Source organism: Mercenaria mercenaria, chromosome 4, assembly GCF_021730395.1.
Source record: "Mercenaria mercenaria strain notata chromosome 4, MADL_Memer_1, whole genome shotgun sequence".
Lineage (NCBI taxonomy): Eukaryota > Metazoa > Mollusca > Bivalvia > Venerida > Veneridae > Mercenaria > Mercenaria mercenaria.
Window position 1 is genome coordinate 80322969 of NC_069364.1, and position 134359 is coordinate 80457327.

Genomic DNA, 134359 nt, shown 5'->3' on the forward strand with positions numbered 1-134359 from the left:
CGGGAGAAGTTTTGACCTGATTTGGGTTTTTTTTGGATCATTGAGTGTGCTTCTAGTACATACTCTAGGTAGTTTGTGTGGGCCTGCTTTATCTCCATTTTGACCTGGTCAATGCTTTAAGGTTCCTTGGATCCTTTTCACGTACCTGTAATGTTTTCTTACTGAAACAATTTAGCAAAATGTTAAATACATAGTCAAAGGATATGTTTACACAAAGAAGTATAAAATTTAAATACATTTATTTTTATAGCTCTTTGGTTTACAGTTTACGACAAAAATACGCAAATGGACAGGGTCTTAAGTTTACAATAAATGTTTCGAAAAAATGACGGCCCAGGCTGGAGGCTGAGACGATGATGATAAGTCTATATTGCATTCGTTCAGACATTTACAAAATGGGTGACAAAATGACAGGTGAGCGCGTGGGATACACATTTTCCTATTATTCTTTGTTACTTGACAGTTTCCATTTCGTTTTATTGCAATATATACTTATGTTATTGATAATCATTCAAGTAATTACTTTATCAAGTGTAAATTTCTTTTAAGTTTATGTAGATTTTAAAATGTTATTCAATTTCGCGATCATAATAAAAAAACATTCACGTTTTATATTGGAATAAGGTAAGTAATCCGGTGAAAAATGTACTTTTGTGATGTAGCTGAAGGAAGTCCATAATAAATAGGTCCTTTTTCCATTTTTTTTTCGCATTTTCATGTAGAACGCGAGCTCTGATAATACTTTTTAAAGTCGCAAATCACTGCCAAATTAGGCGTAGAAAAAAATGTTTGTTTCCGGTATCCCGGCCTACCCTAAATTTTTGGCCCAGCCCTAAATGTTTTTATGGTCTTGGAGAATATTTTTTTTCAACTTTTTAACAAAAAGTTGCAAAACCTTACTTTTTATGCTTTAAACATGTTTAGTGATGCTAGGGCTCTGTCCTCGGCCCTCTTCTCTTTCTGCTATACATAAACGACCTGCCTGAAAATATTGTTTCACAGGTCCGGTTATTTGCTGATGATACTGCTGTTTATATCACAGTCAACAATGTTACACAACAACATACTCTGCAAGAGGACTTAACCAGGTTACAAAAATGGGAACACACATGGGACATGGAATTCAATCCATCCAAATGTACAGTGATTAATATTTCCAAGTCTAAACACCCTTACAAATCCACTTACACACTACATGGGCAGACACTAGAAACCGTGAGTGATGCAAAATACCTTGGTGTTAGCATCACTTCAGATCTAAACTGGAACAAACACATAAACCAGGTCACTTCAACAGCTGGTCAAACACTTAACTTCATTAAGCGCAATATTCCCTCCAAACAGCAAAATATTAGGGAATTTGCCTACAAAACCCTTGTTAGACCACAATTAGAGTACTGAAGCTCAGTGTGGAGTCCACATACACAGCTCAACATACATAAAATCGAGATGGTCCAACGCAGGGCCGCTCGATGGGTCACCAGTGACTGTTCAAATTACAGCAGTGTCACACACATGTTAAAGCAATTGGGGTGGCATTCCCTTGCAAACAGAAGAAATGATGCCAGGCTACTGATGTTTTACAAGATTGTCCACGGACTGGTTGCAGTGCCAATGCCATCTTATATTTTACCTCCCACCCGGCTCACTAGACACATGCATTCCCAATCTTTCCGGCAAATTCAAACACCCTGTAATTATTACAAGTTCTCTTTCTACCCGGCTACCATCATTCTCTGGAATTCTTTGCCGGCTGACATTGCTCAAGCACCTACCCTGGACCAGTTTAGGCAAGGGGTAACCAAACTGGGCCAGGACTTCTGAGTGACCAGGCTGTTTTTAATCCTTTTACTGTACATTTCGCCTTTTTATTAGCACTATCAGCTTTTTCTCAAATTCTCAGAAATACTTTATGTATTACTTTAATTCTCCTGTACATTCCTGCTTTTAAACCCTTCTGCACTGACGCGCACCTGCATAAAATACTCGCAAGGGTGTCATGCAGTATTTATAGATAGATAGATAGAAATCTACTTACTGATGCTCTAAGGCATAACCCACTTATTTGTATGCATTTTTTTACATAAAAATAATTTCCGAAAAGTCTCGCTTAATAAAAAATATATTCCAATAGTGTTATTTCTAGAGCTCAAAAAGGGCAGGGTGCTGCCAAAAAGGGGCAGGGTGCTGTCCGAAAGGGGTAGGGTCTCTTTTAGACGTGAATGTTACCATATATATATATAGCAGTAGTTGCATTTCTAGATGTCTATATTGTTTATATGTATTCCATTTATCTTTATTGCACACTAAAAGAAATGTCACAGAATAAAGTGGTAAATCTTCCCAAAACCAGTAACAAAGTTTACAAAGGCTTTTTACTTACTTTATAGTTTAGGTTAAACCATTCAAGCCTTTCTCTTAAAAAATGTCACCAAGAATGTCAACTTATTCATATGAATATGAAATAGTGGAGGGCCTTAATATAAGCTTAATCTTGAAACCAAGATCATGTTGTAAACAACATAGTTAAAGGCCTGTTTCAGGTCACATTGTAAACTAATAATTATCAAAAGTCATGTTGTATTGATCAGGTCTTTCATCAATATTTCATTAACAGAAAAGTGCTATTACAGTCAGGTTAAAGTTTACTAAAACGCATATCCAAAATATACAATCCGGATACTGGTACACTTTCGGAATGTTGTCTGAAAGTAGTTTTTACTCAGTTTACATGACCCACTAGGGTAAACCAGAGATAGTTCCTCGATTTTGATGTTTCTCATCATAAAAAATACCCCCGAATGTCAGCTTTTTTGAAGGAAATATGGAAAAATTGCATACGACATCGGGAGTAATAAGACTCGTGAACGGACATTCTAAACTTACTTTTACTTTCGATATTCATTAATATTTGTGCATTTTCTAGTTTAAATTACAGTAGAATCAAACTGCATTGATATTATACTTGTTATTATACTAAACAACGGTCTAATTTAAATTTTGCACAAAGAAATCTAGGGCACTTTTCACGTGCTCGGTAATCAGCTGGCCGCTTACGCACGCCTTTTTGACATTTCACAGGATCCATAATCTTTATCAATTAGTTTTAACACTTCATTGATTCTCATTACCTGTGTGCACTCGCCGTGACGTAATTTGCTGTTCAAAAAATCGTCGAGGCATGTCAACAGGGAAATTGGCGGGATTTAGCAGAAGATCAAAGGCAAGAGGGCACATTTTAAGGGCAGCGTGGCGGCAGTAAAAAAGGGCAGGGCGGGGCGCCCCGCTGCGTCGCTCTAGAAATAACACTATCCAAAAAACCCCAAATTTTTCCGACCGACCTACCCACTACCCTTTTTAGCTCACCTGTCACAAAGTGACAAGGTGAGCTTTTGTGATCGCGCGGTGTCCGTCGTCCGTCCGTGCGTGCGTCCGTGCGTGCGTGCGTCCGTCCGTAAACTTTTGCTTGTGACCACTCTAGAGGTCACATTTTTCATGGGATCTTTATGAAAGTTGGTCAGAATGTTCATCTTGATGATATCTAGGTCAAGTTCGAAACTGGGTCACGTGCCTTCAAAAACTAGGTCAGTAGGTCTAAAAATAGAAAAACCTTGTGACCTCTCTAGAGGCCATATATTTCACAAGATCTTCATGAAAATTGGTCAGAATGTTCACCTTGATGATATCTAGTTCAAGTTCGAAACTGGGTCACGTGCCTTCAAAAACTAGGTCAGTAGGTCTAAAAATAGAAAAACCTTGTGACCTCTCTAGAGGCCATATATTTCATAATATCTTCATGAAAATTAGTCAGAACCTTCATCTTGATGATATCTAGGTCAAGTTCGAAACTGGGTCACGTGCCTTCAAAAACTAGGTCAGTAGGTCAAATAATAGAAAAACCTTGTGACCTCTCTAAAGGCCACATTTTTCATGGGATCTGTATGAAAGTTGGTCTGAATGTTCATCTTGATGATATCTAGGTCAAGTTCGAAACTGGGTCATGTGCAGTCAAAAACTAGGTCAGTAGGTCTAAAAATAGAAAAACCTTGTGACCTCTTTAGAGGCCATATATTTCATGAGATCTTCATGAAAATTAGTCAGAATGTTCACCTTGATGATATCTAGGTCAAGTTCGAAAGTGGGTCACGTGCCGTCAAAAACTAGGTCAGTAGGTCAAATAATAGAAAAACCTTGTGACCTCTCTAGAGGCCATATTTTTCATGGGATCTGTATGAAAGTTGGTCTGAATGTTCATCTTGATGATATCTAGATCAATTTCGAAAGTGGGTCACGTGCCATCAAAAACTAGGTCAGTAGGTCAAATAATAGAAAAACCTTGTGACCTCTCTAAAGGCCATATTTTTCATGGGATCTGTATGAAAGTTGTTCCGAATGTTCATCTTGATGATATCTAGGTCAAGTTTGAAACTGGGTCAGTTGCAGTCAAAAAGTAGGTCAGTAGGTCTAAAATTATTAAAATCTTTTGACCTCTCTAGAGGCCATATTTTTCAATGGATCTTCATGAAAATTGATCTGAGTGTTCACCTTGATGATATCTAGGTCAGTTTTGAAACTGGGTCACGTGCGGTCAAAAACTAGGCCAGTAGGTATAAAAATAGAAAAACCTTGTGACCTCTCTAGAGGCCATATATTTCATGAGATCTTCATGAAAATTAGTCAGAATGTTCACCTTGATGATATCTAGGTCAAGTTCGAAAGTGGGTCACGTGCCGTCAAAAACTAGGTCAGTAGGTCAAATAATAGAAAAACCTTGTGACCTCTCTAGAGGCCATATTTTTCATGGGATCTGTATGAAAGTTGGTCTGAATGTTCATCTTGATGATATCTAGATCAATTTCGAAAGTGGGTCACGTGCCATCAAAAACTAGGTCAGTAGGTCAAATAATAGAAAAACCTTGTGACCTCTCTAAAGGCCATATTTTTCATGGGATCTGTATGAAAGTTGTTCTGAATGTTCATCTTGATGATATCTAGGTCAAGTTTGAAACTGGGTCAGTTGCGGTCAAAAAGTAGGTCAGTAGGTCTAAAATTATTAAAATCTTTTGACCTCTCTAGAGGCCATATTTTTCAATGGATCTTCATGAAAATTGACCTGAGTGTTCACCTTGATGATATCTAGGTCAGTTTTGAAACTGGGTCACGTGCGGTCAAAAACTAGGCCAGTAGGTATAAAAATAGAAAAACCTTGTGACCTCTCTAGAGGCCATATTTTTCATGAGATCTTCATGAAAATTAGTGAGAATGTTCACCTTGATGATATCTAGGTAAAATTCAAAACAGGGTCATGTACCTTCGAAAACTAGGTCAATAGGTCAAATAATAGAAAAACCTTGTGACCTCTCTAGAGACCATATTTTTCAATGGATCTTCTTGAAAATTGGTCAGAATTTTTATCTTGATAATATCTAGGTCAGGTTCAAAACTGGGTCACATGAGCTCAAAAACTAGGTCACTGTGTCAAATAATAGAAAAAACGATGTCATACTCAAAACTGGGTCATGTGGGAAGAGGTGAGCGATTCAGGACCATCATGGTCCTCTTGTTTGAGCATGTTACCGGAAACAAAGAATTTTTTTTTAGGCCTTATAGCAGGTCACTTGAAAATAAAATGTGAATCTCTCTTAAACGTAGGAGATTATACAATATTTAGGTATCCAGTTATATAGACTTATCACTTAGCAATTCTTCGACAAAAAAGATGGATCTAATCAAATGAGTTTGAGTTCCATGAGTACTGTATTTTGGTGTGTATAGGTCGCAATTTTTCTACCCATTTTGCTGCCTGAAAAAGTTCCTGCGACCTATACGACAGAACATTGCCAGCAGAGTTTTTTTTCGAGCCAATTTTCTGACCGTAGCTCTCGCAAAATTACGTGCATCTGTTACGAATGAACAAAATGGATAAAAATTATCAATATCGGTGGCCTTTCAACCAATAGCGGTTACTTTCAATAAAATATATCGTAAATAACCCATACAGACTATTAAAATTACGAATTACTTTAATTCAAAGATGTTTTTGCAATTTCAATTTCGTTTGTTTCTACTTTCGTTTTACTGAACGCCATTGACATGTACTCCGGGTTGGATAAAATCCGGACAGATCCGTCATCCATTCCAAACATTGTTTATACTAATTCTTAGCGTATTGAAAAACTTAAAAGATAATTTTTTCACTTTTGATTTTTAAATAAAAGAAAAAAAAATCCAAAAAGAGATATTTTGTTAATCTCAGAATCAAAAGAACGCGGTTAATTACATGACGCGGAAAGGTGTTATAATTGCTGTGCAAACAATTCACATTTAAACTTGCATAATTACAGAATGCAAGCGCAAACCGTCTGCTGCCAATTAGTGTCAAAAAGCCGCTTTTCTTTGATGTAGTCTGTTACCGATACTACTGTTGGTACGAAACGGTTGGGATCGAAAATAACACTGTCCGATTTCCACCAATCAGGTTCTGATAATAATTCAGTCCGCGGCATCAATATGGCTGCCGCCATAACTTTTTTGCTGGTAAATATTTAATATTGCTGGGGAAAAAGTCCGAAACTTAACTGCGACTAATATGCTAGAACTTAAATTTTCCGACCATTTCCAGAGCAAAAATTAGATGCGGACTATACATTACCGCGACCTATACACACCAAAATACGGTAGATAACTCTTGCAACCATATTTCATAGGAATAATGTGATTTTGAATTTTTGATTGACTTGGGTGAAAAAAAGTTCCATAAAGTAGAGATAGATCGAACATATGAATGCTAGCAATAGTTCTAAGTGTAAGTAAGTTTAGATATCTTGAAAGTCTAAACATTCTTCACTACATGCTAAAAGTGTAGATAGTGATCCGCTATTGACGAGTTATCTGTATGCTTTCTGCGTAAGATCATAGTTGTTCATCACATTTGATTGGTCAATAATGATGCTACATTATGACAGAAGAGAGTCTGATGACAGTCCAGGACACAAAAATATATCCAGCAACCACTTACTATATTTATCAATTAAAATTTAAATAAAGCTACAGTCTAACCTGTCTTAAGCAGCCAGCCAAGGGAAGCAGACAATTTGGCCGCTTAAGCCAGGTGACCGCTGATCGGAGGTGCAGCCAGTATATGTATTTTTCAGACTTCTGACCAGTCTATAGCCTTTAGGCCCATTTCTTTTTGGGTTTTCTTTTATTATTTTACCAGGATACAATGACGTGCATTTGCCTTCGCAATACGAATGGTATTCTTAGCAATCTAGAACTCCGGCGTGGTTTTTTTATTACAAAAATTGTTACAGACAATTTTCCAACTTCAAAACAAGTTTGTTTACAATTTTCACCATTTTGGTAAGGGACCCTACTCTCGGCGCTTATTGTCTACGCTAAATCTAAGATTGCCGTTACGTTCCGTAAAAGATAGAGTGGTTAATTTTTTTTTTCAAACACAATTTCGTATAAATTTAAAAGTATTTTGATGACAAAAGTATAAAAAATCACCAATATTATGCTACTAATTAATTATCGAGTATTATCTTTAACCGAGGTCAAACTGTGAACAACAAATTTGACACGAGGTGACACGTTAATTGCCGAGAATTACTGGCCATTTGATCATAACAAAAGGGGATTACACCTTTGGTTATCAGTTTTAATTGAGAAGCTCATGTCATTTTGTCGTTCTTATGGTGAAGTCACGCGAAACTTAGCAACCACGTGCTTCTCAAAATCGGGTATCTTTGGCGATTATTGCCTAAAAATAATTCGTTTTGGAAGAAAAATGGCCGCTGAAAGGGGTCAAATACGGCGGTCGGGAGGCAATTTCGGTGGCCGCTGGCCGCGGACGGCAGGTGGCCGCTGAATAAAGTGATAAAATAGAGGAAAATCCGTCGGGGGCGTCATAAAATGGCCGCTGAACGGAGGTGACCGCTGATCGGAGGTGGCCGTTAGTACAGGTTAGACTGTATTCATGTCCACAGTGCTACATTTCACGATGCCATTAGTAGTTTCACACTCTGATATTTTTATGCCCCCGAAGGGAGGCATATAGTTTTTGAACCATCTGTCTGTCTGTCCGCATTTTTCGTGTCCGGTCCATATCTTTGTCATCGATGGATGGATTTTCAAATAACTTGGCATGAATGTGTACCACAGTAAGACGACGTGTCGCGCGCAAGACCCAGGTCCGTACCTCAAAGGTCAAGGTCACACTTAGACATTAAAGGATAGTGCATTGATGGGCGTGTCCAGTCCATATCTTTGTCATTGATGGATGGATTTTCAAATAACTTGGCATGAATGTGTACCACAGTAAGACGACGTGTCGTGCGCAAGACCCAGGTCCGTAGCTCAGTGGTCAAGGTCACACTTAGACATTAAAGGATAGTGCATTGATGGGCGTGTCCGGTCCATATCTTTGTCATCGATGGATGAATTTTCAAATAACTTGGCATGAATGTGTACCACAGTAAGACGACGTGTCGCGCGCAAGACCCAGGTCCGTAGCTCAAAGGTCAAGGTCACACTTAGACGTTAAATGTCATTTTTCATGATAGTGCATTGATGTGCGTGTCCGGTCCATATTTTTGTCATTCATGCATGGATTTTTAAATAACCACGCATGAATGTGTGACACAGTACGACGATGTGTCGCGGGAAGACCCAGCTCCGTAGGTCAAAGGTCCTAAACTCTAACATCGGCCATAACTATTCATTTAAAGTGCCATCGGGGGCCTGTGTCATCCTATGGAGACAGCTCTTGTTCTACCAAAAATTCCACATGCAAACAACAACCACTAAATATATCTTTCAGTTCCATGGTAGATCATCTACATGTTCTATCTGCCATTTAATCAAACCCCTGCTGGGGTTATTGGTCACCTTTTAGAAATAAGTTTGTAAACATTGATAAAATTTGACAATTGTGTTCGTGGGAAACGGTTTTGGCAATGCAGATATCAAGACTAAACAGCCATTCAAAAGCTTCTGCAAATAAAATACAACCACATGTGTGTAAGTTATGATAAATACTGTAACTCTGTTTTGCATTTTTTTTTTACAAAATTACTGTTTTTTTACTTGTATATTCATTCAGCTGACAAGGCTGTTGAATAGCCAAGCGTTGCTGTCAGGGATCGAATTTAACTTTTTTTCCCCACATTTTTTTCCACTAGCAAAATGGTGGGTTCCACTAGCAATTATTTAAAGGCTGTTTATGTGCTAAATTTATAAAGTGTTTCATAAAAAAGTTGAATGTTCAGCTCTGTTTCCCACTTCACGGTTCGAACAGGCCGGGACTTTCTGGTTTCGGTACTAGGTGATTCTTTACACTTTTGGCTGGACTCAGAAGTTTTAAGTTCTTTCAGGTCACTGCCCATGGTGTCGCTAGCATTTTCGGTCTCCGCAGGCCTTTTCGTCCGAAGAAACTTGTTATTTTCCTCTCCATTTTCGCAGTTGCGAATCACCGACCAAAACGAAAACAAATATCGTTTAGACGCTTGCTTAGATATCTGATAATTACATTTGTATAAAGCGACAAGCGTCTACAAGCGGTCACATGATTATCGGTAAAATAACTACCCCAAAGGACAGTTTGAGTGAATTTGTAGATTTTCGAACGTGATCGCAAAAATATTTGAGTGCCATGATTTCCTACTCATATTTTTAGCTCGACTATACGAAGTATAAGGAGAGCTGTCCTACTCGACCTGGAGTCGGCCGCTTTCTGTGTCCCCACCTTGGTTAAAGTTTTTTTTACACTTTCTCTTTTTTCAACTTACCTCTGTAATTACTTGATGGATTTGATTCAAACTTGTAATACTTATTCCTCATCATCATCCACATCATCTGACATAAGGGCCATAACTCTGGCACCAATATTTCATGAATTATCCCCCCTTTTCACTTAGATTTTCAGGTTAAAGTTTTGATGCACTTTCACTCTTTCTCTTTTATTACTGAATGGATTTGATTCAAACTTAAAATGGTTGTTCAACATCATCACCTACATCATATGACACAAGGTGCATAACTCTGGCACCATTTTTTCATGAATTATTCCCCCTTTTTACTTAGAATTTCAGGTTAAAGTTTTGGTGCACTTTCACTCTACCTCTGTTATTACTGAATGGATTTGATTCAAACTTGAAATAGTTGTTCAGCATCATCACCCACATCATATGACACAAGATGCATAACTCTGGCACAATTTTTCATGAATTATTCCCCTTTTTACTTAGAATTTCAGGCTAAAGTTTTGATGCACTTTCAGTCTATCTCTGTTATTACTGAATGGATCTGATTCAAACTTAAAATAATTGTTCAGCATCATTACCCTTATCATATGACACAAGGTGCATAACTCTGGCGACAATTTTTCATTAATTATTCCCCCTTTTTACTTAGAATTTAGGTTAAAGTTTTGATGCACTTTCACTCTGTCTCTGTTATTACTGAATGGATTTGATTCAAACTTAAAATAGTTGTTCAGCATCATCACCCACATCATATGACACAAGATGCATAACTCTGGCACAATTTTTCATGAATTATTCCCCTTTTTACTTAGAATTTCAGGTTAAAGTTTTGGTGCACTTTCACTCTACCTCTGTTATTACTGAATGGATTTGATTCAAACTTAAAATAGTTGTTCAGCATCATCACCCACACCATATGACATAAGGTGCATAACTCTGGCACCAGTATTTAGTGAATTATGCCCCTTTTTGCTTAGGATATACTTATATAGTGTTTTGATACATTTTATCTTTACCTCTCTTATTACTTAAAGTTGATATTTTTGACATAGACTCAGGCTATTGTGCAATATCTTCATCCACAATTGGAGTCATTAAACACTCCAGTGACAGCTCTAGTTTCCTCAGATGTGCCCAGTTTCACTATCCAGCATCGAAGTAGTCGAGCGCGCTGTCTCCTGTGACAGCTCTTGTTTTATTCTTACTCGAATTTCATGAGTAGCGACCGCTAAAGATCCCTGGCTGTCCTCCAACAGATCTTGTTTAAATGTGGGGTGAGAATTACATTCTCCGTAATTTTGGACGTTTAGAATAAATCCAGGCCTCTGGTATTTCCGAAAAAAAGAAGTGGGTAGGTAGGGGCTGGCGACATCATAAGCATTTAGGATTATTCTTTCTGTCTCACATTGAAATTTCTATTTTACGACCTGGGCAACAAAATCTTTGTACAAATAAACTATTTACCTTGAAAATGCGAATATTTTACACAACCGCTATCGTGCTATGGAAGTGGCAGTTTAGAATAAAAATATAATTTCAAAAATAAAGTAACATTGGGGAAATTCTTGCTGCATCTTAATTGCAACAATGATTTATGATAATCTGCAATAATTTTTTTACCATTACCTTTGTTTAAACTTTTGGAAAAAAAGGATAATATTAAACACTACCGCTATATCGCGTTATGGCTGATAGCCCCCTCACCGTAAAACCAGAAAAGGGTATTTATTGGTGGCTTATACTGGAAAACAGGATTTATCCTATTATGTCGAAAAAGTCAGTATCTGCTGTATGCCACTGTTTTCTTTCTTATCCTGGACCTCTGATATTTTCTAGCCATGAATTGTATCACCCATAGTTAGTATCTACATGGCTTATATCCTGTATATGATAGCATCATCAGAAATCTCCGTTGCTTGAAAAAGAAAGTCAGAACAGTTTGGCGTCAAATTATACCATGCTTGAAAATACAGAATGCAGCTGAAGTGACCTAGATGTAAACACATTGTACTCTTGAATTGGTAGTTCTCTGTATTATTCATTCTACTGATTTCTTTTCAGAGAAGCGTCTTAAGAAGAAGATGAAGATGAAATTGAAAAAAGAAAAGTTGTTGAAAAGAAATCAAGAAAAACAAACAGAAAACAGTAAGAATATTACTTTTGACTGGAGGCACTGTCTCTAGCAGACAAAAGCTGAATGAAAGAATATGCATACCAAAGCTATGAAAACTTAACCCAGTTTTTGTATGCCATACATTGTAGAAGCCTGTATGGTTTAATGATATTGTCAATGACTTTGAATCATTTGTTCCTCATCACTATGCATTTAGAATTCATCTGAGGTTTTCATTCACCATTGGAACTTGAAAAGGGCCATGAAAATTATCACCTTTGTGCTGGTATGACATTTACCCTGATCATGCTGGACTCAGTTGATATTACCTTTGCGACCAGTGCAGATCATGATCAGCCTGCACATCCGTGCAGTCTGATCAAGATCTGCACTGTTCGCCATTCAGTCAGTATCTTTTTGGAAAGCACCCCTTTTAACAGTTAATGATACTATCCAAATTGAAAGATGGACAAGTTCATTATAGAAATGTAGTAGGGAAAGGGTTAAATATTGGGAGTCTGTCCAAATGCATATCACCAAAACCTCCAATCAATTTTTAAGTTATCACACGTAGTTGTTTACCATTGTAATATATCCAGACACATGCACAACCCATGTCACAAACTTCAAGGTCAAAGTCAGGCTTTGTGGTCAAAGCTGAAATAGCTTTATTTCTTGTCCACTCCATATTTTCTAATTGTTTTACCCTTGAGGGGTTTTCATAAATCTAACATCAATTGTTTTTGTCATTCAGTTGTCATATACAGTGCTTACCTTCTCTATCAGTTACTATCAGTGATAGTTTTAGCTAGTGCTACATTTTTAGCTCGACTATTTGAAGAGTTTGCATGCAAGTGGGTACAGCCATCATTTAAAGGCATATAGCTTTGAAACTTATATTTGTCTTTGTCTTGGTCAGTTACCAACCTCAGTGGGTCAAGTCCCATAACTCTGACATTTATTTTGGCCAAATCATGCTCCTGTTTGACTTAGAAAATCCTGGTTAAAGTTTAGTATGCAAGTGCATATAGCTATTATTTAAACTTTTTAAAGGCATATATAGCTTTGAAACTTATTTTTGTGCCCCCCCCCCCCCCCCCCCCCCCCCCCCACCACCATGGTGGGGGCATATAGATTTGCTCTTGCCCGTCCGTCCTTCCGAGAATGTTGTGTCACGCCTAGCTCCAAAAGTATTTGATGTAGAGTCACAAAACTTTACAGGAATGTTGGTCGGCATGTGTAGTTGTGCACCTGGGCTTTCGCGTCCAGATTCATTCAGTCGTGTAGAAGTTATGGTCCCTGACTTTGTAAAAATTGGTCATTTTAGTGTTGTGTCGCGCCTAGCTCCAAAAGTATTTGACGTAGAGTCACAAAACTTTACAGGAATGTTGGTCAGCATGTGTAGTTGTGCACGTGGGGTTTCGCATCTGGATTCATTCAGTTTTGTAGGAGTTATGGCCCCTGACTTAGTAAAAAATTGGTCATTTTAATGTTGTGTCGAACGTAGCTCCGAAAGTATTTGACCTAAAGTCACCAAAGTTTACAGGAATGTTGGTCAGCATGTGCAGTTGTGCACCTGGGGTTTCTTGTCTGGATTCATTCAGTCTTGTAGGAGTTATAGCCCCTGACTTATTTTGTTGTTTTTTAGCTCCAGGTGAGTTTTTCTGATCACTCAATGTCCGGCGTCTGTCGTCTGTCTGTCTGTCCATCAACATTTAGCTTGTGTATGCGATAGAGGCTGTATTTTTCAACTGATGTTCATGAAATTTGGTTAGAATGATCACCTTGATGAAATATAGGCCGAGTTCGAAAATGGGTCATCTGGGGACAAAAACTAGGTCACTAGGTCAAATCAAAGAAAAGAAAACTTTGTGTATGCGATAGAGGCTGTATTTTTCAATTAATCTTCTAATTTGGGTCAGAATGATAACCTTGATGAAATCTAGGCCACGTACGAAAATGGGTCATCTGGGGTCAAAAACTAGGTCACTAGGTCAAATCAAAGAAAAACCTTGTGTATGTGATAGAGGCTGTATTTTTCAATTAATCTTCATGAATTTTGGTCAGAATGATTGCCTTGATGAAATCTAGGTCAGGTTCGGATATGGGTCATCTGGGATCAAAAAGTAGGTAATTAGGTCAAATCAAAGAAAAACTTTGTGTATGCGATAGAGGATGTATTTTTCAATTGATCTTTATGAAATTTGGTGAGAATGATTGCCTTGATAAAATCTAGTTTGAGTTTGATTATTGGTCATCTTGGATCAAAAAGTAGGTCACTAGGTCAAATCAAAGAAAAACCTTCTGTATGCGACAGAGGCTGTATTTTTCAATTGATCTTCATGAAATTTGGTCAGAATGATTGCCTTGATGAAGTCTAGGTTAAATTTAAATATGGGTCATCTGGGATCAAAAAGTAGGTCACTAGGTCAAATCAAAGGAAAACGTTGTGTATGCAATAGAGGCTGTTTTTTTCAGTTGATCTTTCTGAAAGTAAGTCAGAATGATTGCCTTGATAAAATCTAGGTAGAAATTGAATATGGGTCATCTGTAGTCAAAAAGTAGGTCACTAGGTCAAATCAAAGAAAAACCTCGTGTATGTGGTAGAGGCAGTATTTTTCAACTGATCTTCATGAAATTTTGTCAGAATGATAGCCTTGATAAAATCTAGGTCAAGTTCGAATATGGGTCATCTGGGTTCAAAAACTAGGTCACTAGGTCAAATCAAAGAAAAACTTTGTGTATGCGATAGAGACTGTATTTTTCAACTGATCTTCATGAAATTTGATCAGAATGATAGCTTTGATGAAATCTAAGTCAAGTTCGAATATGGGTCTTCTGTGATCAAAAACTAGGTCACTAGGTCAAATCAAAGAAAATACTTGCTTATACTCAAGGTTTTTGCTCCAATTTTTATAATTGGTCAGAATATTTTTTTCCATGAAATCACTAGGTCAAACATGTTTAAACTGTTACGGTGTATTATGGTGTGTTTCTCAGGTGAGCGACCTAGGGCCATCTTATCCTTCTTGTTTTAGTTTTTTCATTACACAAGACCAGACTTCTTGTCCAGACTTACTCAAAAAAAAAAAGTTTGTGAAACATGTATGTTAAAATGTACTTGACCTAGAATCATAAAACATTAGAGGATTGTTTTATAGCCTGTGATGGCTAACTAAGTGAAAAATACACATAAAGTTCTTAAAAGTTTGTGTTGCAAGCATCTTAAAAATGATTTAACCTGAGTCATAAAACCATATTACAGTGGCATGTGTGGGGGCACCTGTGTCCTGTGGACACACATCTAGTTTTCTTTTTTTTTTACATTAATAATCAACCTCACAGGATTAAGTTTCATAACTCTTACATGTGTTTTGGGCCCAAATTATGCCCCCTTTTGGACTAAAAATTCTGGTTGAAGTTTTGCATGCAAGTTACTATCTGCAAAACTAATGCAGATATTGATTTGTCTTCGGGGTTATAAAACTAGATGATAGTGTCAAGTCCTATAACTCTGACATTTATTTTGGCCAAATTATGCCTCCTTTTGGACTTAGAAAATCCTGGTCAAAGCATGCAAAATACTATCTGAGAAACGAATGCAAATATTGAATTGAAACTTCACATGTTTCTTTGGGTTCATAAAACTAGGGTCATAGCAACAAGTCCTATATCTCTGACATATATTTTGTAAAATTATGTCCCTTTTGAACTTAAAAACTTCTGGTTACAGTTTTTCATGCAAGTTACAATCTCCAAAACTAATGCAGATACTGGATTGAAACTCTATAGATATTTTAACATTTAGGGTAATATTTCTGCTTCTAGGACAACAATTTGAATAGACAAGCATTGGTTGTCTTACGGACAGCTCTTGTTAAGGCTTTTTAGCTTGACTTTTCAAAGAAAAGATGAGCTATTGCACTTGCCCCAGTGTCGGTGTTGCCGTTGGTTAAAGTTTTTGATAAAGTCAAATATTTCTGTTACTATCAAAGCTATTGATTTGAAACTTAAAACAGTTATTGACTATATTAATCTATACCAGGAGAAACAATCCCTATAACTCTATTTGAATTTTGATGGAGTTATGCCCCTTTTTAACTTAGAATTTTTTTGGTTTAAGTTTTTGATAAAGTCAAATATCTCTGTTACTATGAAAGCTTTTGACTTGAAACTTAAAACAGTTATTTCTTATCAAAGTCTACTCCATGAGAAACAGTCCCCATAACTGATTTGAATTTTGACAGAGTTATGCCCCTTTTTAACTTAGAATTTTTTGGTTGAAGTTTTATAAAGTTTTTACTGGCAAAGCTCTAATTCAGAGTCAAGCACTGAGAAAAGTCGAGTGTGCTGTCAGGGTTCTCGGAAACGCCGAAATCGGCGTCCCTGGTCGCATAATTGGTCCCGGTATACGCGTGTTTATTGCAGCTTGGAAGTCCCCGGACGCCCGTTTCTGCAGTGAGAGGCAGTGAAAATTAATTGATTACATAAATTGCGAATACACAAGGTTTGACTCGAGAGCAAAATATGTGGGCGGAGTTTCTGGTTTGTCACCGATAGCCGCATACAGCCAATCAGTATTGCCCGTTTCCACTTCACCGCGAGACAGATCAACTCGAATACATGTGATTGTCGGTGTGATTGCATAGGTGACAATTTCTAATTGCTAACGACGGATTACATAGTGTTTGAAGTAACTCCGATTGTTTTCTCACGTACTAATTACCAATTTTAAAGAACTTTTTAGAATCTTTTTTAAGAAAGTGATAATTAGGCTTAATTATGAACGTCCGAGTAATTTTATGATGCCGGTCTTAGTAACGTGATTATTTTTCTGCAAAATCGCTGATGTTATTTCAGGAAGCATTTATTAATATGTTGATCATAGACATACTGTGCATTCTTGTATTTTAGACACGTTGTGTTCTTAATGAGTATTAAAATAAAAGTAGTAATAGTTTATATATTTTCTTTTCACTGTATGTTTATATACGTTTCCATTCTGAAATAAGAAAGACCAGTAAAGAAAAAATTATCAGGAGCGATTTTTGGGCAACTTGATATTTTCACAAGGGGGATTTTGTCCAACTTGATAACTTCACTGGGGGATTTTGTCCAGGAAGATCAGAAGCAGCAGGGTGTGGGGGGTGGGGGAGGGGGGTGTTGTGCAGGGGTGATTTTTTCCTACATTAATTTTTGACTACATGTGACCTATTTTATCTTTACTTTTTACCACACCTTAACAATATTTGTGTGAAGAATTGTGTTTACAAAATGTCTGTCAGCCTACACTTAATTTGACAGTACAATAGAGGCCTGTGTTTTGACGAAACGTTTGAGTCTGTACGTCAGTCTAGTTAGTAGTTGGGACTGCAACTTTTTCAGCTTTGGGAGTCCCAGGACTGCAACTTGAAATTGCTAGTGAGAACCCTGGCTGTCTTACAGACAGCTCTTGTTTGACTTAGAATTTTTGAGTAAAGGTTTTGATAAAGTCAAATATATCTGTTACTGAAGAGTTTTACTTCTCAGCTGCGGTGATCATGCTTTCGACTTGAAACTTAAAATAGTTATTACAATAAAAGTCTACACCAGGAGAAACAATCCCTATAACATTGATTTGAATTTTGACGAGTTATGCCCCGTTTTAACGTAGAATTGTTTGGTTAAACTTTTATCAAGTTTTTACTGGCAAAGCTCTAATTCAGAGTCAAGTACTGAGAAAAGTCGAGCGCGCTGTCTTATGGACAGCTCTTGTTTTGAAAGTCGGAACTTAACATCAATGGTGTTTAGTGCTAATGTTACAGAATGATGTGTAAGTTCATAAGCACAAGACACCAACAATGTAAAGACTTAAAAATTTAGCACTAGCTAGAACTATCACTGTTATGAGGACACCAGGGTGGCTTGCACTTTGATTTTTGCACTCAAAATGATCGGACCAAATGCAGAAAAAATCACTTCATCTTAGTCAAAAATATATTTGAGCTGTGCCATGAGAAAACCAACATAGTGGCTTTGCGACCAGCATGGATCCAGACCAGCCTGCGCATCCGCGCTGTCTGGTCAGGATCCATGCTGTTAGCTTTCAAAGCCTATTGCTATTAGAGAAAATGTTAGCGAACAGCATGGATCCTGACCAGACTGTGCGGATGCGCAGGCTGGTCTGGATCCATGCTGGTCGCAAAGCCACTATGTTGGTTTTCCCATGGCACGGCTCATTTATAAAGAAAGAACGCATGTTGTATATTATTTTATAGGCTTAGGACCATCACATTCTGAGGTGCCATTCAGGTCACAGTTAGAGGCTAAGCAGATACAGAAACAGAAGAAAAAGATGATCCAGGGAGATACAGGTGTGCACATTAACCTTGGCTTCCTCTTATAAGGCATAAAGTAATGAATATTATCACGTTGGACGTTGCGGGAGTGAAATAAAGCCATTATATAAATTTGATAATACACTACTGTAATAAAGCTTTGAAGTCAACGTCGTTAAAATAAAGTATCAGAGACGTCAAATTGACTTGTTAGCCCACCATCATCAGATGGTGGGCTATTCAAATCTCTCTGCGTCTGTGGTCCGTCGTCTGTCTGTCCGTTAACAATTTCTCGTTATCGCATCTCCTCAGAAACTACTGGGGGGATTTTGACCAAACTTTGTCAGAAAGATGTATTGGTACCCTAGTTGTGGCCCCCTGAAAATCAGACTGGTTCAACAATTTTTGAGTGAGTTATGGCACTTTGTTTATTTTCATAATTTACATAGATTTGTATAGGGAAAAACTTCTTGTCCAAAACCACAGAGCCTAGGGCTTTGATATTTGGTATGTAGCATCATCTAGTGGTCTTCTACCAAGATTGTTCAAATTATTTCCCTTGGGTCAAATATGGCCCCGTCCCCGAGGTCACATGGTTTATATAGACTTATATAGGGAAAAACTTTGAAAAACTTCTTGTCCAAAACCACAGGGCCTAGGGCTTTGATATTTTGTATATGGTTCTCTACTAAAAGTTTTCAAATTATTACCCTAGGGTCAAATATGGCCCCGCCCTGGGGGTCACATGGTTTACATAGACTTGTATAGGGAAAATCTTCTTGTCCACACCACAAAGCCTAAGCCTTTGATATTTGTACCCCCCCCCCCCCCCCCCCCCCCCCCCCGACAACAAAGTTGTAAGGGGGGGTATACTGGTTTCAGGTTGTCTGTCCGTAGACACAATCTTGTGCGCTTCATCTGTCCTCATCCCCTTGACACAATTTAATGAAACTTTACACAAGTGATCAGGAACAACAGTAGTTGTGCATGGGGCATGTTAGGTTCTTTCAACAACAAAAATTGCAGACTTTGTTTCTTGTTAACATACTATGTACATACAGTCTGCATATGCAGTCTTGAGCGCGCCTAATCTTCTGAACCCTTGCACACAATTTAATGAAACTTCATACAAGTGATCAATACCAACCCTAGTTGTGCATGGTGCATGTTACGTTCTTTTAGATAAATATTCTGCATAGTTATGGGACTTTTTTTGTTGCTATACTGTATACATACAGTCTATATACAGTCAAACTCGCTTTATATGAACTCTTCGGGACCTGGGAAATGTGTTCGTATCAAACGAAATTCGTATAAACGAATGTATGACACCCGGATAATTTGCCCGAGCAAGTTGGACAGTATCACCAATGAATAGCTTCCGATGAATTAAAAAACATTAGTGAATAGATGTTCATTGGGAGTTTTAAACTGATAAGTGAGTGTATTCAGGTTAGTATGTACAATAAAGTAACTCAACAAAATTCATACTTAGACACGTAAAAATTTATGAAAATAAAATTTAATGTACAAATGTATTGAATCATCAAGTGTTTATAACACATATAGATACATAGGAATACAGTAACGTGTATACGTCAATGCATTTTTGCAACAGGTACTTTACACATGGTATTTCAATCTTTTACTTGAAAAAAAACTGGTAAATTTTGGTTGAATTTTACTATTATTTAGTTCCTGAATCCCACATTCCTCTAATTCTGAACAATATTTGAAAGAAATTGATTTTCTTCTTATGCCAGACTTAGGCATAGCCATTATGATATCAGAACTACACTACATGGCCCTAAAACATACAATGAAATTATATTTTTATGGACAGGTGTATTAATGAAAGTGAAATTATATTTTTATGGATAGGTGTATTAATGAAAGTGATTATCGCTCAATTGCTGAAAACATTCTTACTTGGACTCGATTGTAATGAATAAAATAACTGCATACATAATGCTAATCTCTTTACATAATGCTAATCTCTTTATTATGTATTTATCGATTACAGGTGATAATTACTTCAATTAATTATAAGCACTTTACAGATTCAAAAAGTCACGCGAAGCAAAAACTGGCCGCCGACTTCTAAAATTAGTTTGTATCAAAAAATGGAAACTTATGACATTTTAGCTCATTGGGACTTCCAGAATGTGTTCATATCTCCCGAAAATTCGTATGAAGCGAGTTCGCTATTACCGAAATAATTTTACAAAGCAATGGAAGGACTCAGCCGGGGAATCTAGATTTTGTTCGTTATAGCCGAAAATTCGTATCAAGCGAGTTCGTATTAAGTGGACTCGACTGTACATACAGTCCACATAATTATGCAATCTTGTGTGCGTCAAATTGCAATGTACTGTGTCAGTGCATGCGGGGGGTACATTCATCACCTTTAGTGATAGCTCTAGTTGTAAAGAAGCATCATCTAGTGGTTCTCTACCAAGTTTGTTCAAATTATCCCTCTAGGGTCAAATATGGCCCCTCCCCGGGGGTCACATGGTTCATATAGACTTATATAGGGAAAAACTTTTAAAATCTTCTTGTCCATAACCTACAACATTCAAATTTGGACCACATGATTGTATAGTTTTGAGTGGCAAGATGAACCTTGACCCGAGTTGACCTTGATCTTGACCTAGTGACCTACTTTCACATTTCTGTACCTACAGCCTTCAAATTTGGACCACATGCATAGTTTTGTGCACCGAAAAAAAAACTTTGACCTTGACATTGACCTAGTGACCTACTTTCACATTTTTGAAGGTACAGGCTTAAAATTTGGACCACATGCATAGTTTTGTGTTCTGAAATGAAATTTGACCTTGATTTTTGACCTAGTGACCTACTTTCACATTTCTCAAGCAACAGCCTTAAAATTTGGACCACATGCATAGTTTTGTGCACTGAAAAAAAACTTTGACCTTGACATTGACCTAGTGACCTACTTTCACATTTTTGAAGGTACAGGCTTCAAATTTGGACCACATGCATAGTTTTGTGTTCCGAAATGAAATTTGACCTTGATTTTGACCTAGTGACCTACTTTTACATTTCTGTAGCTACAGCCTTCAAATTTGGACCACATGCATAGTTTTGTGTACTGAAATGAACTTTGATCTCGAGATTGACCTAGTGGCCTACTTTCACATTTCTGAAGCTACAGGTTTCAAATTTGGACCTCATGCATAGTTTTGTGTTCTTGATTGAAATTTGACATTGATTTTTACCTAGTACCTACTTTCACATTTCTCAAGCTACAGCCTTCAGATTTGAAGCTCATGCATAGTTTTGTGTCCTGAAATGAACTTTGACCTTGAAATTGATCTATTGACCTACTTTCACATTTCTCAAGCTACAGCTTTCAAAGTTGGACCACATGCATGTACCACATGCACAGTGTTGTGTACTTAAATGAAATTTGACCTTGATTTTGACCTTGAGCTAGTCTTGAAATTTGGAACATTCAGAAATGGCTCAATGGTGGGGGCCAAGATCACTCTATGATCTCTTGTTTATAATAGTTACAGAAAGTATTTTTTTATGTTTCTGTTGGAAAAGCTTACATGTGATAAAAAGAATATTACATTCGTGATTTTCCACATTGAATTTATTAGATTTGTTGAATAAAATTGAAAAAATGCTCGGCACAGCCTCGCATTTTATTATTTTATTCAATTTGTTTTTAAGTTCAGTATGAACAGACACCCATGTAATATCCTCTATTTAACTTTTAATACTGAAAATACTAATTTGATAGAAAGATAGAGCCTGAATGGGATGTACAGGTATTTCTTTATGCCCCCGAAGGGAGGCATATAGTTTTTGAACCGTCTGTCCGTCTGTTGGTCCGTCGGTCTGTCAGTCTGTCAGTCTGTCGGTCTGTCAGTCTGTCCGCAATTTTCGTGTCCGGTCCATATCTTTGTCATCGATGGATGGATTTTCAAATAACTTTGCTTGAATGTGTACCACAGTAAGACGACGTGTCGCGCACAAGACCCAGGTCCGTAGCTCAAAGGTCAAGGTCACACTTAGACATTAAAGGATAGTGCATTGATGGGCGTGTCCGGTCCATATCTTTGTCATCGATGGATGGATTTTCAAATAACTTGGCATGAATGTGTACCACAGTAAGACGACTTGTCGTGTGCAAGACCCAGGTCCGTAGCTCAAAGGTCAAGGTCACACTTAGACTTTAAAGGATAGTGCATTGATGGGCGTTGTCCGGTCCATATCTTTGTTATCCATGATGGATTTTCAAAATAACTTGGCAGAATGTGTACCACAGTAAACGACGTGTCGCGCGCAAGACCCAGGTCCGTAGCTCAAAGGTCAAGTCACACTTAGACGTTAAAGGTCATTTTTCATGATAGTGCATTGATGGGCGTGTCCAGTCCATATCTTTTCATTCATGTATGGATTTTAAAATAACTAACTGCATGAATGTGTGACACAGTAAACGACGTGTCGCACGCAAGACCCAGCTCCGTAGGTCAAAGGTCCTAAACTCTAACATCGGCCATAACTATTCATTCAAAGTGCCATCGGGGGCATGTGTCATCCTATGGAGACAGCTCTTGTTTTATATGTGTGAAATAGATCCTTGGTGCATTTGTTTTTAACCTTTAGCCTGCTGGCGGCAAGTGATTCTGCCTTTGCAGCTAGTGTAGACCAAGATCAGCCTGCACATCTGTGCAGCCTGATCATGGTCTGCACTATTCGCTGTTCAGTCAGTAAATTTTCACTGAACACCCCTCAAATGATAAAATTAATGGTACTGCCCAAATTGAATGGACCAGTCCGTTTTCAGAAATTTAGCAGGCTAAAGGTTAATGAAAGGAAATGAAAAGACCGTAATTTGTTGCTGTATAAGCTGTCCGTGTGAAATTAAGAAAATATTTGACATCTTGTGAAAAAAAAAGATGTAACCAGTACGATTTAAATAGCTGATATACTTATTTTAAGAGAATCTATGCTTACACTTGAATTTTTTTTTGTTTACTGTTGTTTCAATCCCAGCTGTGACAAATGAAAACAAACTTGCACAAGATCAAAAGAAAAAGAAGAAGAAAAGAAAATTGGAGGAGGTTAAAGGTACATGTGTTTACATTTTTTACAGTGTAATGTAAAAGCCACACCTATGTTTAAAGACCACACTTGAAAGAGCACAAAATTGATCTTTATTTGCTTGTGGCTATTATACATAGGTAAAAATACACTGCAGGTATTTTCATTTGAAATGAAACCAGTTATCTTTAGAGCCTGATGGTCTCATTTCACAGGTGGTCTCTAGCGCATGTGGAAACACACTGCAAATGTTTATCATAGTCATACATTACTGGTCTGATTACCCAAAGTAATGCTTAGATGCTGTGTTTATATTGGCCTTAACAGCTAGATGGTTTCTGTTCATATGTTGCTTGGAGAGAAGGCTTGCTTATGTGTTCTATGTGCATACTAAGTACAGTATCACTACCAAGGGGAATAGGCTGATGTAAGAGGAACTGTAGAAAAAAAGTTTGTAATTTGCCAGTAAAATATGTGGTTACGTAGATCACTCCTTGAGAGACTATATGAAACAATATAATTTTATTGCTGCACATGATGATCTGTTAATAAAAGCACTATGTTCAGATGCTTCTTTTTTGCATGTTTCATTTGTAATGGTGTTGAAACAGTAAAGCAGATAGTGAAAGTTGATGATGTTGGTTCTTGAAGTTAATCATATTTCATTCATTTATTAAAGTCTGAAATGACAATTACAACATATAAAATGATTGATCTTGTAATTACTGTTATTATAGCAGTTGCTGAGGATGTCAGTAAAAAGAAAATGAAATTAGAAAAGACAAAACCTGACAGTTCCGAGGACAGTGACGATGATAGTGATACAGAACCAGCAGGTCATTCTAAAAAACTGAAGCAAGGAAATAGGAAGGCAGTGACTAATGATTCAAAGAAAATGACTGATGATATTGATGATGAATCTAGTGATGAAAACAGTGAAAATGAAAGTGATGAAGTTGATGACTCAGGTGTTAAGGATGAGATGGAGAGTGATGATTCAGAGAAAGACAGTGATGGTGAGATAGAAGAAGAAGAGGCAGATGAAGAGGAGAGCACTGATATAAAACCTCCAGAGGAGCAGACATGTAAGTTTTTGCGTAAATAGATCTGTGGGGGAACTTGGTCCTTTTTAGGGGCTGCTAAAGCTTAAAATATTATACCTTCTCATGAACTGCTTCATGAATGGATCTTCTGTAAACTTGGTATGTAAATTCATTGTACGGTCCTCTCTCAGTTTTGTTTAAATGGGGGCACCTTGCCCCTTTTAGGGGCTGCTAAAGCTAAAAAGTAGAAAAATATTTAAACAGGGTTTCAGAAATCTTATGTCTAGAGCCCAGGGGCTACCAGTAAATTCTGTCAGGCTACAAAATGTTTTCAGAGCGTGCCAGCCGGGCTGCCTAAAAAAATCTATACCGAGTAGCCTTGAAATCAATCACATAATTTTGACAGTAACTGTTGTCAGTGATTCCCTTATTTTATGGAGTGATACACCCCAGAGGCATTAATTATATATATATATAATTATAATAACTATAAACATGTCCAAGTCTTCCCAGTTATGTTTGCTTGTATTTGCAACTGTATGTAATATAGTGCAGCTGCATATATTTGCAGTATAAAATCTGGACAAATTTGTAGATTTGAATCTAGAATTGAGGACAGGATTACAAGTTTATATTAAGCCAGAATTTAGACAGCTATATAGAACTAAGCAAGAGTCTCTAGAAAAATATTCTGATTAAATATTTAATGTGTTTCAGTGCCAGGGAGTTCACTAGGTGTTGGTATAGTTACAGACAAGTCCTTCAAGAGCCTTGAGGGTCGGGTATGCGCTAACACATTAGATGGTATCAAGGATATGGGATTCACACATATGACAGAAATACAGGCCAATGCTATACCACATCTTCTTGAAGGAAGGTATTGAACTGATTGAATATAAGCAAATATTATATCATTTTGAAACATTCATGTCGTAGTGGGGGCCACATGACCAAGTGGTTAATGTCGTCTGCTTCAAATCACCTGCCCTTCAGTGCAAGGATGCCATCCAACCTGTTTATAGAAGGTCTATGGTACTTAACTATGAAATAGCCACGACCATTTAAAGCTTGAAAGAAGTCAAATAACTTCAGTTATAAGCTGCATTATGTAAAACTGAGTTTGCTGTTATGTTGCTTGGTTGCATTCTATGCTTTTGAAGGATTTCACAGATTTTATTAAAACCAAGTAGAATGAACATACTGTGATAAATAACAGATATGTATTCCTACGTATTACTGTGAGCTTTTGTCAAATATAAAACAGCCGTTTGCTGTTTGGTGAGCAATAGACAAAAACTTCAAATAACTTATTATAAGGTCATCTTAAAATAAGAATAAATTTATTGTACCCCCCGACAACAAAGTTGTAAGGGGGGGTATACTGGTTTCAGGTTGTCTGTCTGTCTGTCTGTCCGTCTGGCCGTCTGTCCGTAGACGCAATCTTGTGCGCACCATCTGTCCTTATCCCCTTGACAGAATTTAATGAAACTTCACACAAGTGATCAGTACCAACAGTAGTTGTGCATGGGGCATGTTAGGTTCTTTTAGAAAAAAAATTTGCAGAGTTATGGGACTTTGTTTTTTTGTTACTATACTATATACATAGACACAATCTTGTGCGCACCATCTCTTCTCATTCCCTGGACACAATTTAATGCCACTTCACACAAGTGATCAGTACCAACAGTAGTTGTGCATGGGGCATGTAAGGTTCTTTTAGAAAAAATTTTTGCAGAGTTATGGGACTTTGTTTTTTGTTACTATACTATATACATAGACACAATCTTGTGGGCACCATCTCTCCTCATCCCCTTGACACAATTTAATGAAACTTCATACAACTGATCAGTAACAACAGTAGTTGTGCATGGGATATGTTAGGTTCTTTCAGCGACAAAAATTGCAGAGTTATGGGACTTTGTTTCTTGTTAACATACTATGTACATACAGTCTGCATATGCAATCTTGTGCGTGCCTAATCTACCAAACCCTTGCACACAATTTAATGGAACTTCACACAAGTGATCAATACCAACCCTAGTTGTGCATGGGGCATGTTACATTCTTTTAGATAAATATTCTGCATAGTTATGGGACTTTGTTTTTTGTAACTATACTGTATACATACAGTCTATATACATACAGTCCACATATTATGCAGTTTTGTGTGTGTCAAACAGCAATGTACTGTGTCAGTGCATGTGGGGGGTACATTCATCACCTTTAGTGATAGCTCTAGTTTATATATAAATTTGATAAAATTTGCAATAGAAACAAGGAGACTGTTGTCATACAGCTGAAAGAACCTTTTTTAGCTCACCTGAGCAATGGTCATGGTGAGCTATTGTAATCACGCTGTGTTCGTCATCTGTCTTGTGTGCGTGCATCCGTCGGTTGTCAACATTTGTATTGAAAAGACATCTCCTCCAAAACCACTGAATGGAATTTAATGAAACTTTGCATGAATGTTCCTTGGAAGGTCCTCTACCAAAGTTGTTTAAATGGTTCCGCTTGGTTGCACATAGGGGCTGCCAGAGCTAAAAATAGAAAAATCTTCAAACGGCATCTCCTCCTAAACAAATGGTCCAATTTTGAAATAATTTCACACAAATGGTCCTTATGTCACCCTCTACCAAGATTATTCAAATTATACCGATTCGTCAAAAAACATGGCCGCCAGGGGACGTGGTCACTTTTCCCTATATGTATATAGTGGAAATTAAAAAGACCTTCTTGTGTGAAACTGCTCTCTGGATTTTAAAATAATTTTACACAAATTGTCCTTGTGTGACCCTCTGGCAATATTATTCAAATTATTTTGATTCATCAAAAAACATGGCTGCCAGGGGGCTTGGTCACTTTTCCTATTATGTATATAGTAGAAACTTAGAAAATCTTGTTGTATAAAACTGTTAGCCCGATTTTAAAATGATTTCACACAAATTGTCCTTGTGTGACCTTATACAAAAATTGTTCAATTTTTTCGGATTCGTCAAAAAACATGGCCGCCAGAGGCCGTGGTCACTTTTCAACAATTTCTTTAAACAGCATCTCCTCCACAACCACTGAATGGATTTTGATGAATCTTTAAACAAATGATCTCTGGGTAGCCCTCTTTCAAAGTTGTTCAAATGGTTCCATTTCATTGAACATATGGGTCTTTTTGGTTAAAAATAGGTCTTCAGCTGTCAGACTTTAAAAATCCTTTTCTTTAGAGCTTTGGTATTAAGCATGTGATATAAGTGTTCGACTCTCTACCATACTTGTCCAAATTATTGCCCTAAGGTCAAAAAAATGGCCACGCCCCTGTGTCTGACATGTACTTACTATAGGCTTTTATATAAGAAACTTTGAAAATCTTCTTCTCTGAATCAGTAATAGCTACAGCCTTGATATTTGGCATGTGATATCAGATTTGTAATGTCTGCCGTAATTGTTCAAACTATTGCCCGAGGTTCAAAAATGTGTGTGACATGTATATAATATAGGTTAACATAGAAGAAACCTAACTCTGTACTTATACAAACACACTTGAAGCCTTGTACACAGGTGAGTGCTTTAGGGTCATTGAGCCTCTTGTTTATATTATATTTTAGCATTTGATGTAGTGAAATGGCCCGCTGATATAACTCATACTCCCGGCTAGATACAGAATGTGCTGATCATAAATTTAATGTCTTACAGACTGGATGACAATGAATTATGTAATTAATGTTGAATATTTACTTAACTATTTCAGGGATTTGATGGGAGCAGCAAAGACTGGTAGTGGTAAAACCCTCGCCTTCCTCTTGCCAGCTGTTGAACTTCTATATAATCTCAAGTTTATGCCCAGAAATGGTAATGATTTTGAAAATATAGATTGATTCTCTAGAACTCAGTAAGGATATTTCTTTGACTTCACCATATTGTTAATACATGGTGTCATGATTAACAATGACAGCCCTATTTTTAATTTTTCCTTAAAGACTTCCATTGTCTATCTTTAGATAATTACTTAAACTATAAAAAATCCTGATGAGATATGTTCCACTTTACTAAATATATAAAGTAATTGTGTGCAGTAGTAAGTAACAGGCGACTGTTAACAACAATGCAGATTTTTTAGCAATAGTACACATTATTCTGTGTTAGAATATATTATATGCTGCATGAGTATAATACTTATAAAATTTTTACTAATTTTTAGCTCATCTGATTTTTTGAAAAGAAATGAGTTATTGTCATCACTTGATATCGGTGTCTGCGTTGCCTGGTTAAGTTTTATGTTTAGGTCAGCTTTTCTCCTAAACTATCAAAGCTATTGCTTTGAAACTTGCAACACTTGTTCATCATCAACAGCTGACTCAGTGCAGCAAGAAACATAACTCCATACTGCTTTTTGCAAGAATTATGGCCCCTTTTGGACTTAGAAAATATCAGATTTCTTGGTTAAGTTTTGCGTTTAGGTCAGCTTTTCTCCTAAACTATTAAAGCTATTGCTTTGAAACTTGCAACACTTGTTCACCATCATTAGCTGACTCAGTACAGCAAGAAACATAACTCCATCCTGCTTTTTGCAAGAATTATGGCCCCTTTTGGACTTAGAAAATATCAGATTTCTTGGTTAAGTTTTGCGTTTAGGTCAACTTTTCTCCTTTACGATCAATGCTATTGCTTTAAAACTTGGAGCAGTTATTTGCCATTAAAAGCTGAAACTGCACAGCAAGTACTGTAACTCTGCATTGCTTTTTTGCAAGAATTATGGCCCGTTTTGGACTTAGAAAATCAAGGGTAGCTCAATATTTCTATTATACGGAGACAAAAAAATCAGAGGAGCGTCTGCACCCACAAGGCAGTGTTCTTGGTGTTTTTTCTAATCAGTCATCTACTGTAGTTTTAATGATGTTTATGGCCATTTTATTTTGCGATTTTGTAGACATTAGACATGTATTCATGGGGACAAGACTATATATTTTGAAGTTGGATGTTTTTCTGATGCAGCTGACTGTTCACAAGTGTGTTGTATTTATGTATTGCTTGTGAACATTACTGAATGTACAGTAATTATTCTGTCTTCACCAGGTACTGGTGTAATAGTTATATCACCAACTCGAGAGCTGTCCATGCAGACATTTGGAGTATTAAAGGAGTTACTGAAATATCACTGTCACACATATGGCCTCATTATGGGCGGGACCAACAGACAGGAGGAGGCAAAAAAGCTTGGGAAAGGCGTGAATATATTAGTAGCTACACCTGGTAGGCTTCTAGATCATTTACAGGTAATACATATGGGTTTGTCTTTACGTTTTTACAGTTATGTCGGAAATATTAAGGGATTTTTCAGTTAGGTTAGAATTTGAAATAGGTATATTTTTTCTTGTTGAGACTTTTACACAAAACACAAGGCATGATGAGAAGGTGGGTCACATGCAAGAATCTGTACAGCATCTCTTAAAGTGAAGGTCACATGCAAGGTGTTCTGGTCAGTGCCTCTGACATGAAGGTGGATCTGATCAGTGCCTCTAAGGTGAAGGTCACATTCAAGGTTCTGGTCAGTGCCTCTAAGATGAAGGTCACATGCAAGAATCTGGTCAGTGCCTCTAAGGTGAAGGTCACATGCAAGAATCTGGTCAGCACCTCTAAGGTGAAGGTCACATACAAGAATCTGGTCGTGCCTCTAAGGTGAAGGTCACATGCAAGAATCTGGTCAGTGCCTCTAAGGTGAAGGTGACATACAAGAATCTGGTCATTGCCTCCAAGGTGTCATGCAAGGTTCTGGTCAATGCCTCTAAGGTGAAGGTCACATGCAAGAATCTGGCCAGTGCCTCTAAAGGTGAAGGTTACATACAAAAATGTGGTCAGTGCCTCTAGGTGAAGGTCACATACAAAAATCTGGTCAGTGCCTCTAAGGTGAAGGTCACATACAAAATTCTGGTCAATGCCTCTAAGGTGAAGTTCACATACAAAAATCGGGTCAGTGCTTCTAAGGTGAATGTCACATTAAAAAATCTGATCACATGCAAGAATCTGGGGCAAGAATCTGGCCAGTGCCTTTAGGATGAAGGTCACATGCAAAAATCTGGTTAGTGCCTCTAAGGTGAAGGTCACATGCAAAAATCTGGTTAGTGCCTTTAAGGTGAAGGTCACATGCAAAAATGTGGTCAGTGCCTCTAAGGTGAAGTTCACATACAAAACTCTTGTTAGTGCCTCTAAGGTGAATTCACAGATACTATATTTGGTTTATGCTTTGAGTTGAGGCTACTTTTTAATACCTGTATTTTTTGAATTAGTAAAAAAAGATTAAAAGTGTACAAGTATGTTCAAGGTCAAAGCTGTGATTATGTATTTTCAGGGAATCTTCACAATTTTGACCTCTAAGATGCATCCTTGGACTTCAAGGAAGTGGCCTTATTTTTGCACCCAATGCACTGTTGTGATTTAGTGATATAGATTTTAAGTCAGAGCAATTCAACTGCCAGTGTCAAGTGTGCCATTTATGGAGCGTGTGTGTTACTCAGAGAATCTTGATTGTTATCATGGGTGCTTGTTTTATAGAAAGAACATAAATTTGATACGTACTCTTCACATGTTTTAAGGAACTGCTGACATTTTGGAAATGTTTTTTTATCTCTTTACTGCCTGTTATAGTAATTAGTTTTATTATACCTCACATAAATGTCCAGTGTAAATTTCCCAAATTTGCCATTAGTTTAACTTGAATAATATATTATATTCCCTAGTGATTTTATATCACATGCGAAAATCGTTATTTTCAATTTCTGCGCAGGTGATATGATCCATAATTTCATATTACATGCGCAACAGTGTTATTTTGTTTTTCTGCGCATGTGATATTATTTTTTCATATCACCTGTTGAGAGATTGATACTTTCACATTGATTAAAAGACTGAGTCGATAAATTTTCAGACGAGGCACTTGTATAATTATAAGTTAGGATTAAGTTACCCTTTTCTGGTGCTCTTGCATGTGCGAACAGCCGTTTCTTTTTTATGCTACGTGCAAAATATTTCGAAAAAAATTTCATCAAATATTGAATCGAAACTACTACAGTAAGTTTGGAAATGATCTAACTAAGAAAATGAGTGCTCACACTTATATGTTTCGTTTAGAAAAAAAGAAAGTTATCGCCGTTTTTCGAATGTTACTGGTTGATGCAATGTTGAAATATTAGAATAAATATAGGGGCCGGCGATATGTAAACGTCTCGACTAAATTTATCCAAAAAAGTCTTATTACAAAGCAAAGTCGCCACAAATTATGAGTGCTAACAAGTAAAGACTCTTTAATTCTGTCTTCATTATTTGTTTAGTAATTACCTTTTAATGTTAAATAAATTATTATGTTGATTTTCAAGTAAATGCTTTGACCATTATAAGCTTTCGGTATAATAAAATAAATATTGCATTCCTGAGAGGGGGATATGAAAAATGTTCACCACTCGAAATATGAATATAGACCTCGGCTGGCGCCTTGGTCAATATTCATATATCTCGTGGTGAACATTTTTCATATCACCCTCTCAGGAATGCAATATTTATATAATATACATTGTGTTCCCAGAATACTCAGGATTTCATGTACAAGAATCTACAGTGTCTGATAATAGATGAGGCTGACCGTATACTGGACGTCGGGTTTGAGGAGGAAATGAAACAAATTATCAAACTTTTGCCAAGTGAGTTAACAGCTTATATTAATCTATTTTGTGAAGGAAACTTATTCTGAATCACAAGTTTCACATATATTATTTAAGTAAGACAGTGATATTATTCCAGTGACTTACTAGAACATTGTAAGAAATGATTTTTAACTATAATCCCCCTAATCTTTTTATTATTAAAGTTAGATACACACTAGTTATAAATGCAGATGCATATCATCTGCATTTATAACTAGTGTGTATCTAACTTTTTAACATGATGACCCATATGAAGCTGATGTGACAAATATTGTTACTCACCTGTTATGAAATTTGAATGTCAGTATGAAAAAGTGTTGATATTTGAGATAACTTAAAGGAGTTTAAAAGTTAAAATGAGTTATATCATATTAATACAATCATATTAATATGAAAAAAAGTTAAATAATAATTATTATGTCTCCCCCCCTCTTGGGGAGACATATTGTTTTTGCCCTATCCGTCCGTCCGTACGTCACACTTCATTTCCGAGCAATAACTGGAGAACCATTTGACCTAGAACCTTCAAACTTCATAGGTTGGTAGGGCTTATGGAGGAGACGACCCCTATTGTTTTTGGGGTCACTCCGTCAAAGGTCAAGGTCACGGGCCTGAACATGGAAAACCCTTTCCGATCAATAACTCGAGAACGACTTGACCCAGAATGTTGAAACTTCATAGGATGATTGGTTATGCACAGTAGATGGCCCCTATTGATTTTGGGGTCACTCCGTCGAAGATCAAGGTCACAGGGGCCTGAACATGGAAAACCATTTCCGATCAATATCTTGAGAATGACTTGACCAAGAATGTTGAAACTTCATAGAATGATTGGTCATGCAGAGAAGATGACCCCTATTGATTTTGGGGTCACTCTGTTGAAGGTCAAGGTCACAGGGGCCTGAACATTGAAAACCATTTCCGGTCAGTAACTTGAGAACCACTTGACCCAGAATGTTGAAACTTAATAGGATGTTTGGTCATGCAGAGTAGATGACCCCTATCCATTTTGGGGTCATTCTGTTAAAGGTCAAGGTCACAGGGGCCTGAACATCGAAAACCGTTTTCGATCAATAATTTGAGAACATCTCGACCCAGAATGTTGAAACTTCATAGGATGATTATTCCTGCAGAGTACCTGACCCCAGTTTGTTTTTGGGGTCACTCCTTTAAAGGTCAAGGCCACAGGGGCCTGAACAATGATAACCGTTTCCGATCAATAACTTGAGAACCACTTGACCCAGAATGTTGAAAATTCATAGAATGATTGAACATGCAGAGTAGATGACCCCTATCGATTTTGGGGTCACTCTGTTAAAGGTCAAGGTCACAGGAGCCTGAACATGGAAAACAATTTCCAATCAATAACTTGAGAACCACTTGACCCAGAATGTTGAAACTTCATAGGATGATTGAACATGCAGAGTAGATGACCCCTATTGATTTTTGGGTCAGTCTATTAAAGGTCAAGGTCACAGGGGCCTGGTCATGTAAAATCATTTCGGGAAAATAACTTGAGAACCACTTTACCTAGAATGTTGAAACTTAATAGGATGATTGGACATGCAGAGTAGATGACCCCTATTAATTTTGGGGTCACTTGATCAAAGGTCAAGGTCACAGGAGCCAGAACAGTGACTTGAGAACCACTAGGCCAAGAGTGTTGAAACTTAGCGGGATGACTGGACATGCCAAGTAGATGATCCCTATTGCAGCCAACCATCAGTGTCTCTTTGACTTTCGCTTCTGACCCCTATTGACTTCTTGCCTATAGGACTTTGCATTGGGGGAGACATGCGCTTTTTAGCTCACCTGTCACATAGTGACAAGGTGAGCTTTTGTGATCACCCTTCGTCCGTCGTCAGTCCGTCCATCCGTCCGTGCGTCAACAATTTTTTGTCTGCACGATAGTGGTTTCATTTATGATTTTATTTTAACCAAACTTGCACACAACTTGTATCACCATAAGATCTCGGTTCCTTTTTTGAACTGGCCAGATCCCATTATGGGTTCCAGAGTTATGGCCCCTGAAAGGGCCAAAATTAGCTATTTTGACCTTGTCTGCACAATAGCAGCTTTATTTATGACTTGATTTTTACCAAACTGGCACACAACTTGTATCACCATAAGATCTTGGTTCCTTTCTTGAACTGGCCAGATTCCATTATGGGTTCCAGAGTTATGGCCCCTGAAAGGGCCAAAATTAGCTATTTTTACCTTGTCTGCACAATAGCAGCTTCATTTATGAGTTTATTTTAACCAAACTTGCACACAACTTGTATCACCATAAGATCTTGGTTCCTTTCTTGAACTGGCCAGATTCCATTATGGGTTGCAGAGTGATGGCCCCTGAAAGGGCCAGAATTAGCTATTTTGACCTTGTCTGCACAATAGCAGCTTCATTTATGATTTGAATTTAATCAAACTTGCACAAAACTTGTATCACCATAAGATCTTGGTTCTTTTGTTGAACCAGCCAGATCCCCTAATGGGTTCCAGAGTTATGGCCCCTGAAAGGGCCAAAATTGGCTATTTTGACCTTGTCTGCACAATAGCAGCTTCATTTATGATTTGAATTTAACCAAACTTGCACACAACTTGTACTACCACAAGATCTTGGTTCCTTTCTTGAACTGGTCAGATTCCATCATGGGTTCCAGAGTTATGGCCCCTTAAAGGTCCAAAATTGGCTATTTTGGTTTTTGCAGCCAATTAGAGACTTCATTTATGGTTTTATTTGATACAAACTTCCAAAATATCTTCAACAACAATAAATCTTGGATTCCATGACAAATCAGATCCAATCATAGGTTCCAGAGTTATGTTATATCTAATTACCTCCCCTGATTGTAATCAAAATGGATTTATATCAGTTAGTTCTTATAGGACTTATTTGAAATTTTATTATTATCATTAGTTGAGCCAATCAGGGTAGATAACTATGGACTGATTTTATGTCAAATTACCTCCCTTTATTTCAAATTAAAATGGGTATATCTCCATAACTAATGAAGATACTGATCTGAAATTTCATTGGTGTCAACAGATTTATTTGGCAGATCCTTCTTTTGTTCACTTACAATAATTTTTTTTTTTAGCTCACCTGCATTGCTCAGGTGAGTTTTTCTGATCACTCGATGTCCGGCGTCTGTCTGTCTGTCCATCAACATTTAGCTTGTGTATGCGATAGAGGCTGTATTTTTCAACTGATCTTCATGAAGTTTTGTCAGAAGGATTACCTTGATGAAATCTAGGCCGAGTTCGAAAATGGGTCATCTGGGGTCAAAAACTAGGTCACTAGGTCAAATTAAAGAAAAACCTTGTGTATGCGATAGGGGCTGTATTTTTCAATTAATCTTCATGAATTTTGGTCAGAATGATTGCCTTGATGAAATCTAGGTCAGCTTCGAATAGGGGTCATCTGGGGTCAAAAAGTAGGTCATTAGGTCAAATCAAAGAAAAACCTTGTGTATGAGATAGAGGCTATATTTGTGTCTCCCCCAGGAGACATATTGTTTTTGCCCTTTCCGTCCGTCCTTCCGTCCGTCCGTACGTCACACTTTCTGAGCAATAACTGGAGAACCATTTGACCTAGAACCTTCAAACTTCATAGGGTTATAGGGCTGCTGGAGTATATGACCCCTATTGTTTTTGGGGTCACTCTGTCAAAGGTCAAGGTCACAGGGGCCCAAACATTGAAAACCATTTCCAATCAATAACTAGAGAACCACTTGAAGCAGAATGTTGAAACTTCATAGGATGATTGTACATGCAAAGTAGATGACCCCTATCGATTTTGGGGTCACTCTGTCAAAGGTCAAGGTCACAGGGGCCCGAACATGGAAAACCATTTCCGATCAATAACTAGAGAACCACTTGACCCAGAATGTTGAAACTTCATAGAATGATTGAACATGCAGAGTAGATGACCCCTATCGATTTTGGGGTCACTCTGTCAAAGGTCAAGGTCACAGGAGCCTGAACATGGAAAACAATTTCCAATCAATAACTAGAGAACCACTTGACCCAGAATGTTGAAACTTCATAGAATGATTGAACATGCAGAGTAGATGACCCCTATCGATTTTGGGGTCACTCTGTTAAAGGTCAAGGTCACAGGAGCCTGAACATGGAAAACAATTTCCAATCAATAACTTGAGAACCACTTGACCCAGAATGTTGAAACTTAATAGGATGATTGTACATGCAAAGTAGATGACCCCTATCGATTTTGGGGTCACTCTGTCAAAGGTCAAGGTCACAGGGGCCCGAACATGGAAAACCATTTCCGATCAATAACTAGAGAACCACTTGACCCAGAATGTTGAAACTTCATAGGATGATTGGTCATGAAGAGTAGATGACCCCTATTGATTTTGGGGTCACTCCATCAAAGGTCAAGGTCACAGGGGCTTGAACATGGAAAACCATTTCCGATCAATAACTAGAGAACCACTTGACCCAGAATATTGAAACTTTATAGGATGATTGTACATGCAAAGTAGATGACCCCTATCGATTTTGGGGTCACTCCATTAAAGGTCAAGGTCACAGGGGCCTGAACATTGAAAACCATTTCCAGTCAGTAACTTGAGAACCACTTGACCCAGAATGTTGAAACTTAATAGTATGATTAGTCATGCAGAGTAGATGACCCCTAACGATTTTGGGGTCACTCTGTAAAAGGTCAAGGTCACAGGGGCTTGAACATTGAAAGCCATTTCCGGTCAGTAACTTGAGAACCACTTGACACAGAATGATGAAACTTCATAGGATGATTGTCAGCAGAGTAGATGACCCCTAACGATTTTAGGGTCAGTCTGTAAAAGGTCAAGGCCACAGGGGCCTGAACATGGAAAACCATTTCCAATCAATAACTTGAGAACCTCTCGACCCAGAATGTTGAAACTTCATAGGATGATTGAACATGCAGAGTAGAATGACCCCTATTGATTTTGGGGTCAGTGTATTAAAGGTCAAGGTGACAGTGGCCTGTTCGTGTAAAATCATTTTTTGGAAATAACTTGAGAACCACTTGACCTACAATGTTGAAACTTAATAGGATGATTGGACATGCAGAGTAGATGACCCCTATTTATTTTGAGGCCACTTGATCGAAGGTCAAGGTCACAGAAGCCTGAACAGTGACTTGAGAACCACTAGGCCAAGAATGTTGAAATTTAGTGGGATGATTGGACATGCCAAGTAGATGATCCTATTGCAGCCAACCATCAGTGTCTCTTTGACTTTCGCTCCTGACCCCTATTGACTTCTTGCCTATAGGACTTTGCATTGGGGGAGACATGCGCTTTTTTACAAAAGCATTTTCTAGTTTTCAATTGATCTTCATGAAATTCAGTCAGAATGATTGCATTGATAAAATCTTGGTCAGTTTTGAGTATGGGTCATCTTGGTTCAAAAATTAGGTCACTAGGTCAAATCAAAGAAAAACCTTGTGTATGCGATAGAGGCTGTATTTTTCAATTGATCTTCATGAAATTTAGTCAGAATGATTGCTTTGATAAAAATAGGTCAGGTTTGAATATGGGTCATCTGGGGTCAAAACCTAGGTCACTAGGTCAAATCAAAGGAAAACCTTGTGTATATGATAGAGGCTGTATTTTTCAATTGATCTTCATGAAACAGGGATCGAATTTAACTTTTTTTTCCACTAGCAATTTTTTGCTAGTGCCATTTTTTTCCACTGGCAAAATGGTTAGTTCCACTAGCAATTATTTAGAGGTTGTTTGCTCACTAAATTGTATAACCTAAAGTGATATTTTTTGTTGTTTTATGTACAGCTCTGCTGTTGTGTTTACTGACTGACTTGAAAGTAAACTATAAAAACCTCTAATGTTTTTGTTATTTATTCATACAAACTTATCCACTGTCTATTACATGAAAATTTCTAACAATAAAGCCACAAGGTACCAGTGTAACGTTTCTACTTATATTGTCATCATTTTCTTTTGTTTCATACAAAAGTTTTATATTTAGCTCGGATTCCCACTTTTTTACAGTTTTGACAGATGCCGTGGGGTTAGACCGGGACTTTGTGGTTTGAGCGGTACGAACCAAAGTACTCGTCGTCGAAACGGCCGATGTTGCTTTATGTTCTTTGGGGTCACTCCCCTTGCTTTCACTGTCATTGTCAGCCTCCGCGGGCCTTTTTCTCCCGAAGAAACTAGTTATTTTATTCATTTTCCATTTATGTTGCGAACGACGGGAGCAAATCGTAAACAAATATCGTATAGACGCTTACTTAAATATCCGATAATTACATTTGTATAAAACGACAAGCGTCTACAATCGGTCACGTGGTTATCGGTAAAATTACCCTAAAGTAGTTTTAAAAAGCACAAAGGACAGTTTGAGCAAATGCGTTGATTTTCGGACGCGGTCGCAAAAATATTCGAGTGCCATTATTTCCTACTGGCATTTTTTGATTCTTACTCGAATTTCGCGAGTTAGCGACCGTTAAATTCGATCCCTGTGAAATTTGGTCAGAATGATTGCCTTGATAAAATCTAGGTCAGGTTCGAATATGGGTCATCTGGGGTCAAAAACTAGGTCACTAGGTCAAATAAAAAAAAAATACTTGTGTTTGCTCTAATTTTAATGATACTTGGTCAGAATATTTTTTTCCATGCAATCACTAGGTCTACGTTTACACTGTTATGGTGTATTATGGTGTGTTTCTCAGGTGAGCGACCTAGGGCCATCTTGGCCCTCTTGTTTACAAAAGCAATTTCTAGTTCTTTTTACAAGATGGAGGAATATCTTTGTGGGGATTTTTTGAAGTATTTATATATCATGTTTCTTTACAGATATACATTTTGGAAAGAATTTCAAATTATTTATAATCCTGTACATTTAGATATATCTCTGTAACAGTGAAAATTATAAAGTGAGAATCTCGATGTTTGAAACAACAGAAGTTAAAATATAAAATATGAGCCGCACCATGAGAAAACCAACATAGTGCATTTGCGACCAGCATGGATCCATACTGTTTGCTTATAAAGCCTGTTGTAGTTAGAGAAACTGTTAGTGAACAGCTTGGATCCTGACCAGACTGCTCGGATGAATTAAATAAATATAACCATACCAAATGCCAGATGAAATAAGATACCTTTACTGGACCCAGACTGGACTTTTTATGGGAGGGGAGAGGGTGCACACCTTGCTTGGTCACACACCCAGTATTGTTTATATATACTGTGAAATCGTTTTTATTCGCGTAGGACGAATTTTCGCGTATTTCGCGCTAGGACCCATGCGTGAATTTAAGACAGCGCTATTATTATTTTTTATTATATTTTTCATTGCTAAAATTGAAAATGCGCGAATTAAAGCCCGCGCGAAACGTTTGTGCGAAATTTCATGCCAGCGAATTCAAGTGATTTCACAGTAACATTTTAAAACAGTGATTAAAGTTACATTTTAAAACAGCTTATTGATTTCTTTTAGAGAGACGCCAGACAATGTTGTTTTCTGCTACCCAGACTAGAAAAGTTGAAGATTTAGCAAGAATATCGCTGAAGAAAGAGCCTCTGTATGTTGGGGTAGATGACAAGAAAGATCAGGCAACAGTAGAAGGTTTAGAACAGGTAGGATTAATGTCTGCAAACTTGGGAATACAAAATAAGTCATGAAATGTCATTTTGGGAAATACTGCATAGCCACCATTAATACTGCCCACCTGCTTAGCTCAATAGGGAGAGCGCTGATCTACGAATTGTGAGGTCGCGAGTTCGAGCCCTGGGCAAGGCTTATGTTCTCCGTGATGATTTGATAAAAGACATTGTGTCTCAAATCAATCGTCCTCCACTGCTGATTCATGTAGAGAAGTTTGGAGAACAGGTTTGTACTAGTACTGAATCTAGGAACACTGATTAGATTAGCTGCCCGCCGTTACATAACTGAAATACTGTTGAAAAACAGTGTTTAACCCAAAACAAACAAACAAGTGAACAGTTACCTCCATACATAGAAAGCAGGCTCTCTTAGATCAGTAGGGATAGCGCAGGTCTATGAAGCATGGGTTTGTGAATTGGATCCTTTATGAGGATTCTCCATGACAATTTAATAAAGACACTTGTGTTTGAAGTCATTCGTCCTCCACCTCTTGCTCATATGGAGAAGTTGGCAGTTGTGGAGAACAGGTTAATACAAGTATAGAATTCAGGAACTTTGGTTAGGTTAAATGCCCTATGTTACATTACTGAAATACTGTTGAAAAACAGTGTTTAACCCAATACAAACAAACAAGTTCAGAATAAAGACTCCACAGCAACATGTTCTGTACAGGAAACTCATTTCAGTTTTCTCATTGGTGTATGCTCTAAAGAGGTTACACAGTATTTTACAATAAATTATTAAAAAATTGAGAAAAATATTAGAAAATCTAGGAAATTGGAAAAAAATGACAAAATTTCATTTCTTGACAGCATATTCTGTAATTTACTGATGTATATTTCAGGGCTATGTAGTGTGTCCATCTGAGAAGCGTTTCCTACTGTTGTTTACGTTCCTCAAGAAGAATCGTAAGAAGAAGATGATGGTGTTTTTGAGCTCCTGTATGGCCGTCAAATATTACCACGAGTTGTTGAACTATATAGATCTACCTGTGATGTGTATACATGTAAGTTATCATATTACATTTAACGTGAGTTGTAGATGAGATGGGTGGATTGCTGAATTTTTTTAATTTCTCCTTGAAAGATTTGAAAACATTTTGCACGAGGATTCATTTTAATGTGACATTTTTCACACACGAGACGTAGACCATTAGACTTGAAGGTCATAGCCACACATAGTCTGTGACTTTGGAGTCTTGTAGTTAAAATTTTATGTCGGACTTTGAATAAGGTAATTTGAAAATTTATTGTATAAGTATTAGTAGAAACTATATAATGTTACACACCATAGATCGAGGGCAGCTATCAAGCAGTGTCTCAGTAACAATAATATATACTGGATTTAAGTTATCTTGGATGTTCAGTGCTATCACATATAGCATTCAACTACCATATAGGTCTAACCCCAATGCCTTGGCCATACTTCACCAATAACGCTGGACCTTGACTGTAAGCTTGAATTCTCCTACTGTCTCAGTAGATTACCAAACTATGTGTCTCTGCCTATTTATACCCTAGCAGTAGTGCGCTTTGATTGGTGCTATTTATAGAGCTTGTTTCTGATTGGTCCAAATTCATATGTAGTATTTTACAAGTACTTGCTCTAACGGATAGCTGGTTCCCTTTTACAATAGTATATAACATAGTGTGATTCTGGCATCCAGCTATCACCATAATCAACCCAAATCAGCCATAAATGACCCAAAGTCTATTATTTACAACAAATCAACTATAATTACTATTACTATTCAATACATCAAAAATACAAATTTTGCATATATTCAAATTTACCCCTTATATGTCTAACAATATATCAGGGACGGACCGATTTCTAATGTTAGCAAAACTTGTGGTCCAACCCTTTTGTATTATCTCACATTTGCAAAGTTACTGAATATTTCTTAATGTACATTAGTAATATATAGGTTTTGACGTAATGATAGTTTGCTGTTGTATATATATTTACTTATGTATCTGTATATTATTGTCTTGATGTACATTTACCATAATGTCTTGTGTGATGATTACAATAAAATATGATTAAACTAAAAAAAAATCCAAGATACAGGGCAAACATATTGAATTGCAGCTTCAATTCAGAAGACATAGGCTGAACATCTGTGCGTTAGCACTCTTATATTGTTGATTCAAAGACATCGTCTGACGGGAACTTCAACAAAAGGACCAGTCAAGTATAGTATCTCCAGCCTATAGGAGTTTGAGCTGATTATCATTAGTTGAAGGTTGTTAGTGTAAAACAGTGATTTGCCTGATCCCTGAAATTATCTAGCTCATAATTCAAACCAATTACGAGTCATTGGTACAGGAATCATTTAGGCAAGGTAGCCAGAGAAAAATGAGATATATAGGTCTCACCAGCTCTACGTTTTAACACAGGATCTTCTACATAGTTTGTCAGCTAGTCTAAAACATAGTCATCTTTAATAGTGATTGGACCCATTTCATTGCTCACGATACTAAAGGCGTAGGCACTTCTCTGTGTCATATAACTTGTATCTTGACATATTACCAAAACTATGTTGCTGTTGCTCTAAAGCCTACAAAACAGAGAGAAAAACACAATTTCAAGCTATTTTGTATCCAAATTTCTGACACAGGTTGTTAAAACACTTTCGGAAGTGAAAATAAATTTCACGCTTAAATTTTTCTGAGTATCTCGGAAACCAGAAACTGTGTGTGAGACTGTGAGGTTGATTTACATTTTGTGTACAGGAGAACTGCTTTAATGAATATGAATGAAGAGTTTGATGAGCAGTCAGATATTTTACGGAATCGAAAATCAGCTGTTTAGAAATTGAAAATATGCATGAATTTTTTAGCTCACCTGTCACATAGTGACAAGGTGAGATTTTGTGATCACCCTTCGTCCGTCGTCAGTTCGTGCGTGCGTCAACAATTTCTTGTCTGCACGATAGTGGTTTCATTTATGATTTTATTTTAACCAAACTTGCACACAACTTGTATCACCATAAGATCACTGTTCCTTTCTTGAACTGGCCAGATCCCATTATGGGTTCCAGAGTTATGGCCCCTGAAAGGGCCAAAATTAGCTATTTTGACCTTGTCTGCACAATAGCAGCTTTATTTATGATTTGATTTTTACCAAACTGGCACACAACTTGTATCACCATAAGATCTTGGTTCCTTTCTTGAACTGGCCAGATTCCATTATGGGTTCCAGAGTTATGGCCCCTGAAAGGGCCAAAATTAGCTATTTTGACCTTGTCTGCACAATAGCAGCTTCATTTATGATTTGATTTTAACCAAACTTGCAAACAACTGGTATCAACATAAGATCTCGGTTCCTTTCTTGAACTGGCCAGATCACATTATGGGTTCCAGAGTTCAGAGGCCAAAATTAGCTGTTTTGACCTTGTCTGCACAACAGCAGCTTCATTTATGATTTGAATTTAATCAAACTTGCACAAAACTTGTGTCACTATAAGATCTCGGTTCCTTTCTTGAACCGGCCAGATCCCATAATGGGTTCCAGAGTTATGGGCCCTGAAAGGGCCAAAATTAGCTATTTTGACCTTGTCTGCACAATAGCAGCTTCATTTATGATTTGATATTAACCAGTCTTGCACACAACATGTATCACCACAAGATCTTGCTTCCTTTCTTCAACTGGCCAGATTCCATCATGGGTTCCAGAGTTATGGCCCCTTAAAGGTCCAAAATTGGCTATTTTGGCTTTTGCAGCCATATAGAGACTTCATTTATGGTTTTATTTGATACAAACTTCCAAAATATCTTCAACAACAATAAATCTTGGATTCCATGTCAAATCAGATCCAATCATAGGTTCCAGAGTTATTTTATATCTGATTACCTCCCCTGATTGTAATCAAAATGGATTTATATCAGTAAGTACTTACAGGACTTATTTGAAATTTCATTATTGTTATTAGTTGGACTGAGACAATCAGGGTAGATAACTATGGACTGATTTTATGTCAAATTACCTCCCTTTATTTCAAATTAAAATTGTTATATCTCATAACTAATGAAGATACTGATCTGAAATTTCATTTATGTCAACAGATTTATTTGGTAGATCCTTCTTTTGTCCACTTACAATATTTAATCCCCCACCGTGGCGGAGGGATTATAGGAATGGTCTGCGTCCGTCCTTCCGTCCGTAACAAAATCGTGTCCGGTCCATATCTCCTAAACCCCTTGAAGGATTTTCATGAAACTTGGGTCAAATGATCACCTCATCAAGAAGATGTGCAGAACCCATGAGTCAGCCTTGTCGGTTCAAGGTCAAGGTCACAACTCGAGGTCAAAGGTTTGAGCCTGCCATTTTGTGTCCACTCTATATCTCTTAAACCCCTTGAAGGAATTTTATAAAACTTGGGTCAAATGATCACCTCATCAAGACGATGTGCAGAACCCATGAGTCAGTCATGCCGGCTCAAGGTCAAGGTCACAACTTAGGGTCAAAGGTTTGAACCTTCCATTTTGTGTCCGCTCTGTATCTCCTAAACCCCTTGAAAGATTTTCATCAAACTTGTGTCAAACGATCACCTCATCAAGGCGATGTGCAGAACTTATAAGTCAGCCATGTCGGCTCAAGGTCAAGGTCACAACTGAAGGTCAAAGGTTTGAGCCTTCCATTTTGTGTCTGCTCTAATTATCTCCTAAACCCCTTGAAGGAATTTTATAAAACTTGGGTCAAATGATTACCTCATCAGAACGATGTGCAGAAATTATGAGTCAACCATGCCAGCTCAAGGTCAAGGTCACAACTAAGGGTCGAAGGTTTGAGCCTTCCATTTGGTGTCCACTCTGTATCTCCTTAACCCCTTGAAGGATTTTCATCAAACTTGGGTCAAATGATCACCTCATCAAGAACTCATGAGTCAGCCATGTCAACTCAAGGTCAAGGTCAGAACTGAACAGCTCTGTATCTCCTAAACCCCTTGAAGGATTTTCATGAAACTTTGGTCAAATGATCACCTCATCAAAACGTTGTGCAGAATTCATGAGTCAGCCATGTCAGTTCAAGGTCAAAGTCACAGCTAAAATCAAAGGTTTTACCCTTTCACTATCCATAGCAGTGGCGGGGGATTTAGCTGTCTTTCAGACTGCCTTGTTTTTTTTAATTACTTCCCTTTTACGTTACTATAAATAGCTTATTTTTAGTAACTTTTTTTATTATTGGCCGTAGGGAAAACACGAGACCAGTTTTCTGTGGTACAACATGGATGGTAGGATGGTACCTCCAATTTTTAGGTGTATTTTAACATATCTATACCTTGTAAGATTTTTTTTTCTTTTTGGTTAAATTTCTTCCCTTTGTTGTTCCTGTCCTTTGGACTTAGATATTTTTTTCTGAGGACCTTCTTGTCCTCAAGTGCAATGATAAGAGGTGAGCGATATAGGGCCATCATGGCCCTCTTGTTTGTGTTTTGCATTCAATATTTAGCTCTGGCATAATTTGTACAAATGGATAAATCATGTGCATATTGTAGTATTTCAGTGTAAATATGCAGTTACATTGCTTACCTTGAACACTGATAAGTCTGCCTGTCATTATGATTATTGTACCCCCCGACAACAAAGTTGTAAGGGGGGGTATACTGGTTTCAGGTTGTCTGTCTGTCTGTCTGTCCGTCTGTCCGTAGACGCAATCTTGTGCGCACCATCTCTCCTTATCCCCTTGACAGAATTTAATGAAACTTCACACAAGTGATCAGTACCAGCAGTAGTTGTGCATGGGGCATGTTAGGTTCTTTTAGAAAAAAAATTTGCAGAGTTATGGGACTTTGTTTTTTTTTTGTTACTATACTATATACATAGACACAATCTTGTGTGCACCATCTCTCCTCATCCCCTTGACACAATTTAATGAAACTTCACACAAGTGATCAGTACCAACAGTAGTTGTGCATGGGGCATGTTAGGTTTTTTTAGAAAAAAAATTTGCAGAGTTATGGGACTTTGTTTCTTTTTTGTTACTATACTGTATATATAGACACAATCTTGTGCACACCATCTCTCCTCATCCCCTTGACACAATTTAATGAAACTTCACACAAGTGATCAGTAACAACAGTAGTTGTGCATGGGGCATGTTATGTTCTTTCAGCAACAAAAATTGCAGAGTTATGGGACTTTGTTTCTTGTTAACATACTATGTACATACAGTCTGCATATGCAATCTTGTGTGTGCCTAATCTACCAAACCCTTGCACACAATTTAATGAAACTTCACACAAGTGATCAGTACCAACAGTAGTTGTGCATGGTGTATGTTACATTCTTTTAGATAAATATTCTGCATTGTTATGGGACTTTGTTTTTTGTTACTATACTGTATACATACAGTCTATATACATACAGTCCACATAATTATGCAATCTTGTGTGCGTCAAATTGCAGTGTATTGTGTCAGTGCATGCGGGGGGTACATTCATCACCTTTAGTGATAGCTCTAGTTTAAATTATTTGACAGAAACTTTAACAAGACAATATGAAGCTCACATCTGATAATCATTACGGGTAACCATGAATGTATTCAAGGATGTTTTACTTTAAAGTATAGTCCTTGTCTTTGGTAATGTTTGCAAAATTCTATGTCTAGGAAGGGTTGGTAATTGATTAATATTTCAGAAATAAGCTTATATGAGTTATTTCCCTTTATGTGGATAGGTTTTTAATCAGGTTGCAGGTTGCAAGGTAAAGTCTTGTAGTATTCACTTTGTATACATGTCTGTCTTCCAGTTTTAGGTTTCAGAGAAAATTTTAAAAGGGGAAAAGGCTTTTTAAAAAAGGTTATCACATAACTCCTCATTATTGGAAAAATTTTTATAATAGGGTAAAAAAGGAAAATCAGAGCACAAAAGAAAAGGGAAGTTTTAAAAGGGCTGAAAAATTCCTGGTTTTATGGGCCTTTTTTTTTCGTAGTCCCAAAATTTAGTTACTATTGTATGTATGAAAAGTATATTTGTTTTTTTTCTGGGTGTCAAATTAATTGAATTTTTACCATATTTAAAATAAATAAGTTTTTTCAATCCGTAAAACTCACTTCATGAACTCATTTTAAAAGGAAAATTTTGGTTAAAAGGGCACCAACATGATTTTAAAATTTGTTTAAAAAAAACTTAAGTTCGTAATTTTATAAATTTGTAGCTACAAGTGTGACGGGCATTAATTTTAATGACCAGAAAAAAAATTACAAAAATTTTTATAAAAAAACCCTTATCTCTTGACATAAAATGGCCCTCGGTCAACTTGACACATTCCCCCCTAATGTACTTTGTAAAATTCCCTTATTTAAATTGAACAAATTTTAAAAAAAGCATACCCCCCAAAAGATATCAACTTTTTTGATAGTGAAGGAAAATCTTCCAGTTAAAAACCCCCCTTGAATTAATCAAAATCCCAAAATTTTTATTGACTTGTTTAGTAGCCTTAATAAATTCATCCCCTTAAGTAAAATTTTTTTGCAGAGCAAATAAACCGGGTAAAAGGGGGTTCAAGGGGTCAAGGTCAAAAATAAAGCTAAAAGATAAATTTTCCCCCAATATTTCGTGTCCTGAGTCAAGGTATTGACTGTAAATGTGGCATATAGGTAGGTGGCGATAAAAAAATTTAATGATGTGCAAAGAACATGAACCGGGTTTGGGTTGGGTTTCAAAAAAAAAAGTTTCAAGGTGAAATTTTACCTCAAAATTTTGGGGGCTTGAGGGAAAAATAAGTTTTTTAGGTAAATGGCTTTTTTAAAAATTTTTTATAGGTAGGGATTGATGAGAAAATGGGGGCAAAGCAAAAAGAGCCCGGGGTGGTAGGGGGCAAAAGGGCCCAAAGGGCCAACAAAGGAAAACTCAAAGGTCAGAATTTTTTCCTTCAATTTTTGGGGTCCGGGGGCAAAAACTTTAAAAAACCATACAAAGGGCCCCAAACTTTGCATATGGGAGTTGGGGATGGGACAATGTGCAAGCGCATGAAATTGGGCCGGGGGTTTTTAGGATGAGGCAAATGCAGTTTTGTCCCTTTGGGATTTTATTTGTTAGAACTACGGAGCAAAACTTCAAAAATAATCAAGGTATTGACTTAAACTTAGAATTTTAAAGGGGGGTGGTAAAGAGAAAATTTAAAAATGCAACAATCCAAATTTCCCCCCCCCTACCACCACACCTTTTTTGTAAAAAATTTCTTATAAACCCTTTGTGTTTTTTACCACAGCCACTCACAAACCCCCTTCAAAAGCAAAATGCCAAAAAAATTTAACTGAGTTTTACCCCCCTCTGATCTAGAACTTTTGGGGGATATTGCCAAATTTTTTTGGGTTTTGCTTCCCCTTTTTAGCTCTTTTGAAAAATTTTAAAGTCTTTTTCTACTCAATTTCCCGGAAAAGTTTTTTACAGTAATTTTGGGAGAAAAGTTTTTCCCGTTATACCTGTCTGAGCTTTGAAAATCTTCGGAGCAATAAAAGTAGGGCCATCAAGACCTTCTTGTTTTTGCCAGTTGCATTAATTTTTATGTTTCCTGAATTATTTCTGATAATGGCATGGCACATTAATATGGCATGGCACATTAATAAATGGTATGTCACATCAAATAACGGTGCTGCAAATGGAAAATGAAGGTTTTCTTTTGAAATTTCACAAAACCTCTTGTTTATATTTACACTGTGAAAAGTTGTGGCAAGTAAGAGAGATAACATATTTGTAGCATACCATATATTGACAGATAGCTTTGCCAGAGAATCCAGATCAGATTAGCTTACACGAAGAAACATCTTCAGTCTTCCACAATCAGCAGAAATTTTGGAAAAAGTATGTTCCAAAGATGATCATTTTGTGTTGCTGTGTGGAAAAAAGCATTCAGCAAGTACCCAGATCAACCCTTACATCTGAGCCATCTGATCTGAATCCATACTGTTTGCTTATCACTTGCATACACATGCTGAAATTCATAAACAAACAATTTGGATGTTGGGATAAATGAATACGATGGATGTGTAATTGTCTAGATCCTTACTGGTCACAAAGCCCATATGTTGGTTTTTGCACAGCAGGGCTCATATATACACTAGACTGTTTTTGCAGCAGACGTCATTAAATTGTAATGTAATAACTTTGCTTTGTTTTGAGGTACATTACTTACAGCATTGTCAGTAGCTCTGATTGTTTTAACTGCTCTGGTATTCTTCAGTTAAGAAAAAAACAGATGTTTTTATCTTTACCCACATTTCTGGGTACAAGTTCTGTTGTTGTTTTTTGTAAGAAAATTGCTATATTTTTTGTGTGAAGAAAGTTGCAGTCATATGTTATGCCAATATAAAGTTAAGATCAGTGCAAAATTATTGAGAATATTTTTTTATTCTGCAGTTGTTATTTCATATCCCCAGTGGAAAGAAGAGAGGTGATTAAATGGTACATTGTATAGTGTCATTGTAGCCACCAGTGTGTCCATGATATACTTATATACTCCTACATTTCTGTCAGGAAGTCGATGCTTGTTATTCTTTTTCAGTAGATCCAGTACTGTGAAACCATTAATATTCATGGGGGAGATATTTTCTTTGTTGAGTCCAGCCACTAGATTAAATCCAACGGAGCAAGTAGAATCTTAAGATCCACAAATTCATATCACCTTGAAAGAGCCAATCCATGAAATTTCATGACTTTACTGTATAAAATTTGACATTTGATGTTCTTTAAGCTGATAAAGGGATATAGCTGTAGATGGGAATGTATGAAACCTTTAGCTTCAGTAATATTGTGATTTATCTCCCTTTTGTCTCACAGCTGCAACAGTAAATATGGCTGCCATTCAGATTGCGTTCATGCTCATGTGAAATGCACTTTCTTTGTATTATTTCTTAGTTTTATTATGTTAATTAATATTTTTAATTTCTATACTATTAATGCAAGCATTCTTACCTGACAGATGTAATTTCATGGTGTTGCAAAAGTTGTAAACAAATGTTTAAATAATGAATACCTTGTTTTTGCTTGGATATATTACTCCAGAAAGCTAGCATTTATTACAAAAAAAAAACACAGGAAATGCTTCAAGCACTATTACAAAACGTGCAAAATTGAAATATTTCTCTTCATTTGATTGACATTTGAGTGCCAAATTTATAGGAAATGAAACCAGCAATGTTTAAAAAATGTTTTCTATTTGGGTGCAATGTTTGTGCTTGCAAAAAACATAACAAAGAAAAGCCACTGATTTTATGGGCTATAGTAGATGTTATTTGAGCCGTGCCATGACAAAACCAAGGTAGTGGGTTTGCAACCATTATTGATCCAGACCAGCCTGTGCATCCGCGCAGTCTGATCAGGATCCATGCTGTTCGCTTTCAGAGCCTGTTGCAGTTAGAGAAACTGTTGCGAACAGCATGGATCCTGACCAGACTGCACGGATATGCAGGCTGGTCCGGATCCATGCTGGTCGCAAAGCCACTATGTTGGTTTTCCCATGGCACGGCTCATTTGTTTCTTATCATAGCAATCAGGCTGTTGGGACGGAGGCGTGCTGTGGGAATGGTGTTCTACTTTATATATAAGTTTGTTTCCAGAAACATTCAACAGTGGCTCCAAAACCAAGTTAGTTTGTTGTTAGAATTCTCAATGAAAAACATTTATCATTGAATTTATAGCTTGATGCTGTTGTATAATTGGAGCTGGTTAAGATTTTTGTTGAGGTTCATTTCTCCTGCAATTTCTCCTGCAATTTCTCAGAATTAAGTGTTGCCTTAAGGTAGAAAATTATGTCTCCCCCAGGAGACATATTGTTTTTGCCCTGTCCGTCCGTATGCACACTTCATTTCCGAGCAATAACTAGAGAACCATTTGACCTAGAACCTTCAAACTTCATAGGGTTGTAGGGCTGCTGGAGTAGACGACCCCTATTGTTTTTGGGGTCACTCCATCAAAGGTCAAGGTCACAGGGGCCTGAACATTGAAAACCATTTCCGATCAATAACTAGAGAACCACTTGACCCAGAATGTTGAAACTTCATAGGATGATTGGTCATGAAGAGTAGATGACCCCTATTGATTTTGGGGTCACTCCGTCAAAGGTCAAGGTCACATGGGCCTGAACATTGAAAACCATTTCCGATCAATAACTAGAGAACCACTTGACCCAGAATGTTGAAACTTCATAGGATGATTGGTCATGAAGAGTAGATGACCCCTATTGATTTTGGGGTCACTCCGTCAAAGGTCAAGGTCACAGGGGCCTGAACATTGAAAACCATTTCCAATCAATAACTAGAGAACCACCTGACCCAGAATGTTGAAACATGATAGGATGATTGGTCATAAAGAGTAGATGACCCTTATTGTTTATGGGATCACTCTGTCAAAGGTCAAGGTCACAGGGGCCTGAACATTGAAAACCATTTCTGATCAATAACTAGAGAACCACTTGACCCAGAATGTTGAAACTTCATAGGATGATTGTACATGCAAAGTAGATGACCCCTATCGATTTTGGGGTCACTCCATTAAAGGTCAAGGTCACAGGGGCCCGAACATTGAAAACCATTTCCGGTCAGTAACTTGAGAACCACTTGACCCAGGATGTTGAAACTTAATAGGATGATTGGTCATAAAGAGTAGATGACCCCTAACGATTTTGGGGTCACTCTGTGAAAGGTCAAGGTCACAGGGGCCCGCACATTGAAAACCATTTCCGGTCAGTAACTTGAGAACCATTTGACCCAGAATGATGAAACTTCGTAGGATGATTGGTCATGCAGAGTAGATGACCCCTAACGATTTTAGGGTCACTCTGTGAAAGGTCAAGGCCGCAGGGGCCTGAACATGGAAAATCATTTCCAATCAATAACTTGAGAACCTCTTGACCCAGAATGTTGAAACTTCATAGGATGATTGTTCATGCAGAGTAAATGACCCTTATTGTTTTTGGGGTCACTCCGTTAAAGGTCAAGGTCACAGGGGCCTGAACATTAATAACCAGTTCCGATCAATAACTTGAGAACCACTTGACCCAGAATGTTGAAACTTCATAGGATGATTGAACATGCAGAGTAGATGACCCCTATTGATTTTGGGGTCAGTCTATTAAAGGTCAAGGTCACAGTGGCCTGTTCATGTAGAATCATTTTTTGGAAATAACTTGAGAACCACTTGACCTACAATGTTGAAACTTAACAGGATGATTGGACATGCAGAGTAGATGACCCCTATTTATTTTGAGGTCACTTGATCAAAGGTCAGGGTCACAGGAGCCTGAACAGTGACTTGAGAACCACTAGGCCACGAGTGTTGAAATTTAGCAGGATGACTGGACATGCCAAGTAGATGATCCCTATTGTAGCCAACATTCAGTGTCTCTTTGACTTTCGCTCCTGACCCCTATTGACTTCTTGCCTATAGGACTTTGCATTGGGGGAGACATGCGCTTTTTTACAAAAGCATTTTCTAGTTTGTATTTGTTTTTAGCTCACCTGAGCCAAAGGCTCATGCTGAGCTTTTGTGACGATTCAATGTCCGTCATCTGTTGTGCGTCCATCAACATTTTCTAAAAAACTGTTCTTGAAAACCACTGGGCAGAATTACACAAAACTTCACAAGAATGATCCTTGGGTGGCCCCCTTTCAAAAATGTTCAAAGAATTGAATTCCATGCAGAACTCGGGTTGCCATGGCAACCGAGTGGAAAAGCTTTGTCCAAAACCACAAGGTGTAGAGCCTTGATATTTGGCATGTGACATCATCTAATGGTCCTCTATGAAGATTGTTCAGATTGTGCCCCTTGGGTGAAAAGAGGCCCCACCCCAGGGGTCCCAAATTTTACATAGACTTATATAGGAAGAAACTTTAAAAATCTTCTTGTCTAAAACCAGGAGACCTAGGCCTTTGATATTTGGTATGTAGCATTGCCTTGTGGTCCTCTACCAAAATTTTTCAAATCATTACCAAGGGGTGAAAAGAGGCCCTGCCCCAGGAGGTCTCAAGTTTTACATAGACTTATATAGGAAAAAGCATTTAAAATCTTTTTATCTGAAACTGCAAGGCCTAGGCTTTTGATATTTGGTATGTTGCATTGCCTTGTGGTCCTCTACCAAAATTATTCAATTATTACCCTGGGGTGAAAAGAGGCCCTGCCCTGGTGGGTCTCAAGTTTTACATAGACATATATAGGAAAGAAATTTAAAAATCTTCTTGCCTGAAACTGCAAGGCATATGCTTTTGATATTTGGTGTGTTGCCTTGCCTAGTGTTCCTCTACCAAAATTGTTCAAATTATACCCCTGGGGTGAAAAGAGGCCCTATCCTGGGGGTCCCAAGTTTAACATAGCTTATATAGGGAAAAAAATCTTCTTGATTGAAAGTTCAAGGCGTAGGCCTTTGATATTTGGTATGTAGCATTGCCTAGTGGATCTCTTACAAGACTGTTCAGATTATGCCCGGGGGGTGAAAAGAGGCCCCGTCCTGGGTGTCACCTGTTATATGAGTCATATAGGAAAAAATACTTCAAAAATTATCAGATCATATTTCCTAGATTGTTTAATTATAATTACCTCACCTGACTGTGACTGTGACCTTGACCTACTGACCTACTTTCTTGTTTTTGTTGAGCCCGCTTGTGGATGCGAAGACATAGTTGTCCAAATGGCTGTTCCGTGTATGTGCGTGCGTGTGTGTGTCCGTCCGTGTGTCCATCCGGATTTGTTTGTTCGGACCATAACTTTGACATGCATGGAGCAATCTTGTTTATATTTGGCATGAATGTTAACCTCAGTGAGACGGAGTGTCATGTGCAAACCCCAGGTTCCTATCTCAAAGGTCAAGGTCACACTTACAGGTCAAAGGTCAAATTCAAAAATGACTGTCCGGAGCATTTCTTCTGCATGCATGGAGGGATTTTGATGTAACTTGGCACAATTGTCCACCATCATGAGACGGAGTGTCATGTGCAAGGACCAGGTCCCTAGGTCTAAGGTCAAGGTCAAAGGATACAAGAATGACAACTTTGTCCGGAGCATTTCTTCTTCATGCATGGAGGGATTTGATGTAACTTGGCACAAATGTTCACCACCATTAGACGGAGTGTCATGCGCAAGAACCAGGCCCCGTGTTCACAAAACATTTTCAGTCTCAGCTGAGTTTGATAATGAAACTTAATTTCTCATTTATATCTAAATAGCATGTTTAACCCAAAATTTTCAGTTAATAATTATTTTAAAGTGATTATTCCATATTGATGGTCAGTCTCATTTGGAATTTAAGCTTGAAGTTTTCGTAAAACTGATATTAAAATTTCAAACTCAAACTCAGCTGAGATCGAAAAATGTTTTGTGAACACGGGGCCAGGTCCCTAGGTCTAATGTCAAGGTCACACTTAGAGGTCAAAAGTCAAATACAAGAATGACTTTGTCTGGAGCATTTCTTTTTGATGCATAGAGGGATTTTGATGTAATTTGGCACAATCATTCATCATTATGAGACAGAGTGTCATGGCAAGATCCTAGAATTACTTCCCTTTGTTGTTACTATAAATAGCTTATCTTCGTAACTTTTTTATTACTGGTCGTAGGGAAAAATCGAGACCACTTTTCTGTAGTACAACATGCTTGTTACATCCAATTTTCAGGTGATTTTTGACCTGTCTCTACTGGTGAGGATTTTTATGTGGCAATCTCTTTTTTATTTGGCAGAAATGTTTGCCTCAATGAGACAGGGAGTGTCATGTGCAACTCCCAGTCCTTTTGACAGCTGGCGGGCTCGACATGTTGCCCATGGGCATCTAGTTTAAGATAAAGCCTTGAAATTTGGATGACATGTACAATTTTGCACACAGATCTTAAAACTGACCTTCAGTGGCCATGAATGTGACCTACTGACCTACTTTCTTAACATTTTAGCATCAGTTTGTCATTTGAAACATGTGGCTCATATTACTCAGGTGAGCAATCCAGGGTCGTCATGACCCTCTTGTTTAAACTTTGCATTTATAAGTCCAGTGTTTTTTGAACACTATAAGAGCTATATAATCTTCATTAAGCAAGTAAATAGGTCAAGAACCATAACTCTGTCTTGCATAATTGCAAACATTTATGGTAAAGACATGCATTGCAGCAGCATTGGCACCCTTAGAGCGGACACATTGGTCCAGTGGTAACACTGTCTGACTTTGAATCCAGGGGTCATGCATTCAAGTCCCCTCTCTGCCAATCAAAAACTACTAACATTGGGATCAGAGTCCCGTGTATGGTTGCTTTACACCTGCCATGCTAAAGAACCAGGGAAGCTTCTGGAATTGGAGCGTCTTTTGTATCTTGCACGCTTCTTCCACTAACATTTCTTAAACAGTCTTCTGGAGGAGTCTCCCATATGGGTTACTGGTGGTGACTATAAATAAGTTAACATATTAAGCTTACATAATTATATACAATACATTAGCACAGTTAGGCTGTGTTTTATTGTAAGAGTAAAGGGCTAGTGTGTGTAAGTTTTTAATTAGTCTTAATAACCTTGTAGATGGTACCTAAAGAAATTTTATGTATCTACATGTTAAGTTAATGCCGTAATTTACTAATTTACGCAAATATAGTGAACATAGGCTTGTCTGGATAATTTTATCATGTCAGGATGGGTCTCAGTTTTAATTTGTTTATATATTTTGATGGTAATAGATGTATTTTGCAGCAGTTTAGAAAAGTTTATCTGATTTACTGTTAGTTAGTAGGAACTGCCAAGAAAAATCAGGTGGATTGCTTATTGCTAGGGTAATTAAGAAAATTTGAAAGCTTTGCAGGTGCTTGGTGAGGTCTAGAATAGACTCTTAGGCACTGTTTATGTAGAGTTTTTATGAGAAAAACAATGTTCTAAAATCAGGGTAATTAGACAGCTTGTGTGTTTGAAATGTTCTCAATTTATGGAGCTATTCTAGATGGTGAATGGTTTCTTGGTAGTGGTTGATTTGGTTTCTGATGTTACTTTACTTTCATTTATTTCCCTGTAGTTATATTTATATGTTTGGCATACAATTACCAGGAACATTTTAGTTAATTCTCTGTGATTTATATATAAATAGTTACGTTTAAAGGTTAGGAAGAACAGTTTAGGTTGGTAGCTTTGAATCACTTTTCCGCCACTGCTACAAGATTGAAAATTCTTTCTTGTAAGTGTTATGCAAGGGTACCCCACCCATATCTAAAATAATGTAAGAAGGCACCTGTGGTCTAGACTCCACCATTAAGGCGGAGAAAGTTGCCATACGACCTAAATTGTGTGGTAATTAAGACTTGAAATTCACCAAAACAAATAAACATACAAAATCTTTTGCTGTTAAATTCTGACAGTTTTGCTTGTATAGTATTTCTCTGTTTTTAGGAAGTTTAAGAAGAATAATTCTCTTGCATAGCAAATGCTTCCATTATTTTTAAAGTTCAATAATGCTTTTAATGTTATGTTCAGTAACAGTTGGAGCAGCTGTCTAAATAGAGAATAAACATAATTAGTGTGAATGGAGAAGCCCTAGTTGCACTTATAATGTAGGAGCTCTAAAGGGAGATAATAAAAGGAATGAATTAAATAATAATTTTCACTACATTTATTGAATATTCAAATAACAATTTCAAACAAGAGGGTCATGATGACACTATATCGCTCACCTGTTAAGCTTGGCCTTGGAATCATCAACATAAACATTCTGACCAAGTTTCATGAAGATATGGTCAGAAATGTGGCCTCTACAGTGTTAACAAGCTTTTCCTTTGATTTGAGTGGTGACATAGTTTTTGACCCCACATGACCCAGTTTTGAAATTGACAGGTGAGCTTAAAATAAGAAATTACAGTAAATTAATATATTTATATTCATTATGATAAATGTTCAACAGCAGTATAGCCAAAGGTTTAATCTGGTGGGGATGTTGTTGGAGTTACTTGTGGAGAATAAACATGTGCATAAAATTGTTTTAGCTAAATGAAATAATCTTGAGAATTGCAAAATTGCCAGGTATATATTTGATAAGGCTGGTAGCTGAAATTTGTAATAAAAGTTTTAAGTTTAATTGGAAACAAGATTTTGGCAAGAACTTAACTCTTACAGACACACATGTGTCAGAAATAAACCTCTTTTATAGTTTGAAATTTTACTTTTATTTGTTCTAGATATCTTGGAAAACAAATTCTTTGAATGATAGTTAACATGATAATTGAAATTGATGAGAAAATAAAGTACTTTATTCCTTCTTGTGCAAAAACTGTTTGGGTTTAAAGTAAGAATTTTATATAATTTTGCAGAATATAATCACCTACGAAAGATATATTACAAAATTGAAAGTATTTTGCTGTGATCACAACAGTTCCTTGTTTAAAAGTATCAGAGTAATTTAGTAACTCTATAACCCCTTCATAGGAATGATCCTTGTACCAAATTAGTTGAAATAATTCTGGTTACCATGGTAACTAAAATTTTAAAGACAACCAGAAGTACAATTGACCCAACTTCAAATAATTTCACAGAAATCACTATCCAAGGTAGCCAAACGCTATACTAATGATCATAAAACACTACTGGCAGAAGGCAGTGCCAAATTTTCCTGATAAATACAAAGAAAATAATTAAGAATTTTCACGTATGGAAAGAAAATGATGAAAATTTTGCTTGATTTCATTTCCTAAATTGTTGAAAATCTTCATGATTGTCAAAATATAGCTGTGTGGCAGGGTCAGAAGTATAGATCCATAGTTATGTGATATCATTGTGTGTGTGTGCTGGGTGGTGTGGGGGTGGAGGAGGGGCTTCCATTTTCATGGTTTCAACAAAACGGCTGTTTAATGAAGTCTTAAATTATTTGCCATTTTACTTTTTCTTGTGATTTTATTTTGTTGATTAACAAAACACTAAGCCAGGAAAAGTAATCACACATACATGATACTGATTCTACAGAAAATTGTAAGAAAAGTTAAAAGACATTATTTGAAATTTCTAAGGAGTTTAAAAATGAGCAGGGGTCTTAGAATTTTAATATTATATTCTATTAGATGCTTCAGAAACAAACTATTAGATTATCACCTGGCCTACGACATGTTGATCTTGGCTTCTGATAGAAATATAATTAGCCTGGAGTGTTGTAACATTTTTTTGAGTGTTGAAATAGATGATTTACAGGGGTGTAATTATTTTCTGTAAACAAAATAAATCACATGTCATGTCAGCAACTAAAGAGAACTAATATAGATGAGGATGCTTTTCAGACTTTCAGATTTTCTAGGTGAAATGGAATTACGGTTGGGAGGGGTGTGGGAGGGGAGAGAAAAAGTTATAAAGTACGTAAATTGTTTTCAATATTCCTCTCACACTTTTGAGAGTAGAATTTTTAAAGTAATTATGCTTGCATTTGCTGGTACTTGAAAAACAGAAATTAAGGCAATGGACCTTTTTTACAGAAAGTCTTTTGTGCATTAAATAATTCTGCTACATTTATGTCTGCAGATTGCCCACTTAATGTTTACTGTAATTTTGTCTTACCCATGGCCAGATGAGCTAAGGTTAATTACATGTTACCTGTAGTTTTGTTTTTGATCTGTGGCCAGATCAGCCAGATCAGCCAATGCCTGTTACTTGTTTACTGTATTTTTAGCTCACCTGTCACAAAGTGACAAGGTGAGCTTTTGTGATCGCGCAGTGTCAGTCGTCCGTGCGTGCGTGCGTCCGTCCGTAAACTTTTGCTTGTGACCACTCTAGAGGTCACATTTTTCAGAAAGTTGGTCAGAATGTTCATCTTGATGATATCTAGGTCAAGTTCGAAACTGAGTCACGTGCCGTCAAAAACTAGGTCAGTAGGTTGTGACCTCTCTAGAGGCCATATATTTCACAAGATCTTCATGAAACTTGGTCAGAATGTTCACCTTGATGATATCCAGGTCAAGTTCGAAACTGGGTCACGTGCCATCAAAAACTAGGTCAGTAGGTCTAAAAATAGAAAAACCTTGTGACATCTCTAGAGGCCATATATTTCACAAGATCTTCATGAAAATTGGTCAGAACATTCACCTTGATAATATCTAGGTCAAGTTCGAAACTGGGTCACGTGCCATCAAAAACTAGGTCAGTAGGTCAAATAATAGAAAAACCTTGTGACCTCTCTAGAGGCCATATTTTTCATGGGATCTGTATGAAAGTTGGTCTGAATATTTATCTTGATGATATCTAGGTCAACTTCAAAACTGGGTCATGTGCGGTCAAAAACTAGGTCAGTAGGTCTAAAAATAGAAAAACCTTGTGACCTCTCTAGAGGCCATATATTTCATGAGATCTTCATGAAAATTGGTCAGAATGTTCACTTGATGATATCTAGGTCAAGTTCGAAAGTGGGTCACGTGCGGTCAAGAACTAGGTCAGTAGGTCAAATAATAGAAAAACCTTGTTACCTCTCTAGAGGCCATATTTTTCATGGGATCAGTATGAAAATTGGTCTGAATGTTCATCTTGATGATATCTAGATCAAGTTTGAAAGTGGGTCACATGCCATCAAAAACTAGGTCAGTAGATCAAATACTAGAAAAACCTTGTGACCTCTCTAAAGGCCATATTTTTCATGGGATCTGTATGAAAATTGGTCTGAATGTTCATCTTGATGATATCTAGGTCAAGTTCGAAACAGGGTCATGTGCGGTTAAAAACTAGGTTATTAGATCTAAAAATAGAAAAACCTTGTGACCTCTCCAGAGACCATACTTGTGAATGGATCTCCATAAAAATTGGTCAGAATGTTCACCTTGATGATATCTAGGTCAAGTTTGAAACTGGGTCACGTGCCTTAAAAAACCAGGTCAGTAGGTCAAATAATAAAAAAACCTTGTGACCTCTCTAGAGGCCATACTTTTCATGGGATCTGTATGAAAGTTGGTCTGAATGTTCATCTTGATGATATCTAGGTCAAGTTTGAAACTGGGTCAACTGCGGTCAAAAACTAGGTCAGTAGGTCTAAAATTATTAAAATCTTTTGACCTCTCTAGAGACCATATTTTTCAATGGATCTTCATGAAAATTGGTCAGAATTTTTATCTTGATAATATCTAGGTCAGGTTCAAAACTGGGTCACATGAGCTCAAAAACTAGGTCACTATGTCAAATAATAGAAAAAACGATGTCATACTCAAAACTGGGTCATGTGGGAAGAGGTGAGCGATTCAGGACCATCATGGTCCTCTTGTTTGTCTTAGACTCTGATAAAAAAAGTTTTAGGCATGAAATTACTATTTGCTGTGCCTTTAACCCATAATGCCTTCACTATGCTAGTTGTATCATGATATGGAACTATTTTTTTCTTAACCCGTGGTTAATTTAAGAAATAATTTATTGCAAAATTGTGTTTTAACACTATATTTATACGCAAGGAAGGGTTATATGTCTAGAGTAATAATTTCATGAGGGTTACTGTTACTTAGTATGCACTTGATGATTGGCTTGTTCGCTTGTAAAAGTCGGAACTATTTGCCCAAGGACTAGGGGGAATTTAGTTTTAACTATTGGCCAATAAACTTCATTCTAATATGCTTTTCTCTGTTAAAACACTCTTACGCTAGAATGACGTCACATTAATGTGCGATGTTTATGTTGCGGCCAAGAAAGAGCGCTACTATATTTTATCTACTGTTTTAAATAAAAGGCATATTAGAATGGAAATAATTTATACCAAAACCATATTTTAACACTATTTATACACTCGGGCGATAATACTTCTGCGCCCTCTTGAAATTATTACCCCTAACATATAACTGCCCATCGTGCTTAAATGTTAAAGAAAAATGTCTTTAAAGTATTGTAATTGTATGTATTTTCAGGGTAAACAGAAGCAGACAAAAAGAACACAAACATTTTTCCAGTTTTGTAACGCAAAAGAAGCAATATTGTTATGTACAGATGTGGCAGCAAGAGGGTTAGATATACCTGCTGTTGATTGGATAGTACAAGTTGACCCACCAGATGACCCTAAGGTACATAAACTGTATATATACATTTTCTAGCATATGAAAATATTTTCAAAATTTTATTTGCTTCTCCTGTTGAAGATTAAAAGTTGAATTTCAGTAAAAATTTTATGTCAACAAAAGAAGAAAATGGATTACTGTTAAATTCTTATTATCTACCGTAATTATTTGAAAGTAATAATTTTTAAGAATTTCATATTTGCTTCTGTCCTAGAATTTAGATTGCAACAGAGTTCCATTTTATGGTTGATAATTAATGTGGTTTAACCATTTTCCTTATACTATCTGTGTTTTGGGTCACATGAAACCTTGGAAAGGTCTAGCATTTTGTTTTTACCCTTGTGAACTTAAGCAATCTGTGTTTTATTGCATAATCTCTGGTAAAAGCAGTTGATTTAAAAGGAATCCAGATATAATTAGAAAATGCACTACAATTAAATATGATTGAAACATAAAACAAGTGATGTCTCCCATCTTTAAATATTTGATAGTGCTTTAATTGCTTATTATGGAATTGCAATGTTGAGATGTAGGATCAGCCGTATTCAGTGTTGTTGATCTTGCCTCACTGCAAATTTGTTCTGTGGAACTGTTGTTTTAAAACCAACATGATTAATTTTTAGCTCAACTATACAAAGTATAAGGAGAGCTATCCTACTCGACCCGGCGTCGGCATCTTTCCACGTCCCCAACTTGGTTAAAGTTTTCTTACACTTTCTCTTTTTTCAACTTATCTTTTTAATTACTTGATGGATTTGATTCAAACTTGAAATAGTTATTCCTCCTCATCATCCACATCATCTGGCATAAGGGCCATAACTCTTGCACCAATATTTCATGATTTATCCCCGCTTTTCACTTAGATTTTCAGGTTAAAGTTTTGATGCACTTTCACTCTATCTCTGTTATTACTGAATGGATTTGATTCAAACTTAAAATATTGTTCAACATCATCACTCACATCATATGACACAAGGTGCATAACTCTGGCACCAATTTTTCATGAGTTATTCCCCCTTTTTACTTAGAATTTCAGGTTAAAGTTTTGATGCACTTTCACTCTTTCACTGTTATTACTGAATGGATTTGATTCAAACTTAAAATAGTTGTTCAACATCATCACCAACACCATATGGCACAAGGTGCATAACTCTGGCACCAATTTTTCATGAATTATGCCCCTTTTTTACTTAGAATTTCAGGTTGAAGTTTTGATGCACTTTCACTCTATATCTTGTTATTATGTCTCCCCCAGGAGACATATTGTTTTTGCCCTGTCCGTCCGTCCGTACGTACGTCACACTTCATTTCCGAGCAATAACTGGAGAACCATTTGACCTAGAACCTTCAAACTTCTTAGGGTTGTAGGGCTGCTGGAGTAGACGACCCCTATTGTTTTTGGGGTCACTCCATCAAAGGTCAAGGTCACAGGGGCCTGAACATTGAAAACCATTTCCGATCAATAACTAGAGAACCACTTGACCGTGAATGTTGAAACTTCATAGGGTGATTGGTCATGAAGAGTAGATGAACCCTATTGATTTTGGGGTCACTCCGTCAAAGGTCAAGGTCACAGGGGCCTGAACATTGAAAACCATTTCCGATCAATAACTAGAGAACCACTTGAACCAGAATGTTGAAACTTCATAGGATGATTGGTCATGAAGAGTAGATAACCCCTATTGATTTTGGGGTCACTCTGTCAAAGGCCAAGGTCACAGGGGCCTGAACATTGAAAACAATTTCCCATCAATAACTAGAGAACCAATTGACCCAGAATATTGAAACTTCATAGGATGATTGGTCATGAAGAGTAGATGACCCCTATTGATTTTGGGGTCACTCCATCAAAGGTCAAGGTCACAGGGGCCTGAACATTGAAAACCATTTCTGATCAATAACTAGAGAACCACTTGACCCAGAGTGTTGAAACTTATAGGATGATTGAACATGCAAAGTAGATGACCCCTTTCGATTTTGGGGTCACTCCATTAAAGGTCAAGGTCACAGGGGCCTGAACATTGAAAACCATTTCCGGTCAGTAACTTGAGAACCACTTGACCAAGAATGTTGAAACTTAATAGGATGATTGGTCATAAAGAGTAGATGACCCATAACAATTTTGGGGTCACTCTGTGAAAGGTCAAGGTCACAGGGGCCCAAACATTGAAAACCATTTCCGGTCAGTAACTTGAGAACCACTTGACCCAGAATGATGAAACTTCGTAGGATGATTGGTCATGCAGAGTAGATGAACCCTAACGATTTTAGGGTCACTCTGTTAAAGGTCAAGGCCACAGGGGCCTGAACATGGAAAACCATTTCCAATCAATAACTTGAGAACCTCTCAACCCAGAATGTTGAAACTTCATAGGATGATTGTTCATGCAGAATAAATGACCCTTATTGTTTTTGGGGTCACTCCATTAAAGGTCAAGGTCACAGGGGCCTGAACATTGATAACCAGTTCTGATCAATAACTTGAGAACCACTTGACCCAGAATGTTGAAACTTCATAGGATGATTGAACATGCAGTGTAGATGACCCGTATTGATTTTGGGGTCAGTCTATTAAAGGTCAAGGTCACAGTGGCCTGTTCATGTAAAATCATTTTTTGGAAATAACTTGAGAACCACTTGACCTACAATGTTGAAACTTAATAGGATGATTGGACATGCAGAGTAGATGACCCCTATTTATTTTGAGGTCACTTGATCAAAGGTCAAGGTCACAGGAGCCTGAACAGTGACTTGAGAACCACTAGGCCACAAGTGTTGAAATTTAGCGGGATGACTGGACATGCCAAGTAGATGATCCCTATTGCAGCCAACCATCAGTGTCTCTTTGACTTTCGCTCCTGACCCCTATTGACTTCTTGCCTATAGGACTTTGCATTTGGGGAGACATGCGCTTTTTAGCTCACCTGTCACAAAGTGACAAGGTGAGCTTTTGTGATCGCGCAGTGTCCGTCGTCCGTCGTCCATCCGTGCGTCCGTAAACTTTTTGCTTGTGACCACTCTAGAGGTCACATTTTTCATGGGATCTTTATGAAAAATGGTCAGAATGTTCATCTTGATGATATCTAGGTCAAGTTCGAAACTGGGTCATGTGCGGTCAAAAACTAGGTCAGTAGGTCTAAAAATAGAAAAACCTTGTGACCACTCTAGAGGTCACATTTTTCATGTGATCTTCATGAAAGATGGTCAGAATGTTCATCTTGATGATATCTAGGTCAAGTTCGAAACTGGGTCACGTGCAGTCAAAAACTAGGTCAGTAGGTCTAAAAATAGAAAAACCTTGTGACCACTCTAGAGGTCACATTTTTCATGGGATCTTAATGAAAATTGGTCAGAATGTTCATCTTGATGATATCTAGGTCAAGTTCGAAACTGGGTGACGTGCGGTCAAAAACTAGGTCAGTAGGTCTAAAAATAGAAAAACCTTGTGACCACTCTAGAGGTCACATTTTTCATGGGATCTTCATGAAAAATGGTCAGAATGTTCATCTTGATGATATCTAGGTCAAGTGCGAAACTGGGTTACGTGCCTTCAAAAACTAGGTCAGTAGGTCTAAAAATAGAAAAACCTTGTGACCACTCTAGAGGTCACATTTTTCATGGGATCTTCATGAAAGTTGGTCAGAATGTTCATCTTGATGATATCTAGGTCAAGTTCGAAACTGGGTCACGTGCCTTCAAAAACTAGGTCAGTAGGTCTAAAAATAGAAAAACCTTGTGACCACTCTAGAGGTCACATTTTTCATGGGATCTTCATGAAAGTTGGTCAGATTGTTCATCTTGATGATATTTAGGTCAAGTTCGAAACTGGGTCACGTGTGGTCAAAAACTAGGTCAGTAGGTCTAAAAATAGAAAAACCTTGTGACCACTCTAGAGGTCACATTTTTCATGGGATCTTCATGAAAGTTGGTCAGAATGTTCATCTTGATGATATCTAGGTCAAATTCGAAACTGGGTCACGTGGAGTCAAAAACTAGGTCAGTAGGTCTAAAAATATAAAAACCTTGTGACCACTCTAGAGGTCACATTTTTCATGGGATCTTTATGAAAGTTGGTCAGAATGTTTATCTTGATGATATCTAGGTCAAATTCGAAACTGGGTCACGTGCCTTCAAAAACTAGGTCAGTAGGTCTAAAAATAGAAAAACCTTGTGACCACTCTAGAGGTCACATTTTTCATGGGATCTTCATGAAAGTTGGTCAGAATGTTCATCTTGATGATATCTAGGTCAGGTGCGAAACTGGGTCACGTGCGGTCAAAAACTAGGTCAGTAGGTCTAAAAATAGAAAAACCTTGTGACCACTCTAGAGGTCACATTTTTCATGGGATCTTAATGAAAGTTGGTCAGAATGTTCATCTTGATGATATCTAGGTCAAGTTCGAAACTGGGTGACGTGCGGTCAAAAACTAGGTCAGTAGGTCTAAAAATAGAAAAACCTTGTGACCACTCTAGAGGTCACATTTTTCATGGGATCTTCATGAAAAATGGTCAGAATGTTCATCTTGATGATATCTAGGTCAAGTGCGAAACTGGGTTACGTGCCTTCAAAAACTAGGTCAGTAGGTCTAAAAATAGAAAAACCTTGTGACCACTCTAGAGGTCACATTTTTCATGGGATCTTCATGAAAGTTGGTCAGAATGTTCATCTTGATGATATCTAGGTCAAGTTCGAAACTGGGTCACGTGCCTTCAAAAACTAGGTCAGTAGGTCTAAAAATAGAAAAACCTTGTGACCACTCTAGAGGTCACATTTTTCATGGGATCTTCATGAAAGTTGGTCAAAAACGATGTCATACTCAAAACTGGGTCATGTGGGAAGAGGTGAGCGATTCAGGACCATCATGGTCCTCTTGTTTACAAAAGCATTTTCTAGTTACTGAATGGATCTGATTCAAACTTAAAATAATTGTTCAGCATCATCACCCACATCATATGACACAAGGTGCATAATTCTGGCACCAATTTTTCATAAATTATGCCCCCTTTTACTTAGAATTTAAGGTTAATTTTGATGCATTTTCACTATATCTCAGTTATTATGAAATGGATTTGATTCAAACTTGAAGTAGTTGCTCCACATCATCACCCACATCATATGACACAAAATGCATAACTCTTGCACCAATATTTAATGAATTATGCCCCCTTTTTGCTTAGAATATACTAATATATTGTTTTGATACATTTTATCTTTACCTCTCTTATTACTTAATATTTTTGACACAGACTCAGGCTATTGTGAAATATCTTCATCCACTATTGGAGTCATTAAACACTCCAGAGACAGCTCCAGTTTTCTCAGATGTGCCCAGTTTCACTATTCAGCATCAAAATAGTCGAGTGCACTGTCTCCTGTGGCAGCTCTTGTTGTTTTCACCTGCTGGCTTAGCTCAATAGGGCGAGTGCAGGTCTATGGATCACACGATTGTGAGTTAGATCCTCAGACGAGGCACATGTTCTCTGTGACAATTTGATAAAAGTCATTGTGTCTGAAATCAATCATCCTCCACTTCTGGTCCATATGGGGAGGTTGACAATTACATGTGGAGAACAGGTTCGTACTGGTACATACCGATAATCCAGAAACACTGGTAAGGTTAACTGCCCACCGTTACATAACAGAAATGCCATTGAAAAACAGCATTTAACCCAAAACAATCAATTTTTGTTTTCAGTTATATAATTACTGGTTTACATATTGAGCAGGGTACAAATTAAATTCTGTTTACTACAGGAATATATTCATCGTGTGGGCAGGACAGCAAGAGGGGAAGGTGGAGTAGGTCACGCCTTGTTGATATTGCGGCCAGAGGAATTGGGATTTCTCCGCTTCTTGAAACAAGCCAAAGTCCCTCTCAATGAATTTGAATTCTCATGGAGTAAAATTTCTGACATACAGCTTCAGGTAAATCTAAATAATTGTTTGTTTCCCTTAGCTCTCTTAGCTTTTCATTACTGAAACACTTTTTATGCCCCCGACATAAAATGGGGGGCGGGGGTGCATATAGTGTTACCCCTGTCCGTGTGTGTGTTTGTTTGTGTGTTCGCGAAAGGGTGGTGTTCATGTCACAGCCATAACTTTGACATGCATGGTCCGATTTCAGAATAATTTGACACAAATGATAAGCATGGATAGACGATGTGTCATGCGCAAAAAACATTTCACTAGCTCAAAGTTCAAGGTCACAGTCCTTGGTTGAACTTAGCCAATTTTCACTACATAAGTGGTCTTTGTGACCGGTCCATAACTTTGACATGCATTGTCCGATTTCAAAATAATTTGACAAAAATAATAAGCATGGATAGATGATATGTCATGCCCAGAACCATTTCACTAGCTCAAAGGTCAGGGTCACAGTCCTTGGTTGAACAATTTTCACTACATATACAGATTACTAAATTTTCTGGTTTTCCTACAATATTTTTTTTTGTAAATAAATAGGGCCAAGGGTCCTTCTTTTAGTTTGTGAGCAGTACCATGCCTGTGACCTTTCTCATGTTGCGGGGGCATCCGTATCTGTGACACATTTCTAGTTTTATCATTCTTGATTTTTGCTAACCCTGGGGAATACAGGGTAATGTATTGTTACAGATAAGACATATGTTTAGCTGTTGCCTGCCCTTTCATTACCATCATAGAACTTGACCATCTGTTAAGCTGCTGTTTGCCTCTTTATTAACATCATAAAATTTTTGCCGTCTGTTTAATTGCTGTTTACCCCTTTATTACCATCATAGAACTTTGGCCGTCTTTTTATGCCCGCGAAGGTGGGCATATTAAAATCGCACTGTCCATCTGTGTGAATTCTTGTCTGGGCTTTAACTCTGCCATCCATAAATGGATTTTGAAATAACTTGTCTTAAATATTCACCATGATGAGACGACATGTCATGCGCAAGACCCAGACCCCTAGCTCCAAGGTCACACTTAGAGGTCAAAGGTTAACAGGGTCTATTTCGTGTCCTGTCCATAATTCGGCCATCCTTGAAGGGATTTTGAAATAACTTGGCATAAATGTTTACCATAATGAGATGATGTGTCATGCACAAGACTCGGACCCCTAGCTCCAAGGTCAAGGTCACACTTAGAAGTTAAATGTTAATAGGTGTCCTGTTCATAACTCTGCCATTCATCAAGGGATTTTGAAATTACTTCACATAAATATTCCCCATAACCAGACAACTTGTCATGCACAGGACCCCAACCCCTAGTTCTAAGTTCAAGGTCACACTTAGAGGTTAAAGGTTAACATGGTCTGTTTCTCGTCCGGTCCATAACTCTGCCATCAATGAAGGGATTTTAATATTACTTGGCATTAATGTTCCCTTTAATGAGATGATATGTCATGCGCAAAATAATTCATACCTAAACTATTCTGGCATATTTTGTGCAGACAATTACCCCATTAATACCATGATAGAACTTCGGCGTCACCGTTGGTTAAAGTTTTTGATAAAGTCAAATATCTGTATTACTATCAAAGCTATTGACTTGAAACTTAAAATACTTATTTACCTACTATCAAAGTCTACACCAGGAGAAACAATCCCCATAACTCTGATTGGATTTTGACAGAATTATGCCCCTTTTTAACTTAGAATTTTTGATAAAGTCAAATATCTCTGTTACTATCAAAGCTATTGACTTGAAACTTAAAATAGTTATTTACCATCAAAGTCTACACTAGGAGAAACGATCCCCATAACTCTGATTTGAATTTTGACAGAATAATGCCCCTTTTTCACTTAGTATTTTTTGTTAAAATTTTTGATAAAGTCAAATATCTCTGTTACTATTAAAGCTTTTGACTTGAAACTTAAAATAGTTATTTACTATCAAAGTCTACACCAGGAGAAACAATCTCCATTACTCTGGTTTGAATTTTGACAGAATTATGCCCCTTTTTAACTTAGATTTTTTTTTGTTAAAATTTTTGATAAAGTCTAATATCTCTGTTACTATTAAAGCTTTTGAGTTGAAACTTAAAATAGTTATTTGCTATCAAAGTCTGCACCAGAAGAAACAATGCCCATTACTCTGATTTGAAGTTTGACAGAATTATGTCACTTTTTAACTTGGATTTTTTTTTACTGGCAAAGCACTAATTCAGAGTCAAGCACTGAGAAAATTCGAGCGCACTGTCTTACAGACAGCTCTTGTTTAATTGCTCTTTACCTCTTTATTACCATCATACAACTTTGGCTATCTTTTTAATTGCTCTTTACCCCTTTATTACCATCATAGAAATTTGGCTATCTTTTTAATTGCTGTTTACCCCTTCATTACCATTATAGAATTTTAGCCATCTTTTTAGCTCATCTGATTTTTATGCCCCCCCCCGAAGAGAGGCATATTAGATTTCAACTGTCCGTCCGTTCGTTAGTTTGTTCGTTTGTTCGTTTGTTCGTCACAATGTTAACTTTTTGCATGAAGCCACTTTACTCTCGAACCACTGAACCCAGGACCTTCAAACTTCACCTGCTAATAGTACTTACTGAGTGCATGACCCCTATTGACTTTGGGGTCACCAGGTCAAAGGTCAAGGCGCTGCTGGGGTATTTGTCACCATTAGTGACAGCTCTTGTTTGAAAAAGAAAATGATGAGTTATTGTCATCACTTGATCGGCTTGGGCGTTGGCGTTACCTGGTTAAGTTTTATGTTAAGGTCAGCTTTTATCAAAAACTATCAAAGCTGTTGCTTTAAAACTTGCAACACTTGTTGACCATCAATAGCTAACTCAGTCTTGCTTTTTGCCAAAATTATGGCCCCTTTTGTACATAGAAAAAATCAGATTTCTTCGTTAAGTTTTGTGTTTAGGTCAGCTTTTCTCCTAAACTATCAAAGCTATTGCTTTAAAACTTACAACACTTGTTCACCATCAAAAGCTGACTCTGTACAGCAAGAAACATAACTCCATCCTGCTTTTTGCAAGAATTATGGCCCCTTTTAGACTTGGAAAATATCAGATTTCTTGGTTTAATTTTGCGTTTAGGTCAACTTTTCTCCTTAACGGTCAAAGCTATTGCTTCAAAACTTGGAGCATTTATTCGCCATTAAAAGCTGACTCTGCACAGCAAGTACCGTAACTCTACATTGCTTTTTGCAAGAATTATGGCCCCTTTTGGACTTAGAAAATCATGAGTAGGACAATATTTCTATTATACAGAGACAAAAAAATCAGATGAGCATCTGCACCCGCAAGGCAGTGCTCTTGTTTAATTGCTCTTTACCTCTTTATTACCATTATACAACTTTACCCATCTTTTTAAATGCTGTTTACCCATTCATTGCCATCATAGAATTTTGGCCATCTTTTTAATTGCTGTTTATCCCTTCCTTACTATCATAGAACTTTGGCCACATGTTTTAATTGCTGTTTACCTCTTTATTACCATCATAGAACTATCCGAATGGTTCCCTCAGTTGGCATGGTTCGCACAGGTCCTTAAAAGTCCTTGAATTTGATCCCAAGTCCTTGAAAAGTCCTTGAATTTTTTCTTCCAAAAATCCCCTGAAAAAGTACTTGAATTTTGAAAAAAAAGGTAGAAAAGTCCTTAAATTTTGCTAAAAATGGGGGTGCAATCGTATTGTAGGGGAAAAATACAAAAAATAAATAATAAATAAGTCAAAACGAGCGAAAAAACGGTGTAAAATGAAAATACATGCACACCTACGGAGGGAACGCTAGTTGAACACCGTTTCGGTATGGAAGTTAGATATGGAATAGCGATTTTCGCAACGTTAAAATATTATGCGCAAGGTCATTGTAGCGTGACTTATCAACAACAACAATGAGTGGCCCAAAAAATAAATGTAGTTTCGCCAATAAATGGCTTACACAGGATAATTATTCATCGTGGTTAAAGGAGTTTAAGTCAGACAAGCATAAGTGTATGTGATAAACTCATTGATGTCGGAACTATGGGAGAAAGTGCGTTGAAATCACACGCGAAAACAAGAAGTGAAGTCCCTTGAGGACAAATTGAAAACTAGTCTTGAGAGCTTGAAAGACTTATAAGAAACATGTACTAAGTATGTATACAGGCAAATATAGCTCATAAAAGGTAATCCCATTGAAGATCTCATAAAGGTTAAGATATGCTGTTGTAGCTTATGGAAAATAAAACTGTTCTGTAACTTTTCTTCTGTCATAATGCCTTATGAAGAGCCTAAATGGTTTTGTAATTTAAGATTTAAAGCGATTAAAATAGTCCTTGAAAATCCATAAAAAGTCCTTGAAAAGTCCTTGAATTTTTTTTGCCAAGTCCTGTATGAACCATGGTTGGTAAAGCACTGAATACTGCCAATCAAGAGGTTATCAAATCCATCCTAGGAATACAGTATTCTCCTAGATAATTTGTGAGTTGGCATTACATCTGAAGTCTCTTTTCTCCATACTTGGTTCATGCGGGAAATATGTCAGGTAATTCAACCCCCTTCTTTGATTCATGCAGGAAAGTTGTCAGGTGTATTCATCCTCCATTTTTAGTTCATGGGGAAATAATCCGCTGCCTTTGGTTTAAGTGGGGAAGTTGTCAGGTGTATTCATCCTCCCTGTGTGTTTCTTGAGATGAAGTTGTCAGGTATATTCATGCTCCGTCTTTGGCTTGTTAGGGAAGTAGTCAGATATCTTCATCCACCCTCTTTGACTTAGGAAGGGAAGTTGTCAGATATATTTATGTTCCTTATTTGACTTATGAGGGGAAGTTGTCAGATATATTCATCCACCCTGTTTGACTTCTGAGGGGATGTTGTCAGGTATATTCATGTTCCTTCATTGACTTATGAGGGGAAGTTGCCAGGTATATTCATGCTCCCTCCTTGACTTATGAGGGGAAGTTGCCAGGTATATTCATGCTCCCTCCTCGACTTATGAGGGGAAGTTGCCAGGTATATTCATGCTCCCTCCTCGACTTATGAGGGGAAGTTGTCAGGTATATTCATGCCCCCTTTTTGACTTTGAGGGGAAGTTGTCAGGTATATTTATGCTCACTCCTTGACTTATGAGGGGAAGTTATCAGGTATAGTCACGCCCCCTTTTTGGCTTAAGAGGGGAAGTTGTCAGATATATTCATCCACCCTCTGACTTATGAGGGGAAGTTGTCAGGTATATTCATCCACCCTGTTTTACTTCTGAGGGGACCTCGGTGGCGGAGTGGTTAAGGTTGCTGACTTCAAATCACTTGCCTCTCATCGATGTGGGTTCGAGCCTCACTCAGGGCGTTGAATTCTGCATGTGAGGAAGCCATTCAGCTGGCTTACGGAAGGTTGGTGGTTCTACCAAGGTGCCCGCTTGAGATGAAATAATGCACGGAGGGGCACCTGGGGTCTTTCTCCACCATCAAATCAGGAAAGTCGCCATATGACCTATAATTGTGTCGGTGCGACGTTAAACCCAACAAAATAAATAAATTGACTCCTGAGGGGATGTTATCAGGTATATTCATATAACTTCTTTGACTTATGAGGGGAAGTTTCCAGATATCTTCATGCTCCCTCATTGACTTATAAGGGGAAGTTGTCAGATATATTCATCCAAACCCTTTGACTATGAGGGGAAGTTATCAGGTATATTCATGCCCCCTTTTTGGCTTAAGAGGGAAAGTTGTCAGATATATTCTTCCACCCTCTGACTTATGAGGGGAAGTTGTCAGGTATATTCATGCTCCCTCTTTGGCTTATGAAGAGAAGTTGTCAGGTATATTCATCCCTCTGACTTATGAGGGGAAGTTGTCAGGTATATTCATGCTCCCTCTTTGGCTTAAGAGGGGAAGTTGTCAGATATATTCTTCCACCCTCTTCGACTTATGTGGGGAAGATTCATGTGGTGAAGTTGCTAGATCCTTGCAGAGAACAAGTTAGTAGTGGTATAGAATCTGGGAACACTGAATATGTTATAACCAATCTAAGTAGTTACATTGCTGAAAGACCTGCAGCAGTATTCACAAAATGCAACAAATGCATATGAAATCTGCACTGAATGCATCTTGTCATTATGAACTGGTTTGTTATAATGTAGAAGTTGTAATATTGGTTCTTTCATCCCTCAACAAATGATTTGGTAGACTTGCTGCATAAACGAGGGGTATTTTCAATGCCCTGAATAAAGATTGGCAATACTAAGATAGATAGTAGAAATGATTAGGCATGCTCTACTGATCTCTTTTAAAAGTATTTTTTGTAGAAATAGAAAATTGAATATCCCTTTCATGTTCAGAAATTGAACAGCTAAGAAATAAAATGGTGTCATTTTACACTGCTTAGATGCAGTGATGTTATCATAAATTTTTCAATGTGTAGTAAATTTAGTTATAATTTTAATTTGTTAAATACTTCTTTGCACCTGAGCAGACAATCTTAATTGAGGAAGTCTGACACTACAGGCCTGTGATTGGTTGTGTTTTGCATTTTATTGAAAATTGAGTCATGTGGTTTTAACATAAGACATAAAATTAATGCAGTTTGTAAGAGAAAAAAATGTTACAAAACTTTTTAAGTTATTCAGGCGAAAATATAACATGGTGTCTTTAAACACTAATTTTTGTGTTTAAGTTTTTCTTTTAAAAATTGAAAGTTAATTAAGTTATTATCAAAAAATATTAGTGGTATTCAGTGTAATTTTACAAGATTTGCACAGTCTTAAAAAAGTCCTTAAATTTAATGCCCATTCTTAAAAACTCCTGAAAAATGCGAAAATGACCTGGAAAGTACAATTTACTGACTTAAAAGGGCTTAAAAAGTCCTTATAAAGGCTAAAAAAAGTCCTAAAATGTAGTGAAGTTTTGTATGCGTTATTAAATACATGTGTGAAGAAACAGTGAAAACAGAAAATAAGTGGTGAATCTGATGACTGTAAGTGTATTAATGGCATAATACGTTATTTGTACAGGGGTTGAACCAATGGGGGTGGGGGGGGGGGGGCTTGAATGGTACTGGTTCCATGCTTTCATGAAGTTTGAATTCAGCTTCTATGTTTTATGGTAAGTTGGTTATGATTGTTCATGGTATGTGAAAAATGCTGGAAATAAGTTTGTGGCTCATTAAGAAAGTACCTGTGGTTGAGCAGAGTGGATGATGAACATAAAGTAGAATGTAAATTAAATGAGTTTGATGTGTGCAACTGGGGTTGAATAGCACACAAAAAGTGAAAATGGTATAAGAAATATACAGTCTGATATTGAAAAATAAGAAAATAAGAAAAAATCCCTAGAAGAAGCCCTGGAAATGTCTGGAAAATTTTGCACAATGGGTGTATGAACACCATTTATTATACGCCCGAAGGGACGTATTATGTTATGACGCTGGTGTCCGTCCGTCTGTCCGTTAGCAATTTCGTGTCCGCTCTGTAACTCTTGAACCCCTTGAAGGATTTCAAGGAAACTTTACACAAATGTTCACCACACCGAGACGATGTGCAGAGCGCATGTTTTGGATGTCTTGCTTCAAGGTCAAGGTCACACTTAGGAGTCAAAGGTCATATCAGTTTGTTTCGTGTCCGCTCTGTAACTCTTGAACCCCTTGAAGGATTTCAAAGAAACTTGACACAAATGTTCACCATACCAAGACAACGTGCAGAGCGCATGTTCCGGATGACTTGCTTCAAGGTCAAGGTCACACTTAGGGGTCAAAAGTCATATCAGTTTGTTTCTTGTCCGCTCTGTAACTCTTGAACTGCTGGAAGGATTTCAAAGAAACTTGGCAGAAATGTTCACCACATTGTAACGATGTGCAGAGCGCATGTTCCGGATGACTCGCTTTAAGGTCAAGGTCACACTTAAGGGTCAAAGTTCATATATGACTTTGCTTTGTGTATATTGCTCTGCATTGCAGTGCTCTTGTTTTCATTTGGCAGATCTCTTTTTTGTACTTACAATAATTTTTTCTTTTGAATTACTTCCCTTTTATGTTACTATAAATAGCTTATTTTGAAACTTTTTTATTATTGGCCGTAGAGAAAAACCGAGACCACTTTTCTGTGGTACAACATGGATGGTACCTCCAATTTTAAGGTGTATTTTTACATACCTGTACGTGATAAGGATTTTTTTGTAGACTTTGAATATTTTTTTTGTGGACTTAGATTTGTTTTTTGAAGTTTTCCTTTTGTTGTTCCAATCCTTTGAGGCTACAGCAGTAAAGTTCTTAAAATTTTGCTCCCATCCTATAATGTAAGCCTTTGGGCGTATATTGCCCCGCTTGGCGGCGCTCTTGTTAACTATATCTCACTGGATAACTTGAGCATTTTGCAAATCCATGTGTGACTTTGAGGCTGATCACTACCAAGTCAAATGTTAGCCTGTACAAGTTGTCCAAATATAAAGGGTTCTAACTTTCTTCCTTTCCTCATGCCGTTTCTTAATAACGTTGTGTTTTCTTTTACTCCACTGTGTTTTAGTATGTATTGCAACATTCTGTTGAAATCTGTATGCTCCTTTCACATGCTTAGTTAAAAATGGCAGCATAAGAATTTTATGTCCAAAAATTTGATGCTGAAAGAAGAGTAAAGGAGTTATTTTAGGGGGTTAAAGGTAATGAAGTATTATTTCATTGTAAAAAAAGCTAACACCCCTTTTGTGATTGCCCTGTGTCCGTCGTCAACAATTTGACTGCTAACACTCTAGAGGTCACAATTTTGGCCCAATCTTAAGGAAACTTGGTCAGAATGTTACCCTCAATAAAATCTTGGAGGATTTCAATATTGGGTCATCTGGGGTCAGAAACTAGGTCACCAGTTCAAATCAAAGGAAAAGCTTGTTAACACTCAAGAGGCCACATTTATGACTGTATCTTCATGAAACTTAGTCAGAATGTTAATCTTGATGATCTTTAGGTCAAGTTCAAATCTGGGTCATATGTGTTTAAAAACTAGGTCACCAGGTCAAAAAATCAAAGGAAAAGCTTGTTAACACTCTAGAGGCCACATTTATGTCTGCATCTTCATGAAACTTGGTCAAAATGTTAATCTTGATGATCTTTAGGTCAATTTCGAATCTGGGTCATATGGGTTTAAAAACTAGGTCACCAGGTCAAAAAATCAAAGGAAAAGCTTGTTAACACTCTAGAGGCCACATTTTATGACTATATCTTTATGAAGCTTGGTCAGAATGTTAATCTTGATGATCTTTAGGTCAAGTTCAAATCTGGGTCAGGTGGGGTCAAAAACTAGGTCACCAGGTCAAAAAAATCAAAGGAAAAGCTTGATAACACTCTAGAGGCCACATTTATGAAGTATCTCTATGAAACTTGGCTAGATGTTAATCTTGATGATCTTTAGGTCAAATTCAAATCTGGGTCAAGTGGGTTAAAAAAGTAGGTAACCAGGTCAAAAAATCAAAGGAAAAGCTTGTTAACACTCTAAGAGGCCACATTTATGACTGTATCTTCATGAAACTTGGTCAGAATGTTAACCTTGATGATCTTTAGATCAAGTTCGAATCTGGGTCATGTGGGGTCAAAAACTAGGTCACCAGGTCAAATCAAAGGAAAAGCTAGTTAACACTATAGAGACCTAAGTTTAAGTTTAAAACTCATGAGAATTGATCAGAATGTTTGCCTTGATGACCTCTAGATCAAAATCGAATCTGGGTCATATGGGGTCAAAAACTAGGTCACCAGTTCAAATCAAATGAAAAGCTTCAGAACACTCTAGAGGCCACATTATTGACCATATCTTCACGGAACTTGGTAAGAATATTACTACTTGATCTTCATAAAACTTTGTCAAAATGTTTGTCTCTATAAAATAAAGGCCAACTTAGATTCTAACTTGGTGGTTAGAATTAGGTCAGGTGAGCGATACAGGGCCTTCAGGGCCCTCTTGTTCTTTTAGTTTTTTCTGTGCATTCTATGCTTCCAAAGGATTAACTTACAGATTCTGTTTCCTATCATATAGAAGTATAACTTTTAATGAAAATATGTCTTTCAAAACCTGATATTTCAGAAAGTGTTAAAGAAATGTTATCTGGTAAGTGGACTCTGTATAAAATAATGAATGACCTGATTTAGTGGTGTTCAGCCTTGATAGAGTTGTGGTTTATTGTTTTATCAGTGCTTCTTAAAATGAGATGTATAATGTACATGTATATTTTGTTCTATTTTCAGCTTGAAAAGTTGATAGAGAAGAACTACTTCCTGAACAGATCCGCCCACGAGGGCTACAAGTCATACGTTCGAGCCTATGCCTCTCATAGTTTGAAGAACATATTTGATGTAAACACGTTAGATCTCCAGAAAGTGGCTTTGTCATTTGGCTTCAAGACACCTCCCTTTGTTGATCTGAGTATCCTTTTTAAAGCCTTCACTTTGGCAGCATGCAAAGGAATTAATGTTCTGATTACAGCAGTAGGTGAAGCAAAAGGGTTTTTACCACTGAAATGATAAGTTATTACTTGCAAATTGAAGAACAATAAGTCAGTTTTCATTACTTTTAGCTTTTGTGACCTCTCAATGTCCGTCGTCCGTCCGTCAACATTTTCTAAAAAAATCTTGAAAACCACTGGGCAGAATTACACCAGACTTCACAGGAATGATCCTTGGATGGCCCCCTTTCAAAATTGTTCAAAGAATTAAATTCCATGCAGAACTCTGGTTGCTATGGCAACCAAAAGGAAAAACTTTAAAAATCTTCTTGTCCAAAACTGCAAGGCATAGAGCCTTGTTATTTGGCATGTGACATCATGTAATGGTCCTCTGTGAAGAATGTTCAAATTGTGCCCCTGGGGTGAAAAGAGGCCTGCCCGTGGGCTCACAAGTTTTACATAGACTAGATAGGAAAAATCTTCTTGTCTGAAACAACAAGACCTATGCCTTTGATATTTGGTGTGTAGCATTGCCTTGCGGTCCACTACAAAAATTGTTCAAATTATAACCCTGGGGTGAAAAGAGGCCCTGCCCTAGGGGGTCTTGAGTTTCTCATAGTCTTATATAGGAAAAAACTTTGAAAATCTTCTTGCCTGAAACTGCAAGGCCTAGGCATTTGATATTTGGTATGTTGCATTGCCTTGTGGTTCTCTACCAAAAGCGTTAAAATTATGCCCCTGGGGTAAAAAGATGCCCTACCCTGGGGGTCCCAAATTTAACATAGATTTATATAGGGGAAAAAAATCTTCTTGTTTTAAAGTTCAAGGCCTAGGCCTTTGATATTTGGTATGTGGCATTGCCTAGTGGATCTCTAACAAGATTGTAATTATAATTACCTGATGACCCCAAGCGATTAGGGGTCACTTGACTGTACACAATATAGTTCATGGAAAAACTTAGACCAAGTTGTAGGAAGCTGTTCATGAAAGCATGCTTACACACTGCATCCAAGTTAATGGTCATTATGTAAAGGACATTTGTGATCTACATCTTTGAATGTAGCTAGACCTTTGATGTAAACTTTTTATACCCCTACTTTGAGGGGGTGGGGGCATATAGATTTGCCCTTGTCCGTCTGTCCGAGAATGTTGTGTCGTGCCTAGCTCCAAAAGTATTTTAAAGGAATGTTGGGCTGCATGTGTAGTTGTGCACGTGGGGTTTCGCATCCGGATTCATTCAGTCATGTAGAAGTTATGGCCCCTGACTTCGTAAAAATTGGTTTTTTAGCTCACCTGTCACAAAGTGACAAGGTGAGCTTTAGTGATTGCGTGGCGTCCGGCCGTCTGTCCGTAAACTTTTGCTTGTGACCACTCTAGAGGTCACATTTTACATGGGGTCTTTATGAAAGTTGGTCAGAATGTTTATCTTGATGATATCTATGTCAAGTTCGAAACTGGGTCACGTGCGGTCGAAAAACTAGGTCAGTAGGTCTTAAAATAGAAAAACCTTGTGACCTCTCTAGAGGCCATACTTTTCAAATGGATCTTCATGAAAATTGGTCAGAATGTTTACCTTGATGATATCTAGGTCAAGTTCGAAACTGGGTCACATGCCGTCAAAAACTAGGTCAGTAGGTCAAATAATAGAAAAACCTTGTGACCTCTCTAGAGGCCATATTTTTCATGGGATCTATATAAAAATTGGTTTGAATGTTCATCTTAATGATATCTAGGTCAAATTTGAAACTGGGTCAGCTGCAGTCAAAAACTAGGTCAGTAGGTCTAAAAGTAGAAAAACCTTGTGACCTCTCTAAAGGCCGTACTTTTCAATGGATCTTCATGAAAATTGGTCAGAATGTTCACTTGATGATATCTAGGTCAAGTTCGAAACTGGGTCACGTGCCTTCAAAAACTAGGTCAGTAGGTCAAATAATAGAAAAACCTTGTGACCTCTCTAGAGGCCATATTTTTCATGGGATCTGTATGAAAGTTGGTCTGAATGTTCATCTTGATGATATCTAGGTTAAGTTCGTAACTGGGTCAACTGCAGTCAAAAACTAGGTCAGTAGGTCTAAAAAAAGAAAAACCTTGTGACCTCTCTAGAGGCCATACTTTTGAATGGATCTTCATGAAAATTAGTGAGAATGTTCACCTTGACGATATCTAGGTCAAGTTTGAAACTGGATCATGTGCCTTCAAAAACTAGGTCAGTAGGTCAAATAATAAAAAAACCTTGTGACCTCTCAAGAGGCAATATTTTTCATGGGATCTGTATGAAAGTTGGTCTGAATATTCATCTTGATGATATCTAGGTCAAGTTCTAAACTGGGTCAACTGCGATCAAAAACTAGGTCAGTAGGTCTAAAAATAGAAAAACCTTTTGACCACTCTAGAGGCCATATTTTTCAATGGAGCTTCATGAAAATTTGTCTGAATGTTCACCTTGATGATATCTAGATAAAATGTGAAACTGGGTCACGTGTGGTCAAAACTAGGTCAGTAGGTATAAAAATAGAAAAACTTTGTGACCTCTCTAGAGGCCATACTCTTCATGAGATCTTCATGAAAATTGGTGAGAATGTTCACCTTGATAATATCTAGGTCAGGTTCAAAACTGGGTCATGTGCCTTCAAAAACTAGGTCATTGGGTCAAATAATAGAAAAACCTTGTGACCTCTCTAGAAGCCATATTTTTCAATGGATCTTCATGAAAATTGGGTCATGTGGAGACAGGTGAGCGATTCAGGACCATCATGGTCCTCTTGTTATGTCTCCCCCAGGAGACATATTGTTTTTGCCCTGTCCGTCCGTCTGTCGGTACGTACGTACGTCACACTTCATTTCCGAGCAATAACTGGAGAACCATTTGACCTAGAACCTTCAAACTTCATAGGGTTGTAGGGCTGCTGGAGTAGACGACCCCTATTGTTTTTGGGATCACTCCATCAAAGGTCAAGGTCACAGGGGCCTGAACATTGAAAACCATTTCCGATCAATAACTAGAGAACCACTTGACCCAGAATGTTGAAACTTCATAGGATGATTGGTCATGAAGAGTAGATGAACCCTATTGATTTTGGGGTCACTCCGTCAAAGGTCAAGGTCACAGGGGCCTGAACATTGAAAACCATTTCCGATCAATAACTAGAGAACCACTTGACCCAGAATGTTGAAACTTCATAGGATGATTGGTCATGAAGAGTAGATGACCCCTATTGATTTTGGGGTCACTCCGTCAAAGGTCAAGGTCACAGGGGCCTGAACATTGAAAATCATTTCCAATCAATAACTAGAGAACCACCTGACCCAGAATGTTGAAACTTGATAGGATGATTGGTCATAAAGAGTAGATGACCCTTATTGATTATGGGATCACTCCGTCAAAGGTCAAGGTCACAGGGGCCTGAACATTGAAAACCATTTCTGATCAAAAACTAGAGAATCACTTGACCCAGAATGTTGAAACTTCATAGGATGTTTGTACATGCAAAGTAGATGACCCCTATCGATTTTGGGGTCACTCTATTAAAGGTCAAGGTCACAGGGGCCTGAACATTGAAAACCATTTCCGGTCAGTAACTTGAGAACCACTTGACCCAGAATGTTGAAACTTAATAGGATGATTGGTCATAAAGAGTAGATGACCCCTAACGATTTTGGGGTCACTGTGAAAGGTCAAGGTCACAGGGGCCCGCACATTGAAAACCATTTCCGGTCAGTAACTTGAGAACCACTTGACCCAGAATGATGAAACTTCGTAGGATGATTGGTCATGCAGAGTAGATGAACCCTAACGATTTTAGGGTCACTCTGTTAAAGGTCAAGGCCACAGGGGCCTAAACATGGAAAACCATTTCCAATCAATAACTTGAGAACCTCTCGACCCAGAATGTTGAAACTTCATAGGATGATTGTTCATGCAGAGTAAATGACCCTTATTGTTTTTGGGGTCACTCCATTAAAGGTCAAGGTCACAGGGGCCTGAACATTGATAACCAGTTCCGATCAATAACTTGAGAACCACTTGACCCAGAATGTTGAAACTTCATAGGATGATTGAACATGCAGAGTAGATGACCCCTATTGATTTTGGGGTCAGTCTATTAAAGGTCAAGGTCACAGTGGCCTGTTCATGTAAAATCATTTTTTGGAAATTACTTGAGAACCACTTGACCTACAATGTTGAAACTTAATAGGATGATTGGACATGCATAGTACATGACCCCTATTTATTTTGAGGTCACTTGATCAAAGGTCAGGGTCACAGGAGCCTGAACAGTGACTTGAGAACCACTAGGCCACGAGTGTTGAAATTTAGCGGGATGACTGGACATGCCAAGTAGATGATCCCTATTGTAACCAACCATCAGTGTCTCTTTGACTTTCGCTCCTGACCCCTATTGACTTCTTGCCTATAGGACTTTGCATTGGGGGAGACATGCGCTTTTTTACAAAAGCATTTTCTAGTTTAGTGTTTTGTTTTGCGCCTAGCTCCGAAAGTATTTGACGTAGAGTCACAAAACTTTACAGGAATGTTGGTTAGCATGTGTAGTTGTGCACCTGGGGTTTCGCGTCTGGATTCATTCAGTCATGTAGGAGTTATGGCCCCTGACTTAGTAAAAGATTGGTCATTTTAATGTTGTGTCGCACGTAGCTCCAAAAGTATTTGACCTAGAGTCACCAAAGTTTACAGGTGGTGTTGGTCAGCATGTGCAGTTGTGCACCTGGGGTTTTGCATCCGGATTCATTAAGTCATGTATGAGTTAAGGCCCCTGACTTAGTTAAAAATTGTCATTTTAATGTTGTGTCCCGTGTAGCTCCAAAAGTATTTGACCTAGAGTCACCAAAGTTTACAGGAATGTTGGTCAGCATGTGCAGTTGTGCACCTGGGGTTTCGCGTCCGGATTCATTCAGTATTGTAGGAGTTATGGCCCCTGACCTAGGAAAAAATGTGTGTCCTTTGTCATGTAGTGGGAGCATCTGTGTCCCATGGACACATTTCTAGTTGAAGTAGTGTAACACATCTATTGAAATTTGACATGACACTTACCCATGTGCATGCAATCTTGTGCATGCCTTATCTCCCGAACGATTGCACACAATTTAATGAAACTTTACACAAGTAATCAATACCAACCCTAGTTGTGCATGGAGCATGTTATGTTCTTTCAGAAAAAAAAATCTGCAGAGTTATTGGACTTTGTGTTTTGTTACTATACTATATACATACAGTCCACATAATTATGCAATCTTGTGTGCGTCAAATTGCATTGTACATTTGTACCTTTAAAAAACATCTTCTCATGGACCGCCAGATGGATCTTCATCAGACCTGGTCTGTAGCATTATTATAATGTCCTCTCGCAATTTTTGTACAAATAGGGACACTTTGCCCCTTTTAGGGGCCACTAGAGCTAAAATTAGAAATACCTTTGAATGACTTCTTCTCATGAACTGCTCAATGGATCTTCATCAAACATGGTTTGTAGCATCATTTTAAAGTCCTTTCTCAAATTTTGTTAATCCACCGCCGTGGCAGAGGGATTATAGGAATGGTCTGCGTCCGTCCTTCCGTCTTTCCGTCCTTCCGTCCGTAACAAAATCGTGTCCGGTCCATATCTCCTAAACCCCTTGAAGGATTCCATGAAGCTTGGGTCAAATGATCACCTCATCAAGACGATGTGCAGAACCCATGAGTCAGCCTTATCGGTTCAAGGTCAAGGTCACAACTCAAGGTCAAAGGTTTGAGCCTGCCATTTTGTGTCCGTTCAATATCTCCTAAACCCCTTGAAAGAATTTTATAAAACTTGGGTCAAATGATCACCTCATCAAGACGATGTGCAGAACCCATGAGTCAGCCATGCCGGCTCAAGGTCAAGGTCACAACTCAAGGTCAAAAGTTTGAGCCTTCCATTTTGTGTCCGCTCTATATCTCTTAAACCTCTTGAAGGAATTTTATAAAACTTGGGTCAAATGATCAACTCATCAAGACAATCTGCAGAACCCATGAGTCAGTCATGCCGGCTCAAGGTCAAGGTCACAACTTAGGGTCAAAGGTTTGAACCTTCCATTTTGTGTCCGCTCTATATCTCCTAAACCCCTTGAAGGATTTTCATCAAACTTGGGTCAAACAATCACCTCATCAAGGCGATGTGCAGAACTTATGAGTCAGCCATGTCGGCTCAAGGTCAAGGTCACAACTGAAGGTCAAAGGTTTGAGCCTTCCATTTTGTGTCCGCTCTATATCTCCTAAACCCCTTGAAGGAATTTTATAAAACTTGGGTCAAATGATTACCTCATCAGAATGATATGCAGAAATTATGAGTCAACCATGCCAGCTCAAGGTCAAGGTCACAACTAAGGTCGAAGGTTTGAGCCTTCCATTTGGTGTACACTCTGTATCTCCTGAACCCCTTGAAGGATTTTCATCAAACTTGGGTCAAATGATCACCTCATCAAGAACTCATGAGTCAGCCATGTCAACTCAAGGTCAAGGTCACAACTGAAGGTCAAAGGTTTCAGCTCTGTATCTCCTAAACCCCTTGAAGGATTTTCATGAAACTTTGGTCAAATGATTACCTCATCAAGACGTTGTGCAGAATTCATGAGTCAGCCATGTCAGTTCAAGGTCAAGGTCACAGCTAAAATCAAAGGTTTTACCCTTTCACTATCCATAGCAGTGGCGGGGGATTTAGCTGTCTTTCAGACTGCCTTGTTCAAATGGGGGCAGTCGGCCCCTTCTAGGCCCACTAGGTCTAAAAGTAAAAATAGCTTTATCAATTTCCTATGAACTGCTCAATGGATCTTCATCAGACTTGGTCTGTAGCATCATGATAAGGTCCTCTCCAAAATCTGTTTAATGGGGCTGCTTGGCTCCTTTTAGGGGCCACTGCAGTTAAAAATAGAAATGCCTTTATATGACTTCTTCTTGTGAACTGCTTTATGGATCTTTATCAGACCTTGTCTGGAACATCATTATAATGTCCTTTACCATGTTTGTTCAGTTAGGGGCACTTTCCCCTTTTAGGGGCCACAAGAGTTGAAAATAGAAATACCTTATAAATACTTCTCCTCATGAACCGCTTGATGGATCTTCATCAAACTTGGTCTGTAACATCATATGGTCTTATGCCAAAATTGTTCAAATGGGGGGCCTTTAGGGGCCACTTGAGTTAAAATAAAAATACCTTTGAATGATTTCTTCTGATGGTTATGCATTTATGATTACTAAACAGGCAGTAGTTGTTACAAGATTGTATAACTAGTAAAATTGTACCTGTAGGATTTATGTGGGGAAATATTGTGCATAAAGCTGTCATGTGTTTAAATAATATTTACTAGTCATGATCTAGTTTTAATACCGAACCGAATTGTACAAAAGAAGACTCCAACCATACGGTGTTCTTGAAAGGAGTAATCTATAATATTGGCAATGCAGGTGTCTTTGGGTTTTGGCTATGGGGATGCGGTGGGGGGAGAATTACTCTGCATGCACATTTGATAATCCCAGTATTTTAGGGGACCTTTGTGAGGGCCTCCAGTTGACTTGAGGAAAATCAGTGGTTCTATCAAAGTATCTGCCTGGAATGGCACCTTGGGTCTTCCTACATCTTTGAAAGCATGCTGTTGTGACTTACAGGGTTCTCACAGGCCTTGAAAATGACAAAAACCCTACAAACCCTGGAAAAGTACTTGAATTTTGAAAAAAAATGCTTGAATTTGACCTTTCACCCCTTGAAAACATTCTGTCCGAAACTGCTTTGCAAAAAGAATAAGGCTTAAAATAAATCGGAGAAAATGAAAATAAATTCTTGAAATTGCCGGATCGGGTCACTCACTGATTTTTCCATATGCTATGATAGTGGTCTACGGCTGCACTTTATCGATATTTACACAGAATGCTATCTCTACTGTATCACCATTTGTATATTTCCGTTTCCGTTTAAAAACACGGTGAATAATAACTGTAATTTTTTTGCTATTTGCAAGTTTCCAGTGAATTAAAATGAGTAAGAAAAATAAATGTGATTACTCAAGTAAGGGGGTGACAAAGGACGAATATAAACAGTGGCTGAAGCCCTATAAAGCAGACAGAACGAAGTGTATTTGTACGTCCTGTGACAAAATTCTTGAAGTATCATCAGTGGGAGAGAGTGCGTTAAAAAGTCACAAGAAAAGCGTTAAACATCAGCAAAATACTGAATCACATCAATCTAACAATCCAATTACGTCATTTACAATGGTGTGACAAGTGATGGTTGTTTTATTTTTGCATTACATGATGAACACAATAAAAGTTGTTCAGATTAGGTCCATCTATCTATCTGCCATTGACGTCAAACCCCTTGCTGGAACGTAGATGTTAGAGGTCGTGGTTTTGAGAAAAAAGTCCTTGAAAAGTTGTGAAAAGTACTTGAATTTTGTCTCTGATATTCTGTATGAACCATGGACTTAAAACCCTTAAGTTTCTGATATGAAACAGTTCTCTTTTCGTTGTTGCAAAAAAAAAAATCTATTATGATTTTTTAATGTAGAAGAGTATGTTATATGTAGGTTCTGTTTTCTATCTTGGGCTTGAGTATTTAAAAAGATTTAAGCCTATATAAATTTGATAAGACAGATGAATGACAGCAAATTGATTAGATATATTGTCTATCTGGAAGCCACTTATATCCTTCCATGGCATATGCATATTGAGTGCTAGCAACATTTATTTACTGAAGTTGCCCCAAGGTAAATTGTCTATCTTTCAGGAATAGGAATACAGCTTTAAGAGATAGGTGCCATTTTAAACATGTTTCAGACTGCTTGATTAATTAACACATTTTGGCTATCAGTCTGTCGAAACTAAGGTAATTAATACATTTTGGCTACCAGTCTATTGAAACTAAGACAATTAACACTTTTTGGCCACAGTCTACACATTTTTCTAGAAAGAATATAATTACTTGAACTGAAGGTAATTCTTGCTCATTAGAAGCAGACTGTTATCCTGTGGATAATGAAGACGGTGCTAATGAATAATGTGCAGACAAAAGGTGGGGTAGATCTCTGTGGACAAGTTGTTTCATGTCACTTCTATCTCATCATCTTGGGTTTAAGGCTGCTTGGAGTGAAGAATTAGTTCATGTCTGTTCTAGCTGACGTTCTGAAGTTTGATGGTGCCTGAAATGTAACAAGAATGGCTCCTGATGGCATCCTCCACCATTAAAGATGGAAAGTCAGTTTATGTAAAACAGATAAAAAAGCAAGCACAGTTAAAATGTGTGTACAGATATTATATTTGGTGCTATGTAATTACAATTCTCAGTTATTCTGCACTACACAGTAATGTTGCAATTCACAGTAATGATGCACTTCACAGTAATGCTGCAGTACACAGTAATTCCGCAGTATATAGTAATGATGCAGTACACATTGAGCAGCAGTACACAGTAATTCTGCAGTACACAGTAAAGATGCAATACACATTCATGCTGCAGTACACAGTAATTCTTCAGTACACAGTAATACTGCAGTACACAGTAATGCTGCAGTACTCAGTAATTCTGCAGTGCACAGTAAAGATGCAATTCACAGTAATGATGCAGTACACAGTAATTCTTCAGTACACAGTAATACGGTAGTACACAGTAATGCTGCAGTACTCAGTAATTATTCAGTATACAGTAATGATGCAGTTCACAGTAATTCTGCAGTACACAGTGATGATGCACTACACAATAATTATGCAGTACACAGTAATACTACAGTACACAGTAATAATGTAGTGCACAGTAATGTTGCAGTTCACAGTAATGATGCTGTACACAGTATTGATGCAGTACACAGTGATTCTGCAGTACACAGTAATGTTGCTATACACAGTATTGATGCAGTGCACAGTAATGTTGCAGTACACAGTTATGATATAGTGCACAGTAATTCTGGAGTACACAGTAATGATGCAGTGCACAGTAATGATGCAGTCTCAGTAATGTTGCAGTACACAGTAATGATGTAGTGCACAGTATTGATGTAGTGCACAGTAATGATGCAGTACACAGTATAGATACAGTACACAGTATTGATGCAGTGCACAGTAATGATGCAGTACATAGTATTGATACAGTGCACAGTTATGATGCTGTGCACAATAATGATGCAATACACAGTAATGATGCAATACACAATAGTGATGCATTACACAGTATTGGTGCAGTGTGCACACATTAATGATGCAGTATACGGTAATGATGCAATACACAATAATGATGCAGTACACAATAATGCTGCAGTGCACAGTAATGATGCAGTACACAGTTATGCTACAGTACACGGTAACGATGCAGTACACAGTTATGATGCAATGCACGGTAATTCCGCAGTACAGTAATTCTGCAGTACACAGTAATGCTGCAGTACACAGTAATTCTGCATTACACAGTATTGTTGCAGTACACAGTAATTCTGCAGTACAAAGTAATTCTGCAGTACACAGTTATTTTGCACTACACATAAAATCAGCAGTGCACAGTAATTCTGCAGTACACAATAATGCTGCAGTATACAGTGATGATGCAGTACACAGTAATGTTGCAGTTCACAGTGATTCTGCAGTACACAGTAATGCTGCAGTACACAGTAATGTTGCAGTACACAGTAATTCTGCAGTACACAGTAATGCTGCAGTTCACAGAAATTCTGCAGTACACAATAATGCTGCAGTATACAGTAATGTTGCAGTTCACAGTAATGATGCTGTACACAGTATTGATGCAGTGTACAGTAATTCTGCAGTACACAGTAATGCTGCAGTACACAGTCATTCTGCATTTACACAGTAAAGTTGCAGTACACAGTAATGATACGTTACAAGTAATTTTGCAGTACACAGTTACTTTGCAGTACACATTAATTCTGCAGTACACAGAAATGATGCAGTACACAGTAATTCTGCAGTACACAGCACGGTTGCTAGACACACAATCAAATATTGTACTTAATATGCTTATATATAGTTATTTAAGGGGTATATTGTTTTGCAGATGTCTGTAGGTCAGTTGGTATGTAGACCCAATCGGTTTCCAGATGATACCTCAAGAAAGCTTGGGCCTAGGATCATGAAAGTTGATAGGGAGGTTGGTCATGATCAGCAGATGATCCCAATTGATTTTGAGGTCAGTAGGTCAAAGGTAAAGGTCACAGTGACCCGAAACAGTTAAACAGTTTCCGAAGTGTTCACAATTACTGCAAAAAATACAATGTCCAATTTTCAAAAAACTGTTAGAAAGCATTGTGATAAGTACTTGCTTCCTTAACAAGTTATAAGATGTGCATGGTAGTAAAGGTGGTGGTGGTGGAGCCAGGAACAAGCAAGGACGTGGAGGTGGAGGATTTGGGTACCAGCGTAGTAAACATCAGTTCAAGTCAAAGGTTTTCAAGCAGTTCAGCGGGAACAAGAAATCAGGGGGCAAGAGGCAGTTTTCACGGTGACAGCTCATATGTGATTAAAAACTCATCAAAGCCACATTCACAGTTTGGATACACATTGGAATTCAAACAATGAACATTATTCAAAAGATGAAATAATTTTAGTCTTTAATGAAAGTTTATTTATTTTAATGAAAGTAATATGTTTTGCATTTACTGGCAATACATGTAAAGTTAATTGTTAGATTTTAAACTGGAAAGCTATACAGTTGTTAAGTTTAAACTTCAGATCTTACAGTTACTAAATACGAACTTTTTCATGTTATTGTTCACTGTAGACTTAAAATTCATGCAATATTTAAATGTATGTTCAAAAATCATGCAGTTGTTAAATATAGACTTGAAAGATCATGCAGTCCTATTGATTTAGTATATTTTTGTTGACAGAACTTCTAATGCAAGTTTTCATAGCCTGCATTGCATTTGGTAAATGGGATGTATAAAATTAATATTTAAAACATGTAAATTGATAGATTTTTCTTCTTCAACTTCCAGGTTGTTGATTTTAAAGTTAAGGTATATTTTTGTTGTGTTTCATTATTACATATTCTCATAAGGCAATTCGGCATTCTGTGGCCGTAAGTGTGGCTCAATACGTGCATGGTTTTCTGCAAAAACCTGAAGAATGCCAAAATTGCCTATGAAGATTATTCAGTATTCTGATAGCTATTTAAAGTGGCATTATGCGCATCTTACTGCACATAGTGTGTTTTGATGAATGTTTCATAAAAGCGATTTTCGGTTGCTGTGCATTTAAATGTGTTAAATTAACGATAATGCCGCATAAGTATTTGAAGTTAATGAATTAAAGAAATCTGACTAATAAACTATTAGTTCTTTTCTTCAATCTTCTACGCAGTGATCTCCCTTACCTGTAGGTAGAGATTTCTTAAGTTGAAGGGAAGCAACTCCTGCATGCAGTTTGACTTTTCTTAAAAAGACTTCCCCAAGCCATATTTGGAAAGTTATTATTTCATATTGGTAACAGATAGAATTTGGTATATTAGGTTTAAAGCTATAATTTCCTCTACCCTTTTCACATTTTCACACACACATCTATTTCAGCTGGATTTTTACTTGAAAAATGCGCATATTTCCACTTTAAGGTCCATCAATTTAAGAGTAAAGATCATTTAACTTTTTGTATGTAATAAGACTTAAAAATAAAATTTAAATATTTATAGTTATAATTAGTATGGAAACACTGATAACAGTGTAAGAAGATGGTTAAATTAAAGTTTCAAGATTTGAAGATTTTTATGATACAAGCCTTTTAGTAATTCTTTGGAACTTGATTTATGTAAAATGAATTGAACATTAGTATTTTTGGATGGCATTATAAACAGTTGTATATATAATATCAGATGTCCAGTAAATATTTTTAAGATGCTTTTTGGTGTTATTCTTATTTGATCTATGAAGTACAGTCGAAACTTGGTATCTCGAATTTCAAGGGACAGTGCTTTTTATTTCGAGATAACCGAAATTTGAGTTATGAGGAGGGACTATATGGACGAAATGAGTACACATTACGAAAAAATTTGATAAAAAATAGATGCTGTTTCCTTGAAGCCGTCTATACGCTGTCGCCACTTTACACGTACACGATTCCGTACAGTTTGTGTTTATCAAAGTTTTCAGTTTTTCGAAGAATAAAAATGATGCTAACCTCAAATGTTTTTGAGTCAAGTTTCCTTTTTATACCACCTTTCTCTCCCGGAGGATTGACAGAATTTCGATTTGACATTTTAAACGAATGATGCTTTCCCGCAAGAAGTTAATGTTTATACAGTCTCATCGCAATTACCTCTAATTAATCCTTATTAAAGATCCCAACTGTTCAAACTAATTAATTCATTTGTTTAAATTAAAAGCAATTTTAATAACGTCTCAAATACAAACGACTGCTGATTAAAAGAAATCTAATGTTTACATCAAACAATTATCATTGTGGCACATGCAAACAAGTATGACATCATCTCACTTTGATAATTGCCGCATCTTTGATATGTCGGCATCACGGCTTTCTGGATAGGCAATAAACATGGACATGTGTTAAAAACCAGCCACATTCACAATGACATGTGTAAAATTATATGGCATATTTTTCTCACTTCGACATACCGAGTTTACAATGCACTTGAATTTTACTGACGGGACTGAAAATCCCTTTCGACACATCCGGAGTTTCGGTAAGTCAAATTTTGACGTAACCGAAGTTGAATTACATATATAAAGAAGGAAATTTGACGGGACTTGAAAATTTCTTCGACTTAAGCGGAATTTCGAGGTAAGCAAGTTTCGACTGTAAATGATTTTTCAAGTTTCTTATGTTTCAGCAATTTTAAATGTGTATGTTCTTAAATGCCTGTGCCAAATCAGTTTGTTGCTGACTTCAAATAGGTTTCTATTTTGAGTGTCAGTACATCAAACAGTTTCTGATAAACAACTGGTGTACATTGAGAATATGGCTTTGAACTTCATAGCTTGCAGTCAGTAGATGCCCACTGTTGTTTTGATGACTAGTAAGTCTCAAAGATCAAAGTCTAGACTAGAAGAGGCCACCTTTGGCCACCAAACTTTAAAGGATAATTGCCAGTGTTCACTAGCTAGCCTTTTCTGTTTTGTTAGCTCACCTGAACTTTGTTCAGGGTGAGCTATTAGTATAGGTGGATGGTTGGGCGTCCTGCTTCAACATATTTACTTAAGTATCTTCTCGTCTGAAACTATTGGTCAGAATTACATCAAACTTGGTCTGTAGCATCCTGGCATGGACCTCTATCAAATTTGTTCAAATAGTTCACCTTGGCCTCACAGGAGTTAAAAATAGAAAAAAAAACCTTTAAAGAAATTCTTCTCATGAGCCTTTTGATAGATCTTCATCAAACTTAGTCTGTAGCATTATTATAAGGTCCTCTCTCAGATGTGTTCAATGGGGGCACTTCTAATGGCCGCTATAGCTAAAATTAGAAATACCTTTAAATGACTTTTTCTTATGAATGGCTGGATGGATCTTCATCAAACTTGGTCTGTAGTATCATTATAAGGACCTAGGGGGCCACTAGAGCTAAAAATAGAACAAAACTTTAAAAGACTTCTTCTCATGAACCTCTCAGTCGATCTTCATCAGACTTGGTCTGTAGCATCGTTATAAGGTCCTCTCCCAATTTTATACATATGGGAGCACTTGGCTCCTTTTAGGGGCTTCTAGTGCTAAAGTTAGAAATGGATCTTCATCAAACATGGTTTGTAGCATCATTATAAGCCCCTTTTAGGGGCTACCAGAGCCAAAATTAGAAATGCCTTTAAATGACTCCTTCACATGAACCACTTGATGGATCTTCATCAATCTTGATTTATAGCTTCATCATAAGGAACTTCATTGTTCAGCTTGGGGTACTTTGCCCCTTTTAGGGGCTGCTAGAGTTTGAAATAGAAATACCTTTAAATGACTTCTTCTCATGAACCGCTTGATGGATTTTCATTAGACCTGATCTAGAGGGTCTTTTCTCTGATTTGTTTGATCGGGGGCAATTAGTCCCTTTTAGGGGCCACTAGAGCTAAAAATAGAAATACTTTTAAAATACTTCTTCCACTGAACTGCTGGATGGATCTTTATCATACATGGCCTGTAGCATCATTAGAAGGTCCTCTCCCAATTTTATTAAAATGAATGCAGATGGCCCCTTGTAGGGGCCACTAGGGCTAAAATAGAAATACCTAATGACATGGGGAAAATGCTGTATTCAAGGCAGATAACTCTTTTTCAATACCGACAACCTTCGCCTTTTATGCATATTTTTATTTCTTAGGTGGTTGTCCTTCAATATTTAAAGGTTGAAAAAATTCTATTATTGGGAAAAATTTCGCCCATCTCATACAGGAATTCTAGCGTATGCCTTTGAACCTGACCAGGATGTTTAGATTCAGAACCTATGTCAAATTATAGAAAAGCTTTGCTTGTTCTAGAGGCCACATTTTCCTTCTGATATGTTGGTCAGAATGTTTGTCCAGTTTAAACTGGAAGACAAACATTATGAAACTAGGTCACCTAGGGGTTAAAACTAGATCAGGTGGGGGAGGGGTATAGTGCCTGCATGGCCCTATTTATTATCAACTCAATAAAAAATTCAGATTTAGTTCAAATGTGGCTAGAATTTACTTCTCTGTATTGTATTTTCTTAAATAGATGCTTGTCGGTAAAAGGACAACATCAAGATTACTTATGGTATTTAAATTTAGATAAATTAGTATATCTCTGTCTGCAGAAGACATTAGAATCAGACAACTTATACAGAATTTAATGCGAGAGCTGACAATTCTGATGTGATAAATTCAAAGGCAATTGATTGGCGTAAAAAAGACAAATTTACCATTACTTGTTGATAATGATGTCTGAGCAACTTCAATAAAGCATTAGAGTCAACGATTGTGAAAATCTCATGTTTTGATTTCAGTTATTGTAATCGTATAGATTTGTTTACAGTGTTTTAGTGGCTTTCTCCCACAGACCAATCTTCAGAATATGTCCTCGAGCAAAATGCTGCTGCCATAAAATGAAAATAACTTTTTGTTGCATTTCATAAAGTTCAAGGTAGCATATTAGGTCGAAGTCTGGTAATAGCTGTGCAAAAAACAATGTTGTTTGTGTATAAGCCTGACTATAAATAACATTTTGTAGCTTGTGTTAGTGCATTATCCTTGTGAAATGACGTGTCTACAAGATACTGCTTAATGTTCATTTGCCTGAACAGATTTAGATCTAACAGATCAGGGACTGGAGAATTTATCAGGTGGGATACATGGGAATTTTTGCACAAAAGAATTCTGTATTTCAAGCGAGGTTTCGAACACACAAAGTGGAGGTGGTGAAGGCAAGTGTCGGAGCCGACGACCTTATCCACTCGGCCATTGAAGCCCCACTGAAACAGTATTAAGCACGATACATTCGAAGACATAATAGTAAGCAAACAATTAAAAACGAACGAACATATTGTATCTGCCTTGAATGCGTGTCACTGGAGTCTGTCGTATGTTCAGGTACAAATTAACACATTAAAAAATATTCGTGAAAAAGCTTTGAAAATAATCCGCACCTGAAAAATTCTTTCCCGTAAAACAATTTAGTTTTTTTTTCCGTCTCGTATAAAGATACCAAGACGGACAGTATAGTTTTCTGACGAAAGACTGGAAATACCTAGAAAAGGGACATTGTTGGCGCCCTTTACAGTTTCGGATTTTTAATTTTTCCCCAAGATAACAATTACGTCCGATTTCTTGTACCTCCTACGATGAATTATATGGTCAAGGACTTCCTTTACTTCCACACGTGATCGCGGAGGATATTTTACATTGTTTGTGTAATCAATGACAACAGTTTTAAGATAACTGATCTGAGAAGTATTGTTGAAATTTCCACACTGTACAGTCTGACAATCTAGTATGTACATTTATTAAGTCTAACGCAACGTGCCGTCCGTGTGATGGTGTACGTTTGAAATTTTTTAATAATATTAAAAATACACCTTTTCGATCGCATATTGACGTATCAATAGCAACAAAGATTATTTCAGTCCTTAACCCCAAAGATCTTAATAATATACATATAGGTAAATGCAGAATGTTGCTTTTATAATATCAAACAAAAATTATATGTTATCCCCCGCCCTTCCTCTTCATAAAGAAATGAATCATGATTACTACAATCACGAATTTAAAATTTACTAGTTTGTTTTCTGTTTTCAATTTATCTAGTTCAAGTAGTTGAGTATGCAAATTATCACGAAGCCGTTGGAACAGCTAATGTTTCCGAAACAACTCGTGTTAAACGCATGCTAGTCTCGTTTAGTTACGATGATTAGAAATCTTGTCTCTTCTGACATTTCCAGGCGAAGAGTGATAAGCACGATAGATAAAACATTATATTCGGTTGGTCAATAGGGCCTAAAATTGGTTTGAATGAAAATTTGATAGAAGAAATTGAACACTTCTTTCAGCTCCACCGAAGGCAGTCCTAGTATAATAAGTGAAAATATAAACGACGATAAATCGATTATAAGATTCTGATAATTTTGTAGTAATGAAGAAGTTCTTTTAGCAATAAATAGAAAAAATTTAATTTTCATTTCCATATGGTATACGAGAGAGTGGTGGGGTGGTGTGGTTACACGTGCGTGATATAAAAAATTTGCAGACCAAATACCTCCATGCGTCCTTTTAACGCAACTAATGTTACTTAAAGCGCATATCTTTTACTAATAGTTTTTCTCTTTCATTTACATTGCTTATAACTATACAAAAACGGCAAATTGTGTACTAGATAGCTGTCATTGGAACTGCGAATTTTTTGACGTCACGCGACAGCACATGCTTTCATGGACAACGTCTGATGAATTGCGCGTCTTATACGACGACTAACGTAGGAAAACATGCGATGACATGACAGAGTTTCCATTACGGGAAAGCTACCCAGCCCCCTTGTTTTATATGATTTGAAATATGCTACAGTTCGCGAAAGAAAATGCATGAAAAAAAAGATAAACATGTAAGACCAAAAGACGAGTGAAGATAAGTTATATAGCCACCGACTGGGCGTTATCGTTAGAAAATTTGTACATAATAAACACACTTACCACTGCAAAATGTGTCCTCTGTTAGGTCAAAAAGTAAACAAATAACGCCATTCTGAACGGCAAACAGCATTTTTCTCGCCTAAAAAGCAGCAACATGCAAAATACGTCCACCCCTGATATTGCATGAGCTTTCTGAGGGATGGCAGTTGTATTTTTGTTGTCGACATGGTATAGATCGAATATTGTATATTACTCCTGTCATTCATATAGTTCCGAGTAAATTATCTATGGTCCGTGCGGGTAATCTATGTCAACAATCTTATAATGGATGTTTGTTTGATTCTGGTTGTCAGTTTCAGTTTAGCCTAAGACACTGATATGTTCCTTAAGATCAATAGTAATATTACACAAACAAAACCAATTGCATGCAGAGTTTGAAAATTGCCTGAAATATAAACGGTTCTGCCATAATTTACATTTTGCCTTCAGAAAGGAAACGTGAAGGATTTAAGGCTGTTTCCGAAACAAAATGTTTATGTATCCTTACAGACTCAATGCCGCTTTTCAAAATGTTTCTCAGTCTATAAAATTTATTTATCTATTATTACCGAAATGAGATTAAGTCCGTTCCACTAGAAGATAAACGCAAACAAGCAAAATGATAACAGAATCGGTCTTACTAGTCTGCAACACCTCTAACTCACCATAGGAAAAACAAAACAAATTAAACAAAAACAGGCTCGCTTTTACGGAGTCTGTCGAAGGGAGGTAACAAAATCCGGCACCGGCTTAAGTAAAATTCCAAAGTAAGGCCAAACGTCGTAAAACGTTCTATTAAATCGCATTTAATTTGCTACTTCAAATACCGAGAAATTCGCGTTTCATATAAATACCTTTTGTACTTTAAAAAGTCATTTTACATTATGCCAAGCATTTAGAAATGTAGTACTTTGACCAGTACCTTACAGAGCGACCGAGATTCAGTTACATACTAGGTTGCTTGAGTCAAGGTCAGTTTCAGTTTTGAACAAACTACATTGTAGGTATACAAGTAGAAATATACCATTTTGATTGTTTATTTGTGCTACGTCCCGCCATTTATAGAACTGATCGATCCACCTACAAAACGTTACTCCCATTCTGTGTTTCATTGTTTTTTGCGATTGTCAAGCTGCTATTGTCTATTTTGTTGTGATTCTTTTTCTTTTTAATTTTAGCTCGACTACACCAAATATATGGAGAGCTATCGTACTCTCGACCCGGCGCCAGCACCGGCGTCCTTCCACGTCCACATCTTAGTTAAATAAAGCACTTTCTCTTTATCTCTGTAATTCTCAAATGGATTTGCTTCAAACTTAAAATATTGTTCCTTATCATCACCCGTATCATATGGCACAAGGGTCATAACTCGTACCAATATTTTATGAATTATCCCCATTTTTACTTAGAATTCTAGGTTAAAGTTTTGGTGCACTTCCACTCTGTCTCACTTATTGCTAAATGGATTTGCTTCAAACTTATAATGTTGTTCCTTATCATCACCTGGATCATATGACACAAGGTTTATAACTCTCGCACCATTTTTTTATGAATTATCCCCCATTTTACTTAGAATTTTAGGTTAAAGTTTTGATGCACTTTCACTCTATCTCTGTTATTAGCAAACGGATTTGATTCAAACTTGAACTAGTTCTTCCACATCATCATCATCTTCCTTATCATATGACACAAGGTCCATAACTCTGGTACAAATATTTCATGAATTATGTCCCCTTTTTACTTAGAATTTCAGTTTAATTTCGATGCCTTTTCCCCATATCTAACAAAGGACTTTCTACATCGTTTGTCAGCTAGTCTAAGACATAGTCACCTTAGCGATTGGAGCCATTTCATTATTCAAGATACTAAAAGCGTAGACACTTCCCTGGGTCATATGACTACGTATCCTGACAATATGTGATAAGTTCTATCTATACCGTTTGCACGCCAGACTAGATAGACTACAAACAAACTTGCATCAGCACGTAGAAATCATCAGTTACTGATCCAAGGAGATTATTTGTCCGCCAATTTTCCCAAAAATTTATGTTTGGTAAATATTAATACATGTACATGCCTCAGAATCTGTATTTATGAATGACTACTGGTATAATAATACTGAGCAAAGATTCAGGACACATGTCTGACATGCAAAAGGGCTGAGTATAGGCCTATGCGTTCAATAATCGAAGGCATATTTGGTACAAACTTCTAAATGTGTGTCCAGTAATCGAACACTTCCGTTCATGACGCTGCATTGCAGATGAACTTTCATAGGAATATAATTTCACATCTCAGTTTGCAATTTGGAGATATTTCGCACAGGCTCAGGTCACGTGGAACGAGGGTAACACTGGCTAAGTAAGACCGTTGCATTAATGTCAACGTTTCAGAACCGCGTCAAGTACGACAGTTCAATTGCTGCCAGTACGCAAACATTGTTAAATCGTCTGCGAGCCAACAGAATTCCGATTAGATCCAGGCGACATCAAAACTGAAGGTGGTCGCATGTTACTGAAGGTGATCGCATGTTACGTGTGCGGTGGACGAAGCTGGTGTTTAACGATCAATATGTTGTCGTGGCATGTGTATTCCACAGATTGTAATCACATAAAGCATATTTGGGATCTTTCTGGGGAGGATAGTCATAAAAAATCTTAACAATCTACAAGATCTTGAAAGTGCGCTTCTGTTTGAATTGAACAGGATTCCTGATTGCGTCATCAGACGTTACGTCAGGTTTATTGGCTAGATATTAGTTAGCGCTGTGTGAAAACGACCCTACAGTTTTCTGGTTACTTTCTTCCAAATTTGCTAGTTTTAAAATTGACCCCTAACGTATAAATCACTGATAAAATCACATTTTTTTTGTGCTAAACAAAGCACATGAAAACATTAATCCGTTCATATGGACCACAAATTAACCTTAACTTTGGTACCAAATAAGCGTGAAGTATGGATTTTCGTACACGATTGTCTAAACCTTACGCACACTTTCTTTTTCGACTGAGCATAAATACTAAATACTAGTATTTACAAGAAAAATACATAACAAGATGGAAATTTGGGAATGCCCTACTTAAGCTATTTCTGGGTAAAACATGTTATTACATCCTATAAAGAAATATTCCTGACGACTGAAAAAATAAACTGGAGGAGTAACAGTGGTTAAAAGTAAAAATAAACTAATCAAAATATTTAAATATGGGCATTTTATATCATCGCTTTTTTATTTTTATTTCATTTTAGACACATTTTGCAAAGTTTGACAGTATAAGTTTTCATCACTGAGATATCTTACTATTCCCGTTTCAAACAATGCACGTGCATGAACAAAAATACACTGATTCTGGTTCCCACAGAAAAGAGCAATGATCCAGACTGTGAAGGCTACGGTTGAACTGTTTGGGGCGATATATGAAGCCTGTAATACATTTGAAGACATAATAAAAAGCAACGAGCCTACATAATTTGTCGCACGAAAGCTTTGTAGTTTCTTACCTGTCGATTATATGCGACGGTAGATAAAGCTTACCTTTACCTTTTAATTAAGTGTTAATCTTTAGTTAAAAGCAAAGATGTCCGTGATATGCTCAAATGGGGAAAAAGTGCATAAGGAACAGTAGTTAAATTAACTTAAAAAGAAACGTGAAAAAAAAAGCTTTGACAAGTCTGAAAAAAAACTACCTTTTAAACTCTTGCAAATAAACGTGAAAAATAAGAGTTTTGCCGATTTAGTTTTCCCGTCTACTAAAAAGGTAAAAAAAGTTACAGAAAAGAAACATGAACATGTACGGTATGATTTCTGTAAAAGTTGTCTGAAAAAACAAAAATTGGACGCCATAAAAAGGAATGCTGGGACAAAATGGGTGCCTTTTACGGCACATATGGATACACGGCTCTGATATTAGAAATTTCTATATTTAAAAGTTGGTTTAAACATATTTATTCCCAGCAATATACATAATTATATTTATATACAAACATTACAAGTACAGCTGATGGAAAGTATAGTCTTATAGAGTTCTTCTCCTAAAAGTTCGTACGATTTCACATGTTATAGCATTACCATTGAAAAAGAAACAAGACTTTAAAGGACTATGAGGATCGCGGCTTAGATAACTTTCATTCAGTTGTGAAGTACGAGTGTACTTTCTAAAAGTAGTCGTGGAGTACTTTTAACCCGTCCAACATATTTCATATGTCACCGTGAGAGACTCGTCGCAGTAAATAAGTGAATAGTATTTCTCAATGTTTCGCACATACTTGTATATTTTAGCAAAATTGTTTGCGAACTTTTTTTTACTTTATGATAGGCCTAACTTAGCAGTGGTAATCGCTAGATTACATGTTGTCTGTCCACAAGTGTAATTGGTGTAACTCCTCATACAATTTGCGCCTCCGTAATGGAATAGTTCGGTTAGTGATAATACTTGAAGCGGTCTGTTGGAAGCAAATAAATCTTTTAAGGCATTGATTAGAACTTGTGTTTATTCTGGCATTTGTAAGCGTATATTGACCAGCCCGATAGATAAAACTTAATACGTCCAGCCACTCAAAACTTACAGAGCCGGCTAAAGTTTGTTTGGATGAAAATTTCGTGAAAGGAATTGAACCCTTACTTCATTACTACCGAAGGCAATTCTATTCAATTCTGGTAAAATAAATGAAAATATAAACCACGAGATATCGATTGTATTTACTACTAATGAAATCAGATAATAGGTATTTTCGTCAGCCGTTTGCTTACTTGTTGCCATGTCTTTATAAATTATTGAAGATATTGAAAGAAAATTTGATTTTCACAAGTCCAAAATGCATGTTGACATTTCTCCTCCTGCCGGATGATAATAACAGATTACTTCTTTTTACATAAATGATTTATACTAAGCCATCTATGAAACAATTTGTTTCAGTTAGAAAGCTTTTCATCTGTATTTTTGTCAGTCTACACATATATATTTTTCATGAGCTTGAATTTGAATCTTTATCTCGTTTTCTCAGACATGGTTTAAATCGAATATTGTATATTACTCCTGCCATTCATATGCGTCCAAGTAAATTATCTATGGTCCGTGCTATGTCACAATTTTATAATGGATGTATGTTTGATTCTGGTTTAATCGAAGACATGTCAGTTTCATTTTAGCCTTAGACACTGATATATTCCTTTGCGATCAATAGTAACATGCTGCAAACAAAAACATTTACATGCAGTTTGAAAATCGCCCGAAATATATACAATTCTGTCATGTTTTTCTCATGAAAATGGAAACATTGCATTGTTTTAATATCGCATCTGAGATTGAGATTTATCCCAAAACGAGGACCTGTCGTATTTGAACATAAGATTTATTTTTTTTTTTTGCCGTACGGTTTACCAGTTTTATTTATTTGTGGCAAAATTCTGCAGCCGCAAACAATGGTCTGTGACCGGTGTATGAAAAGCATGTCGTACGTGAGAACACACTTCACGTCCCTAGTACTGAGCGGAATCATGTGATAAAAATTCAGATAGCATTGAATGGATTCCATAATCTCGAGTAAAAACAATTATTGAATATATACCAATCAAAATTGACTGAACTTCACGGTGCTGAAAAATAAATGGAGAACTTTTGTTGAGCAGGGCAGTTTATATTTTTCTCTCTTCCTTTCTCGTTATTTTTAAACCTTCTTTCTTTTCTACATTCAAATATGACTTTTTTCTTCAAAACACTCATATCCCTCTTTTTTCTTGCTTCTTTTTTTCTAAGGACAACCATTTCATTATTCATTTTCAAAAAGAATCAGAACAAGATATTTTGTACAAGATATAAATATTTTAAATTTATGAGCAAAAGTATATATTGAAAGATAAAGTCTTGAAATTTCATACATTTTGTATACATATATTAAATATTCTGTATTTGTATCAGTGCAGTGAAAGGAAATAATAAAATAGAAAACTAAAAAAAGTGTTTGTGTGTGTGTGTGGGGGGGGGGGGGGGGGGGGGGGGGGGGGGGGGGGTGTGTATGGGGACAACTAAAAAACAACAGCTATAAACTTGTTCACGGGTCACTTAAACTAGAAAACTCTGAATGATTGCTATCAAGAATTTTGAACAATTACGGGGACTTGCTACACTTTAATTCAGCTTTATGGTACAAGATGCAGATATAAGTTACGTCATTTCACTGATCTCCAGTTTTAATGATATCTTTGATAATGTGTTTTTTTACAAACATATAAATTCCCTTTCAATAATTCTTCCCCACGAACAAATGAAGCAGGGCTCAACAATATAAAATACTACAGAACTATATAAAGCAAGGCATCTGAGATCTGCCGAAGAACAATAATTCAGATACATAAGAAGCGGGGCTTTAATATTTATAATGCTACGGAACTATAAGACAATAGCAAAAATGCGTTGTTTTTTTTTTTTAATTTTGTTCTGTTCTAAACAGCCATAAATCATGCACGCCCCCCCCCCCGCCCTCTTCTATGGTAAATATTTCGCACTAATGATTGAAGATATTTTGACAGTTAACAAACCTTATTACTATCCTTAGATGTCTTTAAAACTATTCATGATATGAATGAATTTGTGTCAAGGAAAATTGCCTTACAGAAAATGTAGGTCAAAGAATAGTGGTGTTTACATAGTGCTGTGTAGTGTCATTTTTGCTGTTGACTAAACATTTTGCTATTGCCACTGATATTCATTTACTATCTTCTACCAGTTAGCTGTAGACCCATATTGCTGTATTATTGTCCTGCACTATGTTGCTATTGTAATTCCTACAGATCTTCTTTTGGCACCATGTTGCTATTGTTATTCCTGCAGATCTTTGTTGGCACCGTGTTGCTATTGTTATTCCTACAGATATGTGTTGCTTTGCTACTGTCCTGCACCATGTTGCTATTGTTATTCCTACAGATCTATGTCGCTTTGTTGTTGTCTTCTACCATGCTGCTATTGTTTTTCTTACAAATTTGTGTTGCTTTACTATCGTTATTCGCCATATCGCTATTCTTCATGTTACAGATCTGTGTTGCTTTGCTATTGTCCTATACCATGTTGCTATTATTATTCATACAAATCCATATTGCTTTGCTATTATCTTCTACCATATTGCTATTGTTATTCCTACAGGTCTGCATTGCTTTACTATTGTACTGCACCATGTGGCTATTGCCATTCTTACAATTCTGTGTTGCTTTAATATTGCCCTGCATAATGTTGTTGCTATTCTTACTGATCTGCGTTGCTTTACTTTTGTTCTGTACTATTTTACTATTGCTATCCTTATGGATCTGTGTTGCTTTACTATTGCTATTCTTGTGGATCTGTGTTGCTTTACTATTGTTCTGTATCAAATTGCTGTTGTTTTTCCTACATATCTGCGTTACTTTACTTTTGTCCTGTACCATGTTGCTATTGTTACTCTTACAGATACATGTTGCTTTACTTTTATCCTGTACCATGTTTCTATTGTTATTCTTACAACTCTGTGTCGCTGTATTATTGTCTTACACCACGTTGCTGTTGTTACTCTTACAGATCAGTCTTGTTGTACTATTGGCCTACACCATGTCGCTATTGTTGTTCTTATAGATCTATTTTGCTATACTATTGTCCTGCATTATGTCACTTTTGTAAATCTTTCAGGTATGTGTTGTCTTACTATTGTCAAGCACCATTTTGCTATTGCTCTTCCTTACAGGTATGTGTTGCTAAGCGATTGTCCGGTACTATGTTGCTATTGTTATTCTGAAAGATATATGTTGCTTTATTATTGTCTCACAACGTGTTGCTATTGTTATTCTTGTAGATATGTCCCGCTTCACTATTGTCCTGCAACGTGTTGCTATTGTTATCTTCGCAAATATGTCCGGCTTCACTATTGTCCTGCAACATGTTGCTATTGTTATCTTCGCAAATATGTCCGGCTTCACTATTGTCCTGCAACATGTTGCTATTGTAATCTTCGCAAATATGTCCGGCTTCACTATTGTCCTGCTGCATGTTACTGTTGTTATTCTTGCAAATATGTCCGGTTTCACTGTTGTTATTCTTGCAAATATGTCCGGCTTCACTATTGTCCTGCAGCATGTAACTGTTGTTATTCTTGCAAATATGTCCGGCTTCACTATTGTCCTGCAGCATGTTACTGTTGTTATTCTTGCAGACATGTCTGGCTTCACTATTGTCCACTATTGTCCTGCAGCATGTTACTGTTGGTATTCTTGTAAACATGTCCGGCTTCACTATTGTCCTGCAGCATGTTAATGTTGTTATTCTTGCAAACATGTCCGGCTTCACTATTGTCCTGCAACATGTTACTGTTGTTATTCTTGCAAATATGTCCGGTTTCACTATTGTCCTGCAGCATGTTACTGTTGTTTTTCTTGCAAACATGCCCGGCTTCACTATTGTCCTGCAACAAGTTACTGTTGTTATCTTTGCAAACATGTCCGGTTTCACTATTGTCCTGCAGCATGTTACTGTTGTTATTCTTGCAAATTTGCCGGCTTTACTGTTGTTATTCTTGCAAATATGTCCGGCTTCACTATTGTCCTGCAGCATGTTACTGTTGTTATTCTTGCAAATTTGCCGGCTTCACTGTTGTTATTCTTGCAAACATGTCTGGCTTCACTATTGTCCTGCAGCATGTTACTGTTGTTATTCTTGCAAATATGTCCGGCTTCACTATTGTCCTGCAACATGTTACTGTTGTTATTCTTGCAAATATGTCCGGCTTCACTATTGTCCTGCAGCATGTTACTGTTGTTATTCTTGCAAATATGTCCGGCTTCACTATTGTCCTGCAGCATGTAACTGTTGTTATTCTTGCAAACATGTCCGGTTTCACGATTGTCCTGCAGCATGTTACTGTTGTTATTCTTGCAAATTTGCCGGCTTCACTGTTGTTATTCTTGCAAATATGTCCGGCTTCACTATTGTCCACTAATGTCCTGCAGCATGTTACTGTTGGTATTCTTGCAAACATGTTCGGCTTCACTATTGTCCTGCAGCATGTTAATGTTGTTATTCTTGCAAACATGTCCGGCTTCACTATTGTCCTGCAACATGTTACTGTTGTTATTCTTGCAAATATGTCCGGTTTCACTATTGTCCTGCAGCATGTTACTGTTGTTTTTCTTGCAAACATGCCCGGCTTCACTATTGTCCTGCAACATGTTACTGTTGTTATTCTTGCAAACATGTCCGGTTTCACTATTGTCCTGCAGCATGTTACTGTTGTTATTCTTACAAATTTTCCGGCTTCACTGTTGTTATTCTTGCAAATATGTCCGGCTTCACTATTGTCCTGCAGCATGTTACTGTTGTTATTCTTGCAAATTTGCCGGCTTCACTGTTGTTATTCTTGCAAACATGTCTGGCTTCACTATTGTCCTGCAGCATGTTACTGTTGTTATTCTTGCAAATATGTCCGGCTTCACTATTGTCCTGCAGCATGTTACTGTTGTTATTCTTGCAAATATGTCCGGCTTCACTATTGTCCTGCAGCATGTTACTGTTGTTATTCTTGCAAACATGTCCGGCTTCACTATTGTCCTGCAACATGTTACTGTTGTTATTCTTGTTATTCTTGCAAACATGTCCGGCTTCACTATTGTCCTGCAGCATGTAACTGTTGTTATTCTTGCAAACATGTCCGGCTTCACTATTGTCCTGCAACATGTTACTGTTGTTATCTTTGCAAATATGTCTGTTTTACTCTTGCCCTTTCACTATTATTCTTGCAGACCTGTCTCGCTTTACGTTTGCCCTGCACCATTTCTATTTTATAATTCTTACAGATATGTATTGCGTCGCTTCTGCTTCTGGTACTCACCATCCTGTTTTCTTTGTTCTTATAAATCCATATAGCATCAGATTTGACATTGTCCCAATAAGCTCTACTATTATTGTTCTTCTATTTCACTGTTAAGTCGTTTCTACATCTAGTTCGCTTCGTATTGCTGTTGTTCTTATAAATAGTTTTTCTGTCGCCATTGTTATTGCCGCTTTTCGTTGCTATAGGTAGTTTTACTACTGTTGCTTCGAATTTCGCAGCATTAAGTTAAATGTTCTCAGAAATATTTAAATATAGTTAGTAAAAAGACGTAGCATGTGGGTGATCTATTATATTTAAATCTGGACAAGATAAATATCTCTGTCTGAATAAGATATTAGAATCAGACAAATTGTACAGAAATTAATGCGACAGCTAACAATACTGATGTACTTAATCAAGAGGCAATGGATGCGTGAAAAGCCATATTTACCATTACCTACTGATAATGATGTCTGAAACTGGAATGAATCATTAGATGCAACGACTGTGTTACAGATGGTGTGGAAATCTCGCATTTGTTCTGTGAAAAGTTTGATTTCAGTTTCTATAATTGCACTTTGTATGCAGTATTTAGTGGCTTATCTTTACAGAACAGTTTTAAGAATATGTCCTATAGCAAAAGCTGCTGTAAAATCAATTCAAATATATTCAATGATGTCTGTTACTGCATTATTCCTGTGCAAGAAAGATTGTTTGCAATGACTTGTGTAATGCTGATTTGCACTTGCCTAAATTGTGCTGGAAATCTTTAAAGGAAATATGCTTATCATTTAACTCGTGAATTTATCAGCTGGGATTGGCTCATTGTTATAAAAGGATTTTCATGTTTTAATCAGACTCCTATTTAAGTTTTCAAAGCGACATAACATTGGCAGTTTACCTCCTTGCCGCAGAATTGCCTAAAACATACCTTTGGTAAGGATATACGTCTTGAGAAATGTTCCTGTATTTATTTTTTACGTAAATGCAAATCGTTAAAAACACAAAACAGCTAGATGATTTATGATACATAAGTGGCCCGGCTGTCTAGTGGTAACAAGATTGACTGTCAATCTAGAGGTCCGAGGTTCGAATCCCGGTTCAGGCACTGGAAATTTCTGAGATGCTCTTGAGTGGCTCACACCTAATTAAGTTGGGTTCTAACCAAGAAAGCAGTTTTGCGTGTATCGGTGCTATACACCGGGCACGTTAATAGAACCAGACTGTCTATTCGCAAAGAGCTAGACTAAGTTAGCCATACAGGCCTGTATCTCTGTTCTGGCGCTTTAATTCACTCTGTCCCTCAGGTCATATCGCTCTGTTGCTTGCTAGTAGATGATAAATTTGGCGCCCTGAATGGCTGCCTTTGCATTATGTAAAACTCATTTCAACGTGTTTATCTATATAAATCTTAGAAATCAGATAATTTCTACAAGAGCTGATAATTCCGATCTGCACGTAACAGGATAAGGCGTGGGCAGCGGCGCCACTATTAAATGTATTATAAAGAAAAATATATAATACGATTAACTTTGGGGATACACTATTTACATTTTCGGGTAATGCATGTCATTTGACTGTGTATCAGTATATTCAGTAGACGTTGAAATTATATCCCATAAAGATGTTTTTCAATTAGCTGAAAAAAACTTTTAAAAGGGGATTTTATAATAGGGGTAAAATCTAATACGGCACTTTTTAATTTACACAGGGGTATTTCAAATCATCGTTACTTTCTTTTTTTAGACATATTTTACAGCTGAGGTAAAAAATGATGGTGTCATATTATTCGAGGTTCAAGCAAAGCAATAGTGTTTGAGGAGTTGCTCACACAAGACTTTTCTGTATATTCTAAATGGCAAAACTATCAAAGGGCTATAACTGCGATAAAATAGTCACAGCAAAAGGTCATCTGCATATCAAGCTTGTTCATCTGTGAAAGTTTGAAGCAAATCAGGCTGTGTTGGAGCACTTGGACACACACAATTTCGGGACATACGGACGTACGGACAGCAGCAACGATGTATGCACGCCCCTCTCATTAATGTGGAGGCATAAAAACTGAACACTCCGGGAAAATACTAGGACACAATGGGCACTTTTACGGCTCGTTTAGCTTTTCTGCGTTTCGGATATTTTTAGCCCCCAAATGACTAGTAGGACCAATTTTTTTTACCTATTACGATTTATTTTGACTAAATTGTGTACTCACGTGACATTTCCACTTCCGCCGTGTCTTAATCTTGGAGGATTTTTTTTCATTGTTTACATTGTTTACAACCTACCGTGTATATATACTGACAATGAACTATCGCAAAAAATAGTAATAAGAAACAATTTTAGGATAACAGATCTGCAAAAATATTCAAACTCTCTGGAAAAATTGGAGAAAGCTTTTAACACATCCCACATGAAAAAATGTTCCATTATCTGTGAGATATTGCTGTTCTGTACAAGCTGACAATCAGTAGCAAAGTCTAGTGCATGTATTAACACTTACACAGGATTTGATGTTTTTGCTCAGTTTGTGGTGTATTCAGTTTGAGATATGGTTAAATCTAAGAAATACGTGTTTTCATTGAGACTTAATTTAATAATGTTGCATTTTGTTATAAAGTACGCCTTACAATTTTCATATCCAAATGAAAAATGTCACGTACGTGTTTCAATACATTTTTTTTTCAATATAAAACGGTACACATATCTGAGCAAGATTGTTTTCTTATTTTCTTACATTCCTTATTATAATGATGAATTTGCAATGGAAATCAATGGATAACTTTTTGTCTGCTCACAAATGAAATTGGTATAACACCTCGTACAATTAATGTAACAGTTTATACAGATGATACTTGAAGCGGTCTGTTGGAAGCAAATAAATCTTTAAAGACATTGATTAGAACTCGCGTCTATTCTGACATTTCTGTGTGAAGACTGACAAGCCCGATAGATAAAACTAATTATGTCCAGCAAGTCAATAGAGCCTAAAATTGGTTTGGATGAAAATTTGATTGAAGATTTCTCTCAGTCGAAAGCAATTCCAGTCAGTTCTAGATGAGTAAGTGAAAATATAAACGACGATAAAACTATTCTATTCACAACTTACAAGATGAGATAATTGTACAGTTTTTGGTCAGCCGTTGCCCTTATGAAATATTTCAGCCCATTTCTTAAGAAGCGATTTTGTAGTATTCATGTCATATAAAATACATTGACACGTAAAAGTTGTGCGCAAAAGGAAATGCAGTAAGGTGTCTTTTAAATACAACACATGCAGTTTATGCCTAACTGAATATAAATTGACCCGAGATTCATATATCCTATTCTTAATCTCATTCGAAATAGTGCTGTATCTCTTATAATTTCTAAAACGGCAACGCGTGCGTTGTTGAGACACCCATTTTATAACATCGCGTCACGGTAGTGCACCGTCTGATAATGACAACGTGATATATGAAAACAAGCGCAATTGTGAGGGCGTTACAACCTCAGACATGTTCTGATAGATGCCTTTGGATCAATTTAATTTGTAGGAGTTGAATATGATATATTTATGTGGAAGAAAATTCAACTTGACTGTAAAACTGCTAATCAAAGATCATAGTTAGATCCCTGTTAGAAATGTATATTTTATTGTTGTTTTTATATAGAAAATTGTAATGACCCGCATTTTAATATGGAAGTATTTTAGAAGCTGGGTATTTCTTTCGCTCTAGTTTCACATTCCATTTGGATTCGGAATGTCTTAGTGCAAGAAATTTGTAAAACAATTGTGCACTTCATGTTTGGCATGATTGTAGAAGGATGTATTATATTTCTGGGTAGCGGGGCTGTAAATATTCAAAATGACCGCCAAAATTCAAGATGCCCGCCATAATTAACACATTTACACTTACATTTGATAAATAAAATCAATATGGCCAGCAAAATTCAAAATGTCCTCCATAAAATAGCGTTGCAATGAAAATTGTGCGTCACTTGGGCATACTGTGTGAAATTTGTGAAACGTTGCATGGTAGTACAAAATAATTAACACTGACATTGGATAAATAAATTCAACATGGCCGACATAAAATCATTTTTCCCTTATTTGTACAATATGTTCCTAAAGCAATATTAACACTTGCTTTGGGTAAATAAATTTGTGAATATGACCAACAGAATTTAAGATGGCACCCACCAAATTTGAAGTTATGGACTTTCTTCAGAAATGCGCACCTGATCTCGTATTTCTACAACAGGTCATAGCAAATTACACTGGATTAATTATCCGTATACAGCCCCAGCTGCTTATGTTGATATATCTTGTTCTACTGTCATTGACTGGTCTTAGACTGAACCTGCCCTTTTTTGGTTTAAACGTGCTTTATTTCAGCAGTTAATGAAACAAAATAATAATTTAGGAAATGGAAAGATATTAATGCTAAGAAACCCCCTCTTGGTATGTTGCAGTAACGCTGTCATTGTATGAAGGATGTGACCAACCTGCTGCCATGTCTGTGTTCACAGCTCCATTCTGGCAGTGTTGTCACAATGATTCTGATGCACATATTCTGCCATACAAAAGGACAACAAACTTCAAAACTTCTTACAGAATGCCAATTACTTTATTATGGGAAATCGCAGATGTAAGCCCCGGTATTGTTTTCAAGGGAAGTGCAAGTTTCTTCCTTTTTTACAGCCAAAGAATTGGGTCTGATCACAACTAGCTTTGAGAATATGCTACAAGTAGATGTCCCCATACCCACCCCCCTTGAAACAAAAGGTACCAAGTGTTGATAATTAAAGTAGGTTATGGTACCTTTTTGCTCCAAGGGGGCGATACGATGTCAAATCTGAAAGAGAATTTTGGGACAAACCTTTACATTGTGGCTGAATACATGGACATTTTGATGGAACTCGTTTTCGTTCTGTTCAAAATTGCAGCCCCATTCAATAACACTGCATAACTTATGGATGCTTCAGTTAATGAGCCACTCGTAGACATATTCTCAAGTGTTGACAGTAGATCCGACATTGTTTCTGACAACAAATTACCAAACGTGGAGAGAACCGGAGATGGATTTTGATTTTTCAGTTAACTTGACAGAATCACAAACTTCCGTGTAGAAATTTTCGAAATATGTCCGGATTCTTTTCTGAAAGAGTGACACCATCTCAGAGGTTGACGGGTAGCGTTGGGTGTAATCCAATGTAAAGAACCATGATATCTACTGAATTAGCATTTGCACCAATAATATGAAATGTCCCTCTCTAACTGTTTTAACAAATATTGGTTTGGTCCAAGATCAAGTTCCCATTTCCAAGATATACTGCAACTTAGTAGTTTGTGAACAATCAGTTGGTTCGATATTTTTTTTTTAAATTGCTTGAAATATTACACAATATCCTCAAATGACGATGCTATGAGACATACAACGTATTTAGTTCATGCTCTCTGTTGTAGATAACACAAACTACTTACAGTACAGTAACTTATGGACATGCCTTTCCATGATATACAACTAAATTTCTTCAGAAAACTGCCTTTCCTATCGGTGGTTATGGTATTTACAAGTTAATGGGTATGTAAGTAGCACAAATTAAAGATTAATTATACATAGAACAATAAATGGACAATAGCACAAATAAAATACTTGGCAAGTTGGCAGTTCATTCAAATTCATACCTTTACAGACTGTACGTTATTGTGCAAACTATGTGGTTTGGATATTAAAATGTGTAGTTCACAAGTTGATTCACCATTGATACACGTATCTGGAATGAAAATTGTATTTGCATACTATTTTGCAATTAAATTATCTCAATTATACATTTGTGTCTGCGTTACAAAGTTATTTTACACTTTTTGTATTTGAAAACAAACTAATATGAATACTACAAAACAGTTTTGCATTTGCCTTATTGACCTGACAAGTACCTGCTATATACCTATCTGTGGCAATTGTTGCCTTTCTTTGGAATCACACTCATTTATTAATATGTAAAACGTTCACATGAAATAAGTTGGTAAATTAATATTTTGTTAATTTGAAAGGTTTAGAAATCAATGTTTGACTTTATGTCCTGTTTTACCTTTTGACATTTAAATTACTGTATGTAATTTATTGCTGCATTTAAACAATGGGGGACAACTTTCATTCATACTTTTCATGTAATGAAACAGCTTTTTTACAGAACTGATACAAGTTACATAAGAAAGATAACGTGTATGGGACAATATAAACAATACGGCTTGTCTACTTAAGAAAACACAAACAAGTGTCAGTAGTGAATCCATAAATTGGTTCAAAGTGCAAGCAATCTTGGAATATGGTGTCCATAACGGATTTTGTCTCAGTATGGTTGTTTCGAGTATACAAGGGTATATATTTTATATATTACTGTTCCAATTTACTCGATGTAAACACTTATTTCGCCATTTTCATATAACAGATTATTTTTGGCGGTCATCTTTGATTCTGGCTTCCTGTCACAAATTGACATACGGGCCTTATTTTATCTGTAGTGTAAATGCAGGTATTGCATCATCTTTTTGTAAATTTTTGAGTTATTGAGGTAAATGTCAGATTTCACGCATGAAATACCTCTTATATTTTTCGGTATTTCATAACTTAAATTTCCATGTAAATTTCATTAAATTCTGTTCAGTAATAAGAAAGTTGATATTTTATAAACTTCAGTAATTTATGTTTTTATCCCCAAAACCACTATAATGGGCCTCAAATTGTCAATTTAAATTCGCGCCAAAGTAGTTAGATTTCCCGGCTATATCGTGAATCCCGTGAAGATGACAATAGTCATAGCTCACGGCTTAGCCGTGAATCCCATGAAATTTAGTATTTGGCGGGACATTATCCTTTAAATAGACTGGACTAGATATGCCTTGCGCACACCACCTTCCGACATTATAGACGAATCTATGTCTGAATTATTTTCTTGCTAGAAATTTATGCTCGATCGAGGTAAGAAATTTATTTGTTAGATTTTTGTATGATTTTTGCATTACGATTTTTATTTGATAAATTTTTGTTCATTCTACAGAATTCTGTAACATTTACTTTTTGGCACATGATTTTGGCTAGTTTCAGTATGTCAGGATAATTTATTAAATTTTTCAGACTTTTGTAAATTATTTAGAAAGAGGAGTCTAAATGTTTCGTTTATATAAGATGTAAAATTTGTACTGAAATTTGTAACATGATATTTATAAAGTACTTTGTTTCAAAAACTTATGTCAAACATTTTGTTAATTATGGAACGCCATTACTGCATTGTATGGTTATGTATAAATCTATATGGCAAGTCTAGTGCCATGTTTGTAATATATTATTGTAATATGAAATTGTGTGACAGTCTATTGCATACACATACAATGTCCGTTTTAGTGTATGGCATTAGATATTATATGGATGCCAACTATCATATAACGTTTGATTTACATTGAATTTTGTTAATTTGTAGTTGTAAATAATGGCTGCAGTTTATCATGTCCGTATCTATAATGTTTCCTCATATACTTTTCATATCATTTCATACTTTAACTTTAGTCTTTTAAGTAAGTAATCTTTGTAATAATGGAAGTAATAAGTGACGTATTTTTAATCATGTGACGTTTGAACTTAGTAGCACATATGTTTTGTATAAGTAGCACGTATTATTTATGGGAGCCTACGGAGGTATAGTGTACCCAAAGGAGCAGCTTTATGCCCTGACTTATTTGTTTTGCTATGGTGCTTACCATATGTTATATATTTTAGCTTCTTCCGCCAGACGATTTTTCCTGGTGATGTCATAACCCGGAAGTACAATGCCCGAGGTTCATTTGTCTTCACTCGCCTGGATGTGATATTCCCAGCGCAGAGCTTACGTCCCATGGTTGTGCCGTAAACCGCAAAGACGATGATTTTTGTTATCCTCTGAAGTCAGCTCAGGGATGCAATCACCTACCACCATAGGGAGCCAATACGGAATCAACGTATTCACGGTTTAAAGGGACTGTATTTTGAATTTTAGAAGCTGTTTTGTTTGTGCTACTTAAAGTTCACAATTACATTAAAGACCTGTGTCACGTCAGATTAGAATGGACTATAAGAACTTTTGTATCTAGAGATACTGAACTTTCTTTTTTTTTCTTTCTTCTAATCAGTTTTTTTTTCTTTTCATATCTATTCATTGTTAATAATCATCTTATGTAAATAAATTTGTAAATATTGTAAAGGGTGTTGATTTGTTTTGATGGTTACTGTCGACGGTACGGCCTTTCCTGTCACACTTCCATATTAGTTTCTAAATATAAATCGCAGACTTATTCGAGATGTAGTATGATATTCCACTTCTATTTCAATGTTAATTCTTGTTTGCATAATACACACTTGCTTTTGCCATTTCTTTATAAAAATGAACTGTGGCAGCCATCTTAGATTTTGGCGGCCATCTTGGATTTCCACAAACCGCTTCCCAGGCTAAACTGAAGCGTATTGTATCTATCTACTAGCGTGTCATGTTTAATGCTTTTCACAGAAAGTGCACAATTCGCCCATTTTATGCAAGGATTTCTTGCACTACTCAACAATCTGAACAAAAAAGGCAAGTAGCTTCGGAATTCATCTATATCTAATCTATCTCTGATCTTGGTTGCACAACCAACCAAGACAGACAAACGAAGTTAGTAATAATTATACAAATTTGCATTTCTAATGAATATCGTCTAAATACGATATATTATTGTAAATTCAGCTCTTTGACAAATATAATACAATATTTCTTATATTCATATCATTCCTTAGGCTAAGAATGTTTATCAAACTTACACTTGTGCTGAAATAACTATATCTTAGTTGAGCAACCGTGATAGGAAAATCAAGGCAAAATCTATCATGAAATACGCATTCACTACAGATATTTAGGTGTAAATTACCAGTTGTTAAAGATTTGATCATACACACCACTTGAATAAACTCTGGTTAACCACCGTCAGACTTCTAAAAAGCATATATCTAACTACATCACCGCCAGAAAAAAATACTCATTTTATTTATAATATTGCGTTTATCAGCTATAAAGCGATCTTTTCAGTTAAAAATGTTCAATATACATATTTTCTGCATGAGCTCTTTGGTGAAACGGCGGCTGTATTTTCGTTATCTCGTTTTCTCAGACATGGTATAATCGAATATTGTATATTACCAATGTCATTCATATGTTTCCATGTCAACATTTTTGTAATGGATGTTTGTTTGATTTTCATCCTGTAATTCTGGTTTAATCGAAGACCTGCCAGTTTCAGTTTAGCCTGATACACTGATTTGTCCTCCGAGATCAATAGTAACATGCCACGAAGTTTGACAACAAAAACATTTCTTAGGGTTTTGAAATGTGTCTGAAATGTCAATGATTCTAGGATTTAAACGCTGAAAGTATGTTTGTCATTCATTTTGTGTTTAAGTTAGATATTTGCAGATATTAGCTCATTTCAGCACAAGACCATTAGACCCTTTGATGTCCGTCCGTCCGTCCGTCCGTCCGTCGTCAACAATTTCTTTAATGAATATTTCCTCCTAAACTGTAAGGTGAATTCTAAATAAAGTTAACAGAAATGTTTCCTATCCCTTTAAATCTAGGCCATCCGTGCAGAATTCTGGTTGCCATGTCAACCCAAAGGAAAAATTTAAAAGCTTCACCTCAGAAACCACTTACCCCATCTGAAAATGATTTGACAGAAATGTTCCTTTAGTGACTGTCTACTTATTTCGTTCAAATCATGCTGTTTCGCGAAGACGAAGCTACAATGTAGTTTTTCCTTCATGGCTCTTTAGAAAACACGGGTGATCCCTCGACCAAATTCTTTCGAATCATTCTGTTTCGTTAAAAAAGGCCGCCAATGGGTATGGCTATTTTTTCCCTAAATTGCTTTTTGGAAAAGTTCGAAAATTTTCTCTTATGAAACCGCTGGCCTAATTTTAAATTAGTTTAAATTAACAGCAATGTTCCTTAAAAGTGGCCTGTTACTTCAAATCATTCTGTTTCGCCAAAAAAACGTCAAAGGGCGTGGCTAGTTTTCTCGGCTATACGGAAAACTTTAAAAATGCCCTCCTCCCAAAACGCTTGTCTGATTTCAAAATAATTTGACAGTAATGTTTCTTATCCCGTATTAGTGGTACTGGTCAAAATGATTTGACAACCGGAGTTTATTCTGAAATAGTTTTGCATTGTGTCAGAATCCCCCATTAATAAACATACAGTCACTACCACAACATTTCGATCTGGACTAGCCTGCCACCACATGCTCATAAATGCATGTACTCGGTAGTATCCTTCAAGTTTCAGAGCAAGCGAGATATGCAACGGCGGAAGACTTTTACTTTCGTTTTCTCTTGTAAATGTTACTGAAGACGGAACCATTTTATTTTTTTATATTAAAACTTATAGATATTCCCAGATGTATTATTTTTGTAATTCAGTGTTATTTAAGACTTAGCAAACATGTTTTATCTTCATCAGGTACAGCTTGCCAAAGTAGAAATGTTTTGAATTAACACCCGTTATGTTCTCATGTTTTATATATTATCATACACCACATTATATTTATTTGCTTTTACCGTGAATCGTATAATGCATGATTTCTCTGTAATGCAGTGTATGTTAAAATTGAGTGACTGATAAGCCGTATTAGGCTGAGTATTAATCTACTCTTATCGTTGTAAATGTATCTATTTATTGTGTACCTGTCAGCTTGAAGGTCAAGGTCACACTTAGAAGTCAAAGGTAAACAGGGATTTTTTCCTGTCCGGTCAGTAACTCGACAATCCTTAAGGGGATTTTAATATTACTTGGCATAAATATACCCCATGATAAGACGACATGTCATGCATAACACCCAGAACCCTAGCTCAAAGGTCGATGTCACACTTGGAGGTCAATGGTCAATAGAGTTTTTTTCTCCCTGTCCGGTCCATATCTCTGTCATCTATTAAAGGATGTCAATATTACTTTGCACAAATGTTCTCCATAATGAGACAACGTGCCTTGCGCAAGACCCATATCCCTTACTGAAAGGTCAAGGTCACAATCGGTGGTCAAAGGTCAACAGTTTTTTGGGTCTTTTTGCTGTCTGTCCATAACTCATCTATTGAGGGATTTTAATGTTACTTGACACAAATGCTCCCCATAATAAGACAATGTGTTATGTGCAATACCCATACCCCTAGCTCAAGTCTGTAAGATATTTCAAGTATAAGCTCATGTCATATGGACACAATTAAAAACATTGTTGGTGAATTTTTCTTCAGAATTACTTCCCTTCAATATGATGATTTCTAACATTTTTGCTATATTTACCCACAATTTCAAAATGAAATGTTATCAAAAAAGAAATTAAATACTTTTTTTATATCTATATATGTTATAAGGAACCAACAACAGAAGAATTTTATGTATGCAAATATTTTAATCTAAATGTTGTGTTATAACATATTGTATACTATAACATTGTTTATATATCATTGACAGATATCAGATCATTATGTTAAACTGCAGTAGAGAAAATTAATTGTCTCCCAGTAGGGGGCTTTGTTTTACATGGCAGTACTGTTTATTACGATTTTTTTTAATATTTCAGAAGGCAAATGCTGAATCTAGTGAGCTGTTAGGATAAACTTATCAACATGAAACAAACGTATTTCCTCAAACGATGGTATCCAGCCCCATGCCTATGTATTCTGTATAGGTTATAGTTCATACACTGGAATTGTTAGTGTGACATACAGCAATCAACATGACACCATATAGCTTTAATAGACATCTAATGCCCATCTTTCACTCAACTATTTTATCTAAAATGTAGAAAATCATCAAATGTATTTGAGCCGCGCCATGAGAAAACCAACATAGTGGCTTTGCGACCAGCATGGATCCAGACCAGCCTGCGCATCCGCGCAGTCTGGTCAGGATCCATGCTGTTCGCTAACAGTTTCTACAATTCCAATAGGCTTTGAAAGCGAACAGCATGGATCCTGACCAGACTGCGCGGATGCGCAGGCTGGTCTGGATCCATACTGGTCGCAAAGCCACTATGTTGGTTTTCTCATGGCACGGCTTATTTAACTTTACTTAAGATATAAACTGATTGTGTATGTAGAGCTTCATAATCAAATGTCATGCAGTAACAACCGTTTCGTTAAAAAAAACTTCAAGCTTTTAGAAATTAATATGGAAGCCAGAATCAAGCTTTTAATAGTAGAAATAAGTATCTTGAAATTTGGAGTTACTTTGTCGAATTTTCGAGTTACTAAGTAGAAATGTCAAGAAACTCTGTCGAACTTAACTCGAAATTGCGACTTTGTATCTTGTCTTCTTATCTATAAAACCGTTGGTCAAAGGCCAAGATCAATCTATATATATCTATGTAATGTATACAGCATGTAATGTAATAATTCATGCTTGTTGGTTTCTAATTAATGACTTTAAATTTGGAATCCCATCTGACAAATTCATAAAGAATAATTTGTTCGGTACAATTTTTTAAAAATGGCACAATACAGGCAAAGGCAAATAAACATTAAACATTCATTTCAAGAAAATATTTCGAAGATACTTTCTTCCATAGTGATAATGCAACCATATGCATCCTTGCACATAAAAAAAAACTACATTTATGTTAATTTTATAGCTTCTGTTTGCTCAAGGACATGTTCTCACAAATTTTCTATGAGGATAAATCATAGAACACTGCATACAAATCTGAGCTATTACATTAACAAGACTCACAATTTTCACGGAAAACACGATGTTTCAGCATCATCTGTAATACAATTGTTGCATCTAATGATTTATTCAAGTTGCTCAGACATCATTATCAAGATGTAATGACAAATTTGGCTTTTACGCCCATCAATTGCCTCTAAATTTATCACATCAGAATTGTCATCTCTCACATTAATTTCTGTATAACTTGTCTGATTCTAATGTCTCTTTCATACTGACACATACTATCATATCTACATTTGAATATTACTAATTATCTACGTGTTATGTCGTTTTACCGAATCTAAAATACAATAACATTTACAAAGATATGTATTTTGACCAATTCTTTACTTAAATGTGAGAACTTTGAAGCGGTATAGTAGCAACAGCTGTAAAAAATAACAACATGAAACGGACAACAATGAAGGCAATTGTACAGATGTTTATAAAAATTAAGCAGCATTAGGCAGACAACATGCTGTCAAGGCAATTGCACAGATGTTTATAAGAAACAACACGAACCAGACAATAGTAAAGACAATGGCACAGAGATGTTTAAAGGAATTAAGCAACACGAGGCGGACAACAGTTACGGTTCATGCACAACATTTATCAGAATTAAGCAGCCAAGGCCAGAATTAAAGGCAACTGCACATCTTTACAAAATAAGCAACATTAGCAGACAACAGCAAGGCATTTGCACAGATTATAATATAAATAAAGCAACATCAGGCGGACAACATCAAGGCATTGACACATTTTATTAGAATAAAAGCAACACATCGCGGAGAACAGTCAATGCAGTTGTGCAGATGTTTATAAGAATAAAAGCAACAAGAGACGGATAATATTAAAAGCAATTGCACAGATGTTTATCAGAAAAAAAGCAACACGAGGCGGACAACAATAGAGGCAATTTGCACAGGTGTTTATCAGAATACATATAAAAGCAACAAGAGGCGGACAACATTAGAGGCAATTTACACAGATGTTTATCAAAATAAAAGCAACACGAGGCGGACAACAGTAGAGGCAATTTGCACAGGTGTTTATCAGAACACATGTAAAAGCAACACGAGGCGGACAACATTAGAGGCAATTTACACAGATGTTTATCAGAATAAAAGCAACACGAGGCGGACAACAGTAGAGGCAATTTGCACAGGTGTTTATCAGAATGCATGTAAAAGCAACACGAGGCGGACAACATTAGAGGCAATTTACACAGATGTTTATCAGAATAAAAGCAACACGGGGCGGACAACAGTAGAGGCAATTTGCACAGGTGTTTATCAGAATACATGTAAAAGCAACACGAGGCGGACAACAGTAGAGGTAATTTACACAGATGTTTATCAGAATATATGTAAAAGCAACACGAGGTCGACAACAGTAGCGGCAATTTGTACAGATGTTTATCAGAATAAAAGCAACACGAGGCGGACAACAGTAGAGGCAATTTACACAGATGTTTATCAGGATACATGTAAAAGCAACATGAGGCGGACAACGATAGAAGCAGATGTTTATCAGAATAAAAGCAACACGAGGCGGAAAATAGTAAGGCGACTTCACAGATATTAATTATCAGAATAAAAACAACACGAGGCGGACAACAGTAGAGGCAATTTGCACAGATGTTTATCAGACTAAAAGTAATACGTTACGAACAACAGTAAAGGTCATTGTCCATATATTTATCAGAATAAAAGCAAAACGAGGCAGTCGACATTAAAAGCAATTGCATAACTATTTTTAAGAGTGTATACTATTTATAAGAACAATACCAATGGGAAGCGGACCAGTAGCAGAAACACCTCTACATAGATCTGCAAGAACAACAATAGCACAGTGTAATGAGGCAATAGCAAATGCAATGCTATATAGATCTATGAGAACATCGAAAGATGACGAGGACTTGAAACAAACGCGACGCAGCATATATCTGTACGAATAACAACAGCAACTTAATGCAGGACAATTGTAAAGCAAACCACATCTGTAACAACATGGTACAGGACAAGAAAAGCAACACAGATTTGAAAAAATAATCATAGCAACATGGTGCAGGACAATAGTAAAGGAAGACAGATCTATGAGAATAACTCTAGCAACACGGTGCAGGACTATTGTGTAACAACACAGACCTGTAAGAATAACAATAGCATCATGGTGCATGACAGAAGTAAAGTATGATAGGTCTGTAAGAATTACCGTAGCAACACAGATTTGTAAGAATAATAATAACAACATGGTACAGGACAAAAGTAAAGCAACATGAATCTATAAGAATAACAAAAGCAACTTAGTGCAGGGCAATAGTAAAGCAACATAGACGGGTAAGAATACTAGTAGCAATTGCAACGTTGTACATGTCTGTAGTAAGAAACACAGATCTGTAAGAATAACAATAGAACCATGGTATGTAGTAGGGCAATAGAAAAGCAACATAGATCTTTAAGAATATTTATAACAATATGATATAACAACACGTATCTGTAAGAATAATAATAACATGGTGCAGGAAAATTGAAATCAACACAGATATATAAGAATAACAGCAACATAGTGCAGGACAATAGCAAAAAAAAACACATATCTGTAAAAATAACAATGGCAATATGGTACATTACTATATAAAGAAACATAGGTCTGTAAGAATAATAGAAACATTATGCGGGATAATAGTAAAGCAACATAAAGCTGTAAGAATAACAATAACACAATGGTGCCAGACGAAAGCATAGCAAGACAGATCTGTAAGAATAACAACAGCAGCATGGTGCCGGACAAAAGTAAAGCAAGGCAGATATGAAAGAATAACAACAGCAAAGGACAATTTAAGTAAAGCAACATGGATCTGTAAGTGTAACAACAGCAACATGGTACAGGACAATAGTAAAGCAGTACAGATCGGACGGAAAAATATCAATGGCAACGTCGTGAAGGACAATAGTAAAGCTCTGCAAGAATACCATTAGCAGTATGGTGCAGAACAGAAGTAAAGCAACAAACATTTGTAAAAATTCCGACTGCAACATGATGCAAGACAATAGTAAAGCATAACAGATCTGTCAGAATTACAATAGCAAAATGATGCAAGATAATAGAACAGCAGCTAACTGGTAGAAGACAGTACTACTGTTTAACCAAGCTTTTCCTTTAAGACACTTTACAAATGGTTTTAAGGAATTAGAAGATTGGAAGAAGATTTTTAAACTGTCAAAATATCTTCCGTCATTAGTGTGAAATATTTACCATAAAGGGGAAGATGCATGATCTGTGGCTGTTCAGAACAGAACAAAAATAATTTAAAAAAAAATACCCCTCATTTTTGATATTGTCTTTTAGTCCTAGTCCTGTGGCATTATAGATTTTTCTTTTGGTATTGCTGTTTTATATATTTCTGTAATATTACTAATATCGCATTTCCATTTCATATGTTCTTTTTGTTGTTTTAACAGAACTGTTTGCTCACTTTTGCTATTGTCGGTTTTTTGTTTATTTCTGAAGCATAACTAATATTTTGTATGTATCTGTAAGATTACTAAAGTTACAGTCCCGCTTTATATGTCACTATTGCTGTTCTTGCAGATTCAAGATGACGCATTTTTGCAATTGGAGTTTTGTTTACTTCTGCAATATAACTAATATTCCAACACCGCTCCATAATTTCCTGTTGATGTTCTTGCAAATCTGCTGCCTTTCTTTTACTGATGTTGTTATTTGTATTTCTGTAGTGTTACTGATAATGTAACACCGCTTCATAGTTTCCTATTGGTGTTCTTGCAGATCTGATGTCTGTCTTTTTCTGCTGTCGTTTTGCATATTTTTGTAGTAGCACTTATATTGCAGCCCAGTTTCGTGTGTTCCTATTGTTTCTCTAACAACAACTCCGTTGCTTCTTACGCTATGGTATATTTCTGAAGCTTTGCTATTGTTGTTTGTATATATTTGTAGTATTATTAAGTTGCAGCCCCACTTCATGTGTCACTATTGCTGTTCGTGAACCCGGATGCCGCAATGTTTGAATTTTTCTGTGACAATATTGATACTGAAGCCCCATTTCCTATGTTTCTATTGATATTCTATCTGATCTGCTGCCTCACTTTTGTTGTTTTGTAAATATCTATAGTATTGCTAATATTGCAACTCCGCTTCATAATTACCTAGTGTTGTTCAGAACTGTTGCCTCAGTTTTGCTATTATTGTTTTGTTTATTGCAGTAGTATTACTAATCTTGTTCTCCCGCTTCATGTGTTCCTATTGCTGTCCTAGCAGATATGCTGCCTTTCTTTTATTGTTGCTGTTATATATATTAATGTATTATTACCAATAATGCAGTCGCGCTTCATGTGCTCATATTGCTATCCTTACAGACCTGCTGTATTTGTTTTGCTGTTGTCGTTTCTTTACCTTTCTGTAGTATTACTAATACTGTCTTGGGGATTCGTATGTTCGTATTGTTGTTGGAGTTACATTGTTACCACTGTTGTACTATATTTCTGTTGTATTGCAAATGTTGCAACCAGGTTTCATACGTTCCTATTGTTGTTCTTGCAGATCTCGGACGCCACACTATTGTTGTTTTGAATATTTCCACGGTGGGGAAACCAAAACTGCAACGTCATCAAAAACCAGCGCATATGAGCTGACCACACACAAATTTACGCCGATTCAGGTAGGAAAGGTCTTGTAACTTTTTTATTACTGCGTATTTCGACTCGAGATAAAGAGCACCGTATTCAGCCTGGAGTATACTATTCTGCGGTTGTTCCATCTTGTACGTATAGCTTGGTTTTTTCCCGAAAACGCGAACAGTTGGCAAAGAGGGCATGAGCAGTACCACACTTTTGTTTAAGAAAGTGAGTTTTGACCGTATTTTCGTGAAATGAGGACTGATTTGACGCTCGTTAAATACCAGTGACTAGAATAATACTCAACCATTGTTGTATTTTGCTGTTTATTAAGAATATCCGACGATATTTTATTCAAAACAAACAAAATTATTAAAATGAGAACATCAACACTGACGACTTTGTTGGAGAACATCCACACTCTTAATTACCATTATTGCAGGTATGCTTCCTAAAAGATGTCTCATAGGCAGTCACTATGTTGTTCAACAACAAACTTTTACCGCGAGGCTGTAGACCAGATAAAATAGATCTGCCAAATCATATAGCAACGGCTGTGCACATGTTAGGCTATTTAGTGTAACATATTATGGACATACGGCGTTCAGATTGACTGCTTTCTTAGGAAAGACATTATTTTAGGATAACAAGATAAATTCGGTTAAAAGTCCAGCACACACAGTTTAAAAGCAAATAGTGGATTGGAATAGTTATTGTACTATTATTTTGTTTATAACTAGATCTATATCCATCCCGAAGTGCATAAAACACAGTTACAGTTAGTTAGTTCATTTCTTTAATTAAATATTTTAACTGTAAGATATTTTAAACCTTTATTTAAATAAAATGGAAGTCGAATATCGAATACAATCTAACCTGATACATACAAAAGGCATTATCACTTAAGGTTATTCTGCAAATTTGATAAACCGGAAGTAAGGCATACAATGTATTAATTAGCATTACATAGGCAAAAGCCCGGATTCGAATTCATTTCTTGTATGGCAACCCCCATGAGTAAAATTCTGAAAATGAAAACAGTATTATATTTCTAAACATAAAACATAATATTAAAATTGTAAGAATGTTAAATAGTTCTAAATAGTAAGTTAAATAGTTCTAAATAGTAAGTTTCATTAAAAGCTTCATTGGGGACAATTTATTTTTTAAAAGATTTCCCATAGGCACCTATTACTAAAAACAAAGAAAAATATCAAACAGGGAATGCCTCGCACCAAAAGCGCAGCCTCCTCAAAACGAACCACGCAAACGCGTGCACCACACACACACACACACACACACACACACACTCAAAGCTTACACATCAGGACAAAACGAACAACACACACACACACACACTCACCGCCAACACATAAGGACAAGACGAACAATAAGCATACACACACGCGCGCACACAAAGTCAACACACAATGACAAAACGAACAAACAAAGGAACACAGTGGGGCACCGCCTTGGAACGGTCAGTGGCAAAAACACCACTGGGGAGCTTAAACCGGTTTATGGTGCGCACCCAACCTCACTCTTACCCCCACCATGTTCCAAAGACATGGGACAGTGTAAATAAAAGTAATCCCCTCCAGGTGAATCTCTAACACACGTAATGGAAACAAAAAGGCATGACATGTAAAACACAAAAATGCTCGTGTATAAATATATAAAAAGCAAACCTTAAGAACCAAAAAAAACTTGCATAAGGCTAAAACATTCTGTCTAGCAAAATAAGCACATGACACTATTATTTTACATTTGCCGCAATATGCAAGTTTATTCTATTTTAACAACAAACGGGGTTTAAAGACCTCCTACCTTTTAACCTTAAATTATCACTGAAAAAGCATGAAAATCTTGACTATGAACAGGACGCCTGTCAAAATTGAGTCTATTTTATATAAAATTCTGTATAAAATATTTGTGGTTTTGCGTGCTTAAGTGTGGCACGTGGCCGTTATCTATTACCTATTGTAATCATGGGTTGCGTACACAATAAACTTTGAATAGCCGCGGAGCAGGGCTTTATTCAAATTTCAAATCAGTGAAGAAAAAAATGGATCCGATCTTGTACAACTACCATAAGCATCATACGGGAAAGATTCTTCTAAGCCTTTTTGTGTGATTTCATGTAACGGCTTAAGATTTCGTCAGTATTTATGCACCATTCCACACTCCTAACATCTTAGTTTTTTCTCTACGATGCGACTGTCCAAGTGTTTCCACAGAGTAGGTTTTCCCACTACGCACTTCAGTCAAAAAGCTGACTTTCTAGCTGCTTTCAAAAGCCTGCTAAAAACTCACTTCTTCGTACAATATTTTGTTAACTGACCGAAACATTGATGTTAAGCATCTTAAAACCAAAACATTTAGTGATATCAATTCTTTCATATAATTTTAAATTATTTTTTTTTTAATTAATTATATCAATATATTATATTAAATTTTATAGGAGAATTTAAATTTAAATTTAAATATATAATGTAGATTATTTGTAATACAAAATATTATCTTACAGTTAAATTGCCCTTGCTGCAATTAATTTCACGTTTAACTTAATTTTTTTCCATAAGCGTGACGTCATTTGGGAGGTAGAACTTTATGATATCATCATTTATAAGGTTCGCTGTGGATCTAGGTAAGTAATGTTAATTTTAAGTATAGGTTTTTGGTTTGGCGAAAGAAATTTACATATACTTTTATCTCGCATATGTAATTGGTGCCAAAATAGTTTACGGGATGAGAAGTTTTATTGTGTAATTATTGACTAACCTGTTTACTGTTTTATTTTATTTTTGTTTACAAATTTAAACTCCTCCTACAGTATGTGACTTACCGGATTTATAAACGACTGGAAGTAAATGAGGATTAACTGAAAATAATTTCCCAAAAATTTGAAAAATGTTACAATGCCATTGTACAAAATAATTTCAAAAACTAAAAAGATGGAAAAGATCTATGTTTTCTTTACCTTTTATATATATAAGATCTACATTTATTGTCCAAGTAAAGTGTGTCCCTTATTATTCAACATGTTCTATGCTGCGGAGTCATTTTTTGTGATTTCAGCCATCGAAAATATTATGGTCTCCTATTAGACTGTCAACTCGTCACTGTTGTAGGTCTATGGGGCTTTAAAAAGTTTCAAAGCCCGCCCTCTTAGCTCAGTAGGTAGAGTGTCTACGGATCGCGGGGTCGTGAGTTCGATCCTCGGGCGGGGCTTATGTTTTCCGTGACTATTTGACAAACGCCATTGTGTCTGGAATCATTAGACTCCACCTCTGATTCATGTGGGGAAGTTGACAGTCACTTGCGGAGAACTGTTTTTACTGGTACAGAATCCGGGAACACTGTTTAGGTTAACTGCCCGCCGTAACATGACTGAAATACTGTGTTAAACCCCAAAACAAACAAATAAAAGAGTTCAAAAACAATAAGTATATTGAAAATGCAAAGTTCATCAAATGACAAGTATTTGCAAATTATATAAAGCAGAAAATAACAGCGGGAAGAGGTGATCATTCTCGAAAAAGTAACACGATCCTATTCATGTGGATTCTGCTCTACTAAATACGCCCTACAGATTGCAACGATATTTTCAAATTGACATCATTAAATGTATGTCGTGAAAATACACAAATACTGTCATCCGAAACAAAATAACAAATGACACACGGAATGCAAAAAACTTATCACTTTTACTGTATACATGGAACATGTCAGATTTAAAAGAAAAATGGCTTAGATTTTTCTAAACAGTGCAAGATACTTAAGAGTGTGGATGTTCTCCAACAAGGTCGTCAGTGTGGATGTTCTCATTTTAATAATGTTGTTTGTTTTGAATAAAATATCGTTGGATATAGTTGAAAACAGCAAAATACAACAATGGTTGAGTATTATGCTAGTCAATGATATTAGATGAGCGTCAAATCTGTCCTCATTTCACGAACATACGGTCAAAACTCACTTTCTTAGACAAAAGTGTGGTACTGCTCATGCCCTCTTTGCCAACTGTTCGCGTTTTCGGGAAAAAACCAAGCTATACGTACAATATGGAACACCACCGCAGAATAGTATACTCCAGGCTGGGTACGGTGCTCTTTATCTCGAGTCGAAAGTTGCAGCAATAAAAAAGTTACAAGACTTTTTTTACCTGAATCGGCGTAAATTTGTGTGTGGTCAGCTCATTTGCGCTGGTTTTTGATGACGTTGCAGTTTTGGTTTCCCCACCGTGAATGTTGTTGCGCCGCTTCATATCTTCCTATTGTTGTTCTCACAGATTTGCTGCCTCTTTTTTACCATTGTTGTTTTGTATATTTCTGTAGTATAACTAATTTTGCAGCCCCGCTTTTTAATCCCCCGCCACAAGTGGTGGGGGTTATAGGAATGGTCTCTGTCCGTCCTTCCGTCCGTCCTTCTGTCCTTCCGCCATTCCGTCCTTCCGTAACATTTTCATGTCCGCTCAATATCTCCTTGAAGGATTTTTATGAAACGTGGATCAAATGATCACCTCATCAAGACGATGAGCAGAACCCATGAGTCAGCCTTGTCAGGTCAAGGTCAATGTCACAACTCAAGGTCAAAGGTTTGAGCCTTCCATTTTGTGTCCGCTCTATATCTCCTAAACCCCTTGAAGGAATTTTATAAAACTTAGGTCAAATGATAACCTCATCAAGACGATGTGCAGAACCCATAAGTCAGCAATGTCAGCTCAAGGTCAAGGTCAAGGTCACAACTTAAGGTGAAAGGTTTGAGCCTTCCATTTTGTGTCCGCTCTATATCTCCTAAACCCCTTGAAGGAATTTTATAAAACTTGGGTCAAATGATCACCTCATCAAGACGATGTGTAGAACCTATGAATCAGCCATGCAGGCTCAAGGTCAAGCTCACAACTTAGGGTGAAAGGTTTGAGCCTTCCATTTTGTGTCCGCTCTATATTCCCTAAGCCCCTTGAAGGATTTTCATCAAAATTGGGTCAAATGATCACCTCGTCAAGGCAATGTGCAGAACTTATGAGTCAGCCATGCTGGCTCAAGGTCAAGGTCACAACTGAAGGTCAAATGTTTTAGCCTTCCATTTTGTGTCTGCTCTGTATCTCCTAATTCCCTTGAAGGATTCATATGAAACTTGGGTAAATGACCACCTCATCAAGGCGATTTGCAGAACTCATGAATCAGCCATGCCGGCTCAAGGTCAACTTCAAAACTCAAGGTCAAAGGTTTTAGCCTTTCATTTCGTGTCCGCTCTATATCTCCTAAACCCCTTGAAGGAATTTTATAAAGCTTTGGTCAAATGATCACCTCATCAGAACGATGTGCAGAACTTATGAGTCAGCCATGCCGGCTCAATGTCAAGGTCACAACTGGCTCAAGGTCAAGGTCACAACTGAAGGTCAAAGGTTTTAGCCTTCCATTTTGTGTCTGCTCTGTATCTCCTAATTCCCTTGAAGGATTCATATAAAACTTGGGTCAAATGACCACCTCATCAAGGCGATTTGCATAACTCATGAACCAGCCATGCCGGCTCAAGGTCAACGTCAAAACTCAAGGTCAAAGGTTTTAGCCTTTCATTTTGTGTCCAATCTGTATTTTCTAAACCCCTTGAAGGATTTTCACCAAACTCGGGTCAAATGATCACCGCATCAGAAACTCATCAGTCAGCCATGTCAACTCAAGGTCACGGTCACAACTCAAGGTCAAATGTAAACCCCTTAAGGGTTTTCATGAAATTTGGGTCAAATTATCACCTCATCAAGACATTGTGCAGAATTCATGAGTCAGCCTTGTCAGTTCAAGGTCATGGTCACAGCTAAAGGTCAAATGTTTACCCTTTCACTATCCATAGCACTGGCGGGGGATTTGCCTGTTTTTCAGACAACCTTGTTTTGTCCTTATTGTTGCTCTTGCAGATATTTCATGTCGAACTTCTACTATTGTCGGTAGTATAACTAATTTTGCAGCCCCGCTTTTTATGTCCTCATTGTTGCTCTTGAAGATATTTCCTGTCGAACTTCTACTATTGTCGGTAGTATAACTAATGTTGCAGCCCCGCTTTTTATGTCCTCATTGTTGCTCTTGCAGATATTTCCTGTCGAACTTCTACTATTGTCGGTAGTATAACTAATTTTGCAGCCCCACTTTTTTTGTCCTTATTGTTGTTGTTGCAGATATTTCCTGTCGAACTTTTACTATTGTCGGTAGTATAACTAATTTTGCAGCCCCGCTTTTTTTGTCCTTATTGTTGCTCTTGCAAATATTTCCTGTCGAACTTCTACTATTGTCGGTAGTATACCTAGTGTTGCAGCCCCGATTTTAATGTCCTTATTGTTGCTCTTGCAGATATTTCCTGTCGAACTTCTACTATTGTCGGTAGTATTACTAATGTTGCAGCCCCGCTTTTATGTCTTATTGTTGCTCTTGCAGATATTTCCTGTCGAACTTCTACTATTGTCGGTAGTATAACTAATGTTGCAGCCCCGCTTTTATGTCCTCATTGATGCTCTTGCAGATATTTCCTGTCGAACTTCTACTATTGTCGGTAGTAAAACTAATGTTGCAGACCCGCTTTTTATTTCCTTATTGTTGCTCTTGCAGATATTTCCTGCCGAACTTCTACTATTGCCGGTAGTATTACTAATGTTGCAGCCCCGCTTTTAAGTCCTCATTGTTGCTCTTGCAGATATTTCCTGTAGAACTTCTACTATTATCGGTAGTATAACTAATGTTGCAGCCCCGCTTTTTATGACCTTATTGTTGCTCTTGCAGATATTTCCTGTCGAACTTCTACTATTGTCGATAGTATAACTCATTTTGCAGCCTCGCTTTTTTGTCCTTATTGTTGCTCTTGCAGATATTTCCTGTCGAACTTCTACTATTTTCAGGAGTATAACTAGTGTTGCAGCCCCGATTTTAATGTCCTTATTATTGTTGTTGCAGATATTTCCTGTCGAACTTCTACTATTGTCGGTAGTATTACTAATGTTGCAGTCCCGCATTTTATGTCCTTATTATTGCTCTTGCAGATATTTCCTGTCGAACTTCTACTATTGTCGGTAGTATAACTAATGTTGCAGCCCCGCTTTTTATGTCCTCATTGTTGCACTTGCAGATATTTCCTGCCGAACTTCTACTATTGTCGGTAGTATTACTAATGTTGCAGCACCGTTTTTTATGACCTCATTGTTGCTCTTGCTGATATTTCCTGTCGAACTTCTACTATTGTCGGTAGTATAACTAATGTTGCAGCCCCGCTTTTTATGTCCTTACTGTTGCTCTTGCATATTTCCTGTCGAACTTCTACTATTCTCGATAGTATTACTAATGTTGCAGCCCCGCTTTTTATGTCCTTATTGTTGCTCTTGCAGATATTTCCTGTCGAACTTCTACTATTGTCGGTAGTATTACTAATGTTGCAGCCCCGCTTTTTATGTCCTTATTGTTGCTCTTGCAGACATTTCCTGTCGAACTTCTACTATTGTCGGTAGTATTACTAATGTTGCAGCCCCGCTTTTTATGTCTTTACTGTTGTCTTGCAGATATTTCCTGTCGAACTTCTACTATTGTCGGTAGTATAACTAATGTTGCAGCCCCGCTTTTTATGTCCTTATTGTTGCTCTTTCAGATATTTCCTGTCTAACTTCTACTATTGTCGGTAGTATAACTAATTTTGCAGCCCCGCTTTTTTGTCCTTATTATTGTTGTTGCAGATATTTCCTGTCGAACTTCTACTATTGTCGGTAGTATGACTAATTTTGCAGCCCCGCTTTTTTGTCCTTATTGTTGCTCTTGCTGATATTTCCTGTCGAACTTCTACTATTGTCGGTAGTATACCTAGTGTTGCAGCCTCTATTTTAATGTCCTTATTGTTGCCCTTGCAGATATTTCCTGTTGAACTTCTACTATTGTCGGTAGTATTACTAATGTTGCAGCCCCGCTTTTTATGTCCTTATTGTTGCTCTTGCAGATATTTCCTGTCGAACTTCTACTATTGTCGGTAGTATTACTAATGTTGCAGCCCCGCTTTTATGTCCTCATTGTTGCTCTTGCAAATATTTCCTGTCGAACTTCTACTATTGTCGGTAGTATAACTAATGTTGCAGCCCCGCTTTTTATGTCCTTATTGTTGCTCTTGCAGATATTTCCTGCCGAACTTCTACTATTGTCGGTAGTATTACTAATGTTGCAGCCCCGCTTTTAAGTCCTCATTGTTGCTCTTGCAGATATTTCCTGTCGAACTTCTACTATTATCGGTAGTATAACTAATGTTGCAGCCCAGCTTTTTATGACCTTATTGTTGCTCTTGCAGATATTTCCTGTCGAACTTCTACTATTGTCGGTAGTATAACTCATTTTGCAGCCCCGCTTTTTTGTCCATATTGTTGCTCTTGCAGATATTTCCTGTCGAACTTCTACTATTTTCAGTAGTATACCTAGTGTTGCAGCCCCGATTTTAATGTCCTTATTATTGTTGTTGCAGATATTTCCTGTCGAACTTCTACTATTGTCGGTAGTATTACTAATGTTGCAGTCCCGCATTTTATGTCTTATTGTTGCTCTTGCAGATATTTCCTGTCGAACTTTTACTATTGTCGGTAGTATTACTAATGTTGCAGCCCCGCTTTTATGTCCTCATCGTTGCTCTTGCAGATATTTCCTGTCGAACTTCTACTATTGTCGGTAGTAAAACTAATGTTGCAGCCCCGCTTTTTATTTCCTTATTGTTGCTCTTGCAGATATTTCCTGCCGAACTTCTACTATTGTCGGTAGTATAACTAATGTTGCAGCCCCGCTTTTTATGTCCTTATTGTTGCTCTTGCAGATATTTCCTGTCGAACTTCTACTATTGTTGATAGTATTACTAATGTTGCAGCCCCGCTTTTTATGTCTTTACTGTTGCTCTTGCAGATATTTTCTGTCGAACTTCTACTATTGTCGGTAGTATTACTAATGTTGCAGCCCCGCTTTTTATGTCCTTATTGTTGCTCTTGCAGACATTTCCTGTCGAACTTCTACTATTGCCGGTAGTATTACTAATGTTGCAGCCCCGCATTTTATGTCCTTACTATTGCTCTTGCAGACATTTCCTGTCGAACTTCTACTATTGTCGGTAGTATTACTAATGTTGCAGCCCCGCTTTTTATGTCCTTACTGTTGCTCTTGCAGACATTTCCTGTCGAACTTCTGCTATTGTCGGTAGTATAACTAATGTTGCAGTCCCGCTTTTTATGTCCTTACTGTTGCTCTTGCAGACATTTCCTGTCGAACTTCTACTATTGCCGATAGTATTACTAATGTTGCAGTCCCGCTTTTTATGTCCTTATTGTTGCTCTTGCAGATATTTCCTGTCGAACTTCTACTATTGTCGGTAGTATTACTAATGTTGCAGCCCCGCTTTTTATGTCCTTATTATTGCTCTTGCAGATATTCAGGCTTAACTTCTGCTATTGTCGGTAGTATTACGCTTTTTTTGTCCTTATTGTTGCTCTTGCAGATATTCAGGCTTAACTTCTGCTATTGTCGTGAGTATTACAAATGTTGCAGCCCCGCTTTTTATGTCCTTATTGCTGCTCTTGCAGATATTTCCTGTCGAACTTCTACTATTATCGGTAGTATAACTAATGTTGCAGCCCCACTTTTTATGTCTTGCAGATATTCAGGCTTAACTTCTACTATTGTTGGTAGTATAACTAATGTTGCAGCCCCGCTTTTTATGTCCTTATTGTTGCTCTTGCAGATATTCAGGCTTAACTTCTGCTATTGTCGGTAGTATTACTAATGTTGCAGCCCCGCTTTTTTGTCCTTATTATTGCTCTTGCAGATATTTCCTGTCGAACTTCTGTTATTGTCGGTAGTATTACTAATGTTGAAGTCTCGCTTCACGTGTCCCTTTTGTTGCTTTTGCAGATCGCAGCTGCTGAACTTTTGCTACTGCTGTTTGGTATATTTCTGTATTAGTAGTAGTATTGTAGTCCCCTTCATATACCGTTGTTATTACTCTAGAAGACGTCAGATGTCTCTTTCTTTCTGCTATTGTTGTTTTATGTATTTCTGTGGTATTACTATTTTTGCATTCCTTCTTAATATTACACTTTTATTGTTCTTGCAGGTCTGTTACCTGAGTGTTTTTCTTCAATTTTATACGCCCGTTTTAAAAAAATGGGACGTACATAGAATGGCGTTAATCGTCCGTCCGTGCGTATGTCATCATTAGTATTACAGCTACAGCTTTCAACTTTTACAGGATGGCTAAGCATTGTATGAAAAGGATCGGAGTCAATATGTCAAAGCCAAAGTGAGACATAGGTTTCCGGGCACTTAGTCATAAAGCTTTAAAACTTGACACAACCACTAAGTATGACTAGCGGAACATTCCTATTAATTTTGGAGTCAGCGGCTTAAATGTCAAGGTCGCAGTATATTATTATATGCAGTATATTATATGTGGTTTAAAACTTTACATGATTTAGCACTATTTGAGGAGAGTCCCTCTTGTTTGGGTATTAATAGGTAAAGGTCAAGGTCACAGTAATCGTGAGACTGAAAATGTTTTCGGAAGTGTAGCTCATAAGATATGAAAGCAACGGATTTCAAAAGTTTTGGATATTGAATAAGAAAAAGAAAAGATTCCTATAGATTTTGGGATCAGTGGCTCAAACTTCAAGGTCACAGGGACCTGACTTACTTTCTGGTATTTTATTTTTCATTTCTAGGCGATAAGTCAAGACGTATTATCACTACAACTTTCAGACTTTACAAAATGAATAAGAACCATTTGAGGAAGATCCCTATAGCTTCTGGAATCAGTGGCTCACAGGCCAAGGTCTCAGGGATCTGGTAATTTCTGGTAAGTGTTTCGTTTCCCGGCTCTAAATCAGAAAGCATTATAGTTAAAGCTTTTAAACTCAGGTCCTTATTGATTTTGGGGTCCCTAAATGGCTAATGTCACAAGGATACCTTATATCCGCATTTATAATTTTGTTTTCATTTTTGGTTCAGCTTCTTGGTGTTGTTTTCTATCTTAGTTTCCCCGCACAGCCCGCGCGTATCCACATTCACCGCCCCTGCATTTTTATTTCTTATTCTGTTTATTTATTTATCTATTTATTTTTGGCTTTCAGTTAAGTTTCTTTATATTGTATCTTAGTATTCTTCATCAATACCCTGTGACACCCTTCAACCCCCCTCCCCACCACCACCACATACACTTCTACACCTAGCCACATACCCCTTTTCTCCGCCAATGTAATTTATTTATTTATTTATTTATTTAATTATTGCTTTCAGTTCAGTTTCTTGATATTACATCTTAGTATTCCTTATCCACATCCTACCCCCGCCCCCCACCCCTCCCCTTATACCTGCCATCTCTGCCATATGGTTTCGTGGGAGATGCTTACTATTAAACACAATTGTATGATATAATCTATAATCTATTCAAACAGTGGTGATATATGCTATTTCAATTGTGGGTATCAGTTGTGATGTTATCATGTAATCCATTCTAATAGGTGATATTATAAAAGTGCACTGAAATAAATCGGCGCACAAACTCAATTGCACTCGTTTTGTTAATAACGTTCTGCATCACAATGCTAGTCTGACTTGCATGAAAAATAGATTTAACAACTTCCTTGTGTAGCAAGCTTGTAATTCAAAAAAAAAAAAAAAAGTGATGCAGTCGGTTAGAATTATTACATTAATATACTATGCTTCACGGAGTATTGGTTAATTGGTTGACACTAAAGGCGCGTAGTGGTGCATATACTCGGTTACTTCAAAATACAGGCCTAAAAAATACAAATGATAAAAAGTGTGCGTTACCCTATATCATGCTATATGAATAAGCCGTTTTATTGGTTCATTTTAGTGATGTTCGTATTTTTGAATTTCGATTAGGCCTAAAGTGATCATGGTTTGACAAAAAATGCTAATTTTTCTACTCGCAATTTCAATTCAAACACGTTTATATGATAGTTGCCATGCCTGACATAAATTTAGAAATTTGACGTTCTGTTATCGAATAAAATAATTCTAAAATTCTTTTAATGGTCCGTTAAAACAATAGTATACTGTATCTATATTTTTATTGAAATTGTTTCATTTAAAAATCTGCAATCTTTCATTCCCTTATG

The 134359-nt window shown here is 37.0% G+C and overlaps 1 protein-coding gene across 4 annotated transcripts; it reads left to right on the forward strand.

Annotated features, from left to right (window-relative positions):
- Nucleotides 1–389: 389 nt before the first annotated feature.
- LOC123552273 (uncharacterized) lies at nucleotides 390–89787 on the forward strand. 4 transcript variants are annotated; one of them, XM_053541767.1, is made up of 15 exons: nucleotides 390–414; nucleotides 11829–11912; nucleotides 18138–18233; nucleotides 23229–23303; nucleotides 24014–24361; nucleotides 25037–25196; nucleotides 28059–28159; nucleotides 29384–29583; nucleotides 31887–32001; nucleotides 39475–39614; nucleotides 40487–40648; nucleotides 60458–60610; nucleotides 66360–66530; nucleotides 76729–76906; nucleotides 88237–89787. In XM_053541767.1, exons 1-15 carry the CDS (start codon nucleotides 396–398, stop codon nucleotides 88398–88400), a joined length of 2166 nt encoding a protein of 721 aa, XP_053397742.1. In that variant the 5' UTR covers nucleotides 390–395; the 3' UTR covers nucleotides 88401–89787. The 4 variants fall into 4 exon arrangements, with proteins under 4 accessions (XP_053397742.1, XP_053397743.1, XP_053397744.1 ...); XM_053541768.1 differs by having other exon boundaries at nucleotides 24017–24361; XM_053541769.1 differs by lacking the exon at nucleotides 18138–18233 and having other exon boundaries at nucleotides 398–414.
- The last annotated feature ends 44572 nt before the right edge of the window (nucleotides 89788–134359 follow it).

Excerpts from the sequence above, each read along its gene's own strand:
- LOC123552273 (XM_053541767.1), top strand. Across the intron at positions 24,362-25,036 it reads ACCTCCAGAGGAGCAGACAT|TGCCAGGGAGTTCACTAGGT; the intron begins GTAAGTTTTTGC and ends AATGTGTTTCAG. Across the intron at positions 39,615-40,486 it reads CAGTAGAAGGTTTAGAACAG|GGCTATGTAGTGTGTCCATC; the intron begins GTAGGATTAATG and ends TGTATATTTCAG.